Source organism: Rattus norvegicus, chromosome 1 (assembly GCF_021556685.1).
Source record: "Rattus norvegicus strain SHRSP/BbbUtx chromosome 1, alternate assembly SHRSP_T2T, whole genome shotgun sequence".
Lineage (NCBI taxonomy): Eukaryota > Metazoa > Chordata > Mammalia > Rodentia > Muridae > Rattus > Rattus norvegicus.
Genome location: NC_141534.1, coordinates 104,040,809 through 104,147,855, shown reverse-complemented (window position 1 = coordinate 104,147,855; position 107,047 = coordinate 104,040,809). Strand labels below are relative to the sequence as shown.

The 107,047-nt window shown below is 40.0% G+C and overlaps 1 protein-coding gene and 1 pseudogene across 8 annotated transcripts; one reads left to right on the top strand and one right to left on the bottom strand.

Annotated features, from left to right (window-relative positions):
* Positions 1-7,954: 7,954 nt before the first annotated feature.
* On the top strand, positions 7,955-87,723 carry Znf431l-ps8 (zinc finger protein 431 like, pseudogene 8). Of its 8 annotated transcripts, none has more exons than XR_015646354.1 (7): positions 7,955-8,084; positions 20,644-20,834; positions 31,741-31,867; positions 32,050-32,110; positions 33,435-33,556; positions 37,025-37,159; positions 86,026-86,622. XR_015646354.1 is itself a non-coding variant. In XM_087600281.1 (5 exons), the coding sequence occupies exons 1-5, from the start codon at positions 8,082-8,084 to the stop codon at positions 42,851-42,853; spliced, it is 375 nt and encodes a 124-aa protein (XP_087456407.1). In that variant the 5' UTR covers positions 7,955-8,081; the 3' UTR covers positions 42,854-44,131. The 8 variants fall into 8 exon arrangements, 4 of the variants coding, with proteins under 4 accessions (XP_087456407.1, XP_087456414.1, XP_087456400.1 ...); XR_015646353.1 differs by lacking the exon at positions 86,026-86,622 and adding an exon at positions 42,792-44,131; XR_015646352.1 differs by lacking the exon at positions 20,644-20,834 and having other exon boundaries at positions 86,026-87,723.
* On the bottom strand, positions 25,534-26,834 carry LOC148007340 (phosphoglycerate kinase 1 pseudogene; annotated as a pseudogene).
* Positions 87,724-107,047: the final 19,324 nt, after the last annotated feature.

Here is a 107,047-nt window from a genome sequence, read left to right as displayed (position 1 = left end):
TTTAAAGGTCACTAGGCTATTTTTTTTCTTTTTCTTTTTTCTTTTTTTCTTTTTTTTTTTTTTTTTTCGGAGCTGGGGACCAAACCCAGGGCCTTCCGCTTGCTAGGCAAGCGCTCTACCACTGAGCTAAATCCCCAACCCCGTCTTTTTATGACTCTTGATAACTGTTTTACAATCTCTTGGAATGTGATCTTGAAAGAACCTCGCTCAAGTCTCGGGATGGCGCGCCCCAGTTAACACGAGAGACCAATCTTGATGTAAAAGCAAGAGGCCGTTTAATAATAACGGAACTCCGGGCCGATGTGTATCTCACGCAGGAGACAGAGGAGTCAACCCTGAAGCTCAAAAGTCAGGGGTTTATATAGGGAAGGCTAGGGGGTTTGGCACGGTTACACACAATTGGCTAATTTCTGGCGCAGCTATAAGTAATTGGCTCATTTAAACATGGCAGTGAGATTACAGCACAGCAGGAGAGTACGTGTTGACTGGAGCATACAGGATTTAGAAGCTAGGCACGTATCAGGGTTTGAAGGACATCTGGTTAAGGTGTGACTCTGAGTAAGCTGGGGGAGGTGCCCTTCTGCCAGATGGTTTGGGTCAGTCCTTATAACTTGGGCTGGTTCCTGCATTCCTTTTCTTTATCTTTATGGTCTGTTAGTACTAGCGGCAGGGCGGGGCTGCCTGGACTTGCTTTTCACAGTGTTTAGCCCTGAGTCTGTGAATTTTGAAACTTATTCTTTTAATTTTATATTTTTAAACCTTAAATCTGTATAATTTTCCTTTCACTCTGAGTAGGAGAAAGCCTGGTGACAGCTGGGAGACTGGCAGAGTTTTCACTGCAGTTTTAATTGTCAGAGAAAGACTTACTAGTGGTCCCACTATAAAAGAGCTTAACAATGACTGATGTAATTTTAGGAATTCTTATAGGATCATCATGAAGACTAAAGAAGTCATCTATTTGTCTGTACAACATCACTATAAGACAGTACATTTTCGGGCTGGAGAGATGGCTCAGTGGTTAAGAGCCCCGACTGCTCTTCCAGAGGTCCTGAGTTCAAATCCCAGCAACCACATGGTGGCTCACAACCATTTGTAATGGGATCTGATGCCCTCTTCTGGTGTGTCTGAAGACAGCTACGGTATATTCATATACATAAAATAAATTAAAAAAAAAAGACAGTACATTTTCATAGATCTGCAGAGATATGCTCCAAAGCGGTGTGCTTTTACTTAATGATTGTTATATGTGCTTAATAATAACAGGAAAAGCCTTTTAATAGCAGGAATCTTTCCTAAAATGAATTCCTTACAGCCTTGCTTAATAAGGGCAAACCAGTCACAGATTATATAATAATCCAAGGCTGGCTATCTCAGGATGATCACCTGCTAGTTATTAGCTTGTATTGTTATGGCTCCTGACATGTGTTAAGAATGGATCAGTTTGCATTCTTGTACATACTGACTACCTGTTGAACCAGTAGCATTTGTTGAAAATGCTATCCTTTTTCCATTGCATGGTTTTAGCTCCTTTGTAAAAGATCAATTGTTCAAGGGTTCATTTCTGAGTCTTCAATCTACTCCACTGATCTACCTGCCTGTCTGTGTACTAATACCATACTGTTTTTTATCTCTATTGCTCTGTAATACAGCTTGAAGTCAGGGTTGGTGATTCCCCACCAGAAGTTCTGTTGTTGAGCACAGTTTTCCCTCCACTGTTTTTTTTCTTATTCCAAATGAATTTGCAAATTGCTCTTTCTATCTCTGTGAGGAATTGAGTTGGAAGTTTGATGGGAATTGCATTGAATCTGGAGATTGCTTTTGGCAAAAATAGCCATTTTTATTATATTAATCTTGTCAATCCATGAACATGGGGAGTCGTTCCATCTTCTCAGATCTTCTTCAATTTCTTTTTCAGAGACTTGAAATTATTGTCATACAAATCTTTCACTTGTTTGATTGGAGTCACAGCGAGGTATTTTATGTTATTCATAACTATTTTTAACGGTGTCATTTCCCTGAATTTTTCCCAGCTTGTTTATCCTCTCAGTAGTGGAAGGCTACTGATTTGTTTGAGTTAATTTTTTATCCAGCCACTTTCCTAAAGTTGTTTATCAGGCTTAATAGTTCTCTGGTGGAACTTTTGGGGTCAGTTAAGTATACTATCATATCATCTGCAAATAGTGACATTTTGACTTGTTCCTTTCCAATTTGTAATGCTTTGACTCTTGCTGTCTAGTTTCTCTGGCTAGGACTTCAAGTACTATATTGAATAGGTAGGGAGAGAGTGGGCAGCCTTGTCTAGTCCCTGATTTTTGTGATACTGCTTCAAGTTTCTTTGCATTTAGTTTGATATTGGCTACCAGTTTGCTGTATATTGCATTTACTATGTTTAGGTATGGGCCTTGAATTCCTGATTTTTCCAACACTTTTACCAAGAAGGGGTGTTAAATTTTATCAAATGCTTTGTCAGCATTTAATGATCGCTTCTATATCTTCAGGATTTATGGTACTGTTTGCATGGTTTGTCTGATCCTGTTACCTTTAGTACCTGGTATCTCTCCAGAAAATTGTCCATTTCCTCCAGATTTTCCAGTTTTGTTTAGTGTAGGCCTTTGTAGTAGGATCTGATTGTTTTAACTTCCTCGGTTTCTGTTTTGTCTCCCTTTTCATTTCTGATTTTGTTAATTTGAATACACTCTCTGTGCCCTCTGGTTAGTCTGGCTGAGGGTTTGTCTATCTTGTTGATTTTCTTAAAGAACCAGCTCCTGGTTTTCTTGATTCTTTGTATAGTTCTTCTTCCTTCTACTTGGTTGATTTCGTCCCTGAGTTTGATTATTTCCTGCCTTCTACTCCTTTTTCATGTATTTACTTCTTTTTGTTATAGAGCTTTTAGGTGTGCCAAGCTGCTACTGTATGCTCTCTTCAGTTTATTTTTGGAGGCACTAAGAGATGTGAGTTTTCCTCTTAGCACTGCTTTCATGGTATCCCATAAATTTGGCTATGTTGAGTTTTCATTTTCCCCACATCCTTAAATATTTTCAATTTCTTTCTTTATTTCTTCCTTGACCAATTTATCATTGGATAGACTGTTGTTCAGATTTCATGTATATGTGGGTTTTCTCTCATTTTTGTTGCTGTTGAAGGCCAGGCTTAGTCCGTGGTGATTTGATAGGATGTATCGGATTTTGTCAGTCTTCTTGTACCTTTGAGGCCTCTTTTGTGACCAATTATATGGTCAGTGTTGGAAAAGGTACAATGAGGTGCTGAGAAGAAGGTATATTCTTTTGTTTAGGATGAAATATTCTATAGATATCTGTTAAATCCATTTGCTTCATAACTTCTGGTAGTTCCTATGTTCTGTCCATTGAGGAGAGTGCAGTGTCAAAGTTTTCTCCTCTTATTGTATGAGGTTCAATGTGTGCTTTGATAACCTTTAGTAAGGTTTCTTTTATGAATGCAAGTGTCCTTGCAAATGAAGCATAGATGTTCATAATTAGAATTCATCTTTGTGGATTTTTCCTTTGATGAATATGAAATGTTCATCTTTATCTTTTATGATAATTTTTGGTTGAAAGTCCATTTTATTTGATATTAGAAAGGTTACTCCAGCCTGTTTCTTTGTACCATTTGCTTGGAAAGTTGTTGTATAATTCACAATGAATGTGAAAATATTGTGTTAAATGGCTTTAGGGAAAGACTTGGACATTATTCTATTAGCCACATTTGGATATTCAAAGTCCCTGAATAAAACCCATGGCTGTGTCTCTTATTCTTGAAAAAACATAGAGGCCACTAATGAGTAAATATTAGCTGATGTGTAGTCCATTTTTGGTTTGCTCTTTGAAGCTTTTTTATAATTATGATAAGATTAATGAGTTGTGCTTTTAATAGGTGGGTAGACATTTTTAACTCCATTTACCCTGCTACGTTTCTTAGGCAATGTAGAAAGAGAAAAGTCTGAAAAGGATCAATGTACTCCAGCAGAAGTATTTGTTTCTTTCTAATAGCAGGAAAAAGATACCCTCCAGTGAGAAAGATGACACCAATGAAAAAGTGAAGAGGACAAATAGAGTTTATGGAAGGATTTTTGGAGACATGGAAATTTAAATGCTGATTCATGTGTATATGTTAGTCTCTCTCTCTCTCATTTCTTCATATGTATCTATTATATTTTTGGAAGTTGATTTGTCATAACTGCACTGATGCACATTTTAGTGGGTGACTAAATTCATGTTAGGCCAGTAAATCAGAAGGAGCTGAAGCTTGCAAAGTGAGTCAGGGGATTTCAGGAATCCTTAATAAAATCTAAAGTTCTTTGGCTAGATGTAAGCATCAGCCCTTACTTACCAAGCCTGATTATTTTTGGAGGAAATCTCATCTATCAGGTACATATAGGAGGGGTCACAGGAAGCCTGATGACGTGACAAGTTTATTACATGCAATCATACCTTTCACACAACTGTAGTTTCCAAGATACAATGGCATTTGCAAGCTATACAGAGTACACAAGGTTCATGTCTAAAATAATTGTTCAGTGGAGCTTCTACGTGCTTTGCTGACTTTTTGGTAATAGAGAGCTATACATGAGGGCCTGAATGTTCCACTGTTGGAAGTATTGCTTCAAGTATTAGGAACCTAATTGGACACCTCGCCTCAGGATCTATTGACCCTAAGCTGCAGCCTAAGTCAAATGCAGAAGGCCTCTCAGTGCTTCCAGGCAATCACCAGGTAAGCTAAGGACAACCACTCATGAGTTAAGGCAGAGTTTCTCATTTCCCAGCACTGAGTTTGTAGTTGCCCTCAGGCCACAGGTCTCCATAGTCCTAGCATCTTCGAAGGCCTGTGGACACTCAATCCCTCCTTCTTGCTCCTCTGTTCACTCATGGGGGATCATTGATGGATATCAGGTCATCGGGGCAAATAGTTAATGAGTGACAAACTTGGGGTTCAGAGACTCTGTGAGTACCAATAGAAATGACATACTTGGATCAGCTTCAAGGAGAAAGATCAACTTTATTTGGGGTGGATCAAGAGTTAAATAGTTTGAGGGGAAGGGGGCTAAGAATGTTCAGGTTGAGTAAAGGTCATTGGCTGAAAGGTAAGCTATCAAAATACCTCCTTAGAATAGGGAGTCATTCCAGGAATCTCAGGTGCTAGCTGAGTGGGTTCTAATTAAGAGAAGAAGCTGAACCTGTAATGTAGCTGAAGCTATGTGACATTTCTCAGGCAGAGGGTGTGGGGTCCTGGATCCCCCAGTTTGAGGAGAGGAAGACTTGCTGAACAAGGGAGTCTACCATTTAGCATATCAATTATGGTATAGATTACCCATGTCTCCTATCTTCTACCACTCATCCTAGGGATCATTGATAAAAAACTGAAAGTGAAATTTAAGATTGGCAAGCATGGTAGCACTGTGGTTTGTAGTTCAATTCTGTAACTTCAATAGCTGTAACCTCGAGACATAGAGGCCTTTTGGAGGCATCACCTGTGTTTGGGTAAAAAAAAGCTAAGGACAGTGTTAAGCATTGTGGAAATGGTCTTGGGTCATAGGGAAATCTCAATCCTGGTCCAGCATTCTTGCAGTGGACAGTCCTAGGTTTCTCTTACTTTGTCTTGCTCATTGTAAGTCTACCTAGCAAATAATCTCCAGTGGTGTGCAGTAGGAGGAGTAGGAAGAGAGTGGGCAGCAGCAGAGTTAGAATGAAGGATAATAGAGGCCTAGAAATAGAATTATACAGTAAGTAGATATAGATAATAAATATTGAGGCTTCCCATCCCTAAAAGTAGATTGAAAAGCAGGGTTTAGAGAGCCTACCGTACCGCAGACAGTAGAAACTTAGGCCTTGAGAATTACATAAAGAGAAGGGGGCACACTAAGAAATGTACCCACAGAGATCTTACTCTCCTTAGTAGAGAGGATTTAAGTATACATAAATGTAGAAAATGTTGATGCTGCTGATCCTAAATTATAGGTTGAAAAGTAGACGATAGTGAGGAAGCACTGGTTCAACAGTTAATATTTGTTTAGATTGTTGGAATTGCTTTAATTATCAAAATGCATGTGGTTATGAGTTTGGTTATATTGAAATTCCTCTTGGAGAGAGGTCAAGCTATACCTTTAATAGTTTCTAGTTCCTGGACCAAGGACATGTTGTTTTGAGAGAGAGGCAATGCATTTGTGTTGACAGGAAAGGAGAAAAGGCTTTGGATCCCTTCCACAATGATATGGATCAGATATGGCAGGGGAAGACCCCTTGAGAATCTTGGCTACAATAAAGAAAAATTTGAGAAAATCAAATAGAACAGGTAACTTGAAAAAGGGTGGAACAAAACTCATTTTCTCAGCCAACAATAAAGTAAAACATTTTAAAGCAATTTTAGTATCATCCATATTTAAACAATATTTGAATTCCTACTACATTAAGTCCAGTGTAGAAAATCCAAAGTAAACTAGAATCGAGTAAACTAGCTACAGTAATGAGAAACAACATTCTTCATGCTTTGAAAGCCAGTCAGAAACCAGCATGGGATGGCTACATCCATTCTTACACATAAACAATAAAACTTACAAGTGTAGTAAACAAAGGCTCATCCATATTTTCAAGAGGAACTGGGTCTGGATCAAAGCAGTTGGGGACAGGGGCAGCCCAGCAGCCCTTGGCTTCTATGTGGGGCTCTGGGCATTACAAAGCTATCCATTGAGCCCCAAATGTTATTTGTGAATAGTTCACCCCCAAGTCCCCTGCCTGGTATCCTCTGGAAATCTCTCTTTGTTAACAGCCTAGGCCTAGGAACACAGCTTAAGTTCCTGTGGCTGTGTCACAGAAGTTTCTGCTTCCCAGCATCACTAGAGGGCGTTTCCAGGGCTCCATGGCAATTAACTAATGGCTCTGGATACACTCCCAACTATGCTGAAGTTAAACAACAACAACAACAACAACACCCAAACAACAACAAAAGCGACAACAACAAAAAATAACTGATAAACGTCTCCCAATTGCCCGAATGGAGTGTACGAACCCCATCAAATTCTTTCTGTTCATCAGGCAGGGTATTGCTTAACCAGAATCCAAGAATGACGGGAATCTCGCTGTTTTTCTCCAAGGAATGCATATCCCAGAGACCCTGGATCAGGTGGGCCAGCCCAGATCTCGATTATCCGGAATGAAAAGCGAATTTGGGCCAGTTATCTCCTTAAGTGCCGCCATACGTTATTCTTGAGTTTTACCGGAAAAAAAAAAAAAAAAAACCAAACAAAAAAACTATTCAACCATTTCGGTCCAACTGTAAAGCAACCGTTTATTAAATATTAAGTACTGACCAAGAGATGAACCTGGATCAGAAATAAACGCAGAATTTCAGAGCTGGAACGTCCAGCGGCCAAGTGTTGCAGGGGTTTATACATTTAATCAATTTGGCCACAGTAGTTTCCCGCGAGAGATTGTTATTTACAAAGAACTACAATTCCCAGCATCCGTGGAGGTTGTCTGGTTCCTGAGCAGGTGGCGTTTGCAAGTTAATTTTGGGAATTATGTATACAAGCTTGATTTACATTACACATTCATCTTCATTTTCGGCGGCAGAAGGGGAAGTTCCTAATGAGTGTAGTAAAGGGAGTTCACACAAGCTCCAGATTTCCCGACTTAGTGATCTCAGGGTCACTGTTCATAAAGGGGAGGAGCAGGCGGCTGAGCAGCCGGAGCTGAGGCCGTGAGTTCTCTCCAGTGCTGGATGGGAAGACAGAAGGGCAGGCTGGAAGACAGGCACAAGTGCTACTGAAATGCAAATCTCTGTGTATCTGGGAAAGGTCTGGTACTGTACTGGAAGACTGGGTCAGCGACCACTTTGCTGTGTCCCATTAGCAATCTCAAACAGTAAGGGAGGTGCTCTTGTAATTCAAGACTCAATGGCCAATCAGGGCAGTGAGGTAGACCCGCCAGTCAGGAGAGGAGGCGGGATCTTCCGGGTGCGTTGCCGCAGCTTCAGCACCGTAGCTGAGCAGGCTTGAAAAGTTCCGTTTTTCTGTGAACGCTGCTGCTGGGTTCTGTGAGAGAAGCTCTTGCAAGCTCCTAATTCGCGACATGGTGAGTGCAGGGTCACTGCCCACACAGAGACGGAGCAGGCAGTTGTGCAGGGGGAGGTGCAACCCAGGGGATTGTCCCTGGGTCTGGGTGGTAAACTGTGGCCAAATCTGGCCACCTGTTACTTCCCTTTTTGTCCTAGTCATTCCCTGAACCCAGCGGTGGGTTCTGAATAACTTCACTGTGAGGGCAGCATCTGCTCAAAGCTTCTGGCACAAAGACTTGAGTGTAGAAACATGCTTAACAGGATGTCAAATCAGGCCTGGTTTCTCTTTACTTCTCAAAGTTAACTCCCGTATCTTTTAACATTTAGGTCTAAGGCCCCTTTGGAGTTAATTTTGTAGAGGTTGTAAAAGGCATCGCACGTTGGGTAGCACTCCAATATTAAACCGTGGTGTAGAAGAGTAGAATTGATGATGTTTGATGTTAAAGGATTTACCAATGCTTAGGAAATAGTGACACCAAGTAGGGTTTAGCTGAGGGAGAAATGACTCTGAAACACTCACAGATAATTAGTAAGCTTACCAGACGTGTTAGAGAATAGGATACATATATTAATTTACTAGGATTGTCCAGAAATTCTTATTCAGAACATAACAAAAGAGGCTAGCCTACTTTATAACCAGCCACTAAGGCCATCCTCATATCAAAGAACCAGCCTCTAACCCGCTGCTCAAGGGAGCATTATCGGGTCAAATCAAGATTAAAGCCTGTTTTACCATAAAGTGCTAGTTTTCTTCTTGAGAAAAAGCATAGTTTAGGCATATGAGCAAGAGAATACCGGGTGACAAGTCTTTGAAAAGGAAAAACACTATTGGGTCCAGGACTGGCTTGATCAAACAAGGCTTTCCATGAGGCCCTCATGTATGGAGAATGACATAGCTCTTTCTAGGCCCTGATGCATTGAGAGTAAATTAGAGCTCCCTTTTCTTTCCTTTTTTTCCTTTATTATAATTCATTATTTTACTTATTTACATTTCAAGTGTTGTCCCCTTTACAGTTTCCTCTCCACAATCCCTTCACTCCACTCCCCTTCCCTTTGCTTCTAAGCACTGCTCCCCCACCCACCCACTCCCATTTCACCCCTCTATCACCCCCTTCAGTGGGGCGATAAGACCAAGACCATCCATAAGACCAAGCCCCTACCCTCCAGTTGATGCCAGATAAGGCCATCCTCTGCTACATTTGTGTAGCAGGAGCCATAGACCCTCGTGTGTACTCTTTGGTTGGTGGTTTATTCCCTGGGAGCACTGATGGGTCCAGTTAGTTGATATTGTTGTTCTTTCTATTGGACCAAGCTGGCAGACCCCAATGGAAGAGTTAGGATTAGGACTGAAGGAGCTGGAGGGGATTGCAACCGCATAGGAAGAGCCCCTTTTCTAAAGCAGGGAATATGCATGGGAGAGGTGGTAATGATCCGAGGCCAAAGCTTCCGGGGAATGGTTAGTTACTTCAGATCCTGAGACTCCAACTCTTCTCACCATGTGGGCCTGTGGTTTTCAGACCCAAGATGTATGTAGGCTTTAAGTGATGCCCATGAAATACCCTGTGTCCCCCTGTATAGTATTATTTTATTAGAGCTCCCCCTTGTTTGTCTCATTGTATGGTAGTTTCTGCTGATTTCATAGACATTTCCGATTTCTTTCCAGTTTTCCTTGGTAAGTAGTATACAAGATGCTATGCTTAAGAAGCTATGTCATGAGACATAGCTTGCACAAGACTTCCCTACCCCAGCTTTGATCTTTTCTACTTTCTACTTTTCGTATCTTTCTCATCCTCTGGGACCTTCCACTTCGAACCCTGTCACTGACTGATTGATGACACTGGTTTACTTAAGAGACAATTCTGTGTTGCAGGATATTTGTTCTCACTGGGAACCCTGAGATTGTGTTATTTACTGGACAAAACTATTTGTAATTGTACTCAACGTTAGCACAGTTGAATTTAATTTAAATTACAGGGCCAGCCAGATATTCTGATGAGAAGTTCACTTTTCCTCAGGAGAAAGGAAACACTTCCACATCATTAACAATTGTGTATATCTCCCACTTTTTTTAAGGGTTAAAGAAAAGTCATATTGAGTAACTGCCTTAAGTAAAATGAACCCTTTATAACATCAAAGAGACCACACCCAGGATAATTGTTCTGCTAATGGGAACCCAGGAAATGACCACACTTTAAATGCTGCAACTTTTCAACCTTGAATGTTTTCAATTTGTTCTGTTTAAAAACAATTCAGAAAGCTGCCTCTGCCTTCAGCTTCCAGTGCTCTGGTTTGTAAGCCAGCTCTCTGGCACACTGTACTCATCTTCCACAGCAGGTCTAGCACTATTTTTTGTTTGCCCAAGTGGAAGTTCTTTTGTCGTCTCAAGTTCTAAGGGTTATCTAGGCAAGGAGAAGACACTCCTTCCATTAGGTGGCCGCTGTTACCAAATCCTGACTCAGCACAGGGGGGCAAGGACTGGGTCACTTAGCTAGGCTGAATCTGCCTCCTACCCAGCTGAGGATTTCCTTCTCTAGGAGATTGAATGCTTTCTCTATCTCTACTAGGAAAACATGAATTATGATACACGCACACATGCACAAGAGAGCCTTGGTAACCCTTGTAGACTGCCATTTAGATGAACTAGAACAGACCTGTATTTTCTGGAGTGCTTTTTCTGACTTGTGTTCCTTGGAGGAACCTTAAGGCCCATCAAAGCATTAGCTAGTAGGCTCCCTTCACTGGTCACTGAATAATGCAGTTTGTAAGGGAGTCCAGCAAAGAATAATTGTTTGAATTTCTTTAGTCAGCTACAGTCATGCTGAATTGGATCAGGCAAACTCTGATGTTATGTTGTTAGTTGTGATCTGTGTGACAGTAAGACACACCATTTTAGTAACTTTCTGCAGATACAACCTAGGAGACATTGTTCTGCTGCGGTCACAGTCACACAAAGTGGTGCAAAATCAGTTACTTTGTAAATACCGATAATTTGCAGCATTGAGGGAAAAGATATTAAAAACCATCAAATCTCCCTGAGGACATGTAGGACCAGGGCTCTTCTTTTCCTAAGAGATAACAAGGTCTTAATTATTCAGTTTCACGACTGCTGTAGCACACATGTTAATCCAATAGCTTTCTCCTTGAATTTCGTAAACAGGATTTAATAAAGTCAACCATGGGTGAAGAGTCAGAGCAAGTAACCAGTTGACAGAAGTGCAAATAGGATTAAGGAGAACAAACCATAATAAGAGTAAGGAGTAAGGGAGATGGATAGAGATGCACAGGAATTAGAAGTATGTCACATTAGTTTTGTTGTTGTTGTTGTTGTTGTTTTTGTTTTAGTTGTTTTTTGGGGTGTGGTATGAGAGAGGGGGGCATCTGCTAAGGAGAAAGGTCAGCTGGGTACTTTCTCTGCCTCTCTGATTAGCAGTCTTTCAACCCAGATCTGGCTGCTGGGTCGTCCTTGGTAAAATAGAACAATTGAGATTAAAAAAAATTATGGGAATATCTTTGCTGTATGAATCTCCCACCTGCGATGGGAGTGGCCAGACTTGCAGTCTATTGTCCATATTTAAATTGTTCAAAACATAATATAATTTGGAGTCTACACCTAAGAGAATTAAGGTTAACAGCTTATAGGAAATACGAAATCTGTATTAAATAATTTATATTATTTCTCCCTGGGAAGGCATATTAATTCTAGATTAGCTGCATCTTCTGACTCCTCCCTATTCTCACATTGCTCAGGGTTATTTCTACCCTGGGAAAAGCTCTTGGGTGGGTTCACTAACCTTATAGGAGATCAGTGAGGTCATCATGGAAAGGGAGACAGAGGGGACAGGGAAGAGAAAGGGAGAAGTCTGTGCACACACAAGAATGGAGAGAATGTTGAGGGGGCAGAGAAAGAAGAGTTTTTGGGAGGAGTTCATCATAGAGGATGGGATATGGCAGCCATGCCCTATAACAGGTAGAGAGTGAAGGATGCTGAGAGAACCTGGAGGCCGGGTCTATTTTGGTATGTTGAATAGGATCTCTGCCACTTGTCCAGGATCTGAAACCCAACAAGTCATACTGCAGGAAAAAGTAAAAATGAGGTTAAGAAACAGATTAAGTCTTTTGTTTGAATTTTAATACTGACAATAAATTCTAGTTTATCAAAAATATTACACTCTTAGACAAATGATACAGCTCTTTTCTATGAAGAAACTACAAAATTTAATGGTAACACTTTTGCTTTGGAGGACACATTTAAATATTAAATATTTTTATTGAATATTTTATGTATTTACATTTCAAACGTTATCAACTTTCCTGGTTCCTCAGTCTCCCTTCCCCCCCTCCCCCTTCTTCTATGAGGATGTTCCTCCCCCCACCCACCCTCCCACTCCCATTTCAACACCCTATCATTCCCCTACACTGGCGAAATGAGCCTTCACAGGACCAAGGACTTCTCCTATTGATGCCAGAGAATGCCATTTTCTGCTACATATGCAGCTGGAGCCATGGGTTCCTCTATGTATACGCTTTGATTTGTGGTTTAGTCCCCAGGAGCTTTGGGGGTGGGTGGGGGGGTGTCTGGCTTACTGGTATTGTTGTTCTTCTATGGGGTTGCAAACCCCTTCAGTTCCTTCAGTCCTTTCTCTGACTCCACCATTGGGGTAACCATACTCAGTCTGATGGTTAGCTGCAAGCATACTCATCTGTATCAGAAAGGATCAGGCAGAACTTCTTGGGAGACATCCACATCAGGCTGGTGTCAGCAAGCACTTCTTGGCATCAGCAATAGTGACAGGGTTTGGTGGGTGTGTATGGTATGGATCCCCAGGTGGGACAGTCTCTGGATTGCCTTTCAGTGTTTGGTCTACTCTTTGTCCCTATATTTCCTTCTGTGATTATATTGTTCTCCCCTTTTAAGAAGAACTGAAGCATCTACAGTTTGGTGTTCCTTTTTGAGCTTCATATGGTCTGTGAATTGTATCTTGGGTGTTCTGAGCTTTTGGGCTAATACTCACTTATCAGTGAGTGTGTACCATGTGTGTTCTTTTGTGTCTGGGTTACCTCACTCAGGATAATATTTTCTAGTTCCATCCATTTGCCTAAGAATTTCATGAAGTCGTTGTTTTTAATAGCTGAATAGCACTCTATTGTGTAAATGTACTGGATTTTCTGTATCCATTCCTCTATTGAAGGACATTTGAGTTCTTTCCAGCTTCTGACTATTATAAATAAGGCTGCTATGAACATAGTGGAGCATGTGTCTCTGCTGTATGTTGGAGCATCTTTTGGGCATATGCCCAAGAGTGGTATAGCTGGGTCCTCAGGTAATGCAATGTCCAATTTTCTGAGGAACCACCAGATTGATTTCCAGAGTGGTTGTATCAACTTGCAATCCCACCAACAATGGAGGAGTGTTCTTCTTTCTCCATATCCTCCCCAGCATCTGCTCTCACCTACAGCCTAGAAAAAGCAAGAATGTAATCTTCTTTCAACAAATCCAAAGTAGGATAGCCACAAAAACGTAATTCCACCTCTAACAACAAAAATAACAGGAAGCAGCTATCACTATTCCTTAATATTTCTTAACATCAATGGACGCAATTTCTCAATAAAAAGACATAAACTGGATATGTAAACAGGACCCAGCATTTTGCTGCATACAGGAAATGCACCTCATTGACAAACACTACCTCAGAGTAAAAGGCTGGGAAGAACACGTTTAAACATTTGTATGTATCACTTTGTCTATATAAAATATGATGTAGTATATAGTTAATATAGCTCTCTTGTGTAACATTTTATATATATATGTACATATATATATATTTGTATTATTTGAATAGTTATTTAAACATTAGCTTTCCTTAAAGAATAGGAAGGATTAAATGCACAGGAACCTCTGTAATTCCACAATCCAAATTAGTGGAAAACAATGAAAAAAATGACTGGACTTCTTTCTTGCCTGATATATATTTCACATTGCTGAGAGCATACCTTCTGGTTTCACAGATCTGGACAGGGTTCGCAAATGACCTTGTTATGAATTCCTGTGTGATGCTCACTCTTTACACAAATAGAATGGGAATCATATCTAGCAAAATCTTGCTTTCTCTGCCTTGGCTCTGTTGCTTTTCATTCTTCATTATTGTTTCCCTTCTTTTTATTTTAATCTATGCATATGGAATGAATTTTTTAATTAACATAGATTCTTTTCTCATACAATATATACTGACCAGTGTTCCCCTCCCTTCACTCTCTGCAGCCATCACTCACCTCTCCTGTCTTCCTCTTCATCAGATCTATTCTTCCAACTCTGTTTCTTTTTCAGAATAAGGCAGGCTTCCAAGAGAGCACAAGCAAACAAGAATAAACAAGATACAAAAAGTCAAGGCAGTAGACCTCATATTGATACTGAACAAGGCAACCAAATAGGAGGAAAAGAGTCTCAGGAGCAACTGAGGCAGTCAGAGCTGTATCTATTCGCACTGTTTGAAGTCCCAGAAAAACACCAAGCTAACAGCTGTAACCCAGCAACAGATGACCTGATACAGACCCATACACAGCCCATGCTTGCCATTTAGGTCTGTGAGAGAGTGCTGGCCATCAAGATAGAATAAGGCATGGATTCTTTCTCATAGAGTGGATCTCAAGTTAAATCAACGATTGGCTTGACACTCAAATACTTTTGGTGCCACCATGCCCCTACATGTCTTACATGCAGGACAGATATTAGGTAGAGGGTTTTTAAGCTGGGTTGGTATACAGGTCTCTATATTTGTAGCCTTTAGGGTATCATGTCACCCCAGAGAGGTTAGAATATAGGGGTGAACAAGCCTACACCTGCTCAACCTCTATATTTAATAAACTGTTTGGAAGTTGTCCTCAGCAATATGGCCCTGCAACCTCTGTCCTAGCAGCAGCGAGGGTTCTTTAGGGATCTTCCTGGGATCTCCTTGGCCACTAACTTAACCAACTTAGCCCTGTCCCACCAATGAAGCCCAACCTTGCTACAAAGGACGGCCGGATCAGACTCCAAAATCTTTATTACTAGGAGTCCTCACTAAGACTCCTAAACTGGATTGTTTTGGATAGGGTGGCCATTATTACTCTGTTAATCCTACTGACCCGTGAACATGAGAGAGTTTTACATCGTCTAATAATTCTTCAATTTATTTCTTGAAAGACTCATAGTTTTTGATCAGACAACTCTTACATTTGCTTTTTAAGAGTTACTTTAACATATTTTATATTATTTGAAGGTATTATGAAGTGTGTTGTTTACCTGATTTCTTTCTTATTCCATTTGTTAATTTATTTTATTTCTTATTTATTTACATTCCAGTTGTGGTTCCCTTCAGTCCCCCCTCCCACAGTTGCTCATCCTATTGCTCCTCCCCCTTACCTCTGAGAGACTGTTTCCCCCTCTACCAGGCCTCCTTCTTCCCTGGGGCCTCCAGTTTCTCAAGGATGAAGCACATCTCCCACTGAGACATGAATAGCCTGGCCTTTGCCATATTTGTGGGAGGGGTCTCAGTTTAGCCCATCTATGCTCCTGGTTGGTGGCTCAGTTCCTGGGAGCTCCCTGGGGTCTGGGTTAGTTGAGACCTCTGGTCTTACTATGTGGTAGCTCTCCCCTTCAGCTTCTTTAATCCTTCCTCTATTTCAATCTTAGGGGCCCCTGACTTTAGTTCAATTGCTGGGTGTAAGGATCTGCTTCTGCCTCAGTAGGGCCTCTCAGAGAACAGCCATGCTATGCCCCCATCTATAAGCACATCATAGTAATAGTGTCAGGGCTTGGTGTTCCACTGCCATAAGATGGTTCTATAGGCTACAAAACTGGAAAAATCTAGATGACATGGATGATTTTCTAGACAGAAACCATGTACCAAAGTTAAACCAAGACCAAGTAAACTCTCTAAGGAATCCCATAACACTCCCCCCTCAAAAATAGAAATAGTCATCAAAAACCTCCCAGCCAAGGAAAAGCCCGGGTTCAGATGGTTTTAGTGCAGAATTCTACCAGACCTTCAAAGAAGAGCTAATACCAATACTTTTCAAACTATTCCATGAAATACAAAGAGAAGGAACACTATGTAATTCATTCTATGGAGTCACAGTTCCTCTTATACCTATACGACAAAAAGATCCAACAAAGAAAGAGAACTTCAGTTCAATTTCACTTTGAATAACAATGCGAAAATACTCAATAAAATTCTCTGAAACCAAATCCAAAGGCACATCAAAACTATCATTCATCGCAGGGATGCAGAGATGGTTCAATGGTGTTTCCTGCTTCAATGGTTTATATTCCAGAATGAAAGACACACACACAGCTTTTATATTTTAATATACCTTAATCATTGAAATAGTTGGGCATCTGCTAGCCTCAATGATGCTAGAATATACTTCCCACTGATAATTCTGAATTCCTACTTACTAATATCTATGTTCCAATTTGGCTATTCTGTTCTATACCCAGTTGAGCAATCCTCTGGGCCATGTCCTCTTGGTCCCCTTTCATGGTAGCTCTCCTCTTTACTTTTTGTGGTCTCATGCACAGAAAACCTAAATCCCACTTTTTTCTTTTCTCGCCAATTATTAACTGCTGGCATCTTTATTTATCAATCATAATTAAATGGGGGCAGTTTTCCAGAAGGTCTATCTAGACCTTCTTGTGCAGACAGTTTGGGGGAAACAATTAGCATTCAAATACAGCTACACGGTTCTATCTTTGTATGCTAAAATCCCTCTAGATAGCGCATTTCCTGCAGAATGTAGGTCCAGTCTTTTACTTATCATCCCAGTCATTTATTCAAGGTTTCCTTTTGATTATCATATGAATCAGCATCCCGTGAATACAGCCCATTGATGCTTTTTGTCTTTTTTTTTTTTTTGAAAATTTTTTTTACTTATATTTCAAACGTTATTCCCTTTCTTGGTTTTCCCTGTAGAATTCCCCATCCCTTTCTCCCTCCCCCTGCCTCTATGAGAGCTTTCCCACACCCACCCACACCCTCCCTTCTCTTGCCCTGGCATTCCCCTATACTGGGTCATTGAGCCTTCCCAGGGTGAAGGGCCTCTTCTCTCATTGATGCCCAATAAGGCCCTCCTCTGCTACATATGTGGCTGGAGTACATGGGTCCCTCTGTGTGTACTCAGGGTTGGTGGTTTAGTCTCTGGGAGCTTTGGAGGGTCTGGTTGGTTGATATTTTTGTTCTTATGGGGTTGAAAACCCCTTCAGCTCCTTCAGTCCTTTTTGTAACTTCTCCATTGTGGACCCCATTTTTAGTCCAATAGTTGGTTAAGAGCATCTGACTCTGTATTTCTCAGGAGACTTCAGGCATACATTTTTTTTTCTAACATTGCAAGAGAATTTGGAGTTCTGCCTGCCTTTGCTAGTTGCGTGGGACCCTTCTATGAAATTACCTCACCTGGACCTAACCTCTCTCTATCCTAGGCTGACCTTGAATTCAGGGATCTGCCTGCCTTTGTATCTTTCTGACAGTTGGCTCTTAGTGTAACTGCTTTTGTTCCTTCAGGTTTGTGAAGCCCCTTGTAATTCATATTGCATCCTTATATGTTGCATAGTAGAGAAATTATATATATTTTGAATTCATGAATTTAGAGCTCTTTCTCATAACCTTAAGGGCTGTTGTGAAGATACCACCATTTACCTTTTTGCAAAGACATAGCCATACCCTCGACTTCTAGACTTCTGCTATTCCTAATTCTCATGGAGACATTGACCTTAACCAGGAGGACATTCCTTGGAGAAATGTGAAATTATACCCATTATTACACAAACAAGTCTTATGCACACAGCAACCATTGACACATTGGAGACCCACACTAGGGCCCTATCCCAGAGGCAGGAACCACTTCATTCTCTTCCTACCAGGGCCATACCTGGCTGGGCATCTCCTGGAAGATCACACTAGGGTCCTTTTCCAGGGACATGAATCATGTCACTCTGTCCCCAGGAGGGCCATGCCAGCCTTGGCTTTAGGCTACTTTGAGTTCTTCTTTTTATTTATTTATTTTTTTAAGATTTATTCATTTATTATATATAAGCACACTGTAGCTGACTTCAGACACACCAGAAGAGGGTATCAGGTCTCATTACAGATGGTTCTGAGCCACCATGTGGTTCCTGGGAATTGAACTCAGGACCTCTGGAAGAGCAGTCAGTGCTCTTAACCACTGAGCCATCTCTCCAGCCCCTTGAGTTCTTTTCAAATTATATCTTCATGATCTCTTCCAGTCGTCATACTGCTCTAGCTAGAACCTCAAATAGTATAGTGAATAGATGTGAACAGTGGAAAGCCTTGTCTTGTTCCTGATTTTAGTGGAATTATTTTGAGTTATCTTCTCATCACCACTTTCATTGTTTCCCATAAGTCTGAATATGTTGTATATTTATTTTTCTATGAATATTTAAAATCTTTTGTTTCTTTACTTCTGTCTTGAACTATTTTCATTCAGTAGATAATTGTTCAGTTTCCATAAGTTTTTAAGCTTTCTGTTGATGATGTGCAGCTGTAGTTCATGGAAGTCTGATAGGATGCAAGGGGGTATTTCAATTTTTTTGTATGTGTTCAGGCTTGCACTGTGTTCAAGTAGGTCAATCAGTTTTCGAGAAAATTCCAATTTTTTTTTTCTGTTTGGGTCAAATGTTGTGTAAATATCAGTTGGGTTCATTGTTTTTTAATATCAGTTCTTTGGAGCTTTCTCTGTTAAGTTTTGTATTGAAGCCTACCACTATCAGTGATTTAAGCTACAAAAGATTTTACAATGGTGAATGCTTACATTTCAAACATAGATGCTTTGAATTGTTACCTTATTAGACTTTCTTTTGATGAATGTGTTGTGTCCTTTCCTATATTAATTTTTTGATGTACATTAATTTTCGATAGATATTAAAATAGCTACACCAGCTTGAGTCTTAGGTCCATTTACTTGGAATAGCCTTTCCTAAGTCTTTACCTTGAGGTAGTGTCTATCCTTGAAATTCAGTTGTGTTTCTTGTATGCAATAAAGAAAGGAATTCTGTCTCAGCATTCTTTCTTTTAGTGTGTCATTTTATTGATGACTTGAGGTTGTTGATATTGGTGATGGCAGTGTGTGCATACAGTTTTACTGATAATGTAAGATTGTTTATTTTCTGTACTTTTATGTATGTAGTTAATTTCCTTTGGTTGGGTTTTTCATTCTACACCTTTTATAGGGCTCAATTTGTTATTATTAGTTTTGTTTTTGTTGTTTGTTTTGTTTCTGTTACAGATTTTCATATTCTTTTTTCTGTATGTTTACTGTTTTGATTATTATGTGGTAAGGGGACTTACTTTTATGGTCGAATCTATTTGATATTTTGTATGCTTCTTTTATCTTGATAGACATTTTCTTCCTTAGGTTAAGAATATTTTCTTTTATGATATTGTTGAAAATGTTTTTGGGACCTTTGAACTGGTATTCTTCTTCTGTAAGATGCCCCCTTCCCTACCCTTGGTCAATGGTACTTAATTTGAGATACCCCTGAGTAAGACACTGAGACTCAGATCAATGCAAAAGCAAGAGGTTTATTTTCCAGACCATTGGGATCAACCTTCAATTAGTATCTCAAGGTGAGTGACTAGACGGCGATCCTGAATTGCTATTACAAGCAGTTTTTATACCTTTTAGGGTTACAGGTTACATCAGTAAGCCTACAGTTTAAACTTATTGACTAAGCATATTGACCTTTAAATCTGTTGGCTAGCAAGCATGGGCAGATTATGACATGCATTTGAACTCTATCTGGACTTCACAGAGGGTCAGGTGACTATGAGTACACTCTGTGGTTTTTTTCAAGAATGTTCCTGCTCCTTCCTAGAACGGTGGATGGAGAATGTAACTTGGCCTAGCTTTGACTGGAAGTGGGTGGGTGTAAGGCTCGTGAAAGCCCCTAGGATCCTTCACTTCCTCTATTCCTATTATTCATGTTTTTTGGTCATCTCATAATGTCTCAGAGTTTCTGGATTTTTTTTTGCCAGTAAATTTACCATTTTCTTTGAATTATTTATCTTTTTTTAATTTTATCTTCAAGGCCTAAAATTCTTGTTTGCATCTCTATTCTGTTGGTTAACCTGCCTTTAGGATTCATTCAGTTTCTGCTTTATCACATTCTATTTCCATTTTTAGGTCTTCAACAGTTTTTTGTGTGTCATTCAGCTATTTGTTTTCCATGGCTTTATTTTAGTGATTTATTGTTTTCCTGCAATTGTTTGATTGTGTTTTCCTTGATTTCTTTATGGGATTTATTCATGTTCTCTGTAAGATCCTCTATCATTTTCATATAGTTAGTTTTAAGATCTCTGTCTTATGCTTTCAGCTATTTTTGAATACTTAGGACCTGCTTTGATAGGATAGCTTGGCTCTGTTGGTAGCATATTTCCCTATGCTGTTGTTTACACATCCGAGGTGATTATAGGTGTAGGTGCTAATTTCTGGCTTTGGCTTGTTTGGATGAGTTTTATTCCTGAGTTTATGTTTGCTGTAGGAATTTTCAGAGACTGTGTTGGCTGAATGTTGCCTCTTTTACAGATCTACTTGGCTGCTGTGTTTGCTGGCATTGGAACCTGTGGAAGGGGAGTCCAGGGAGATAATATTAGCAAGCCACAGGAGGCATAGACAAGAAGTGAAGCTGATTCTGTTGTTCTCTAGTCCAGTGCTAGGAACAACTGTGAATTTTGGGTCTGGGGTAACAGATCTGGGACAGCCTAGCTGGTCTTCTGGTAAGTGTGGTGTGCTTGAGCATAGGGTGTCTCTACTCAAGTGTGGGTGGGATACAGAAATGAGTCAGGAAAGACAGGGCAGGGAGTGGTGGTCTGTGGTATCTACAGGAGGCATGGAACGGAGTAGAGGAAGCTTCCTCTGTTGTCTGTTTCAGTGCTGTAAGCAACAGTGAGAATTGGGTCTAAGACAACAGATGGTGGGATAGTTCTCTGGACAGACTACCTAGTCTTCTGTCAGGTATGGCATTTGGTTAAGCAAGGGGTCTCTGACCAATAGTTATGAATTCAGATACCAAGATGAGGTAGTAAGAAAAGTGCAGATGGTTATATTCTGTGGTATCCACAGGAGGCATGGGTAGTGGGTGAGGAGGCTGATCACTAGGAGAAACCCCAAGTATTTGATCTCAGGTAACATGGAGTGGCCAAGATCTGTAGGCATCCTACTTGGTCATATTCCCAGTGTCTTAATACTGAGGCATCAATTTCCCAGGGCTCATTTATTTACTCTGTATATATTTAGAATTTTGTTGTTAATCTGTGAGGGATTTATTGGATAAAATGTACTATATGGGCTGGGCAGGTCATTCAGCAAATATTCTTCTTAGGGTTGACCTGAGTTCATTAAACAACACCCAGTCAAAGTTGGGAAGCTTATAAACACCTGCTACTCCTGCTTGAGGAGATCTGACCCTTTCTTTCCTGGTATGTCCCCTATACACACAATGGAAGACATTCTCATACACACAAATATAAGAATCGAAACTAGGATAGACTTGCTTTCACAGGTGCACATGTATGACTTACAAAATGGTGAAAAACAAACTATTTAGATATATAACACAAATACATCGTTTCTCTTAACATCTGCTTGTTGAATTTAATTTTTAAACATTTGCGTTTCCTCACACAGGGGCAGAAATCAATTATAATTAATTATCAATCATAGGGAGCAAAATGGTTTCCTAATGATCATTTTATTTATCATAAGAGGACATACTTATAGTAGTCAAATTATTTTTCTGATATTGAATCATTTTATGTTGGAGTTGAATTTCTCCAACTGGAATAGCCGTCCACTCCCAGTCCATTTTCTGTTATGGGTAAAGGAAATATCAGAGTGCACAGTGTGAGTTCTGGCCAGTGATTTCTTTGATTTATGATTTTGACTATACTCTTGCACTTCTTTAAGGACTATGTTATATTTATAGGTGTGTCTTTGTGTCTCCTTTTTTTCAGTGATGCCATCTATTTGTGTGATTTCATTAATTATAGTATAATGATATATTGTTGTTTTTCTGAGAAATTAGTTTCACATTTTTTTTCTTCTAAAAACGTACTATATTATGTTATGAGTTCTTTCAGTTGTTGTTAGTTTGGGGACTTTCTGGGACAAACAATTTAAGTTTCTCTTCTTGAAACTAAAGTCTTCACCTCTCATCATTTATTGGTAAATCTGTATTTTCCAGTTGCTACAATCTTCAATGTTTGGGTTTTTGCTACTTACATGATTGACATAATTAACACATTTGGGATTTTTAAAACTTTCTCATATTTTATTGTGTTATTATTAGCTTTAAGTCTCCACATTTCAGAACCTTAGTCATCTGAGGGAGCCTCAACTGAGGTTGCACTCCCATCAGAATGGTTGTTGATTATGTCTCTGAGAGATTGTGTTAATTGATTATTGATGTGGGAAGGCTCTTCCCCTGAGAGTGGCAATATCCCTAAGCAAGTAGGCCTGGCCTGGATAAGGAAGATAACTGATTATAACGTATCAGCCAAGCAAGGGAACAAACAGATAAATAATGTTCTTTTATGGTTTTTACCTTCCTTTTCTAGCTTGAATGGTTAACCTAAGCTCTAAAACTGACGGACTATGATCCGACTGCACCATCCAGAAAAACCATTTATTACTTCAGATGGTTTTGGTTAGAGGATTTAGTCACAGTAGCAAATAACAAAGACAGACATTACCTCTGAATAAAAGGCTGGAACAAAAGTCTTCCAAGCAAACAGCCCCAAGAAAAAAGTGAGAGTTGCCATCTAATATTCAACAAAATAGACTTTCAACCAAAAGTTATCAAGTGAGATGTGAAAGGACACTATATTCATCAAAAGAAAAATTTACCAAGAGAAAGTCTAAATTTTGAACATCTATGGCACAGATGCAAGGGCACCCACATTCATAAAGAAAACATTTCTACAGCTTAAAACATACATTGAGCCTCACACATTAATAGGGGGAGACTTCAACAGCACATTTTTACCAATGTTTAAGGTCATTGAAACAGAAACTAAACAGACATACAGTGAAACTAATAGAGTTATGAACCAAATGGATTAAACAGATATAGAAAACATTTCACCCTAAAACAAAAGAATAGACCTTCTTCTTCTTAGCACTCATGCTACCTTTTGCAAAACTGAACATATAATTGATGAAAAATCAAGCTTTACCAGATACAAGTAGAGTGAAATAATCCCATGCATCCTATCAGATCACCATGGACTATGACTAGACTTCAATAACAACAAAAACAACAGAAAATTCACATACCCATGAAAACTTAACAACTTCTACTCAGTGATAACTTGGTCAGGGAAGAAATAAAAAAGACATTAAATGTTTCCTGGAACTCAATGAAAATAATGACACAGCCTACCCAAACTTAAGGGATACAATGAATGTACTGTTAAGAGGAAAATTCATTGCTCTGAGTGCCTCTATAAAGAATTTGGGGAGATTATACACTAGCAACTTAACAGCATACCTGAAAGCTCTTGAACAAAAAGAAGCAAATACCCAAAAGGAATAGACAGCAGGAAATAGTCAAATTCAACCTAAGTCAACCAAAGAGAACAATACAAAGATTCAACAAACTGAAAGCTGGTTGCTTGAAAAAATCAACAAGATAGATAATCCCCTAGGTGAACTAACTAAAAGGCACAGAGACAGTTTCCAAATTAACAAATTCAGAAATGAAAAGGGAGACTGCAGTATTAAAAAAAAAATCAGATCCTATTACAAAAGCCTATACTCAACAAAACTTGAAAATTCAGACGAAGTGAATGATTTTCTACACAAATACAACATACCAAACTTAAATCAAGAGCAGGTACTCTATCTAAACAGGCCTATATGCCCTAAAGAAATAGAAGAATTCATTAAAAACCTCCCAACTAAAAACATCCCAGGGCCTGATAGTTTTAGTGCACAATTCTATCATACCTTAAAGAAGAGCTAATACCAACACTCCTCAAAAGATTCCATAAAAATAGAAACAGAAGGGACATAACCTATTCATTCTATGAAGCCACAATTACTCTGATACGTAAACAACACAAAGACCCAACAAAGAAAGAGAATGTCAGACCAATTTAGCTTATGAGTATGGATGCAAAAATATTCAGTACAATTCTTACAAACCAAATCCAAGAACACATCGAAATGATCATTCATCATAATGAAGTTGGCTTCATCCCAGGGATGCAAGGTTAGGTCAATGTATGAAAATCCATTAACCCAATCCACTATATAAACAAATATCATCTCATTAGATGCTTAAAAAGCATTGCACGTACTACAACACCCCTTCGTGATAAAAGTAATGGAGAAATGAAGAATTCAAGGACCATAATAAGAGCAGCATACAACAAACTGACAGACAGTATCAAATTAAATGGAGAGATACTTAAAGCAATCCCACTAAAATCAGGGACAAGACAAGGCTGCTTATTCTCCCCATATCTATTCAGTAAAGCAAAGGAAATTCTAGTTAGAGAAATAAGAGTACAAAAGAAGATAAAGGGGTTACAAATTGGCAAAGAAGTAGTCAAGGTATCTCTATTTGCAGATGATATGATAGTATACATAAGGGATTCTACCCAAGAACTTCTATAGTTGATAACCAACTCCAGCAAATGGTGGGATATAAAATTAACTGAAACAAATCCATAGCCTTCCTTTATACGTATGATAAACAGGCTAAGAAAGAAAATAGGAAAATAATACCCATCACAATGGTCACAAATAATATAAAATATCTTGGGGTAACTCTAAATAAACAAGTGAAAGATCTGTATCATAAGAACTGCAACTCTCTCAAGAAAGAAATGGGAGAAGACCTCAGAAAATGGAGAGAACTTCCATGCTCATAGATGGGTAGGATAAGCATAGCAAAAATGGACATCCTCCCAAAACCAATCTACAGATTCAATGCAATTCTCACCAAAATTCCAACACAGTTCTTCAAAGACATGTAAAGACCAATTCTCAACTCATATGTCAAACCAAAAGACTCAGAATGGTAAAAACCATTCTTTTTTTCTCAGTTTCAGTGGGCATCTTTATTGTTTAATAGATATCAACTTCTCCAAACCTACAGCTGGAATCTCACCGTATTTCCATGCTGTCATGAACAGTGACAAAGCTAACCAGAGGCTACATACGTTGAAGAGAATTAAGCTTTTACAGCTCATTTCCTTTCATAGGCAGAATATAAATAGATGCCCTCTACAATGCACAATGGTTTTACTCACTAAGGAATTTAAATGGGATCTTGAACGTAGAAAAATCCCGATGCAGTAAAGACGAGCTGACATACTGTGCAGCTGCTTAGGGTTCCTGGTGCTGCATCTTGACCACTAGCTGCATTAACACCAAATGGAGATGCAGAAAACACTAGGTTGACTTAGGGGCTATGCAAAGGAACCAAAGGCAGGAAAATACTAAACATTGCTGAGAGCATCCACCCCAGGAAGGACTTTACCTTCCAGCAGCTCTAGACTAGCACTGCCCCCAGTGCTCATATGGCTGACTTTATCCTCTGTGTTCCATTTGGCACAGCAAGTGGCAGTGTCTCCTCCACCTATGATAGTGATGCAACCCCTAGAAGTGGCTTTCACCACCTTGTCCATGAGGGACTTGGTTCCCCTGGCAAAGGCTTCCCATTCAAATACCCCAACAGGACCATTCCAAACAATCTGCTCAGCTCGAGCCACAGCCTCAGCATATTTCTTACTGCTCTCAGTACCACAGTCCAAGCCCATTCAGCCAGCAGGTATACCAGAGGCCACAGTAGCTTGGCCAGTCTTGGCATTCTCATCAATTTTGTCAGCAGTGACAGTCAACAGACAAGGTAATCTTCACACCATTTTTCTCAGCTTTGGACATGAGATTTTTGACAATCTTGGCTCCTTCTTCATCATACGGAGATGTGCCAATCTCCATGTTGTTGAGCACCTTAAGGAAGGTAAAAGCCATTCTACCACCAATGATCATCTCATTGACTTTGTCTAGCATATTATTGATCAGCTGGATCTTGTCTGCAACTTTAGCTCCTCCCAAGATAGCCAGGAAGGGTCGCTCTGGACTCTCCAAAGCCTTGGCAAAGTAGTTCAGCTCCTTCTTCATCAAAAATCCACCAGCCTTCTGTGGCAGATTCACATCCACCATGGAGCTGTGGGCTCTGTGTGCAGCCCCAAACGTGTCTTGACATAGACATCTCCGAGTTTGGACAAGGAGGCTCGAAAAGCATCAATTTTAGCTGTCCCAGCTTTAACCTTGTTCCCAGAAACATCTTTTCCCTTCCCTTCTTCCTCTACATGAAAGTGGAGGTTCTCCAGGAGGATGACAGTCCCAGCCGCTGGGTTGGCACAGGCATTCTCTACTTCTGAGCCCACACAATCCTTCAAGAACAGAACATCCTTGCCCAGCAGAGATTTGAGTTCTGCAGGAACTGGCTCTAAGGAGTACTTGTTGGGCATGGGCATACCATCAGGACGTCCCAGGTGGCTCATAAGCACAACCGACTTGGCTCCATTATCCAAGCAGAATTTGATGCTTGGGACAGCGTCCTTGATCCTTAGGTTATTTGTTATCTGGTTGTTCTTCATAGGAACATTGAAGTCCACCCTCATCCCTACCTGCTTCCCCTTCACGTTCAGCTTGTCCAAAGTCAGCATGTTAGAAAGCAACATTTTGGCAACACTGTGAGGTCGAGAGGCCTGGAGGAGAGGAAGAGGAACAAAAACCATTAACAATAAAAGAACTTCTGATGGAATCACCATTTCTGACCTCATGTTATACTACAGAGCAATAGTGATAAAAACTGCACACACAGTATTGGTACAGAGAAAGACAGGTTGATTTGTGAAATAGAAGTGAAGAACCAGAAATAAAACCACACACTTATAGACTCTTGATCTTTGATAAAAAAGCCAAAAATAGATAATGGAAAAAGGGAAAGCATCTTCAATAAATGGTGCTGGTCCAACAGGCAGTAGGTATGTCAAAAAATGAAAATAGATCCATATTTGTCACCTTGCACAAAGCTCAAGTACAAATGGATCAAGGACCTCAACATAAAACCAGATATGCAAAATCTAAAATAAGATAAAGTGGGAAAGAGCCTCATACTCATTGGCAGGGAGCATGAACATGCGGGGGTTTCGTGTGGGGTATTCATAAGCATAACTCCAATGGCTCAGACTCTAAGATCAAGAATTGATAAATGAGACTGAAAAGCTTCTGTAAGGCAAAGGACGTACTCAATAGGACAAATCAGAAACCTGCATATTGGGGGAAAAAAACTTCATTAATTCTACATCTTACAGAGGGCTGATATCCAAAATCTATTAAAAAATTTCAAGAATCTAACCTCCAAAACACCAAACAACCCAATCAAACTATGGGATATAGAGCTAAACAGAGAATTTACAAAGAGGAGTTTCAAATGGCCGAGAAGCATTTAAAGAAATGTTCAAAGTTCTTAGTCATCAGGAAAATGCAAATCAAAATGACCCTGAGGTTCCACCTCACACCAATCAGAATAGCTGAGATCAAAAAAAGCAGTAGACAGCATCTGTTGGTGAGGATGTAGAGAAAGAGGAACACTCTTCCATTGTTGGTGGCTTTGCAAACTGGTACAATCAGTCTGGGACTCAAACTGCAGGTTCCTCAGACAATTGAAAATAGATCTACCTGAAGACCCAGCTGTACCACTCTTGACATATTCCCAAAAGATGCCCAATCTTGTCACAGGGCCACATGTTCCACTATGTTCATAATGGCCTTGTTTGTGATAGCCAGAGGCTAGAAACAAGCCAGATGTTTCACAATGAAAGACTAGATACAGAAAATGTGGTTCAGTTACACAATAAAATACTATTCAACTATTAAAAAATGAGGGCATCATGAGCTTTGCAGGCAAATGGATGAAACTATAAAATACATAGGAACTCAGACCCAACAGGACATTCATGTTATATACTCACTGATAAGTAGATAGTAGCCAAAAAAAAAAATTACACAATACCCAGGATATAAGCCACAGAACTCCAGAAGATTAATAAGTCAAAGGCCCCAAGGAAGGATGCCTCAGTCCCCCTTGGGAGGGAAAAAAAGCAATCATTGAGGAACAGAGGAAGGGAGCTACCTGGATGCTGGGTACAGGGGGCATGATCAGGTATTGAGGGGGTAGGAAAGAGTAGGAGTGAAGCCCTGAGGGTCAGCAGGATGAAGGAAAATATGCAACCTTGGGAGGTGGAAGGTGGGGGTCTCTCTAGAATGGACCAGAGATCTTGGAGGTGAGAATCTCGGGAGTCAAATGAAGGGACCCTAAATGAAATTCCCAACAGTAGGGAGAGGGCACTTTTAGAGTCCACTGACAATAGAAAGACAGTAGAAAGACAAGTGGAGGGATGGGGTTGCTATCCCACAGTCAAAAGCTCTGGTCTAGAATTGTTCCTGTCTGAAAGTACTGCAGAGATAAAAATGGAGAAGAGACAGAGGGAAAGGAGGTCCAGTGACTGGCCCAAATTAGGACCCATCTCAAGGGGAGGCTCCTAGGCCTGACACTATTATTAATGCTATAGTGTGTTTACAGAGAGGAGCATAGCATGGCTGTCTTTCAAGAGGCCAAACAAGCAACTGACTGAGACAGAAGCAGATGCATGCACCCAATCAGTGGACTGAAGTCAGGGAACCCTGTGGTTGAATTAGGGAAAGGCCAAAAGGAGGGCGACCCCATAGGAAGACCAGCAGTATCAACAAGCCTGAATCCCCAAGATCTCAAAGGAACTGAACCACCAACCAGGAAGGATACAGTAGTTGATAAAAGACCCTGACACATATACAGCAGAGGACTGCCTTGTCTGGCCTCAGTGAGAGAAGATGCACCTAATCCTGGAGAGATTGTGATCCAAGGAATAGGAACACCTAGTGTGGTGGGATGGGAGGGTATGGGGGTAATGTAGGGGGTAAGAGTGGGAACATCCTCTCTGAGACAGGGTTGAGGAATGGGAAAAAAAACTGAGGGTAGACTAGGAAGGGGATAGCGACTGGACTGTTAAGAAATGATTAAAGATAAATATGATGATGATGATGATGATGGTGATGATGATGATGATGATGATGATATTTCTTAGAAGACACCCTGACACTGTTCCATGGTTATGACTTGTGACTTTTTCTGGACTGCAGTGAAGAAAGCAGTAAGTGGGGCAGTAATAAATGCAAGTTTGTTCTGTAGAAACAAAGCACTAGGTATTTTCAGATGGCAGGCAAATGCTGAAACAGAGGCAGGAATTTTCATGATGATTATCACCATTAAGGCCCTTACTCCATACTGGAAGTCTTTGAAGGTACCCTAAGAGTAACATTCCCTCTTGCTAAACCTATTCTGGAAAGAATAAGCAAAATGATTCCTAGTCACCAGAAGGAACTTCATATTATAAAACCTGCTGCAACTATGGTCCAAGCATGGTATAGCCCATCTCAAGTTAGAAGTCAAATGTGGCGGTATCGCCCATGTTTCTGCAAGCAAGAAAGATATAGGATTAATCGTTGTGGATTTTTTTTCTTATGTGTTTTCAGTTCAACACTGTTCCAGTCATCTGTTTTGCCAAATCAGAGCCCCAGTGAGTAAACTGAGAGTTCATTGCAGGAAGCTGTGAGGGTGAAGCGTGAGTCGAATTTTGAGACCATAGATGTTGAGATTCCTAAGCTATGAGAAAGCTAACATGGAGAGAATAATATAGGGAGGGAAAGTTATTGAAATGAAAGATGTATGAGAAGTCACAGGGATAGGGTGAGCCAAGCCCATTTATCTGAGACAAAGACATAGGATTTGGTGTTTGCCTTGTTTATTTTCTTGCCCTGGTCCAATCTCCCCTTGCTATTTCCACATTACTCTGGATTTTACTGAGAAGGGCTCTTTGGAGCCATTTTATGTTGGAAAGATGTATCTTGTTTTCTGATTTTACAAGATGTGGCAATCCAGAGATTGTTTTGATTGTCAACAGAGATGTTGGACAGTGTGTAGGCTATTGCAGACTATTGGTATCATTGATACTAGACTAAATGCATTTTCTTCATGGGATGAGTATAATCCTATAGTGACCAAAGTCAGAATGTAGTTGATTGAATCACAAAGTCGCTAAATAGCATGATGTCTTTGAAAACTTGTCTCTCCTTTGGGGGTTTCTTTTGGGTACCTTATGGAAGCTTTTGTAGAAGGAACCTTTCTCAATTTCTATTGGGTTTGTAATTTGATTGTCCATATACTCAACCCATTTCCTGTTCTTTGTGTCTGCTGTGTTGCTGTTGAACCTGATCAGTCAGGTTCTGCCTCTTGCAGCCTGGCCTTCACCATTATAGACTCTGTCCCTAACGTACAGTAGAGGCTATTGCTGTTCAGTGCTAAGCTATTTTGCTAGACTGGTGTTTTCATGCTTTTACTTTTGTTGTTTTTATTTTTGAAGATAAAGTCTCTCTGTGCAGCCCTGGCTGTCCTTAAAGTAGCTATAGAGATGCTTGGCAGTTTTTGTTTTTCTATTATTGGTTGATGAACCTAGAATGTATGTTTTTGTATGCATCAAGAATGTTCTACTGATCTTCATCCACATCTTGAATGTTGAAATTTGGCTGAGTACATTCTCTTTCTCAGGATAACATGTATTTGTGACATTAATATTACCTAAGTCTATTGAGTCATTAGATTGTAATTTTGTAATAGTCTTTATACCTTTTTTTTTTTATTGAGTATGAGTATTTTGCCTGTGTGCACAAATATGCTGTCATGTGTGCCAGGTCCTCAGAGTAGTCAGAAACTAGCCTCAGAAAACCTGAACTGTGAATAATGGATAGTTGGGAGTCCAAATGTAAGTACTGGCAATTGAGCCTAATTATTAGTGTGACCAGCAAGAGCTCTTCACTGGGGAGCAATCTATTCTGCCCTATGTTTCTTATTTATGATAAGCATTTACATTGCTTATATTATCGTCTGTCCATTTCCTTGTAGTAAGCTTTTATTTATGTTACAGTTCAAACTGGGGCACCTTGGGTTTCTGGAAGATGAATACAGAACTGGAGTGAAGGTACAAATTCTTGGAGGAACTTCAGTAAAAAAAAAAAAAAAACTTCTGAGTTCTTTTTATCTCTTTAATTTGATTGACTTTGTACGGGCGACCTCTTTCTGTCCTACAACTTGTTGTATAGACCAGCTTAGCATCTAACTCAATGAAATATCCTTACCTCTGCTTTCTGTGTGCTGGGATTAAAGCTAATACATCTAGCTTGACCATCATTTTTTTGTACTTAGTAATTATTCATACAATTTCTCTGATGTGTGGTCAGTAGTTTCCATCTGTCTGCTTGTCTCTATGTTTTTTTAATTGACATTTCTCTTGCAAGGCAATATCCTATTCAAAGAGCTCAGAAATGACAGAGGTAAACCTTATTACTTAGTTTTCTTCTAAAATGGCTTAGTGATTACTTTAGAACTTCTGCATCAGGAAATCAGTCAGGGAAGCATGAGAGTTGTATGAATATATTGCCAATGAAGTGTACAGTTACAGTGTTGTCGATATCATGCTCTTTATTTTACACATGCATGGGATATTTTAGAATGGAATGACCTATGATGATGTGCATGTAAATTTCACTGGAGAAGAATGGGCTTTGCTGGATCTTTCTCAGAAGAGGCTGTACAAGGATGTGATGCTGGAAACCTACAGGAATCTCACTGCTATAGGTAAGAGTGAATTTTCTTTGGCATTTTAAAATAAGGGGACCACTCTTTTGTAATTTCAATTGATAGTGAGCAGGAATAAGGTGAACAAACCGAGCATGGTTCTAAGGTTCACTGAAGATAGCAACTTCAATTTTGCCTAATTTCCAATAATATATCATACATTTTCTGGTACTTTATTTTAGGTTACAGTTGGGAAGATGGTAATACTGAAGAACATTTTCAACGTTCTAGAAGACATGGAAGGTAATTTTCAGGTGGAGGCTGATAGGTGGAATTCAGGTGGAATGCTTCTTAAGAAAAAAAATTTTTAAATTCATTTATTTAAGTATGTGAGTACACTGTTGCTGTCTTCAGACACACCAGAAGAGTGCATCAGATTTCATTACAGATGGTTGTGAGCCACCATGTGATTGCTGGGAATTGAACTCAGGATCTCTGGAAGACCAGTAAGTGTTCTTAACCACTGAGCCATCTCTCCAGCCCAAGAAAAGCAAGAGTGTAAAAAAACAAACTGATTTTGAGTGAATCAATGATTATTAAATTTTCAAAAAACTATGTACCACAATGACAAGTATTTGATTTGTCTTTGCAAGTCATTCCTCTAAGAAAGAAGACAGGGAAACAGTGCCTTAACAGATATCACCATTTGAATCAGCCCCTTAGTGTTATGTTGTAGAACTGCCAATCTATTTAATCTCATACAATTTAGGTGTTGTGAAAGATATACACATTGAATAGGTGCTAAGTATATGTCCAATGCCTCCAATAAGCAAGTATTTCATAATAAAGCTGATGTTATTTATGTACTTTTAGTATTGTTAAGTTGAGTGGACAGTTTATGAGAGTCAAGAAGGTTGCTATGAAGAAACCTTAATCTCCGTACCACACGTCTGGGAAGAACAAACTGTCAAATTATGTGAATGCAATATGGAAACCTTTCATTTGTTATTCTAATTTCAGTAGGCATATGTCACAATGGATCCGAAACATGTAAGCATAGGGATATTAAAAGAAGCAGTGTACCTCTTTTTCAGTAGATTTAGAATATATAGAGATATATAGTAGTCCACACTTTAAATAGACTTTCTGAATGTGGTAAAACTTTACAATTAATTTGTTTTCAACTTCATTGGAAGTACAACCATAAACTCACACTGCAGAAAATACCTATGTGTGCTAGGAGTATGGAAATTCTTCTGTTTCTCCTGGTTCACTTTGCATATGCAGAATAACTCACACTATAGGAAAATTTATGAATGCAAATGATGTGGTAAAGCTTTGAATTCTTTCAGTCCTCTTCAAATATGAAAAAAAAAATCTCATATAGAAAAAGGATGTTATAAATGTGAGCCATGTAATGAATTCTCTTACCATCGCAGGTATCGTCAAAGACAAAACCAACCCATAATGAGAGCGAACACCATGAATGTGAACTAAATGTTAAATCTTTAAGATCTGATTCTTCTTTAGCATTAGAACAAATTATAAAACTCGTTCATAGCAGTAAAATGATTCATCAATGCAATGAATGTGGTAAAGCTTTCACATATTCCTATTATCTTTGCAGGCATGAAAGAAGTCATACTGGAGAAAAACCTTCTGTATATACTCAATGTGGTAACGTGTTTGCATATCACAGTCATTCTCAAAAACATGACAGAATTCATACTGGAGAGAAACCCTGTGAAGGTATTCAACATGATAAAGCCTTTGCACATCACAGTCATTTTCAAAGGCGTGAAAGAACACATACTGGAGAGAAACTTTATGAATGCAATCAGTGTGGTAAAGCCTTTGCACATTGTAGTTACCTACGAAAGCATAAAAGAATTCATAGTGGAGAGAAACCCCATGAATGTAATCAATGTGGTAAAGCCTTTGCATGTCATAGTAATCTCCGAATACATAAAAGAACACATACTGGGGAGAAACCCTATGAATGTAACCAGTGTGGTCAAGCCTTTGCATTTCAAGGTAATCTCCGTTTACATGAAAGAACACATACTGGAGAGAAACCCTATGACTGTAATCAATGTGGTCAAGCCTTTGCATCACACAGTCATCTCCAAATACATAAAAGAACGCATACTGGAGAGAAGCCCTACAAATGTAATCAATGTGATAAAGCCTTTTCACAAGGCAGTTCCCTACAAATACATAAAAGAACACATACTAGAGAGAAGCCCTATGAGTGTAATCAATGTGGAAAAGCCTATATATGTCACAGTAGCCTCCGAATACATAAAAGAACACATACTGGAGAAAAGCCCTATGAATGTAATCAATGTGGTAAAGCCTTTGCAAGTCACAGTACTCTCCGAATACATAAAAGAACACATACTGCAGAGAAACCCTATGGATGTAATCAATGTGGTAAAGCCTTTACAAGGCACAATAGTCTCCAAATACATAAAAGAACACATACTGGAGAGAAACCGTACAAATGTGATCAATGTGATAAAGCCTTTTCACAACAAGGTCATCTCAGAATACATAAAAGAACACATACTGGAGAGAAACCTTATGAATGTAATCAGTGTCATAAAGCTTTTGCACGTCATAGTCAACTTCAAATTCATGAAAGAATTCATACGGGAGAGAAACCTTACAGGTGTAATCAATGTGATAAAGCTTTTGCACAGTATGGTAGTCTTCAAATACATAAAAGCACGCATACTGCTGAGAAACCCTACAAATGTAATGAATGTGGTAAAGCTTTTTCACAACACAGTTATCTCCGGATACATAAAAGAATACATACTAGAGAGAAACCCTATGAATAAGCAATGTGGTAAAGCCTTTATATGTAGTCTTCGAAATCAAGACCAAATTCATACCGCAGAGTAACCCTATAAATTTAGTCAGTGTGGTAATATTTTGCACTTAATGGCATCATAATGCTAGAGTAAAATGTTTGGTGTTATCTACCTGTTAAAGCCTTTGCACATGACAGTAGTTTTGAGTGCTGAAAAAACTTATACTGAAGGTATTCTATGACTATAAAGGATTTGGTAAGATATTTAGCCCATACATTTACATTTAGTTACAGAAGATTATTAATGCAGGGGGAATAAATCTGACAAGTGTCAACAGCATATTCAAGCATTATTATGTTCCTCTTTATTATGCCCTGATGACCTGGAAGAAATAAAAGATTGATTACATCAGAAGTATTTGAGGCCTTGGTGCTTTAAAGAAATTTCAGAGTCTGAATCTCTACAAAATGATGAAGAGTGAAAAGAAAGATAAGGAGAGAAACTGACAAGTCTTAAAATGTGGCTGACTACTTGACCAATGCCACAAGAAGTTTATCTCAAATATGGTGAAAAGGTAGCAATGGGAGCCCACAAGGAAATATGTATATTGTATGCCTGCTGGAGTTTATATCTCCTATAAGGAGAGAAAAGGAATTTGCAGGCATGAAGACTGACTTGTCAGACTAGGATGGTATTCTGTTTCTCTGAAGCCTATATAATTCTGTTCAGAGGATATCAGGAGATCCTGAGACTTAAACAGAAGTCACTCTAAGACTAGGGCAATCATGCCTTTGCAAAGAGGTATGAATGATCTATGAGGGGGAGAGCTTTCGATATAAAAGCCAACGGATCAAAAGACTAGAGGGCAATGCTTAGTTTGTACCTCAGGACAAACTGGCTCTTACTGTGTTCTCTACATCCACTTAGCTGTGGTGGTTCAGCTCATCCAGGTCTTCCACTCTTTCCTTTTTCTTGGCAACTACAATATAGCTTCCAGTGAGAGCATTGTGCTTCTTTCCTGGCAGTTCTCACCCATTCATTAATCCCTGGAAAGAGTAAGGATGATCTAAAGAGATATATCTCTCCCTTTGGCTAACAATTAGTGAAACAGTGGAGTGCATGAAATTCAAATATCCTGGGTAATCACATTCTGGGTAAGACTGAGTTCTCTAGAGAAGGCTTCTGCTGAAGAAACTTTTGCACATTTGCAGGAAACAGAGGAGCTAAGAATGGGTAGGGTTTAAGGTATGGCTGGAGAATTCTTACACTGCTTGGATTGGTTACTTCCTTTGCATCTATTTCTTTCCTTCCATCTAAATATCTTATCACTCCCAAGGATTGAATAGTTTGCTTCTGTGGCATTGTTCCAATTTAGTCACACTTAATAAATATCATGTTTCTAATTTTCATGATAAATTTGCTTTTTTATGTCTTTTCTATTTTCATTTTTTATTATTTTAAAGAATAGTTTCATGATGAATTTCTGACTGGCATAGAAGTAAGTATATAGATTCAGGTCTTCTAGAACATCAGAGAGATTTGTCTATCTTGCCTGTATAGGGTCTGTATTATAATTGGGCATTTCAAAGCCAGTTAATCTGGCTCTCTTTGTTGGCTTATTAGGGATAAGTGACTGAGCCTGGCTCCTTAGCATAGCCAGAAAAACACAAGCTAAACTCTGAAGTGCAGAAGAAGTCTCCCATAAAATACAGTCCTTCAACCTTGAACTCTACTATCTCCAAACCATTAGCAATATTGTTTTACTTTATCGTTATTATAATGGTTATAAACTCCTAAGATTCATTAAGGGCCTGGGGGAGAGTTCTATCCTTAATCTAAAGTTGGTAAAAATCAAGCTCACATAGGTAACTGTTTTTTCAGCTGCAGTTAAGTTTAACTGCTGATCTTACTGACCCCATAATTCTAATGACTCATTAGGTGAAGTTGAAGCCATTAAAGACAAGCACAGCCTTGTAATCACAGTGCTCAGAAAGTGGAGGCAGAAATGTCAGGATTTCAATGTCATCCAAGTAGAGAGTACTCTATGGGGTATGGAGTGATGCCCAAGGAACCAAGAGATTGTGATTGGCTCAGAATGATGCCTGTCTTCTTTACTGAAGCTCCATGACTTGGCAGGGCATGGCACCATCAAGTTTTAGCTCTGGGACTTAGGATGGGTTCTGTCCCCTCGGCTGTTTCATCTTCCTGCAACCTAAGAATCTAGTTTAGGAGCCCTGGGAAGTTTGAGTCCAACTCCTCTTATATTCTAAGCCCAACCCATTTGTACAGAATAGAGGATGCCTCTTGATATGTGCATAGGGTTGAGCAAAGACAGAGAACCAAGAAACAGCCCATTGTCTAGGGTGGTTGATATTCTGTCTCTTTTCCAACCATATCCTAGATGTACCAATATAAGCAATAGACCTCCTGCTGAAAAATAAATGAAGAGAAGCAGGAAGATGGCAAGAGGGGCTTAGAAAGTCACCACTGATGGACATAGTGATGCATTGTTAACCCCAGCACTCAGAAGGCAAAGGTAGGTAGATCTCTGAGTCATAGTGACATTGGAGGGTGGAGTAGGTCCAAGTGAATTGAGGAGCCCTAATTCACACGATGAGCAGGCCCTGCTTGCCTGGGATTGATACTAAGACTCTGCCAAGTCCCTTTTTGTGGCTGAGGGCCAGGCAGAGTGAAGACATTGTTGGCTCAGGACTCTAGGAACAGACATATGCTCACCTGTTCTCTGTATGCTTCAGCCACTAAGGTCTTCCACCTATCTCTTCTAATCACTTTCAGCTCTTTTCATTTCTCTCCCCTGGATCACTGCACTCCACATCTCAAAATGACTAAGTTCTCAGGTTAAAATAGAACGAGCAGGCAGTGCAAGAATGACAGAGGAGTAGAGGCTCTTCTGTTCACGACTCGAACCTACTGAGGTGTGGAACTTGCTCACATTCTCCTCTTTCAGCCTCTGAACTACCAGAATTTTATAACATGAGCCACATGCATAGCCAAAGGAACATTGTTATTGATGAGATTAAATTGTCTTTCAGCTAGAAGTGGAAAAATAACAGTAAGAGAATATGATTTTTGTTATAACTCATGGCAGCTTGATTCACATGGCCAAAAAATGGAGTATAAAGCAGGTATTCATAAAATCTTATCCAAAGTGTTATGCAAAAAATTGGAATCAATTGGCAGTTCAAATCCTGAAATCCATCTGTTTCATTTTTTATCCCACTGTTTCTTCTAAGATGATATATCTTTCACTGACAGTGGCATTAGGGAAGAGAGTCAAGTTACAATGATGTAAGATGTGTTTACAGCATACAGTCTAAAACTCAAGAGCTGCTTCACAGGTGCTATACTAGACTCAACTTCCCAAGCGACTGCAGTTACAGGCATGAGCAACTGTTTCTGACTGCCTTGATAAAACTCATTGGCGGTACCATTTAGAGTGACTGAAAGATGTTGTATTTCTAATTTAGACTAAATTTTAATTATATATTCTGAGATAGGTTAAATTTAGTCGTAACAAATATACACTTATAAAGATCTCTCAGGCTTTGGGGGAAAACAGTGTCCTTTTTTTGTAGAACATGATTTAACAGAATTGTTAAAGATTTTGGTCATAGGTGACACAATAGAGAATCTCACCAAGATGCTAAGCCTTCATTTTCTGAAGGAGTCGAGAGAATCAACCTCAGAAAAGACTGACACCCAGCTAACTCACTCCACTCACTTTCTTCAAACATTATACAAGGTCATTTGGAGCTGGGAAAAGTTCTAGCTACCAAAGTTATCTTGCCCTGGTTGGCTATGAGAGCAGATGGCCCACACAAATCTCAGTCCATTTTAACCATGACTAGCCATAATCAAAAGCAAGAACTCCAGGTTTGACAGGAGTGTCTTGGGGTCAAGGTTGCTGTAGCTACAAGTTCTCATGTAGCACCGAGTACAGATTCTCTGTAAACAGATGTCATTTCTTCAAGGTTCAGACAAACTCAAAATAATTCCTCAGCCTCTGCTGATTGGCATAAGCATAGCAAAAGCTTTTTTGATTCATTTCACTTAAAGCCAGACACAAAAGCTTTAATATACATTTCACATAAATAAAGAGCTAAAGACTTTACTATACATACCACTACTGTGAACATTTCATGCTTACTTGCAGACTAGCAATAATGGTTTGAATAGGTTTGGTCCTTATAGGATCTTATGATTGAATGCTTGTACCATAGGGAGTAACACTAGAAAGAGGTGTGTCCTTCTTGGAATAATTGTGGCCTTGTAGAAGGTGTGTCACTTAAGGATTGAGCTTCCAAGTCCAAATAAAGTGTTTCTCTTTATAAGAGTAGCCTTTATCATGGTGTCTCTTCACAGCAATAAAACCTTAACTAAGACACTAGCCATTGACCAACTGGCAGAGCAATGAAATGGAATACAGAGAAATGTTTTTTAGTAATAGAAGTATTGTTAGTTTATTGAAACAAGATAAGGCCTCTGGAGCATAAAATTTGGCTAGTTGTTGATAAAATCAGTCAAATAAAATGCCAAATCTAACAAGTTTCTAACATAAAACATCCAAGCAATGTTACAAAACACTAAATGCATGGGACTAGAAAAGAAAATCCACCCACAGTAAAAACAACAAAAAAAAAGTGTACAAAATAAAGAGACAATATTAAAAGCAACAATGGAAAAAGGCTAAGTAACATATAAATCGGTCTTATTAGAATTACACCAGACTTCTCAACAGAGACTCTAAAAGCCAGGTGATCCGGACAGATGTCATCCAGACCCTAAGAAAACACAAATGCCAGCCCAGGCTACTTACTATATCCTGCAAAACTCTAAATCACCATAGATGAAGAAACCATGATATTCCATGACATACCAACAAGTTTAGAATACCCATGATACACCCCATAGACTGTATGAAACTTAACAACAAGGAAGGCCCTAGTGGGGATACTTCAGTCCCACTTAGAAGGGGGAACAAAAATAATCATGAGAGGCAGAGGGAGGGAGGGAACTAGGTGGGAGAAGGGAGGGGGCAGGAAAAAGGGAGGGCAGGCTCAGGTATGGGGAGGGGGGAGACAGGAGAGAAACCCGTAGGGCCAGGAGAATGAATAGAAATATGCAACAGTGTGGGGTTAGAGGTTGGGGAACTTTCCAGACACTGGTGAACACATTAAACATGAGGGTAAGATCAGAAAATGCAACATATAAAATAGATGGTAGCTTGGACCTGTTTGCATCTAGGAATTTTAAATTAAAAAAAGTATAATGAAAGATTTCTTTTAACAAATGGACTCCTTTCTTTCATGCTTGCTTTCTTCATGTTGTTCTATGTCATTCTTTCTTTTTTCCTTCCTACCTTGCTTCGTGGATTCTTTTAATTGTTTTTGTGTTTGTTTTTTGTTTTCCTCTTACTTGTTTTTGGTTTGCTTGTTTGTTTGTTTAAGGAAGGTCTTCATAGACCTGGCTGTCTTGGAACTCACTATGTAAAAAGGGCTAGCCTATGATACCAGGAAAAATTAGGTAAGCCCTTGCTCGTCTCAATATCCTTTCTACCAAGTCTCTCAAAAGCACACCAATAGGAGTAAGCTGTAGCCTGCCCTAGTGTCCATTTTCTTGCCAACAACTCTACCTGCATTCCCAGAGGTATGGTGGCACCAGGGAAAACCACATGGCTAAAGCCCAGGGTAAGAACACAGCAAGGACCAGAGCAATATGGCATCACTAGAAATCAGCTGTCCAACTACAGCATGTCCTGGATATCCTAACATAGCATAAGAAAATAAGTTTATATCCAGTCTTATGAAGATGACAGATGCCTTTAAAGAGGACATAAGTAAATGCTGACAAGAAATACTAGAAAATGCAATCAAACAGATGAAGGGAATGCAGAAAACTCTTTAAGACCTGTTAATGGAAATACAAGCAATAATGAAAACACAAAAAATTAGATAATTCCATTAGGTGCAAAAACAAGTTAAGAAAACAGAAGCTACAGGTGTAAGCATCACCAACAGAATATAAGGTCTGGAAAAGTGATTCTCAGGTAAGAAGATATAATAGAAGAAATTGATATATCAGTCACATAAAAGGTTAAATCTAAAAAGTGTCTGACACAAAACATCTAGAAAATTTTGGACACTATGAAAAAAAAAGCAAATCTAAGAATAATAGAAAGAAGGGAAAGATTTCCAACTCAGCAACCATGAAGATATTGTCAACCAAATCACAGAATTTTTTGTTAACGTAAAGAAACAGATGCCTCTAAATGTACAAGAAACTTACAGGACACCAAGTAAATTGAACCAAAAATGAAAATCCTTCTGACCAATAATAATCAAAATGTTAAATGTACTGAACACAGGATATTAAAAGGTAGAAGGAAAAAGACCATGTAACATATAAAGACAGTTCTAGCAAACACCCAAATTCTCAACAGAGACTCTCAAATCCAGAAGGACCTGGAGAGATGTCTTGCAGTTTCTAAGAGACCTCAATTTCCACCCTAAACCATCAAAATTTTCAATCACCTTAGATGGAGAAAAGAGCTATTCCATGACAAAGGCCAACTTTAAACACTGTCTTACACAAATCCAACCCTACAGAAGATACTAGAAGGAAAACTACAAACTAATGAGGCCAACTGCATGAGAAATAACAGGAAATAATTTCACATTAGCAAAAATCGAAGGAAAGCACACACCAACACTCACACACACTGCCATCATCAACATAACAGTAATCAAAAAGTACTAGGCTTTAATATCTCTCAACATAAATGGACTCAATTTGCCTATAAAGAAACAAACTATGACAAAGAGTATAAAATCAGGATCCATCATTTTGCTGTGTACAAGAAATTCACCTCAACATCAAATATAGGTTCATTTACACAATGGAATACTATTCAGCTATTAAGAATGAGGGCATCCTGAGTTTTTCAGGAAAAATGGATAGAACGAAAAAATATCCTGAGTAAGGATGTGCAGATGAAAAAGGACATGCATGCTATGTACTTACTAGGAAGTGGATATTAGACAAAATAAATACAGAATACCCAAACTACAATCCACAGAACTCAAGAAGGTAAACAAACCAACAGACCCAAATGAGGATGCTTTATCCTCACTTGGGAGGGAGAAGTAAGCAGAGGACAGAGGGAGGTAGGGAACTGGATGGGAGAGTGGAGAGGGAGGGGCGAAGGAGAGGGGACATGATTATGTATTGGAGGGGGGACAAGGGATGAAGCTCTGAGGGTCAGCAGAATGAATGGGAATATACAACCTCAGGAAGTGGGAGGTGAGGAGACCTATGAGAATTTACCAGAGACCTGGGAGGTGAGAGAATCACAAGACTCAAAAGGCAGGACATGAGATGAATTGCTCAACAATTCTGAGAGGGAACTTGTAGAGTTCACCTCCAACAGAGAGACAGGGCTTCAAGTAAAGGGGTAAGGTTGCCATCCCACAGTAAAAAACTTTGACCCAGAATTGTTGATCTCTGAAAAGCTGCGGAGATAAAAGTGGAGAAGAAACTGAATGTCTCTAAGGTCTGACACTATTACTGATGCTATGATGTACTTGCAAATATGAGCCTGGCATGGCCACCCTCCAAGAGGCCCAACAGACAGCTGAAGGAGACAGAGGCAGATGCTTGCATGCAACCCTGAAGTCAGGGACCCCTGTGGTTGAATTAGGGACAGGCTGGAAGAAATGGAGGAGAAGGGCAACCCCAAAGGAAGACCAGCTATATCAACAAACCTGAACACCCAAGATCTTTGAGGCACTGAGCCAGCATACACTAATCGGTCCGAGACCCACAACATAGAAAGCCTGGTCTGGCCTTAGTGAGAGAAGAGGCACCTAACCCTTGAAAAACTTGAGTCCCCAGAGAATGGGAAGGCTTGGTGGGGCGTGGGGTGTTTTTGTGGGAGGTGTGGGGACATCCTTTTGGAAGCGTGAGGAGAAATGGATGAGGAATTGTTGGAGGGCACAATGGGACAAGGATAGTGTCTGGACTGTAAAACATGATTAAAGATTGAAAAAATAAAAACATTACTTCAGAATAAAGAGCTGAAAAAATTTTTAAGCAAACTGATTAAAAAGCAAACTGAAGGTGCCTGGATCTTTTCTTATCATGGCCCACAGCTCCCTGCTGCCAAATCCTGTGGGAGAGAGAGCTGAACACCCAGAAGTATGGGCAATCCTGAGACTGCAGGACAGACTGCAACTTCTTCCCATCTTTGCCCACATCCCTGGCCCAAGAGGAAACTGCATAGTGCCTCTGGACACAGGAATATAGGAGCAGTCAGCTGCAGGAGCCCTGCTGTCTGTGTCTGTGCCCAGATCTGAACCAAAAGGGACAAACAGCTCCCTGCACCCAAACGCCAGTGGTGTGGGGGTAGAGCTAGACCCTCAGAAGAATGGACACTGCTGAGAAATCAGAGGAGACTACTCTCTGCCACATTCCTGATTCAAGAGGAAAATGCCTAGTGCCATCTGTGCCCCTGCACACAGGGACCTAGGAGCAGGAGGGGCAGGACCCTTCCTGTTACTGCCCTCGTCAAGAGCTAAAAGCCAGCTGCCAGGAGCGAATACATGCCCAAGAGCAGAACACTCTGTTCCCATAACTGAAAGAAAACAGGAAAACAGGTCTACAGGAGTGCTGACACACAGGCCTACAGGAGGGTCAAGCCACCATCAGAAACAAAAAGACAAACTAACACCAGAGAAAACCTGATGGTGAGAGGCAAGTGCAGGGACCCAGTCAACAGAAACCAAGACTACTTTGCATCACCAGAGCACAGTTTTCCCACCAAGGCAAACACTGGATATCCAAACGCACTGGAAAAGCAAGATTAAGATTCAAAAATCACATTTTATAATGATGATGGAGGACTTTAAGAAGACCATAAATAACTCCCTTAAAGAAATACAGGACAACACAGGTAAACCAGAAGTAGCCCTTAAAGGGGAAACACAAAAATCCCTTAAAGACTTACAGGAAAACACAACCAAACAGGAGAAAGAAATGAAGAAAACTATCCAGCAGTTAAAAATGGAACTAGAAACTATGAATAAAACAAGAAGGGAGACAGTCATGGAGATAGAAAACCTAGAGAAAGAGATCAGGAATCATAGATGTGAGCATCACTAACAGAATACAAGAGATAGAAGAGAGAATCACAGGAACAGAAGATACCCTAGAAAACATTACACAACTATCAAAGATAATGTAAAACAGAAAATGCTTCTAGCCCAAAATATACATGAAATCCAGGACACAATGAGAAGATCAAACCTAAGGATAGAGAGTGAAGACTCATACCTTAAAGGGCCAGTGAATATATTCAACAAAACTATAGAAGAAAACTTCCCTAACCTGAAGAAAGAGATGCCCATAAACATACAAGAAGCCTACAGAATTACAAATAGATTGGACCAGAAAAGAAACTACTCCCATCACAAAAAGGTCAAAACACCAAATGAACAAAACAAAGAAAGAATGATAAAAGCAGTAAGGGGAAAAGGTCAAGTAACATAAAAGGCAAACCTATCAGAATTACACGAGACTTCTCAACAGAGACTATGAAAGCCAGAAGATCCTGGACAGATGTCATACAGACCCTAAGGGAACACAAATGCCAGCCCAGGCTACTATATCCAGAAAATTATCAATTAACATTGGCAGAGAAACAAAGATATTCCATGACAAAACCAAATGTATACAATATCTTTCTACAAATCCAGCCCTACAAAGGATAATAAATAGCAAAGCACAACAAAAAGAAGCAAGCTATAACCTAGAAAAAGCAAGAAAGTAATCTTTTTGCAACAAAACGAGAAGAAGAGAAGCACACAAAAATAGTCCCACCTCTAAAAAAATTAACAGGAAGGAACAATCACTATTCCTTAATATCTCTCAACATCAATGGGCTCAATTCCCCAATAAAATGACATAGACTAACAGACTGGATATGTAAAGAGGACCCAGCATATTGTTGCATACAGGAAACACACCTCAGAGACAAAGACAGACACTACCTCAGAGTAAATAGCTGTAAAACAACTTTCCAAGCAAATGGCCCAAAGAAACAAGGTGGAGTTGCCATTCTAATATCAAATAAAATTGACTTTCAACCAAAAGTCATCAAAAAAGCTAAGGAAGGACACTTCATATTCAACAAAGGAAAAAATCCATGAAGATGAACTCTCAATTCTAAATATCTATGCTCCAAATAAAAGGGAACCTACATTTATAAAAAGAAACCTTACTAAAGCTCAAAGCACACACTGCACCTTACACAATAATAGTAGGAGATTTCAACACCCCATTCTCATAATTGGGCAGATCATGAAATCAGAAATTAAACAGAGACATAGAGACACGAGGAGAAGTGATGAACCAAATGGACTTACCTAATATGTATAGAACATTCCATCCTAAAACAAAAGGATATTCCTTCTTCTTACCACCTCATGGTACTTTCTCCAAAATTGACCATATAATTGGTCACAAAACAGGTCTCAACAGATACAGAAAGATAGAAATAATCCCATGCATCCTATCAGATCATCACAGACTAAGGCTGATCATCAATAAGAACAATAAGGAGAGAACACCCACATATACATAGAAGTTGAACAATGCTCTACTCAATGATAACTTGGTCAAGGAAGAAATAAAGAAAGAAATTAGAGTTCTTAGAATTTAATGAAAATGAAGGTACAGTATACCCAAATTTATGGGACACAATGAAAGCTGTACTAAGAGGAAAACTTGTAGCTCTGAGTGCCTGCAGAAAGAAACAGGAGAGAGCATATATCAGCAGTTTGACAGCACACCTAAAAGCTCTAGAACAAAAAGAAGCAAATACACCCAGGAGGAGTAGAAGGGAGAAAATAATCAAACTCAGAGCTGAAATTAACCAAGTAGAAACAAAAAGGACTATACAAAGAGTCAACAGAACCAAAAGCTGGTTCTTTGAGAAAATCAACAAGGTAGATAAACCCTTAGCTAGATAAACCAGAGGGCACAGAGAGTGTGTCCAAACTAACAAAATCAGAAATGAAAAGGAAGACATAACAACAGAATCTGAAAAAATTCAAGAATCATCAGTTCGTACTACAAAAGCCTATATTCAACAATACTTGAAAATCTGAAGGAAATGGACAATTTTCTAGACAGGTACCAAAGTTAAATCAGGAACAGACTAACCATCTTAACAACCCAATAACTCCTAAAGAAATAGAAGTAATCATTAAAACTCTCCCAATCTAAAAGAGCTCAGAACCAGATGGGTTTAGTGCAGAATTCTATCAGATCATCATAGAAGACCTCTGACCAATACTGTCCAAACTATTTCACAAAATAGAAACAGACAGAGCACTACCAAATTCCTTCTATGAAGCCACAATTACTTTTACACAAAAACCACACAAAGACCCATAAAAGAAAGAGAACTTCAGACCAATCTTCCTTATGAATATCGACGCAAAAATACTCAATAAAATTCTTGCAAACTAAATCCAAGAACACATCAAAATGATCATCCACCATGATCAAGTAGACTTCATCCCAGATATGCAGGAATGGTTCAAAATATAGACACCCATCAATGTATCAACTATATAAACAATCTCAACTATAAAAACCACATGATCATTTAATTAGTTGCTGAGAAAACATTTGACAAAATTTAACACCCCTTCATGATAAAAGTCCTGGAAAGAATAGGAATTCAAGGCCCATACCTAAACATAGTAAAAGCCACATACAGCAAACCACTAGCTAACATTAAACTAAGTGGAGAGAAACTTGAAACAATCCCACTAAGATCAGGGACTAGACAAGGCTTCATACTCCCTCCCTACTTATTCAATGTAGTTCTAGAAATCCTAGCCAGAGCAATCAGACAACAAAAAGAGGTCAAAGGTATACAAACTGGAAAGGAAGAAATCAAAATATCACTAGTTGCCAATGATATGATATACTTAAGTGCCCCAAAAAGTTCTACCAGAGAACTACTAAGCCTGAAAAACAACTTTTGCAGAGTAGCTTGGTAAAATTAACTCAAGCAAAGCAGTAGCTTTCCCCTACTCAAAGGATAAACAGGCTGAGAGAGAAATTAGGGAAACAACACCCTTCATAATAGTCCCAAATAATATAAAATACCTCAGTATGACTTTTACCAAGCAAGTGAAAGATCTGTATGACAAGAACTTCAAGTCTCTGAAGAAAGAAATTAAAGATCTCAGAAGATGGAAAGATCTCTCATGCTCATGGATAGGCAGGATTAATATAGTACAAATGGACATTTTATCAAAAGCAGTCTACAGATTCAATGTAATCCTCATCAAAATACCTACTCAATTCTTCATAGAGATAGAAAGAGCAATTTGCAAATTCATCTGGAATAACAAAAAAAACCCAGGATAGCAAAACCTATACTCAACAATAAAAGAACGTCTGGGGCAATGAACACCCCACATCTCAATCAGTATTATAGAGCAATAGTCATAAAAACTGAATGGTATTGGTATAGAGACAGGAAGATAGATCAGTGGCACAGAATTGAAGACCCACATACCTATGGTTACTTTGACAAAAGAGCTAAAACCATCCAATGGAAGAAAGATAGCATTTTCAATAAATAGTGCTGGTTCAACTGGAGGTCAGTATGTAGAAGAATGCAAATAGATCCATTCTTATTGCCCTGTACAAAGCTTAAGTCTAAGTGGATAAAGAACCTCCACATCAAACCACATATACTCAGCCTAATAGTAGAAAAAGTGGGAAGAGTCTTGAATGCATGGGCACTGGTCATAATTTCCTGAACAGAACACCAATGGCTTATGCTCTAAGATCAAGAATTGACAAATGGCACCTCATAACACTGCAAATCTTCTGTAAGGCAAAGGACACTGTCATTAGTACAAAATGGCAACCATCAGATTGGGAAAAGATCTTTACCAATCCCACATCTGATAAAGTGCTCATATCCAAAATATACAAGGAACGCAAGAAGTTCAACTCTAGAGAGCCAAATAACCCTATTAAAAATAGGGTACAGAGCCAAACAAAGAACTCACAGCTGAAGAATATCAAATGGCTGAGAACCACCCAAAGAAATGTTCAACATTCCTACTCATCTGGGGAAATGCAAATCAAAAAAACCCGGAGATTCCACCTCACACCAGTCTGAATGGCCAAGATGAAAAACTCAGGTGATAGCAGATACTGGCAAGGATGTGGATTAAGTGGAACACTCCTCCATTGTTGGTGTGGTTGCAAACTGGAACAACCATTCTGGAAATCAGTCTGGAAGTTCCTCAGAAAATTTGGACATTGCACTACGTGAGCACCCAGCTATACTTCTCCTGGGCATAGACCCAAAAGATTCTCCAACATACAATAAAAACACATGCTGTACTATCTTCATAGAAACCTTATATATAATAGCCAGAAGGTGGAAAGGACTCAGATGCCCTTCAACAGAGGAAAAGATATTGAAAATATGGTAGAACTATGCAATGGAGTACTACTCAGCTATAAAAAAATGACTTCATGTAAGTCCTAGGTAAATGGAATGAACTAGAGAATATGATCCTGAGTGAGGTTTCTCAATCACAGAAAAACACATTTGGTATGTACTTATTCATTAGTGGATATTAGCCAAAAAACTTGAATTACCCAAGATGCAATCAACAGACCACAGGCAGCTCAAGAAGAAGGATGGCCAAAATATGGATGATGCTCCCCATCCTTCTTAAAAGGGGGAAAATATCCATAGGAGGGGATATGGAAGCAAAGATTAGAGCAGCGACTCAAGGAATGGCCATTCAGAAACTGACCCACATGTGGCCCATATATATACAACCACCAAAACTAGATAAGATTGATGAAGCTAGAAAAATGCATGATGAAAGGGACCCGATATAGATCTCTCCTGAGACACACACACACACATCCAAAGCATGTCCAATACAGAGGTCAATGCTAGCAGCAATCCACCGAACTAAGAATAGGACCACATTGGGAGGAATTAGAGGAAGTTTTGAAAGAGTTGAAGGAGGTTGCAACCCCATAAAAACAATAATGCCAACCAACTAGAGATTCCAGGGACTAAACCACTACCAAAAAAACTATATATGGAGTGACCCAGGGCTCCAACTGCATATGTAGCAGAGAGTAGCCTTGTTGAGGCACCAGGGGAAGGGGAAGTCCTTGGACCTGAAAAGGTTGGACCCCCAGTGCAGGGAATATGGGTTGGGCAATAAGAGGGATGTATAGGGGGAATACTCGTATGCGAGAGGGGGAGGGGAGTGAATGTAGGCTTATGGACTGGAAACGGGGAAGGGGAATAACCTTTTAAATGTAAGTAAAGAAATATGTCTAATGAAAAATTTAAAAAAAAAGAAAATATCATCCTGAGTTATGTAACCCAATCACAGAAAAACACACATGGTATGCACTCACTGATAAGTGGATATTAGCTCAAAAGATCAAATTACACAAGATGCAATCCTTGCACCACATGAAGCTCAAGAGGAAGGATGGCCAAAATGCAGATGATTCACTCCTTAAAAAGGGGAACAAAAAATATCTATAGGAGGGTATAGGGAGGCAAAGTTTAGAGACTGACAGAATAGCCATTCTGAGCCTGCCCCACATGTGGGCCATATATATACAACCACCAAAACTAGATAAGATTGATGAAACTTAGAAGTGCATGCTGACAGGAACCGGCTATACATCTCTCCTGAGAGACACAGCCAAAACATGTCAAATAGAGAGGTGAATACTAGCAGCAAACCACTGAACTGAGAATGGAACCCCTTTGTGGGGGAATTAGAGGAAGGATTGAAAGAGCTGAAGGGCTTGCAACCCCATAAGAACAACAATGCCATCCAACCAGATCTTCCAGGGACTAAACCACTACCCAAAGACTTTACATGGACTGTCCCATGGCTCCAATTGCATATGTAGCAAAGGATGGCCTTGCTGGGCACCAATGGAAGGAGAAACCCTTGACTGCCGTTGGACACCCAAAGTAGGAGATTGTCAGGGGTGAGTAAGGGGAGGTGGATGGGAAGGGGAACACCTTTAACGAAGGGGATGGGAGTTTAGGGGGCTTATGGACAGGAAACCAGAAAGTGAATAACATTTGAAATGTAAGAAATACTGACTTTAAAAAAGTAGAGACACCTCCTGGATCTGAAGGGACCTGGTCAACAGCTCCCTGCACACAAATCCCGTGGGAGGGAGAACTAAGCCTTCAGAGGGGCAGAAAGGCCTGGGAAGCCAGAAGAGACTACACTCTGGCCACATTTCTGACTCCAGAGGAAAACACCTAACGCCATCTGAGACCCTTGTTCAGAGGGGTCCTGGAATAAGGCGGGGCATGCCTTTCTGGTTGCCACCCTCATGGAGAGCTCAAACGCAGCACCCCAGGAATGACTTCAGCCCCGTGACCAGAGGTAAGACCAAGTTTTCTTGTGCAAGTAACCTGCCTGGTAGACTCAGGACACACACCCACGGGAAGAGCTGAAGACCAGTAGACAGGAAAGACTACACGCCTGAAAGCAGAACACTCTGTTCCCATAACTGGCTGAAAGAAAACAGGAAAACAGGTCTACAGAACTCCTGACACACAGGCCTATAGGACAGTCTAGCCACTGTCAGAAATAGCAGAACAAGGTAACACCAGAGACAACCTGATGGCAAGAGGCAAGCACAAGAACCCAAGCAACAAAAACCAAGATAACATGGCATCATTGGGGACCAATTCTCCCACCAAAGCAAACACTGAATATCCAAACACCAGAAAAGGAAGATCTTGATTTTAAATCACATTTGTTCATGATGATTGAGGACTTCAAGAAAGACATAAAGAACTCCCTTAGAGAAACATAGGAAAACATAAAAAAAAAAAAAAAAAAAAAACAAGTAGAAGCCTATAGAGAGGAATCACAAAAATCCCTGAAAGAATTACAGGAAAACACAATCATACAGGTAAAGGAATTAAAAATGTAACTAGGAGCACTTAAGAAAGCACAAAGAGAGATGACCCTGGATATAGAAAACCAAAGGAAGAGAGAAGGAGCCGCAGATACAAGCATCACCAACAGAATGCAAGAGATAGAAAAGGGAATCTCAGGAGCAGAAGATTCCATAGAAATCATCGACACAACTGTCATAGACAATGTAAAACAGAAAAAGCTACTGGTTCAAGACATACAGGAAATCCAGGACTCAATGAGAAGATCAAACCTATGTTTAACAGGTATAGAAGAGAGCGAAGACTCCCAGCTCAAAGGACCAGTAAATATCTTCAACAAAATCATAGAAGAAAACTTCCCTAACCTAAAGAAAGAGATGCCCATAAACATACAAGAAGCCTACAGAATTACAAATAGATTGGACCAGAAAAGAAACTACTCCCATCACAAAAAGGTCAAAACACCAAATGAACAAAACAAAGAAAGAATGATAAAAGCAGTAAGGGGAAAAGGTCAAGTAACATAAAAGGCAAACCTATCAGAATTACACGAGACTTCTCAACAGAGACTATGAAAGCCAGAAGATCCTGGACAGATGTCATACAGACCCTAAGGGAACACAAATGCCAGCCCAGGCTACTATATCCAGAAAATTATCAATTAACATTGGCAGAGAAACAAAGATATTCCATGACAAAACCAAATGTATACAATATCTTTCTACAAATCCAGCCCTACAAAGGATAATAAATAGCAAAGCACAACAAAAAGAAGCAAGCTATAACCTAGAAAAAGCAAGAAAGTAATCTTTTTGCAACAAAACGAGAAGAAGAGAAGCACACAAAAATAGTCCCACCTCTAAAAAAATTAACAGGAAGGAACAATCACTATTCCTTAATATCTCTCAACATCAATGGGCTCAATTCCCCAATAAAATGACATAGACTAACAGACTGGATATGTAAAGAGGACCCAGCATATTGTTGCATACAGGAAACACACCTCAGAGACAAAGACAGACACTACCTCAGAGTAAATAGCTGTAAAACAACTTTCCAAGCAAATGGCCCAAAGAAACAAGGTGGAGTTGCCATTCTAATATCAAATAAAATTGACTTTCAACCAAAAGTCATCAAAAAAGCTAAGGAAGGACACTTCATATTCAACAAAGGAAAAAATCCATGAAGATGAACTCTCAATTCTAAATATCTATGCTCCAAATAAAAGGGAACCTACATTTATAAAAAGAAACCTTACTAAAGCTCAAAGCACACACTGCACCTTACACAATAATAGTAGGAGATTTCAACACCCCATTCTCATAATTGGGCAGATCATGAAATCAGAAATTAAACAGAGACATAGAGACACGAGGAGAAGTGATGAACCAAATGGACTTACCTAATATGTATAGAACATTCCATCCTAAAACAAAAGGATATTCCTTCTTCTTACCACCTCATGGTACTTTCTCCAAAATTGACCATATAATTGGTCACAAAACAGGTCTCAACAGATACAGAAAGATAGAAATAATCCCATGCATCCTATCAGATCATCACAGACTAAGGCTGATCATCAATAAGAACAATAAGGAGAGAACACCCACATATACATAGAAGTTGAACAATGCTCTACTCAATGATAACTTGGTCAAGGAAGAAATAAAGAAAGAAATTAGAGTTCTTAGAATTTAATGAAAATGAAGGTACAGTATACCCAAATTTATGGGACACAATGAAAGCTGTACTAAGAGGAAAACTTGTAGCTCTGAGTGCCTGCAGAAAGAAACAGGAGAGAGCATATATCAGCAGTTTGACAGCACACCTAAAAGCTCTAGAACAAAAAGAAGCAAATACACCCAGGAGGAGTAGAAGGGAGAAAATAATCAAACTCAGAGCTGAAATTAACCAAGTAGAAACAAAAAGGACTATACAAAGAGTCAACAGAACCAAAAGCTGGTTCTTTGAGAAAATCAACAAGGTAGATAAACCCTTAGCTAGATAAACCAGAGGGCACAGAGAGTGTGTCCAAACTAACAAAATCAGAAATGAAAAGGAAGACATAACAACAGAATCTGAAAAAATTCAAGAATCATCAGTTCGTACTACAAAAGCCTATATTCAACAATACTTGAAAATCTGAAGGAAATGGACAATTTTCTAGACAGGTACCAAAGTTAAATCAGGAACAGACTAACCATCTTAACAACCCAATAACTCCTAAAGAAATAGAAGTAATCATTAAAACTCTCCCAATCTAAAAGAGCTCAGAACCAGATGGGTTTAGTGCAGAATTCTATCAGATCATCATAGAAGACCTCTGACCAATACTGTCCAAACTATTTCACAAAATAGAAACAGACAGAGCACTACCAAATTCCTTCTATGAAGCCACAATTACTTTTACACAAAAACCACACAAAGACCCATAAAAGAAAGAGAACTTCAGACCAATCTTCCTTATGAATATCGACGCAAAAATACTCAATAAAATTCTTGCAAACTAAATCCAAGAACACATCAAAATGATCATCCACCATGATCAAGTAGACTTCATCCCAGATATGCAGGAATGGTTCAAAATATAGACACCCATCAATGTATCAACTATATAAACAATCTCAACTATAAAAACCACATGATCATTTAATTAGTTGCTGAGAAAACATTTGACAAAATTTAACACCCCTTCATGATAAAAGTCCTGGAAAGAATAGGAATTCAAGGCCCATACCTAAACATAGTAAAAGCCACATACAGCAAACCACTAGCTAACATTAAACTAAGTGGAGAGAAACTTGAAACAATCCCACTAAGATCAGGGACTAGACAAGGCTTCATACTCCCTCCCTACTTATTCAATGTAGTTCTAGAAATCCTAGCCAGAGCAATCAGACAACAAAAAGAGGTCAAAGGTATACAAACTGGAAAGGAAGAAATCAAAATATCACTAGTTGCCAATGATATGATATACTTAAGTGCCCCAAAAAGTTCTACCAGAGAACTACTAAGCCTGAAAAACAACTTTTGCAGAGTAGCTTGGTAAAATTAACTCAAGCAAAGCAGTAGCTTTCCCCTACTCAAAGGATAAACAGGCTGAGAGAGAAATTAGGGAAACAACACCCTTCATAATAGTCCCAAATAATATAAAATACCTCAGTATGACTTTTACCAAGCAAGTGAAAGATCTGTATGACAAGAACTTCAAGTCTCTGAAGAAAGAAATTAAAGATCTCAGAAGATGGAAAGATCTCTCATGCTCATGGATAGGCAGGATTAATATAGTACAAATGGACATTTTATCAAAAGCAGTCTACAGATTCAATGTAATCCTCATCAAAATACCTACTCAATTCTTCATAGAGATAGAAAGAGCAATTTGCAAATTCATCTGGAATAACAAAAAAAACCCAGGATAGCAAAACCTATACTCAACAATAAAAGAACGTCTGGGGCAATGAACACCCCACATCTCAATCAGTATTATAGAGCAATAGTCATAAAAACTGAATGGTATTGGTATAGAGACAGGAAGATAGATCAGTGGCACAGAATTGAAGACCCACATACCTATGGTTACTTTGACAAAAGAGCTAAAACCATCCAATGGAAGAAAGATAGCATTTTCAATAAATAGTGCTGGTTCAACTGGAGGTCAGTATGTAGAAGAATGCAAATAGATCCATTCTTATTGCCCTGTACAAAGCTTAAGTCTAAGTGGATAAAGAACCTCCACATCAAACCACATATACTCAGCCTAATAGTAGAAAAAGTGGGAAGAGTCTTGAATGCATGGGCACTGGTCATAATTTCCTGAACAGAACACCAATGGCTTATGCTCTAAGATCAAGAATTGACAAATGGCACCTCATAACACTGCAAATCTTCTGTAAGGCAAAGGACACTGTCATTAGTACAAAATGGCAACCATCAGATTGGGAAAAGATCTTTACCAATCCCACATCTGATAAAGTGCTCATATCCAAAATATACAAGGAACGCAAGAAGTTCAACTCTAGAGAGCCAAATAACCCTATTAAAAATAGGGTACAGAGCCAAACAAAGAACTCACAGCTGAAGAATATCAAATGGCTGAGAACCACCCAAAGAAATGTTCAACATTCCTACTCATCTGGGGAAATGCAAATCAAAAAAACCCGGAGATTCCACCTCACACCAGTCTGAATGGCCAAGATGAAAAACTCAGGTGATAGCAGATACTGGCAAGGATGTGGATTAAGTGGAACACTCCTCCATTGTTGGTGTGGTTGCAAACTGGAACAACCATTCTGGAAATCAGTCTGGAAGTTCCTCAGAAAATTTGGACATTGCACTACGTGAGCACCCAGCTATACTTCTCCTGGGCATAGACCCAAAAGATTCTCCAACATACAATAAAAACACATGCTGTACTATCTTCATAGAAACCTTATATATAATAGCCAGAAGGTGGAAAGGACTCAGATGCCCTTCAACAGAGGAAAAGATATTGAAAATATGGTAGAACTATGCAATGGAGTACTACTCAGCTATAAAAAAATGACTTCATGTAAGTCCTAGGTAAATGGAATGAACTAGAGAATATGATCCTGAGTGAGGTTTCTCAATCACAGAAAAACACATTTGGTATGTACTTATTCATTAGTGGATATTAGCCAAAAAACTTGAATTACCCAAGATGCAATCAACAGACCACAGGCAGCTCAAGAAGAAGGATGGCCAAAATATGGATGATGCTCCCCATCCTTCTTAAAAGGGGGAAAATATCCATAGGAGGGGATATGGAAGCAAAGATTAGAGCAGCGACTCAAGGAATGGCCATTCAGAAACTGACCCACATGTGGCCCATATATATACAACCACCAAAACTAGATAAGATTGATGAAGCTAGAAAAATGCATGATGAAAGGGACCCGATATAGATCTCTCCTGAGACACACACACACACATCCAAAGCATGTCCAATACAGAGGTCAATGCTAGCAGCAATCCACCGAACTAAGAATAGGACCACATTGGGAGGAATTAGAGGAAGTTTTGAAAGAGTTGAAGGAGGTTGCAACCCCATAAAAACAATAATGCCAACCAACTAGAGATTCCAGGGACTAAACCACTACCAAAAAAACTATATATGGAGTGACCCAGGGCTCCAACTGCATATGTAGCAGAGAGTAGCCTTGTTGAGGCACCAGGGGAAGGGGAAGTCCTTGGACCTGAAAAGGTTGGACCCCCAGTGCAGGGAATATGGGTTGGGCAATAAGAGGGATGTATAGGGGGAATACTCGTATGCGAGAGGGGGAGGGGAGTGAATGTAGGCTTATGGACTGGAAACGGGGAAGGGGAATAACCTTTTAAATGTAAGTAAAGAAATATGTCTAATGAAAAATTTAAAAAAAAAGAAAATATCATCCTGAGTTATGTAACCCAATCACAGAAAAACACACATGGTATGCACTCACTGATAAGTGGATATTAGCTCAAAAGATCAAATTACACAAGATGCAATCCTTGCACCACATGAAGCTCAAGAGGAAGGATGGCCAAAATGCAGATGATTCACTCCTTAAAAAGGGGAACAAAAAATATCTATAGGAGGGTATAGGGAGGCAAAGTTTAGAGACTGACAGAATAGCCATTCTGAGCCTGCCCCACATGTGGGCCATATATATACAACCACCAAAACTAGATAAGATTGATGAAACTTAGAAGTGCATGCTGACAGGAACCGGCTATACATCTCTCCTGAGAGACACAGCCAAAACATGTCAAATAGAGAGGTGAATACTAGCAGCAAACCACTGAACTGAGAATGGAACCCCTTTGTGGGGGAATTAGAGGAAGGATTGAAAGAGCTGAAGGGCTTGCAACCCCATAAGAACAACAATGCCATCCAACCAGATCTTCCAGGGACTAAACCACTACCCAAAGACTTTACATGGACTGTCCCATGGCTCCAATTGCATATGTAGCAAAGGATGGCCTTGCTGGGCACCAATGGAAGGAGAAACCCTTGACTGCCGTTGGACACCCAAAGTAGGAGATTGTCAGGGGTGAGTAAGGGGAGGTGGATGGGAAGGGGAACACCTTTAACGAAGGGGATGGGAGTTTAGGGGGCTTATGGACAGGAAACCAGAAAGTGAATAACATTTGAAATGTAAGAAATACTGACTTTAAAAAAGTAGAGACACCTCCTGGATCTGAAGGGACCTGGTCAACAGCTCCCTGCACACAAATCCCGTGGGAGGGAGAACTAAGCCTTCAGAGGGGCAGAAAGGCCTGGGAAGCCAGAAGAGACTACACTCTGGCCACATTTCTGACTCCAGAGGAAAACACCTAACGCCATCTGAGACCCTTGTTCAGAGGGGTCCTGGAATAAGGCGGGGCATGCCTTTCTGGTTGCCACCCTCATGGAGAGCTCAAACGCAGCACCCCAGGAATGACTTCAGCCCCGTGACCAGAGGTAAGACCAAGTTTTCTTGTGCAAGTAACCTGCCTGGTAGACTCAGGACACACACCCACGGGAAGAGCTGAAGACCAGTAGACAGGAAAGACTACACGCCTGAAAGCAGAACACTCTGTTCCCATAACTGGCTGAAAGAAAACAGGAAAACAGGTCTACAGAACTCCTGACACACAGGCCTATAGGACAGTCTAGCCACTGTCAGAAATAGCAGAACAAGGTAACACCAGAGACAACCTGATGGCAAGAGGCAAGCACAAGAACCCAAGCAACAAAAACCAAGATAACATGGCATCATTGGGGACCAATTCTCCCACCAAAGCAAACACTGAATATCCAAACACCAGAAAAGGAAGATCTTGATTTTAAATCACATTTGTTCATGATGATTGAGGACTTCAAGAAAGACATAAAGAACTCCCTTAGAGAAACATAGGAAAACATAAAAAAAAAAAAAAAAAAAACAAGTAGAAGCCTATAGAGAGGAATCACAAAAATCCCTGAAAGAATTACAGGAAAACACAATCATACAGGTAAAGGAATTAAAAATGTAACTAGGAGCACTTAAGAAAGCACAAAGAGAGATGACCCTGGATATAGAAAACCAAAGGAAGAGAGAAGGAGCCGCAGATACAAGCATCACCAACAGAATGCAAGAGATAGAAAAGGGAATCTCAGGAGCAGAAGATTCCATAGAAATCATCGACACAACTGTCATAGACAATGTAAAACAGAAAAAGCTACTGGTTCAAGACATACAGGAAATCCAGGACTCAATGAGAAGATCAAACCTATGTTTAACAGGTATAGAAGAGAGCGAAGACTCCCAGCTCAAAGGACCAGTAAATATCTTCAACAAAATCATAGAAGAAAACTTCCCTAACCTAAAGAAAGAGATGCCCATAAACATACAAGAAGCCTACAGAATTACAAATAGATTGGACCAGAAAAGAAACTACTCCCATCACAAAAAGGTCAAAACACCAAATGAACAAAACAAAGAAAGAATGATAAAAGCAGTAAGGGGAAAAGGTCAAGTAACATAAAAGGCAAACCTATCAGAATTACACGAGACTTCTCAACAGAGACTATGAAAGCCAGAAGATCCTGGACAGATGTCATACAGACCCTAAGGGAACACAAATGCCAGCCCAGGCTACTATATCCAGAAAATTATCAATTAACATTGGCAGAGAAACAAAGATATTCCATGACAAAACCAAATGTATACAATATCTTTCTACAAATCCAGCCCTACAAAGGATAATAAATAGCAAAGCACAACAAAAAGAAGCAAGCTATAACCTAGAAAAAGCAAGAAAGTAATCTTTTTGCAACAAAACGAGAAGAAGAGAAGCACACAAAAATAGTCCCACCTCTAAAAAAATTAACAGGAAGGAACAATCACTATTCCTTAATATCTCTCAACATCAATGGGCTCAATTCCCCAATAAAATGACATAGACTAACAGACTGGATATGTAAAGAGGACCCAGCATATTGTTGCATACAGGAAACACACCTCAGAGACAAAGACAGACACTACCTCAGAGTAAATAGCTGTAAAACAACTTTCCAAGCAAATGGCCCAAAGAAACAAGGTGGAGTTGCCATTCTAATATCAAATAAAATTGACTTTCAACCAAAAGTCATCAAAAAAGCTAAGGAAGGACACTTCATATTCAACAAAGGAAAAAATCCATGAAGATGAACTCTCAATTCTAAATATCTATGCTCCAAATAAAAGGGAACCTACATTTATAAAAAGAAACCTTACTAAAGCTCAAAGCACACACTGCACCTTACACAATAATAGTAGGAGATTTCAACACCCCATTCTCATAATTGGGCAGATCATGAAATCAGAAATTAAACAGAGACATAGAGACACGAGGAGAAGTGATGAACCAAATGGACTTACCTAATATGTATAGAACATTCCATCCTAAAACAAAAGGATATTCCTTCTTCTTACCACCTCATGGTACTTTCTCCAAAATTGACCATATAATTGGTCACAAAACAGGTCTCAACAGATACAGAAAGATAGAAATAATCCCATGCATCCTATCAGATCATCACAGACTAAGGCTGATCATCAATAAGAACAATAAGGAGAGAACACCCACATATACATAGAAGTTGAACAATGCTCTACTCAATGATAACTTGGTCAAGGAAGAAATAAAGAAAGAAATTAGAGTTCTTAGAATTTAATGAAAATGAAGGTACAGTATACCCAAATTTATGGGACACAATGAAAGCTGTACTAAGAGGAAAACTTGTAGCTCTGAGTGCCTGCAGAAAGAAACAGGAGAGAGCATATATCAGCAGTTTGACAGCACACCTAAAAGCTCTAGAACAAAAAGAAGCAAATACACCCAGGAGGAGTAGAAGGGAGAAAATAATCAAACTCAGAGCTGAAATTAACCAAGTAGAAACAAAAAGGACTATACAAAGAGTCAACAGAACCAAAAGCTGGTTCTTTGAGAAAATCAACAAGGTAGATAAACCCTTAGCTAGATAAACCAGAGGGCACAGAGAGTGTGTCCAAACTAACAAAATCAGAAATGAAAAGGAAGACATAACAACAGAATCTGAAAAAATTCAAGAATCATCAGTTCGTACTACAAAAGCCTATATTCAACAATACTTGAAAATCTGAAGGAAATGGACAATTTTCTAGACAGGTACCAAAGTTAAATCAGGAACAGACTAACCATCTTAACAACCCAATAACTCCTAAAGAAATAGAAGTAATCATTAAAACTCTCCCAATCTAAAAGAGCTCAGAACCAGATGGGTTTAGTGCAGAATTCTATCAGATCATCATAGAAGACCTCTGACCAATACTGTCCAAACTATTTCACAAAATAGAAACAGACAGAGCACTACCAAATTCCTTCTATGAAGCCACAATTACTTTTACACAAAAACCACACAAAGACCCATAAAAGAAAGAGAACTTCAGACCAATCTTCCTTATGAATATCGACGCAAAAATACTCAATAAAATTCTTGCAAACTAAATCCAAGAACACATCAAAATGATCATCCACCATGATCAAGTAGACTTCATCCCAGATATGCAGGAATGGTTCAAAATATAGACACCCATCAATGTATCAACTATATAAACAATCTCAACTATAAAAACCACATGATCATTTAATTAGTTGCTGAGAAAACATTTGACAAAATTTAACACCCCTTCATGATAAAAGTCCTGGAAAGAATAGGAATTCAAGGCCCATACCTAAACATAGTAAAAGCCACATACAGCAAACCACTAGCTAACATTAAACTAAGTGGAGAGAAACTTGAAACAATCCCACTAAGATCAGGGACTAGACAAGGCTTCATACTCCCTCCCTACTTATTCAATGTAGTTCTAGAAATCCTAGCCAGAGCAATCAGACAACAAAAAGAGGTCAAAGGTATACAAACTGGAAAGGAAGAAATCAAAATATCACTAGTTGCCAATGATATGATATACTTAAGTGCCCCAAAAAGTTCTACCAGAGAACTACTAAGCCTGAAAAACAACTTTTGCAGAGTAGCTTGGTAAAATTAACTCAAGCAAAGCAGTAGCTTTCCCCTACTCAAAGGATAAACAGGCTGAGAGAGAAATTAGGGAAACAACACCCTTCATAATAGTCCCAAATAATATAAAATACCTCAGTATGACTTTTACCAAGCAAGTGAAAGATCTGTATGACAAGAACTTCAAGTCTCTGAAGAAAGAAATTAAAGATCTCAGAAGATGGAAAGATCTCTCATGCTCATGGATAGGCAGGATTAATATAGTACAAATGGACATTTTATCAAAAGCAGTCTACAGATTCAATGTAATCCTCATCAAAATACCTACTCAATTCTTCATAGAGATAGAAAGAGCAATTTGCAAATTCATCTGGAATAACAAAAAAAACCCAGGATAGCAAAACCTATACTCAACAATAAAAGAACGTCTGGGGCAATGAACACCCCACATCTCAATCAGTATTATAGAGCAATAGTCATAAAAACTGAATGGTATTGGTATAGAGACAGGAAGATAGATCAGTGGCACAGAATTGAAGACCCACATACCTATGGTTACTTTGACAAAAGAGCTAAAACCATCCAATGGAAGAAAGATAGCATTTTCAATAAATAGTGCTGGTTCAACTGGAGGTCAGTATGTAGAAGAATGCAAATAGATCCATTCTTATTGCCCTGTACAAAGCTTAAGTCTAAGTGGATAAAGAACCTCCACATCAAACCACATATACTCAGCCTAATAGTAGAAAAAGTGGGAAGAGTCTTGAATGCATGGGCACTGGTCATAATTTCCTGAACAGAACACCAATGGCTTATGCTCTAAGATCAAGAATTGACAAATGGCACCTCATAACACTGCAAATCTTCTGTAAGGCAAAGGACACTGTCATTAGTACAAAATGGCAACCATCAGATTGGGAAAAGATCTTTACCAATCCCACATCTGATAAAGTGCTCATATCCAAAATATACAAGGAACGCAAGAAGTTCAACTCTAGAGAGCCAAATAACCCTATTAAAAATAGGGTACAGAGCCAAACAAAGAACTCACAGCTGAAGAATATCAAATGGCTGAGAACCACCCAAAGAAATGTTCAACATTCCTACTCATCTGGGGAAATGCAAATCAAAAAAACCCGGAGATTCCACCTCACACCAGTCTGAATGGCCAAGATGAAAAACTCAGGTGATAGCAGATACTGGCAAGGATGTGGATTAAGTGGAACACTCCTCCATTGTTGGTGTGGTTGCAAACTGGAACAACCATTCTGGAAATCAGTCTGGAAGTTCCTCAGAAAATTTGGACATTGCACTACGTGAGCACCCAGCTATACTTCTCCTGGGCATAGACCCAAAAGATTCTCCAACATACAATAAAAACACATGCTGTACTATCTTCATAGAAACCTTATATATAATAGCCAGAAGGTGGAAAGGACTCAGATGCCCTTCAACAGAGGAAAAGATATTGAAAATATGGTAGAACTATGCAATGGAGTACTACTCAGCTATAAAAAAATGACTTCATGTAAGTCCTAGGTAAATGGAATGAACTAGAGAATATGATCCTGAGTGAGGTTTCTCAATCACAGAAAAACACATTTGGTATGTACTTATTCATTAGTGGATATTAGCCAAAAAACTTGAATTACCCAAGATGCAATCAACAGACCACAGGCAGCTCAAGAAGAAGGATGGCCAAAATATGGATGATGCTCCCCATCCTTCTTAAAAGGGGGAAAATATCCATAGGAGGGGATATGGAAGCAAAGATTAGAGCAGCGACTCAAGGAATGGCCATTCAGAAACTGACCCACATGTGGCCCATATATATACAACCACCAAAACTAGATAAGATTGATGAAGCTAGAAAAATGCATGATGAAAGGGACCCGATATAGATCTCTCCTGAGACACACACACACACATCCAAAGCATGTCCAATACAGAGGTCAATGCTAGCAGCAATCCACCGAACTAAGAATAGGACCACATTGGGAGGAATTAGAGGAAGTTTTGAAAGAGTTGAAGGAGGTTGCAACCCCATAAAAACAATAATGCCAACCAACTAGAGATTCCAGGGACTAAACCACTACCAAAAAAACTATATATGGAGTGACCCAGGGCTCCAACTGCATATGTAGCAGAGAGTAGCCTTGTTGAGGCACCAGGGGAAGGGGAAGTCCTTGGACCTGAAAAGGTTGGACCCCCAGTGCAGGGAATATGGGTTGGGCAATAAGAGGGATGTATAGGGGGAATACTCGTATGCGAGAGGGGGAGGGGAGTGAATGTAGGCTTATGGACTGGAAACGGGGAAGGGGAATAACCTTTTAAATGTAAGTAAAGAAATATGTCTAATGAAAAATTTAAAAAAAAAGAAAATATCATCCTGAGTTATGTAACCCAATCACAGAAAAACACACATGGTATGCACTCACTGATAAGTGGATATTAGCTCAAAAGATCAAATTACACAAGATGCAATCCTTGCACCACATGAAGCTCAAGAGGAAGGATGGCCAAAATGCAGATGATTCACTCCTTAAAAAGGGGAACAAAAAATATCTATAGGAGGGTATAGGGAGGCAAAGTTTAGAGACTGACAGAATAGCCATTCTGAGCCTGCCCCACATGTGGGCCATATATATACAACCACCAAAACTAGATAAGATTGATGAAACTTAGAAGTGCATGCTGACAGGAACCGGCTATACATCTCTCCTGAGAGACACAGCCAAAACATGTCAAATAGAGAGGTGAATACTAGCAGCAAACCACTGAACTGAGAATGGAACCCCTTTGTGGGGGAATTAGAGGAAGGATTGAAAGAGCTGAAGGGCTTGCAACCCCATAAGAACAACAATGCCATCCAACCAGATCTTCCAGGGACTAAACCACTACCCAAAGACTTTACATGGACTGTCCCATGGCTCCAATTGCATATGTAGCAAAGGATGGCCTTGCTGGGCACCAATGGAAGGAGAAACCCTTGACTGCCGTTGGACACCCAAAGTAGGAGATTGTCAGGGGTGAGTAAGGGGAGGTGGATGGGAAGGGGAACACCTTTAACGAAGGGGATGGGAGTTTAGGGGGCTTATGGACAGGAAACCAGAAAGTGAATAACATTTGAAATGTAAGAAATACTGACTTTAAAAAAGTAGAGACACCTCCTGGATCTGAAGGGACCTGGTCAACAGCTCCCTGCACACAAATCCCGTGGGAGGGAGAACTAAGCCTTCAGAGGGGCAGAAAGGCCTGGGAAGCCAGAAGAGACTACACTCTGGCCACATTTCTGACTCCAGAGGAAAACACCTAACGCCATCTGAGACCCTTGTTCAGAGGGGTCCTGGAATAAGGCGGGGCATGCCTTTCTGGTTGCCACCCTCATGGAGAGCTCAAACGCAGCACCCCAGGAATGACTTCAGCCCCGTGACCAGAGGTAAGACCAAGTTTTCTTGTGCAAGTAACCTGCCTGGTAGACTCAGGACACACACCCACGGGAAGAGCTGAAGACCAGTAGACAGGAAAGACTACACGCCTGAAAGCAGAACACTCTGTTCCCATAACTGGCTGAAAGAAAACAGGAAAACAGGTCTACAGAACTCCTGACACACAGGCCTATAGGACAGTCTAGCCACTGTCAGAAATAGCAGAACAAGGTAACACCAGAGACAACCTGATGGCAAGAGGCAAGCACAAGAACCCAAGCAACAAAAACCAAGATAACATGGCATCATTGGGGACCAATTCTCCCACCAAAGCAAACACTGAATATCCAAACACCAGAAAAGGAAGATCTTGATTTTAAATCACATTTGTTCATGATGATTGAGGACTTCAAGAAAGACATAAAGAACTCCCTTAGAGAAACATAGGAAAACATAAAAAAAAAAAAAAAAAAAACAAGTAGAAGCCTATAGAGAGGAATCACAAAAATCCCTGAAAGAATTACAGGAAAACACAATCATACAGGTAAAGGAATTAAAAATGTAACTAGGAGCACTTAAGAAAGCACAAAGAGAGATGACCCTGGATATAGAAAACCAAAGGAAGAGAGAAGGAGCCGCAGATACAAGCATCACCAACAGAATGCAAGAGATAGAAAAGGGAATCTCAGGAGCAGAAGATTCCATAGAAATCATCGACACAACTGTCATAGACAATGTAAAACAGAAAAAGCTACTGGTTCAAGACATACAGGAAATCCAGGACTCAATGAGAAGATCAAACCTATGTTTAACAGGTATAGAAGAGAGCGAAGACTCCCAGCTCAAAGGACCAGTAAATATCTTCAACAAAATCATAGAAGAAAACTTCCCTAACCTAAAGAAAGAGATGCCCATAAACATACAAGAAGCCTACAGAATTACAAATAGATTGGACCAGAAAAGAAACTACTCCCATCACAAAAAGGTCAAAACACCAAATGAACAAAACAAAGAAAGAATGATAAAAGCAGTAAGGGGAAAAGGTCAAGTAACATAAAAGGCAAACCTATCAGAATTACACGAGACTTCTCAACAGAGACTATGAAAGCCAGAAGATCCTGGACAGATGTCATACAGACCCTAAGGGAACACAAATGCCAGCCCAGGCTACTATATCCAGAAAATTATCAATTAACATTGGCAGAGAAACAAAGATATTCCATGACAAAACCAAATGTATACAATATCTTTCTACAAATCCAGCCCTACAAAGGATAATAAATAGCAAAGCACAACAAAAAGAAGCAAGCTATAACCTAGAAAAAGCAAGAAAGTAATCTTTTTGCAACAAAACGAGAAGAAGAGAAGCACACAAAAATAGTCCCACCTCTAAAAAAATTAACAGGAAGGAACAATCACTATTCCTTAATATCTCTCAACATCAATGGGCTCAATTCCCCAATAAAATGACATAGACTAACAGACTGGATATGTAAAGAGGACCCAGCATATTGTTGCATACAGGAAACACACCTCAGAGACAAAGACAGACACTACCTCAGAGTAAATAGCTGTAAAACAACTTTCCAAGCAAATGGCCCAAAGAAACAAGGTGGAGTTGCCATTCTAATATCAAATAAAATTGACTTTCAACCAAAAGTCATCAAAAAAGCTAAGGAAGGACACTTCATATTCAACAAAGGAAAAAATCCATGAAGATGAACTCTCAATTCTAAATATCTATGCTCCAAATAAAAGGGAACCTACATTTATAAAAAGAAACCTTACTAAAGCTCAAAGCACACACTGCACCTTACACAATAATAGTAGGAGATTTCAACACCCCATTCTCATAATTGGGCAGATCATGAAATCAGAAATTAAACAGAGACATAGAGACACGAGGAGAAGTGATGAACCAAATGGACTTACCTAATATGTATAGAACATTCCATCCTAAAACAAAAGGATATTCCTTCTTCTTACCACCTCATGGTACTTTCTCCAAAATTGACCATATAATTGGTCACAAAACAGGTCTCAACAGATACAGAAAGATAGAAATAATCCCATGCATCCTATCAGATCATCACAGACTAAGGCTGATCATCAATAAGAACAATAAGGAGAGAACACCCACATATACATAGAAGTTGAACAATGCTCTACTCAATGATAACTTGGTCAAGGAAGAAATAAAGAAAGAAATTAGAGTTCTTAGAATTTAATGAAAATGAAGGTACAGTATACCCAAATTTATGGGACACAATGAAAGCTGTACTAAGAGGAAAACTTGTAGCTCTGAGTGCCTGCAGAAAGAAACAGGAGAGAGCATATATCAGCAGTTTGACAGCACACCTAAAAGCTCTAGAACAAAAAGAAGCAAATACACCCAGGAGGAGTAGAAGGGAGAAAATAATCAAACTCAGAGCTGAAATTAACCAAGTAGAAACAAAAAGGACTATACAAAGAGTCAACAGAACCAAAAGCTGGTTCTTTGAGAAAATCAACAAGGTAGATAAACCCTTAGCTAGATAAACCAGAGGGCACAGAGAGTGTGTCCAAACTAACAAAATCAGAAATGAAAAGGAAGACATAACAACAGAATCTGAAAAAATTCAAGAATCATCAGTTCGTACTACAAAAGCCTATATTCAACAATACTTGAAAATCTGAAGGAAATGGACAATTTTCTAGACAGGTACCAAAGTTAAATCAGGAACAGACTAACCATCTTAACAACCCAATAACTCCTAAAGAAATAGAAGTAATCATTAAAACTCTCCCAATCTAAAAGAGCTCAGAACCAGATGGGTTTAGTGCAGAATTCTATCAGATCATCATAGAAGACCTCTGACCAATACTGTCCAAACTATTTCACAAAATAGAAACAGACAGAGCACTACCAAATTCCTTCTATGAAGCCACAATTACTTTTACACAAAAACCACACAAAGACCCATAAAAGAAAGAGAACTTCAGACCAATCTTCCTTATGAATATCGACGCAAAAATACTCAATAAAATTCTTGCAAACTAAATCCAAGAACACATCAAAATGATCATCCACCATGATCAAGTAGACTTCATCCCAGATATGCAGGAATGGTTCAAAATATAGACACCCATCAATGTATCAACTATATAAACAATCTCAACTATAAAAACCACATGATCATTTAATTAGTTGCTGAGAAAACATTTGACAAAATTTAACACCCCTTCATGATAAAAGTCCTGGAAAGAATAGGAATTCAAGGCCCATACCTAAACATAGTAAAAGCCACATACAGCAAACCACTAGCTAACATTAAACTAAGTGGAGAGAAACTTGAAACAATCCCACTAAGATCAGGGACTAGACAAGGCTTCATACTCCCTCCCTACTTATTCAATGTAGTTCTAGAAATCCTAGCCAGAGCAATCAGACAACAAAAAGAGGTCAAAGGTATACAAACTGGAAAGGAAGAAATCAAAATATCACTAGTTGCCAATGATATGATATACTTAAGTGCCCCAAAAAGTTCTACCAGAGAACTACTAAGCCTGAAAAACAACTTTTGCAGAGTAGCTTGGTAAAATTAACTCAAGCAAAGCAGTAGCTTTCCCCTACTCAAAGGATAAACAGGCTGAGAGAGAAATTAGGGAAACAACACCCTTCATAATAGTCCCAAATAATATAAAATACCTCAGTATGACTTTTACCAAGCAAGTGAAAGATCTGTATGACAAGAACTTCAAGTCTCTGAAGAAAGAAATTAAAGATCTCAGAAGATGGAAAGATCTCTCATGCTCATGGATAGGCAGGATTAATATAGTACAAATGGACATTTTATCAAAAGCAGTCTACAGATTCAATGTAATCCTCATCAAAATACCTACTCAATTCTTCATAGAGATAGAAAGAGCAATTTGCAAATTCATCTGGAATAACAAAAAAAACCCAGGATAGCAAAACCTATACTCAACAATAAAAGAACGTCTGGGGCAATGAACACCCCACATCTCAATCAGTATTATAGAGCAATAGTCATAAAAACTGAATGGTATTGGTATAGAGACAGGAAGATAGATCAGTGGCACAGAATTGAAGACCCACATACCTATGGTTACTTTGACAAAAGAGCTAAAACCATCCAATGGAAGAAAGATAGCATTTTCAATAAATAGTGCTGGTTCAACTGGAGGTCAGTATGTAGAAGAATGCAAATAGATCCATTCTTATTGCCCTGTACAAAGCTTAAGTCTAAGTGGATAAAGAACCTCCACATCAAACCACATATACTCAGCCTAATAGTAGAAAAAGTGGGAAGAGTCTTGAATGCATGGGCACTGGTCATAATTTCCTGAACAGAACACCAATGGCTTATGCTCTAAGATCAAGAATTGACAAATGGCACCTCATAACACTGCAAATCTTCTGTAAGGCAAAGGACACTGTCATTAGTACAAAATGGCAACCATCAGATTGGGAAAAGATCTTTACCAATCCCACATCTGATAAAGTGCTCATATCCAAAATATACAAGGAACGCAAGAAGTTCAACTCTAGAGAGCCAAATAACCCTATTAAAAATAGGGTACAGAGCCAAACAAAGAACTCACAGCTGAAGAATATCAAATGGCTGAGAACCACCCAAAGAAATGTTCAACATTCCTACTCATCTGGGGAAATGCAAATCAAAAAAACCCGGAGATTCCACCTCACACCAGTCTGAATGGCCAAGATGAAAAACTCAGGTGATAGCAGATACTGGCAAGGATGTGGATTAAGTGGAACACTCCTCCATTGTTGGTGTGGTTGCAAACTGGAACAACCATTCTGGAAATCAGTCTGGAAGTTCCTCAGAAAATTTGGACATTGCACTACGTGAGCACCCAGCTATACTTCTCCTGGGCATAGACCCAAAAGATTCTCCAACATACAATAAAAACACATGCTGTACTATCTTCATAGAAACCTTATATATAATAGCCAGAAGGTGGAAAGGACTCAGATGCCCTTCAACAGAGGAAAAGATATTGAAAATATGGTAGAACTATGCAATGGAGTACTACTCAGCTATAAAAAAATGACTTCATGTAAGTCCTAGGTAAATGGAATGAACTAGAGAATATGATCCTGAGTGAGGTTTCTCAATCACAGAAAAACACATTTGGTATGTACTTATTCATTAGTGGATATTAGCCAAAAAACTTGAATTACCCAAGATGCAATCAACAGACCACAGGCAGCTCAAGAAGAAGGATGGCCAAAATATGGATGATGCTCCCCATCCTTCTTAAAAGGGGGAAAATATCCATAGGAGGGGATATGGAAGCAAAGATTAGAGCAGCGACTCAAGGAATGGCCATTCAGAAACTGACCCACATGTGGCCCATATATATACAACCACCAAAACTAGATAAGATTGATGAAGCTAGAAAAATGCATGATGAAAGGGACCCGATATAGATCTCTCCTGAGACACACACACACACATCCAAAGCATGTCCAATACAGAGGTCAATGCTAGCAGCAATCCACCGAACTAAGAATAGGACCACATTGGGAGGAATTAGAGGAAGTTTTGAAAGAGTTGAAGGAGGTTGCAACCCCATAAAAACAATAATGCCAACCAACTAGAGATTCCAGGGACTAAACCACTACCAAAAAAACTATATATGGAGTGACCCAGGGCTCCAACTGCATATGTAGCAGAGAGTAGCCTTGTTGAGGCACCAGGGGAAGGGGAAGTCCTTGGACCTGAAAAGGTTGGACCCCCAGTGCAGGGAATATGGGTTGGGCAATAAGAGGGATGTATAGGGGGAATACTCGTATGCGAGAGGGGGAGGGGAGTGAATGTAGGCTTATGGACTGGAAACGGGGAAGGGGAATAACCTTTTAAATGTAAGTAAAGAAATATGTCTAATGAAAAATTTAAAAAAAAAGAAAATATCATCCTGAGTTATGTAACCCAATCACAGAAAAACACACATGGTATGCACTCACTGATAAGTGGATATTAGCTCAAAAGATCAAATTACACAAGATGCAATCCTTGCACCACATGAAGCTCAAGAGGAAGGATGGCCAAAATGCAGATGATTCACTCCTTAAAAAGGGGAACAAAAAATATCTATAGGAGGGTATAGGGAGGCAAAGTTTAGAGACTGACAGAATAGCCATTCTGAGCCTGCCCCACATGTGGGCCATATATATACAACCACCAAAACTAGATAAGATTGATGAAACTTAGAAGTGCATGCTGACAGGAACCGGCTATACATCTCTCCTGAGAGACACAGCCAAAACATGTCAAATAGAGAGGTGAATACTAGCAGCAAACCACTGAACTGAGAATGGAACCCCTTTGTGGGGGAATTAGAGGAAGGATTGAAAGAGCTGAAGGGCTTGCAACCCCATAAGAACAACAATGCCATCCAACCAGATCTTCCAGGGACTAAACCACTACCCAAAGACTTTACATGGACTGTCCCATGGCTCCAATTGCATATGTAGCAAAGGATGGCCTTGCTGGGCACCAATGGAAGGAGAAACCCTTGACTGCCGTTGGACACCCAAAGTAGGAGATTGTCAGGGGTGAGTAAGGGGAGGTGGATGGGAAGGGGAACACCTTTAACGAAGGGGATGGGAGTTTAGGGGGCTTATGGACAGGAAACCAGAAAGTGAATAACATTTGAAATGTAAGAAATACTGACTTTAAAAAAGTAGAGACACCTCCTGGATCTGAAGGGACCTGGTCAACAGCTCCCTGCACACAAATCCCGTGGGAGGGAGAACTAAGCCTTCAGAGGGGCAGAAAGGCCTGGGAAGCCAGAAGAGACTACACTCTGGCCACATTTCTGACTCCAGAGGAAAACACCTAACGCCATCTGAGACCCTTGTTCAGAGGGGTCCTGGAATAAGGCGGGGCATGCCTTTCTGGTTGCCACCCTCATGGAGAGCTCAAACGCAGCACCCCAGGAATGACTTCAGCCCCGTGACCAGAGGTAAGACCAAGTTTTCTTGTGCAAGTAACCTGCCTGGTAGACTCAGGACACACACCCACGGGAAGAGCTGAAGACCAGTAGACAGGAAAGACTACACGCCTGAAAGCAGAACACTCTGTTCCCATAACTGGCTGAAAGAAAACAGGAAAACAGGTCTACAGAACTCCTGACACACAGGCCTATAGGACAGTCTAGCCACTGTCAGAAATAGCAGAACAAGGTAACACCAGAGACAACCTGATGGCAAGAGGCAAGCACAAGAACCCAAGCAACAAAAACCAAGATAACATGGCATCATTGGGGACCAATTCTCCCACCAAAGCAAACACTGAATATCCAAACACCAGAAAAGGAAGATCTTGATTTTAAATCACATTTGTTCATGATGATTGAGGACTTCAAGAAAGACATAAAGAACTCCCTTAGAGAAACATAGGAAAACATAAAAAAAAAAAAAAAAAAAACAAGTAGAAGCCTATAGAGAGGAATCACAAAAATCCCTGAAAGAATTACAGGAAAACACAATCATACAGGTAAAGGAATTAAAAATGTAACTAGGAGCACTTAAGAAAGCACAAAGAGAGATGACCCTGGATATAGAAAACCAAAGGAAGAGAGAAGGAGCCGCAGATACAAGCATCACCAACAGAATGCAAGAGATAGAAAAGGGAATCTCAGGAGCAGAAGATTCCATAGAAATCATCGACACAACTGTCATAGACAATGTAAAACAGAAAAAGCTACTGGTTCAAGACATACAGGAAATCCAGGACTCAATGAGAAGATCAAACCTATGTTTAACAGGTATAGAAGAGAGCGAAGACTCCCAGCTCAAAGGACCAGTAAATATCTTCAACAAAATCATAGAAGAAAACTTCCCTAACCTAAAGAAAGAGATGCCCATAAACATACAAGAAGCCTACAGAATTACAAATAGATTGGACCAGAAAAGAAACTACTCCCATCACAAAAAGGTCAAAACACCAAATGAACAAAACAAAGAAAGAATGATAAAAGCAGTAAGGGGAAAAGGTCAAGTAACATAAAAGGCAAACCTATCAGAATTACACGAGACTTCTCAACAGAGACTATGAAAGCCAGAAGATCCTGGACAGATGTCATACAGACCCTAAGGGAACACAAATGCCAGCCCAGGCTACTATATCCAGAAAATTATCAATTAACATTGGCAGAGAAACAAAGATATTCCATGACAAAACCAAATGTATACAATATCTTTCTACAAATCCAGCCCTACAAAGGATAATAAATAGCAAAGCACAACAAAAAGAAGCAAGCTATAACCTAGAAAAAGCAAGAAAGTAATCTTTTTGCAACAAAACGAGAAGAAGAGAAGCACACAAAAATAGTCCCACCTCTAAAAAAATTAACAGGAAGGAACAATCACTATTCCTTAATATCTCTCAACATCAATGGGCTCAATTCCCCAATAAAATGACATAGACTAACAGACTGGATATGTAAAGAGGACCCAGCATATTGTTGCATACAGGAAACACACCTCAGAGACAAAGACAGACACTACCTCAGAGTAAATAGCTGTAAAACAACTTTCCAAGCAAATGGCCCAAAGAAACAAGGTGGAGTTGCCATTCTAATATCAAATAAAATTGACTTTCAACCAAAAGTCATCAAAAAAGCTAAGGAAGGACACTTCATATTCAACAAAGGAAAAAATCCATGAAGATGAACTCTCAATTCTAAATATCTATGCTCCAAATAAAAGGGAACCTACATTTATAAAAAGAAACCTTACTAAAGCTCAAAGCACACACTGCACCTTACACAATAATAGTAGGAGATTTCAACACCCCATTCTCATAATTGGGCAGATCATGAAATCAGAAATTAAACAGAGACATAGAGACACGAGGAGAAGTGATGAACCAAATGGACTTACCTAATATGTATAGAACATTCCATCCTAAAACAAAAGGATATTCCTTCTTCTTACCACCTCATGGTACTTTCTCCAAAATTGACCATATAATTGGTCACAAAACAGGTCTCAACAGATACAGAAAGATAGAAATAATCCCATGCATCCTATCAGATCATCACAGACTAAGGCTGATCATCAATAAGAACAATAAGGAGAGAACACCCACATATACATAGAAGTTGAACAATGCTCTACTCAATGATAACTTGGTCAAGGAAGAAATAAAGAAAGAAATTAGAGTTCTTAGAATTTAATGAAAATGAAGGTACAGTATACCCAAATTTATGGGACACAATGAAAGCTGTACTAAGAGGAAAACTTGTAGCTCTGAGTGCCTGCAGAAAGAAACAGGAGAGAGCATATATCAGCAGTTTGACAGCACACCTAAAAGCTCTAGAACAAAAAGAAGCAAATACACCCAGGAGGAGTAGAAGGGAGAAAATAATCAAACTCAGAGCTGAAATTAACCAAGTAGAAACAAAAAGGACTATACAAAGAGTCAACAGAACCAAAAGCTGGTTCTTTGAGAAAATCAACAAGGTAGATAAACCCTTAGCTAGATAAACCAGAGGGCACAGAGAGTGTGTCCAAACTAACAAAATCAGAAATGAAAAGGAAGACATAACAACAGAATCTGAAAAAATTCAAGAATCATCAGTTCGTACTACAAAAGCCTATATTCAACAATACTTGAAAATCTGAAGGAAATGGACAATTTTCTAGACAGGTACCAAAGTTAAATCAGGAACAGACTAACCATCTTAACAACCCAATAACTCCTAAAGAAATAGAAGTAATCATTAAAACTCTCCCAATCTAAAAGAGCTCAGAACCAGATGGGTTTAGTGCAGAATTCTATCAGATCATCATAGAAGACCTCTGACCAATACTGTCCAAACTATTTCACAAAATAGAAACAGACAGAGCACTACCAAATTCCTTCTATGAAGCCACAATTACTTTTACACAAAAACCACACAAAGACCCATAAAAGAAAGAGAACTTCAGACCAATCTTCCTTATGAATATCGACGCAAAAATACTCAATAAAATTCTTGCAAACTAAATCCAAGAACACATCAAAATGATCATCCACCATGATCAAGTAGACTTCATCCCAGATATGCAGGAATGGTTCAAAATATAGACACCCATCAATGTATCAACTATATAAACAATCTCAACTATAAAAACCACATGATCATTTAATTAGTTGCTGAGAAAACATTTGACAAAATTTAACACCCCTTCATGATAAAAGTCCTGGAAAGAATAGGAATTCAAGGCCCATACCTAAACATAGTAAAAGCCACATACAGCAAACCACTAGCTAACATTAAACTAAGTGGAGAGAAACTTGAAACAATCCCACTAAGATCAGGGACTAGACAAGGCTTCATACTCCCTCCCTACTTATTCAATGTAGTTCTAGAAATCCTAGCCAGAGCAATCAGACAACAAAAAGAGGTCAAAGGTATACAAACTGGAAAGGAAGAAATCAAAATATCACTAGTTGCCAATGATATGATATACTTAAGTGCCCCAAAAAGTTCTACCAGAGAACTACTAAGCCTGAAAAACAACTTTTGCAGAGTAGCTTGGTAAAATTAACTCAAGCAAAGCAGTAGCTTTCCCCTACTCAAAGGATAAACAGGCTGAGAGAGAAATTAGGGAAACAACACCCTTCATAATAGTCCCAAATAATATAAAATACCTCAGTATGACTTTTACCAAGCAAGTGAAAGATCTGTATGACAAGAACTTCAAGTCTCTGAAGAAAGAAATTAAAGATCTCAGAAGATGGAAAGATCTCTCATGCTCATGGATAGGCAGGATTAATATAGTACAAATGGACATTTTATCAAAAGCAGTCTACAGATTCAATGTAATCCTCATCAAAATACCTACTCAATTCTTCATAGAGATAGAAAGAGCAATTTGCAAATTCATCTGGAATAACAAAAAAAACCCAGGATAGCAAAACCTATACTCAACAATAAAAGAACGTCTGGGGCAATGAACACCCCACATCTCAATCAGTATTATAGAGCAATAGTCATAAAAACTGAATGGTATTGGTATAGAGACAGGAAGATAGATCAGTGGCACAGAATTGAAGACCCACATACCTATGGTTACTTTGACAAAAGAGCTAAAACCATCCAATGGAAGAAAGATAGCATTTTCAATAAATAGTGCTGGTTCAACTGGAGGTCAGTATGTAGAAGAATGCAAATAGATCCATTCTTATTGCCCTGTACAAAGCTTAAGTCTAAGTGGATAAAGAACCTCCACATCAAACCACATATACTCAGCCTAATAGTAGAAAAAGTGGGAAGAGTCTTGAATGCATGGGCACTGGTCATAATTTCCTGAACAGAACACCAATGGCTTATGCTCTAAGATCAAGAATTGACAAATGGCACCTCATAACACTGCAAATCTTCTGTAAGGCAAAGGACACTGTCATTAGTACAAAATGGCAACCATCAGATTGGGAAAAGATCTTTACCAATCCCACATCTGATAAAGTGCTCATATCCAAAATATACAAGGAACGCAAGAAGTTCAACTCTAGAGAGCCAAATAACCCTATTAAAAATAGGGTACAGAGCCAAACAAAGAACTCACAGCTGAAGAATATCAAATGGCTGAGAACCACCCAAAGAAATGTTCAACATTCCTACTCATCTGGGGAAATGCAAATCAAAAAAACCCGGAGATTCCACCTCACACCAGTCTGAATGGCCAAGATGAAAAACTCAGGTGATAGCAGATACTGGCAAGGATGTGGATTAAGTGGAACACTCCTCCATTGTTGGTGTGGTTGCAAACTGGAACAACCATTCTGGAAATCAGTCTGGAAGTTCCTCAGAAAATTTGGACATTGCACTACGTGAGCACCCAGCTATACTTCTCCTGGGCATAGACCCAAAAGATTCTCCAACATACAATAAAAACACATGCTGTACTATCTTCATAGAAACCTTATATATAATAGCCAGAAGGTGGAAAGGACTCAGATGCCCTTCAACAGAGGAAAAGATATTGAAAATATGGTAGAACTATGCAATGGAGTACTACTCAGCTATAAAAAAATGACTTCATGTAAGTCCTAGGTAAATGGAATGAACTAGAGAATATGATCCTGAGTGAGGTTTCTCAATCACAGAAAAACACATTTGGTATGTACTTATTCATTAGTGGATATTAGCCAAAAAACTTGAATTACCCAAGATGCAATCAACAGACCACAGGCAGCTCAAGAAGAAGGATGGCCAAAATATGGATGATGCTCCCCATCCTTCTTAAAAGGGGGAAAATATCCATAGGAGGGGATATGGAAGCAAAGATTAGAGCAGCGACTCAAGGAATGGCCATTCAGAAACTGACCCACATGTGGCCCATATATATACAACCACCAAAACTAGATAAGATTGATGAAGCTAGAAAAATGCATGATGAAAGGGACCCGATATAGATCTCTCCTGAGACACACACACACACATCCAAAGCATGTCCAATACAGAGGTCAATGCTAGCAGCAATCCACCGAACTAAGAATAGGACCACATTGGGAGGAATTAGAGGAAGTTTTGAAAGAGTTGAAGGAGGTTGCAACCCCATAAAAACAATAATGCCAACCAACTAGAGATTCCAGGGACTAAACCACTACCAAAAAAACTATATATGGAGTGACCCAGGGCTCCAACTGCATATGTAGCAGAGAGTAGCCTTGTTGAGGCACCAGGGGAAGGGGAAGTCCTTGGACCTGAAAAGGTTGGACCCCCAGTGCAGGGAATATGGGTTGGGCAATAAGAGGGATGTATAGGGGGAATACTCGTATGCGAGAGGGGGAGGGGAGTGAATGTAGGCTTATGGACTGGAAACGGGGAAGGGGAATAACCTTTTAAATGTAAGTAAAGAAATATGTCTAATGAAAAATTTAAAAAAAAAGAAAATATCATCCTGAGTTATGTAACCCAATCACAGAAAAACACACATGGTATGCACTCACTGATAAGTGGATATTAGCTCAAAAGATCAAATTACACAAGATGCAATCCTTGCACCACATGAAGCTCAAGAGGAAGGATGGCCAAAATGCAGATGATTCACTCCTTAAAAAGGGGAACAAAAAATATCTATAGGAGGGTATAGGGAGGCAAAGTTTAGAGACTGACAGAATAGCCATTCTGAGCCTGCCCCACATGTGGGCCATATATATACAACCACCAAAACTAGATAAGATTGATGAAACTTAGAAGTGCATGCTGACAGGAACCGGCTATACATCTCTCCTGAGAGACACAGCCAAAACATGTCAAATAGAGAGGTGAATACTAGCAGCAAACCACTGAACTGAGAATGGAACCCCTTTGTGGGGGAATTAGAGGAAGGATTGAAAGAGCTGAAGGGCTTGCAACCCCATAAGAACAACAATGCCATCCAACCAGATCTTCCAGGGACTAAACCACTACCCAAAGACTTTACATGGACTGTCCCATGGCTCCAATTGCATATGTAGCAAAGGATGGCCTTGCTGGGCACCAATGGAAGGAGAAACCCTTGACTGCCGTTGGACACCCAAAGTAGGAGATTGTCAGGGGTGAGTAAGGGGAGGTGGATGGGAAGGGGAACACCTTTAACGAAGGGGATGGGAGTTTAGGGGGCTTATGGACAGGAAACCAGAAAGTGAATAACATTTGAAATGTAAGAAATACTGACTTTAAAAAAGTAGAGACACCTCCTGGATCTGAAGGGACCTGGTCAACAGCTCCCTGCACACAAATCCCGTGGGAGGGAGAACTAAGCCTTCAGAGGGGCAGAAAGGCCTGGGAAGCCAGAAGAGACTACACTCTGGCCACATTTCTGACTCCAGAGGAAAACACCTAACGCCATCTGAGACCCTTGTTCAGAGGGGTCCTGGAATAAGGCGGGGCATGCCTTTCTGGTTGCCACCCTCATGGAGAGCTCAAACGCAGCACCCCAGGAATGACTTCAGCCCCGTGACCAGAGGTAAGACCAAGTTTTCTTGTGCAAGTAACCTGCCTGGTAGACTCAGGACACACACCCACGGGAAGAGCTGAAGACCAGTAGACAGGAAAGACTACACGCCTGAAAGCAGAACACTCTGTTCCCATAACTGGCTGAAAGAAAACAGGAAAACAGGTCTACAGAACTCCTGACACACAGGCCTATAGGACAGTCTAGCCACTGTCAGAAATAGCAGAACAAGGTAACACCAGAGACAACCTGATGGCAAGAGGCAAGCACAAGAACCCAAGCAACAAAAACCAAGATAACATGGCATCATTGGGGACCAATTCTCCCACCAAAGCAAACACTGAATATCCAAACACCAGAAAAGGAAGATCTTGATTTTAAATCACATTTGTTCATGATGATTGAGGACTTCAAGAAAGACATAAAGAACTCCCTTAGAGAAACATAGGAAAACATAAAAAAAAAAAAAAAAAAACAAGTAGAAGCCTATAGAGAGGAATCACAAAAATCCCTGAAAGAATTACAGGAAAACACAATCATACAGGTAAAGGAATTAAAAATGTAACTAGGAGCACTTAAGAAAGCACAAAGAGAGATGACCCTGGATATAGAAAACCAAAGGAAGAGAGAAGGAGCCGCAGATACAAGCATCACCAACAGAATGCAAGAGATAGAAAAGGGAATCTCAGGAGCAGAAGATTCCATAGAAATCATCGACACAACTGTCATAGACAATGTAAAACAGAAAAAGCTACTGGTTCAAGACATACAGGAAATCCAGGACTCAATGAGAAGATCAAACCTATGTTTAACAGGTATAGAAGAGAGCGAAGACTCCCAGCTCAAAGGACCAGTAAATATCTTCAACAAAATCATAGAAGAAAACTTCCCTAACCTAAAGAAAGAGATGCCCGTAAACATTCAAGAAGCCTACAGAACTACAAATAGATTGGATCAGAAAAGAAACACCTCCCATCACATAATAGTCAAAACACAAAATGCACAAAACAAAGAAAGAATATTAAAAGCAGTAAGGGAGAAAGGTCAAGTAACATATAAAGGCAGACCTATCAGAATCACATCAGAATTCTCACAAGAGACTATGAAAACCAGCAATCCTGGACAGATGTCATACAGACCCTAGGAGAACACAAATGTCAGCCCGGGTTACCATATCCAGCAAAACTCCCAATTAACATAGATGGAGAAACCAATGACAAAACCAAATTTACACAATATCTTTCTACAAACCCAGCGCTACAAAGGATAATAAATCATAAAGCCCAATATAAGGAGGCAAGCTACACCCTAGAAAAAGCAAGAAACTAATCATCTTGGCAACAAAACAAAGAGAAGAAAAGCACACAAACATAATCTCACATCCAAATATGAATATAACCAGAAGCAACAATCACTATTCCTGAATATCTCTCAACATCAATGGACTCAATTCCTCAATAAAAAGACATAGACTAACAAACTGGATATGCAATGAGGACCGTGCAATCTGCTGCCTACAAGAAACACACATCAGAAACAAAGACAGACACTACCTCAGAGTGAAAGGCTGGAAATCAACTTTCCAAGCAAGTGGTCTGAAGAAGCAAACTGCAGTAGCCATTCTAATATCAAATAAAATTGATTTTCAACCAAAAGTAATTAAAAAAGATAAGGAAGGATACTTCATATTCAACAAAGGAAAAATCCAATAAGATGAACTTTCAATCCTAAATATCTATGCTCCAAATACAAGGGCACCTACATACATAAAAGAAACCTTACTAAAGCTCAAAACACACATTGCACCTCACACAATAATAGTAGGAGATTTCAACACCCAAATCTCATCAATGGACAGATCATGGAAACAGAAATTAAACAGAGACATAGACAGACTAAAAGAAGTCATGAACCAAAGGGACTTAACAGATACTTATAGAACATTCTATCCTATAACAAAGGGATATACCTTCTTCTCACCACCTCATGGTACTTTCTCCAAAATTGACCATATAATTGGTCATAAAACAGGTCTCAACAGATACAGAAAGATAGAAATAATCCCATGCATTCTATCAGAACACCAAAGGCTAAAGCTGTTCTTCAAAAACAATAAGGGAAGAATGCCAACATATACATGGAAGTTATACAATGGTCTACTCAATGTTAACCTGGTCAAGGTAGAAATAAAGAAAGAAATTAAAGACTTCTTAGAATTTAATGAAAATGAAGGTACAACATACCCAAACTTATGGGACACAATGAAAGCTGTGCTAAGAGGAAAACTAATAGCTCTGAGTGCCTGCAGAAAGAATCAGGAGAGAACATATATCAGCACCTTGACAGCACACCTAAAAGCTCTAGAACAAAAAAAAAAGCAAATACACCCAGGAGGAGTAGAAGGAACGATATAATCAAACTTAGAGCTGAAATCAACCAAGTGGAAACAAAAAGAACTATACAAAGATCAACAGAACCAAAAGCTGGTTCTTTGAGAAAATGAACAAGATAGATAGACCCTTAGCCAGACTAACAAGAGGACACAGAGAGTGTGTCCAAATTAACAAAACCAGAAATGAAAAGGGAGACATAACTACAGATTCAGAGGAAATTCAAAAAATCATCAGATCTTACTATAAAAGCCTATGTTCAACAAAACTTGAAAATCTGCAGGAAATGGACAATTTCCTAGACAGATACCAGGTACTAAAGTTAAATCAGGAACAAATAAACAATTTAAACAAACACAAAACTCCTACAGAAATAGAAGCAGTCATTAAAAGTCTCCCAACCAAATAGAGCACAGGTCCAGATGGGTTCAGTGCAGAATTCTATCAGACCTTCATAGAAGACCTCATACCAATACTATCCAAACTATTCAACAAAATTGAAACAGATGGAGCGCTACCGAATTCCTTCGGTGAAGCCACAATTACTCTTATACCTAAACCACACAAAGACCCAACAAGGAAAGAGAACTTTAGACCAATTTCCCTTATGAATATCGATGCAAAAAATTCAATAAAATTCTTGCAAATGGAATCCAAGAGCCCATCAAAAACAATCATCCATCATGATCAAGTAGGCTTCATTCCAGGCATGCAGGGATGGTTTAATATATGGAAAACCATCACTGTAATCCACTATATAAACAAACTAAATATAAAAACCACATGAACATTTCATTAGATGCTGAGAAAGCATTTGAAAAAATTCAACACCCCTTCATGATAAAAGTCATATACAGCATACCAGTAGCTAATATTAAACTAAATGGAGAGAAACTTGAAGCAATCCCACTAAAATCAGGGACTAGACAAGGCTGCCCACTCTCTCCCTGCTTATTCAATATAGTTCTTGAAGTTCTAGCCAGAGCAATCAGACAACAAAAGGGGATCAAAGGGATATAGATTGGAAAAGAAGAGGTCAGAATATCACTATTTGCAGATGATATGATAGTATATTTAAGTGATTCCAAAAGTTCCACTAGAGAACTACTAAACCTGATAAACACCTTCAGCAAAGTGGCTGGGTATAAAATTAAGTCAAATAAATCAGTAGCCTTCCTCTACACAACAGAGAAACAAGCCAAGAATGAAATTAGGGAAATGACACCGTTCATAATAGTTCCAAATAATATAACATACCTTGGTGTGACTTTAACCAAGCAAGTGAAAGATCTGTATGATAAGAACTTCAAGCCTCTGAAGAAAGAAATTGAAGATCTCAGAAGACGGAAAGATCTCTCATGCTCATGGATTGGCAGGATTAATATAGTAAAAATGGCCATTTTACCAAAAGTGATCTACAGATTCAATGCAATCCCGATCAAAATACCAATCCAATTCTTCAAAGAGTTGGATAGAACAATTTGCAAAATCATCTGGAATAACAAAATCCAGGATAGCTAAAACTATACTCAACAATACAAGGACTTGGCGGGAAATCACTCTCCCTGAACTCAAGCAGTATTACAGAGCATTAGTGATAAAAACTGCATGGTATTGGTACAGAGACAGACAGATAGACCAGTGGAATAGCATTGAAGACCCAGAAATGAACCCACATACCTATGGGCACTCGATTTTTGACAAAGGAGCCCAAACCATCTAACAGAAAAAAGATAGCATTTTCAGCAAGTGGTGCTGGTTCAACTGGAGGTCAGCATGTAGAAGAATGCAGATCGATCCATGCTTATCACCCTGTACAAAGGTTAATTCCAAGTGGATCAAGGACTTCCACATAAAACCAGATACACTCAAACTAATAGAAGAAGAAGTGGGGAAGAATCTCAAACACACGGGCACTGGAGAAAATTTCCTGGAAAAAAAATGGCTTATGTTCTAAGATCAAGAATCGACAAATGGGATCTCATAAAACTGCAAAGCTTCTGTAAGACAAAGGACACTGTGGTTAGGACAAAACGGCAACCAACAGATTGGGAAAAGATCTTTACCAATCCTACAACTGATAGAGGGCGTATATCCTCAATATACAAAGAACTCAAGAAGTTAGACCACAGGGAGACAAATAACCCTATTAACAAATGGGGTTCAGAGCTAAACAAAGAATTCACAGCTGAGGAATGCTGAATGGCTGAGAAACACCTAAAGAAATGTTCAACATCTTTAGTCATAAGGGAAATGCAAATCAAAACAACCCTGAGATTTCACCTCACACCAGTGAGAATGGCTAAGATAAAAAACTCAGGTGACAGCAAATGCTGGCAAGGATGTGGAGAAAGAGGAATACTCCTCCATTGTTGGTGGGATTGCAGACTGGTACAACCATTCTGGAAATCAATCTGGAGGTTCCTCAGAAAATTGAACATTGAACTACCTGAGGACCCAGCTATACCTCTCGTGGGCATATACCCAAAAGATGCTCCAACATATAACAAAGACACATGCTCCACTATGTTCATAGCAGCCTTATTTATAATATCCAGAAGCTGGAAAGAACTCAGATGCCCTTCAACAGAGGAATGGACACAGAAAATGTGGTACATCTACACAATGGAATATTACTCAGCTATCAAAAACAATGACTTTATGGAATTCATAGGCAAATGGATGGAACTGGAAAATATCAACCTGAGTGAGGTAACCCAATCACAGAAAAACACACAAGTCATGCACTCATTAATAAGTGGCTATTCGCCCAAATGCTCAAATTACCCTAGATGCACAGATTACATGAAATTAAGAAGGATGACCAAAATGTGAATGCCTCACTCCTTTATAAGGGCAACAGGAATACCCTTGGGAGGGAATAGGGAGGCAAAGTTTAGGGAACAGAGGCAGAAGGAACATCCATTCAGAGCCTGCCCCACATGTGGCCCGTGCATATACAGCCACCCATTTAGACAAGATGGATGAAGCAAAGAAGTGCAGGCCGACAAGAACTGGATGTAGATCTCTCCTGAGAGACACAGCCAGAATACAGCAAATACAGAGGCGAATGCCAGCAGCAAACCACTGAAATGAGAACGGGACCCCCGTTAAAGGAATCAGAGAAAGGACTGGAAGAGCTTGAAGGGGCTCGAGACCCCATATAAACAACAATGCCAAGCAACCAGAGCTTCCAGGTACTAAGCCACTACCCAAAGACTATACATGGACTGACCCTGGGCTCCAACCTCATAGGTAGCAACGAATAGCCTAGTAAGTGCACCAGGGGAAGGGGAAGCCCTTGGTCCTGCTAAGACTGAATCCCCAGTGAACGTGATTGTTGGGGGGAGGGTTGTAATAGGGGAAGATGGGGAGGGGAACACCCATATTGAAGGGGAGGGGGAGAGGCTAGGGGGATGTTGGCCCGGAAACCGGGAAAGGGTATAACAATCGAAATATAAATAAGAAATACTCAATAAAGAAATACTCCAAACAAGGATACCCTTGGGAGGGAATGGGGAGGCAAAGTTTAGGGAACAGAGGCAGAAGTAACACCCATTCAGAGCCTGCCCCACATGTGGCCCATATGTATACAGCCACCAAACTAGATAAGATTGATGAAGCAAAGAAGTGCAGGCCGACAAGAACTGGATGTAGATCTCTCTTGAGAGACACAGCCAGAATACAGCAAATACAGAGGCGAATGCCCGCAGCAAACCACTGAACTGAGAATAGGTCCCCCGTTGAAGGAATCAGAGAAAGGACTGGAAGAGCTTGAAGGGGCTCGAGACCCCATATGAACAACAATGCCAAGCAACCAGAGCTTCCAGGGACTAAGCCACTACCCAAAGACTGTACATGGACTGACCCTGGGCTCCAACCTCATAGGTAGCAATGAATAGCCTAGTAAGTGCACCAGGGGAAGGGGAAGCCCTTGGTCCTGCTAAGACTCAACCCCCAGTGAACATGATTGTTGGGGGGAGCGAGGTAATGGGGGATGTTGGGGAGGGGTATACTCATAGAGAAGGGGAAGGCCAGGGTTTAGGGGGATGTTGGCCTGGAAACCGGGAAAGGGAATAACAATGGAAATATAAACACCCAAGTTAATAAAGATGAAAAAAAAATATTTCATAGCCGTATTCTTACATTGATAGAAATCTTTATATTTGACGCATAATGAAGTTATATTTTCTTACTTTGGTGTATAATTTATCTATTGATACAGGTTTAAGGCTTTCATTAGTATAAATCTTTATATATTGATACAAAATTTAAAATTAGGTTTGTTACTGTTAGTTAGAGATTATACCTATGTAACTCATTCAAGAATATAATGCTTTGACCCAGTCCTTTCAATAGGTGCTAATACATAATATCCACAAAACAAAATGCATTTCTTCCTTCTGTGCCCATGAGAGCCCATTATCATAATGGAGCATAAAGATACATAGGCACACAGCACAGTGGTGATGACACAGGAGATTCTCAGTAACTACCCCAGGACTGAAGTCCATTGTGAGTTTACTTCAATGGACCATAAATTAACAGATATTATTTATCAGACGAACAACACGTTGGTGTTTTTAAAACCAGAATAAGGATAAGAAAATGAAAACTGTTTGTGCTATATTCATTTTACTTTTTCAAATATTTTCTGAAAAACTGGACAAAGGTAAAAATTATGTATAATTATGTAAGTCATAATTCAATATAGTTGGAAGTATATATACCCAAATATAAAACTAACTATAGTAAGTACTTCCTTTACATAACTGTTGTTTGAATTAAATGCAGGATGACAGGAGTGATCCCATTAGGAGTTGTCATTTTCAGAATAGCCACTGTGTCAGGTACTCTATTATCATATATATATATATATATATATATATATGCATATATAAACATGTGATCTCTTAGCAAATTGACACTCTTTATTACCATCCTATTAAACTTCCTTTTTACATGTAAAAAAAACTTTGTTTACCCTAACTTCTACCTTTACCTAGTGTTCTGGCTGTTTTTGTGTGTCAACTTGACATAGCTGGAGTTATCACAGAAACAGGGATCTCAGTTGATGAAATGCCTCTGTGAGATCCAGCTGTAAGGCACTTTCTCAATTAGTAATCAAGGGGGAAGGGCCCTTGTGGCTGGTGCCATCCTTGGGCTGGCGGTATTGGGTTCTATAAGAAAGCAAGCCGAGCAAACCAGGGGAAGTAAGCCAGTAAGTAACATCCCTCCATGGCCTGTGCATCAGCTCCTGCTTCCTGATGTGCTTGAGTTTCAGCCCTGACTTCCTTTGGGGATGAACAGCCATGTGGAAGTATAAGCCGAATAAACCCTTTCCTCCCCCCCCCCAAAAATAGGTGCTAATACAGACTGTTTAATTCATTAAGTAATGCAAGTTAATTGTCAGATTATGAAACTTTTAGTCATATTCGATTCTAAGTTAGTCAATTATAATAAAGCATTTTCATGATTATTCAAATAATGGATACCTGATAATAATCAGTGTTTGACAATTCAGTTATGTTATACTTAGATTGTCTTCAACAGTGTCAAAAATACCCAGACTATGGCATGTAATGTCATTTCAGTACTAAAAGATCTTTAGGAGATATGTCTGCTTCTGATGATACCTGCCTTCCACTTCAAGGAATGAGAAGAGCATTAATACCTCTCGGCGGAATTGTTCCAATTGTGACAAGCTAGCCACTTGGCAAGAAATGCTCTGATTTCACCTTCAGACAGAATAAGATCCTGAAAGGAAAAAATGGATGTAAAATAGTTGATTGGTAAGCTCTGTCAATACAGGGTAAGCTAGTCCTTAATAATTCCTGTTTCACTTACGATCTATTAGAAGGTTCTGGGCCAGAAGGCTGAAGACATATGCTCCAACAATATAAGAAATATTGGGGACTGTTTAGGCAGTCAACTCTCCTTGCCATTTGTTTTTGGAAACTGCTTCTTTGTGCTTTTCTTTGTTGAAATTTCCAAACCCAATAAGCCCATATGAAAACCATAATATCCAGTTATTATAATTGCAAGCTATATGTCTATATTGGGCATATTTTTGCATGTTTGGGTAATATATAATTTCTTCTCAAGTCTCTGATGGGGTTGAATGCTAGTTATAATTTCACTATTGAACTTAAGTTGTTTAACATCAAAAAGATGTTACAAATTTGAAAGGGTGGTTTTCAGTTGATAATGCAAATTGAAATCAAATCTAATTGAATTACAGAATTGTAAACTCTTTTAGTTAGGGTAGGTGATAAAAGACTTTTTCCTGATTGCCAAGTATAATGGACTGGGTGTTTTCAGTGTAATTTATACTTAATAGTTTTCATAATTGCTTCAAAATAGTTCCTACTATGTACTGTTTGATAAAAGAGAAACACCCTTTTTATTGAGACAACCCTGCCACCACTTGGCTTATGAAAGTTTCCTTAGTTACAGAGGGAAATTCTATTCTTGATTCTAAAGCCAGAACCACATAATGGAAGCTGCCACGTTCTTCTGCTTGCTGGGACTAGAACACAGTCAACTTTCTCAATTATATCTTCACCATATTTCTGTTCTCCATTGTTTTCTTCATTGCCTTACTTTGGCTGTTATAGAACTTGCACTGGAGACCAGGGCGACCTTGAATTCAGAGATCTGCATGTCTGTTTCCTGAGTTCAGGATTAATGCCTGAACCTAAGCATTTCTTTAATTCCTTTTCATTATACATTTTTATATGCATGGCCACTATACCTCAAGATATTGGTTAAAGATGTGTCAATCTCAATCACAAGTATATATCATCTGGATCAAAAGTTGCTGTCTTCCTATCTCAAGACCCAGATCACAGGTGTGTGCTCCATTTCTGGATTGTAGATCATTCCAGATATAGTCAAGTTGGCAACCAAGAATAGTAATCCTTGACAACTTGACAATCATATCTCTTTATGTCCGATTGAAAACAATAGCCAGGTCAGGACAACAACTATCATAAGTATCCATCATCCAACCACAAGTGCATTTTAAGTTAAGAATAGGTGGCAATGTTCTCTGTTGAACATAATTCACGAGACAGAAGATTAGCTGGGTGATATCTTGCCCAAAGGTTACCACTACCTTAATTCCATTTAATATCTTTAATTTGCTGATCTTCTTGAACATCATACCCACTTCCATTCCACTTCTTGGTGCTCCTTTAATCCTTGAGCCATACATGTTGTATTTTTCCTTTCTTAGCTTGCTGTAGTTGATGAAGATGCTCTTAATAAAAGTGAACAATTGAGCATAATCTAAACTAGGGTGCTTTGAGATTTCCTTTGCCAAGGCAATTATTCTAAATATCTTCACCTTAGCCTCAGATACACTCCGATCAAGGGCCAAAAGCAGCCACATTCTTCACCAAAATATACTAAAATTCTTCTGCTCTGAAACCTCTTACACCAAGATCCCACAGATCACCTTTAGCACTATCTTCCATTGTAAGCGAAGGGGTCTGGGGTGTACCTGGAAGAGATTGGGGGACAAGGGACACGAAGGACGCCAAGACAAGAGTCTGATCAAGGCAACAATTTTATTTTTCCCCGAGGCTGAATTTATACCATAACATGGGTAACAGAGAGAGGGGGGAAGTAAGAAACACGCAGGCCAAGGACACAATATTCGTGTGGTCAGGGAGTAGGCTGATGTTGACAGGTTGTCAGAAAGGTCACAAGTTTGTCATATTATTAGTCAGCAGGACAACTTTATCATATTATTATTTTTCTTGACCACCAGATTTGTATTAGTCTTCTGCAGCTGGCTGGGGATTTTCCATGAACCCAGTCATACTTAATTCTAACCATAATAATAACATCAACAATGGAGGGTTTCAAGGGCATCGCTCCCAACATCTCACCTTTCCTTATAGTCAAATGAAAAGGTGAGCAAATGGCTGTGCTGTCCTCAGATGAGCCCCTCGGGAACTGCTTCTGTCTTAGGTTGGAGTGATATTTGTCTTGGCCAACAGAATCTTGTGGCCAGGTTCCGTCATGGGATAAGGCAGCAGCTAATGGTGGCCCTCCTGTCTTAGGCCCTTTATTGTGAATATATCACTCTCTTACCCGTCATTGACTGTCCAGTTCAGCATGCAGGGGTGACGATTCATTGATTTTTCAGCAAAGGCATCAGGACAGCAGGCAGAAAAGAATGTTCTCCTCATTTGGCTGAAGGACAAAAATGTCCTTGCCTGGGCTGGGAGGAGATGTGTAGGTGAGCTTGGCCATCATCAAAGCATCCTCCATAGCTAGCCTATGATAATATACCAAAATAGGTTTTGCTACTATATTATCTACCTGTTGTTTAATAAAGCTGGTTAAACGGTTAAATGTCCAAGTACCATAAGATATAAGCAAAAGAAGGCCTACTAGGGGGTCCAACAGGAAGGAAGGAAGCAGGATGGACAACCAAGGGGGTGTGGAGAACCAATTTTGATACCAGTTCTCAGCTTTTTCTCTTTCTCCTTTTCTCTTTCCCAAGCCGTCTCTGACCTATTTCATGTTCTCTTTAACCCTATTCTAAGACACAGGAAGTGTCCGAGCGCTGCCTTCTCTCACAAACCAGAATTCACTGTGATTATTCAAAGTTGAGAAATTAAAGGTAAAAAGCCAATCGGAAATAAGTACACTTGTTAGCATATACAGCTTACGTAAAAGGGGGGGGGGCAGACAATTGTTCTTTCTGATTAGCCTCTGACTCTTAAAGACAGTGTGGTTCAAAATTAAAATAGTCAGATATACTTAAAACACTGCTCCAAATGTTTACCATGAATTGTAAATGTCTACCATGTAATGTCACAGAAGGGATGGCACCAGGCAGGGAATTACAATTTTAACTGATATTAAACATCTTAAATAATTTGGAGAAACCTCAGCATTGAATTATAACCATCAGAAAAAAAAGACATACATAGTTATCCGATGCATGTTATGTCAGAAAAAAGCAAACCCCAACTCAGTACAGTATAGTATCAAAAACTGAAAAATTAAATAATATGTTGATACATAGAAGGAAAAATGACATGTTGACTGCCATTGTTGACATTCACAAAATAATTCCAATAGACAATTCAATTTGGTTTCATGTAACAATCATAATTGCGTTATCCAAAAAAATCAAATCCTACGAAAGGCATCGCATTGTGGAAGAATATATATCTCAGCTGTCCTGGAGTGGGTGGTAGAGCTTCCAGTTCTTCTTGTACGACAGCAATGGACTTGAAGTGGTGCAGTTCTTTGAGCGAGCAGCTCCTCTCGGTGGAGTGCAGACTGTAGATGAAGTCGTGTGTACCTTGCGCCGTGTTCAGTGCCTCCCTGGGCTTCTTCTTTAGATCAGTGCCCAAAAGCGGGGAAGTAGGAATGCACAGGCTCTTTTAACAATTTTATGGTAAATATAATCCCTGTATTGGCACCTGATTGAGACATTCTAAGATCCCAAGTATATCAACGTGTCCAATCCTAGTTTTAAACTGCAGAGGTAAATTTAATATTTAGGGGGATGTACCATCTCCTTGTTTTAGAATTAGAACCTTCACAACGGGAATCTGGGACATGCATACTAGGATGGGAAGTATTATAAGTCAAAACAACACAGTGTTTTAGGTAATAAAATTCTTAAGAACAGAGGAAAGGGGCCAGGCAAGAAAGCTAGGGTGTGGCCCAGTGGGAGCTGGTGGAACAACCAGATAGCATTCAAAGAGACAAATAGCATTCAGTCACACAACTAAATGAGGAAGCTTTCTTGGGACGAAAAGGCCATTGCAAAAACAAGAGCAAGCTTTGTGCCTGTAAAACAGAAAGGCGAGCGGAGGGGCAGCTGGTGTCTGTTACCTGCTATCTCTCTGAACTTAGATACTCCCTTAAGGAGTACCTCCCTTCAGTGTCAGCTCGGTGGCTCTGCCTCTCAAGAGACCCAGCCTCTGAAGGACACTAGGCTTCTAGTATGAATTAATAACAAAAGGATGGAAAGATGGTTAGGACCTGGGTGCTAGATGCCAAGCAGCTGACAAAAGAATTGTATGGCTTGTCCACTTTAGGGGGGAAGTTTCTTCCAGGCTGTCAGACACACCTGGTGACCTTGAGTCCAGAGACCAGGAGAAAATAGCATTTGAGTATTGAAGGAGGCTCGCCCAGGGGGGTGTTGTCTGATTGAAGCCTTGGGTATCAGAGAGCAAGCTATAGTCAGAGATAACTGGCTATAAGGACTCTTTCTGCTGCCATTGCTGAGGCAGGAGTCACAGTTGAGCGAGGCTTCCTGCCTCTTACATCCAATAAAGAGATTGCTAAAACTGGAATACTGATCTTTAATAGAATATAGCCTTCCCAGTGCCTCTGAATTCCAGGACTTCAGTAGTAGCCCTTCCCTAAGCTGTCTCACTGAGTTAGAGGACTATGGAAAGAAAACATTGACCCTGACCTTGGCCACAGCCTCCAGTTGGAGTAGCTGAAGAGCTGGTGCCAAGACTTTCTCCTCTTATCATCCTATTGTAAATCCTGTTCTGTCTGGCAAAACAAAGTTCCTCGCAGTCTGCTGCAGACTCTTTCTGAAACTACTTTAGGAGCTCCCCGTCCCCCAACCTGGGGCATTTTGACCACAGGGGCAGGAACTGACTGCTTCGGGGATAGGATCAGAGGCACTCTCTATGTCAATGATGACTAATGGGGAAGGTGACTTAATGCTGGAGATCAACTCCTCTCTTGGAATAGGGCCAGCAGATGAGGCAGGCTCCCTGGCAGAAAACAATTTCTCTCAAGCAAATTATTTCCAAGTTAAGCACCAAGAGGACCAAGTAAAACTCCTTGACAAACAAAACAAACAGTTCCATGATTTCAAACACAATTGTCAGTCCAAGTCCAAAAATGAAACAAAAGCCAAAAAGATACTCGACAATACCACAGAAAACAAACTAGACAAACAAGACCAAGACAAGGCGTCCTATAAGCGATTTCCACAGATGCCTGATACCTTCAGTACGTGGCCCAAACTGCAGCTTAACCTTAGCTGCTTCTGGGATGAGACGGACCATCTGATTCCACCTCCCAACAAGATAACAGAGTGTCCTCTAGATTACTTTCTCCTCCTAGAGCATCCTTTAGGACCCATGGCCTGTGACAACTGGCATGTCTGCCTGTCACAGCTGTAAGCCCCTCACGGGACCCACAGCAACCACCGAGGAGGACTCGAACCCCTCAGACAGCAGACACAGACAACACAAGACAGCATGAAACAAAGGTGAGACAACATGACACAGAGACAAAACAGAAAGTAACACAGAACACAAAACACAGATTTGCTCGAGCTTACCTCTGATCTCCTCACCAACTGTGGGCTGTGGGGAGCGCAGTTCCTGGCAGGTGCCCCAAAATGTTGTAAGACCCCATAATGGCCTTACCTCAGTAGCACCGCCCACAGAGCACAGATTGACAAAGTGACCACTGCAATAGCATGAGGGTATGAGGTTTTTAATCCACGTACATGGGGTTGCTCATCCATGCAGGGAGAGGCAACCTCAAACCCAAAAAGCACACAATTTTTATTCATTGCAGAAGGCAGACTTCAGCAACAAGGTTAGCTGGCTCATAAAACAATCACTAACTCTGCACTGTCTTTTGTGTCAACTGTTCCCTCTTGAGGGAACTATGGACAAATATTTCCTACAAAGTCTGAGAATTTTTTTTAATTAAAAAAAATTCAACCCTCTTCTTCGTGTCCTGAGTGACTCCCTGAGTCCTGTCATAAAAAGTACCTGTAGAATGCTTGTCCCATCACTCACCACTGAGATCTGCATCCTCCAGGAAGAAACACACACCAAGCCTCTGAACCAAGGTCGGGCAGTCCATGATTGCCAGAAGTGGGGGAGCAAAGGCTCCGAGGGGGAGCAAAAGCTCCAACGAACAAGGAAGATGGGCCTGCCTATTCACAATGGATGACGTTCTCCTCCAGGAGACCTCCAAACAGCTGCATACTGGGCGCCATTTGTAAGCAAAGGGGTCTGGGGTGTACCTGGAAGAGAATGGGGGACAAGGGACACGAAGGACGCCAAGACAAGAGTCTGATCAAGGCGACAATTTTATTTTTCCCCAAGGCTGAATTTATACCATAACATGGGTAACAGAGGGAGGGGGGAAGTAAGAAACACTTACGCAGGCCAAGGACACAATATTCGTGTGGTCAGGGAGTAGGCTGATGTTGACAGGTTGTCAGAAAGGTCACAGGTTTGTCATATTATTAGTCAGCAGGACAACTTTATCATATTATTATTTTTCTTGACCACCAGATTTGTATTAGTCTTCTGCAGCTGGCTGGGGATTTTCCATGAACCCAGTCATACTTAATTCTAACCATAATAATAACATCAACAATGGAGGGCGTCAAGGGCACCGCTTCCAACATTCCATGTTCATACCTTTAAGACCCATTTAAAACACCCCTCTTTCTTCCTAATCCAAAGTTCCAAATCTACATTCCTCCAAGGAAAATCCTGGTCAGGTCTAATGTAATAATATCCCACCCCCTGGTACCAACTTCTTAGTATTTTCACTGCTGTGAAGAGACACTGTGACCATGTCAACTTTTACAAAGGAAAACATTTAATTGACGGTGGTTTAGTTTCAGAGTTTTAGTCCATTATCATCCTGATGGGAAGCATGGTAGCATTCAGGCATATATATATATTTGTGTATGTGTGTGTGTGTGTGTGTGTGTGTGTGTGTGTGTGGTGTATTCTCAAAGCGCAGATCTAGGAGGACACACTTCCTCTCACAAGGCCACAAAGACTGTCAGGCTCACTTATTCCTCTTCCAACCAGTGTATCCGAGTGGGAGCCATCAAGAAAGTGAAGCCACCAGCAGCACTGTCTCCCTGACATATACCGCGTGTTGACATTTATTATTGCCAGCAGAAATTATGAGGTGCCCAGCAGATACTTGAATTTATAAACGAGGCACAAGGTGTACTTCTGAACAAGGTTGCAGCTACAAGGCTTTTCAAATACCAGCAAGGAGTGCTGGATTCTATTCATTTCTTATGCTGGCCCTCACCTGCAGTTCCTATGTAGACAGACCTTATCTGGCCTTACACACAGTAAAAAGTTAAAATTTCAGTAGCAGCATGGAACTAAGATATCCCAATGTCTTATTGCTGGAGAATTTGACCTTACTAGGTTAGAGCAGAGATGCTGTTAGCCTACCCCTGGAGCCACAGAGGGAGAGGCACAGATCAAGAAGCTAGTGGTAGGTTTGCCTACCTGTACCAAACAGTGGTCAACAGGTACTAGCATATGGCCCTTTGACACATTCTGAGTTCTAGAGTGAAACATGAGCCATCTAACAACTCATCATGCCTCTGAGTGAGAATAGCAAAGCAAATTGCAGGCATCTCAGAATTTGGAGCAATGATAACTTCCAATCAGCTCCATACTGTGAGAGCAATTGAAGATGTGATGTGGCCATAGGGTGTGGGAAACACACACACACACACACACACACACACACACACACACACACACACACACACACCCTTTCCTTTCAACCTAGTATAGAAATGGTTCTTTCATTTGAAAACATTTATGCGTGTGGTAGATATTATCATCATTTGAATAACTGATTTATGTGGAATGATCCAGATACATAGAAAAATAGAAAATCCAGAGCCTAATGGCCCCTTTCTTCAGATTAATTAAGGTAAATTAATCCTGGTGTATGTTCTGCTAGTCTTTCTCCCTGTGGTACTAAAGTTAACTTACGGTCACTTAGAAATGCAACTATTTCTCCATGACTCCCTCCTGTGTTCTGTCTTCAGCCATTATGCTTTCTTTGGACTAGAGGCAGAATATAGCCACAGACACTTCAAGGAAAAGTGGATATTTAGGGTGTTTCTAGTTCTCAACTTCCAGGGACATCTGTCTCCAGTGGCAAAAAGTTCACAGGTCAATTGTTCCCTTTGCTTTGAAATTCCTGCCAGAGTGCTCTCTTGACTGAAGCTGGAATTTGCTTCCATGGCTGTAGGAAATAAAGCCATCAATTTCTATGGTGAACACACAAATTAGCTTAGGGATAACTGAAGGGGAAAAAGAGGAAAGAAAATGGATGAGGAACAACATGAACAGTGCATTCATGTTTATGTAGAGCATTATCCACACAAATTTGCATCAAATTGTGTCATAATGTCAGACACAGATTGAAAATCAGATATATGAGCTTAGAATTTCCAAGTGTTCAGCAGAACAGAGCTGGCCTCAAGGATGAGAATGAGCATGAGGAAGAAGCACATGAGACTGTGTGTAAGGCCTAGGTTCCCTGAGGACAATGTGACTGAAACCAAATATCTCCCTTCACACACCCCCCCAACCTTAATTTATTTCCTGTTAGAACATTTTCAAGGCTAAATTTCTGTTCTCAGCAAGCAAGGTATTGGTCATTATGAGGTTCTCCATGCTGGCCAGATGTAAGCATGAGAATATAGGCCCTGGTTATCTGAAGTTGGCAATGTAGCATCAACCATAATGACACAGATGCTATTCATCCAGACCTCGTATACCAAGAAAAACAGACAAATGAGCATCAGTCTTGTTTAGTCCACTCTTACAACAAGTTGAAACAATCTTTAGGCGGTGCAGGTTGTCAAGCATGTTCTTTTTTTGTTTGTTTGTTTTGTTTATTCTTTAAGAGATATTTTATTTAAGTACATATATTTGAGTCTTGCATGGGTATGTGCCTAAGTGCAAGTGTCCATGGAGACCAGAGGCATATGACTCCTCTGGAACTGGTGTTCCAGGCCACTGTGAACTGCCGGATGTGGGTGCTAGGAACTGGTTCCTCTGCAAGAAATTTACACACTCTTACTCACCATGCCACCTCTTTCTGCCTCTCTCCCAACAAGTGACATTCTACAAAACAAATGCATAAAAGCACGGGATCCTAACCAAGTGGGAGGACCTGAATGCTGGGATGCTACAACACTGGCCCTAAACACCTTGGGACTGGCTGCCCCCATGTCTTGAGGACTGACCTGACACTTCTGACACTTTCACCAATGGCAAAGACTTCATACTGGTGAAAGGTGTATAGCTATAGCTTTACACACACACACACACACACACACACACACACACACACACACACACACCCGACTTTACAATAAAGTGAGACTCCAGAGTTCTGTGTATATGTGTTCACTATGAACCAGTATACTTTAAAAAAAAAAGAAAGCTATTTTCAGCCTGTGTTTTATTTTTCTGAGACAGGTCTGATGTAGCCCAGGCTTCAAACCTGATATATGTATCAGAGGGTGAGCCTCCTAACTCTTACTTCCCAAGCACTCGGATTAGAAACACAACTTGTGGGTTTTCTACAGGACCCATGAAGTCTGTGGTGCTGGTCAATCCACAGAGACAAACAATGCGATCATTACTACAGCCATTACTATTAAAAACTTGCACCCCTTGGGGGCAAACTTCCAACACATTTAACACCTTTAATATTACAAATCTACTTTCAAGCATTTGTCCCAAAGGAAACATCAAGCCTCAAATGCTTTCAACTTGTGCCCAGGTGCAGCTGAAGCACGCTCATGCCAATCACGTCTGTCCTCCTTCCCATCTCCCACTCCCATCCCCCACTCCCACCCCCCTGTAAGACCAGTACTTATATGGAACACAGGCCAACTAATTACTATTTTCTACCAAGTCCACAAAAACAGATGCAATCCCACTGGTAAACAAGAGCCTTTGAGATCCCACTTCCTCTGGGCAGGTAATGGCAACAGCCACTTCACGCCAACCAACTCTTTCCCTCTTCATTTACGTTCATAGGTGAGCCCACCCACTGGCATCGTGGTTCATGTGCAGAGGTCAGAGGGCAACCTGGGGGAATTAGTTCTTCTTCCACCATGAGGGCCTTAGGGATCAAACTCCATCATCAACTTGGTGGCAAGTGCCTTTACCTGACTGAGTCAATCCCGCTGGCCCCCAAAATAACTCTTAATCATTTCCTAACATTTTAGAAGCATGTTGGGAGGGAGAGGGAAAGTACGAGGGATTACGACTGGAATGGATTGTGGAGTCTGTCAGAGTGCAAAAGGCATGTAAACACTAGACAGGTAAGGTAACTCAACCCACCCAGCCCGGTGACAGGGAACTTCCATCAAAACAAAGACAACAAGCAGGCAGGCAGGCCGTGGTAGGGTTTGGCTCCAGCCCTTCTCCTCCCTAGCGCATGCCTAGGGCCAAGACAGCAATATGGAAAGAGTTTGTCTTCTGAGTCTTGTCCTTTGCCAAGGTTGGCTTTAGTGTGAACCTGAACCTGAGGCAGTCAGCTACCCTCCCTGTTGAGAGAAACTCCGGGATGGCTGGAGCCAGCTGAGATTGGCTCAGGAATGACTACACCCCAGTGCTTCTTCTACCTCCATGGCCAACAGCAGCAGCCTTTTGTAATTAGAAGCATGATTAAGGAGTCGTCCTAGGGAAATGCCCACTCCCCTTCCCCCACAGTATGTGTAACAATTACTCCCTCCCTGCTCAGTGTTTTCCCTCCAGGTGATATACAGAAACCAGATCCATGCTTCGTGGTTACAGCAGGCTCTGCCTGCCCCCCAAATGTGATCTATCTGCTGTCTAATTTATTGTTTTCAGAATCTAACCCCAGAAACTTCTCCAAAAGGCCCCAGTAGGCATGTGAGAAAGACACCCTGAGATTTCAGGGTGGGCTGCAGGACTGTCACCTCACTCTCCAGCATTTATGACCAGTCCGGGGTGCTTTCCCAATGACATGTGGGGAGAAAGAGGAGCCTGGATACCTGTCATTCATTCTCACCGATAATGAGCTGACTCTATCAAAGGCTCCATTGGTAGGAACTTCCACATCAGCCATCACTGCACTTAAGGATGGTGGAAACAACAGCCTGCCCCGCGTCGAGGAAAGGAGGCAAGGATCTCCGCAAAAGGGATCCAGGCTCCTCGTGGTCAGTCAGGAGCTGCACCTGCATAGTACTGTCCAGGACCGGCTGCTATGCCCACCCCATGCCCTACCCTAGGTCTAGGCAGAGGCATGCTCTTGCTCCATATTTCTTTTTTTTTTAAATTTATTTAATACTTAATAATAATTCTTTGGTTTCCGGGCAAACATCCCCCTCCCCCCTCCCCTTCCTTATGCGTGTTCCCCTCCCAACCCTCCCCCCATTGCCGCCCTCCCCCCAACAGTCTAGTTCACTGGGGGTTCAGTCTTAGCAGGACCCAGGGCTTCCCCTTCCACTGGTGCTCTTACTAGGATATTCATTGCTACCTATGAGGTCAGAGTCCAGGGTCAGTCCATGTATAGTCTTTAGGTAGTGGCTTAGTCCCTGGAAGCTCTGGTTGCTTGGCATTGTTGTACATATGGGGTCTCGAGCCCCTTCAAGCTCTTCCAGTTCTTTCTCTGATTCCTTCAACGGGGGTCCTATTCTCAGTTCAGTGGTTTGCTGCTGGCATTCGCCTCTGTATTTGCTGTATTCTGGCTGTGTCTCTCAGGAGCGATCTACATCCGGCTCCTGTCGCTCCATATTTCTTGATGAAGAAGGCTGAACCAGCACCAGCAAGGGGCAAACATTTGACCAGGTAATCCTACCCTAGTCAACTCACTAAGGCCAGGTGGGAGGCCCGGAACTGTTAACGCACATAAAGCCCGGAGTGACAGCATTCAGTAGCACCCAGGCTGCTGCACTGTGCAGCAGGTTAGTTTGCACCCTCGCTGGACACCAGGAAAAGCACTGCCCCCGCTGTACCCCGGCCCCAAAGTGCTCACACCGCAGTCTGCTGGAGCGCAGACCCAGCCCCCACCACTCTTCATCCAGCCCAGGAGTCCCAGGCTGGACTGACCACCTCTGCGCGGGGACCCCTCGATGCTCTTGGCACTGGACCAGTGAGTGTCGGCCGGGGCCCGCCGCAGACTGAAGTAACCGCGGGAGCTCAGGGCGCTGCTGCGGGGTGAGGGTCCGCCGTCCCAGCGCGCGAAGATGCCACTGAAGAAACGCAGCAGCCGGTGCTCCGAGGCGGTCCCAGGGCCGGCAGCCGCGGCCCGCGCGCGCTCCAGCCGCTGCAGGTCGCTGTTGTCCAGCATGCGGTTCTTGCTCTTGCTGCGCTCCCTGCGCTCCCAGCGCTCCAGGTGTGAGAGGGCATCGTTCTTGCTGACCACCTCGCCCACGTCCAAGGTGTTGCGCTTCTCAGCCGCCGGCTGCGCTCCAGCCACCGGTGCCCGGACGACGTCCGCCTCGACCTCGTCGTCGGGCATCCATGCCAGACTTCCGGAGCTGCTGCGGCGCCTACCGCCGCTCAGCGCAGGGCTCAGCAGCGCCTCGGGCTCGCTCCAGTGCCTAAAGCTGAGGCTCCGCTGCAGGGGCGCGGCCCGTGCCTCCTCCCCATCAGGACTGCTGGGCCCCTCCGCCATGGGGCATGAGGTCCATGAGCTCCGTGTCGCGTGCGCACGGCCGCAGCCACCCGAGCTCCAGCTGCCCTGGTCAAGAACGTTCTTGTGTAAGGTGGTAACAGCCTGCAAGGAGAGGGTAGAGAACAAAAAGTTTTTCTCTGGGGTTGCTATCATTTGTCTTGGTGATCATTCACATGAAGCCAGGGTTAGACAACGAAGAACAAATGATTCAAATCTTAAGCAAGTACTTCCTGAAAGGAACCAAAGGAGGCAACCCCATGGCAAAGTGACACTCTCATGCCTGTAAGAGTGGCTGCACACACAAACTCAGACATCCTCCCACAAACAGTGATGTATTCCTTTCAGAAACTTCTGAGATGCATATGTGGGACATTTCCTTGGTAGTAACCTCCCAGTGGGTGATTCTGTCTAGTAAAATTCAAACCTATAGGAAAGTACTCATTAAGGAATATCACTTCGCCAGCTGCCTGAGCCCTATGGGCAAAGCCAAGTTACACAGAGCAGCCTGCCATCCCAGTGTGATTTCCATTCTCCCACTGCCCCTCCCCCACCTCCATCAGACATGAGATTCCTAAACCATACATGTGAACTTCCCTTCCCCCACCCATGTAATCCACTCTGCATGAGACCTATTATCCTTCTGGTCCTCGCCGATACCTGAACCTGTGGCAGATATAAGTGACTGCCCCAACCCCACCCCCTGAAACTCAGACCTCACAGCCTAGCTGTCTCCATAAGCCAAAAGACATGTGAGACCTACAGCAGCTGGGACCCCCATAGAACTCATCAAGTGTGGGATCTATCCTGATATGCATGAGGCCCATTGTCATTCTGGTCTGCACCCCTATCTGAACCTGTGGCAGATCTGAGTGGCTGCCCCCAACCCCAAAGTCAGTCTGTCTCCTAGGAGTCTGGCCTAAGCAGGTTCTCAGGGACACAGGAGGCTTGCTCTTACCAGGGACACAGGAGGCCTGCCCTAACCAGAGTCATCACTACGTGACTCCCAAGAGGCCTGATCTAACCCACGTCACACAGCTCTACCTGCCTCAAAGGAGGATTGCTCCAATCTAAGACACCCAGACCAGTTGACACCTATTGTTGTTTTCAACACCAATAAGCCCATATAAAATACACACAATGCAATTATTATAATTGCAAGATATATGTATAGACTGGGCAGATCTAGAACTACACTAACCTATTCCCCAGTTATAAGACCCCTTGCTACTTGCATTTTCTCCTGGCTATGTAGTTCAGGTCTGTTGCAGCTTCCTCTTTGTCTTCTGCACAATCTCCTTCCTCTCTCATGGTGTTCTCACTCCCACCTCTCTCCTCCAGTCCTACCTATCCTCACCACTGCCAAATCATGGCCTCTAGCCTTTATTGGCCAGTTAAAATGGGAAGACGTTTCACCTGAGATCTTCTGAGAACATAATCGACTGTTTGTTGGGGGCAATCCCTCTTGAGGAAATAGAATTAGCATCAGAACACAAACAGCATTAGGACAACCCACAAAAGTTCCCCGTTATTGTCCGACTAAAAAGGCTCTTTTCTCTCAGATAAACATGGAACATAATTATAAGTTATATAAATTGTAAGTTATGATATACACTTATAGCATCCAGTCCAACCTGCTTAGCAAGTCTTTTATCACCTATTGTAACTAAAAGAGTTTCTAGTTCTGTACTTCAATCATGTTTGATTGTAACTTGTATTACCATCTGAAAACCAGCCTTTCACATCTGGAACATCTTCTTTACTATTAAACAATGTAAGTTCAATCGTGAGACTATAACTAGTCTTCCAGCCTGTCAGAGATTTGAGAAGAAATTACATATTATTTCAATGTGCAAGAAGCACAAAGACAGCTTCCATAACTCATCCAATTGGCAGAGAGAGCTGACCTCCTGGACAGTTCCCAGTATTTCTTATAATGGTGGAGCATCTGTCTTCAGCCTTCTGGTCCAGAAACATCTGGCAGTCCTTAAATGAAGCAGGAATTATGAAGGACTAGCTTACCCTGTATTGACAGAGCTTAGCAGTTGACTATATTGCATCCATTTGTTCTTTGTTGGACAGTATTTTATCTGTAGATGAAATTGGGATGTTTCTTGCCCACTGGCTAGCTTGCCACAATCGTAGCATCTCTGCCTGGAGGTAATACTGCTTAATATATTCCTTGAAGTGGAATGGGGTTACACTCAGGAATACACGTCTCATAGTCAGAAGATCTTTTAATAATGAAACAACATGAGACACCATATTCTGTGGTTTTGAAGACTATCTATCTATCCTAGATACATATATTAACTTGCAGTACTTAATCATCCTAAGCAGTTTGTAATGCCAGCTATTAAAAGGATGGTGGCCTAAGCATTGTATTCTTAAATGATTCACATTGACGCAATGCCTATTTAAGAGTAACAATATTTAAAATTTTGTATCAATATAAAAAGGTTTATACCAATGAAAACCTGTATCAATATATACATTTTATATGAATATAAGAAAAATAACTTCAATTCTGTATCAGTTATTAAGATTTCTACCAATGTAAGATTGTAGCTATAAAATGTTTGCTTTTTTCCTAATTCATGAAGAAATTTATTTTATAATGACTTATACACATATATTTTTGCTATTTATTGAAGACAAAGCAAATGCACATGCTGGTAAGATGGATGTCCTTGGCTTTAAATGAAGGACCGAATCTTAGTTGAACATTTGCTAAGGCAAAATGTCTAGAATCTTCAGTATTTCCTCGGAGTTTTTCATTGCTTTGACTTTATAATTATGCAGTGTAACTATGCAAGAGCTTCTCCATGAAAGAAATTCTCTCTTTACTATGACTATTATTGGATACTTTTATTTACATTTCAAATGTTATTCCCTTTCTCAGTTTCTTAGCCATAAGCCCCTACCCCATCCCCTTCCCCTTCTTCTATAAGGGTGTTCCCCCTCCCCAACTACCTCCCCTTCCCGCCTCCCCCCCGCCATTCCTCTACACTGAAATCTTTTCTTTAAGAGTAAATTTAATAACCCACCCCTATTTGTGTAAATTCTTTAGTATTATGATATTCTTTTTTCTTTTCCACATTTCAAACTTTACCCAAGAAAAGATAGAGAAAAAGAAAAAAAGAAATTTCTAACTAAGACTAAGCTCTCTATTTAGTTTCCTTCCTGTCCAACATTATGACCATTTCCAAATAATTCCTTAAAATGACAAAATATCTATACTTTATAAAATAATAACCAGGCACCCAAACCCAAAGGGATCAAGGTGAAGACTCTCCACAACTTCTTCCTGCTGAATTGTGGTCAGGAATTTTTTTAAAAGGGTGGCAAGGGGTAGGAAAATTAGAAAAATAGGTTAGACTTAAAGAAATCCAGTCTCTGTATGCTTAGAAAGTTCAGGGCTTAACTGAAGTCTTCACTGGAGCCTTCTGAAAGGCTGGATAAATTGAAGTCAATGAAAACCAGCAGCCATTCTTGAAGTTCTTCTGGAAGCAAGTCTCTCAAAACAGCATCAGGTGAAGCAGAATCTGGCAGGGAGCCGGAACAGCATAACCAAGGGTGAGACCTGTCAGAGCTGCATCTCGGTGTTTCATTCTGTAATATATTAATCTTACAACCAAGTTTTTAGTTCTATAAATATATGGATTGTGCAAGGTGCATAGAAACCATACCCCTCCCCCTTCTTCTATGAGGGGGTTCCCCCATCCAACCACCCACTAGTTCTTGCCTCCCTGCACTGACATTCCCCTACACTGGGCCGTCCAGCCTTGGCAGGACCAACGGCTTCTCCTCCCATTGGTGCCCAACAAGGCCATCCTCTGCTACATATGCAGCTGGAGCCATGGGTCTGTCCATGTGTGCTCTTTGGATGGTGGTTTAGTCCCTGAAAGCTCTGGTCTGTTGGTATTGTTGTTCTTATGGGGCTGCAAGCCCGGTCAGCTCCTTCAATCCTTTCTCTAACTCCTCCAGTGGGGACCCTATTCTCAGTTCAATGGCTGTCTTGGAGAATTCGCCTACATATTTGTCATGCTCTGGCAGAGCCTCTCAGGAGACAGCTATATCAGGCTCCTGTCAGCATGCACTTCTTGGCATCAGCAATATTGCCTGGGTTTGGTGGCTGTATGTATGTGGGCTGGATCCCCAGGTGGGGCAGGCTATGAATGGCCATCCCTTCCATCTCTGCTCCAAACTTTGTCTCCATATCTCCTTCTATGAATATTTTTTGCCCCTTTTAATAAGAACTCAACCATCTGCATTTTGGTCATCCTTCTTCTTGAGCTTTATGTGGCCTGTGTATTGTATCTTGAGTAATTTGAGCTTTTGGGCTAATATCAGTGAGTGATATATGAGGGGTTTTTTTTGTTTGTTTGTTTGTTTTGTTTTGTTTTGTGATTGGGTTACCACACTCAGCATGATATTTTCTACTCCATCCGTTTGGCTATGAGTTTCATGAAATCATTGTTTTTACACTTGATCTTAGCAAAAAGGCCGAGAAGCGATGAAATCATTGTTTTTAATAGCTGAGTAGTATTCCATTGTGCAGATATACCACATTTTCTGTATCCATTCCTCTGTTGAAGGATATCTGAGTTCTTTCCAGCTTCTGGATATTATAAATAAGGCTGCTATGAACATAGTGTAGCATGTGTCCTTGTTATATGTGGGAGCATCTTTTGGGTATATACTCAGAAGTGTTATAGCTGGGTCCTCAGGTAGTACTATGTCCAATTTTCTGAGAAACCTTCAGACTGATTTCCAGAGTCGTTGTACCAGTTTGCAATCCCACCAACAATGGAGAAGTTTTTCTCTTTCTCCACATCCTTGCCAGCATCTGTTGTTACCTGAGTTTTTATCTTAGCCATTCTGACTGGCATGAGACAATCTCAGGGTTGTTTTGATTTGCATTTCCCTGATGACTAAGGATGTTGAACACTTGTTTAGGTACTTCTCAGCCATTTAATATTCCTCAGCTGAGAATTCTTTGTTTTGCTCTGTACACCATTTTATAATAGGGTTATTTGGTTGTCAGGAGTCTATGTTCTTGGGTCTTTGTATATATTGGATATTAGCACTGTATTGAATGTAGGACTAAAAAGATCTTTTCCCAATCTGTTGGTTGTCGTTTTGTCCTAATGACAGTGTCCTTTGCCTCACAAAAGCTTTGCAATTTTATGAGGTCCCATTTGTCAATTCTTGACCTGAGAACATAAGCCATTTGTGTTCTGTTCAGGAAATTTCCCTAGTGCATATGTGTCTGAGGCTCTTCCTCACTTTTTATTCTATTAGTTTGGGTGCATTTGGTTTTATGTGGAGGTCCTTCATCCACTTGGACTTGAGCTTTGTACAGGGTCTTTTTTATGAATTAGTTTGGTCAATAACTGATTATAATAAATATCCATTCATGTCATATGACGGAGGGAATGATGAATTTTAAGGGTTCTGTTGCAAAAAGAGTTTTATTGGGTAATTTTATCTGAAGTTTTGGCTAGAGACATTTTTATGTCTAAGCCAGTTTCAGGGCTGTTCCCACGTGCAGGGATCAGAAATTTATGCGACCTGTCCTGTTTGGCCTTTTCGAGGTTGTCTTTCCTGTCTGTTGCTAAGATCTTCAGGATGTGTTCCCCTGTCATATCTGATCCATATTAGTGTACAAGGGCTCCAAAGCCTTTTCTCCTTTTCTGTTAACACAAATACAAATCCTCTCTCCCAAAATAGCATGTCCTTGGTCTGGCAACCTGACATCTACTGATGCAATTTAGCAGCCTTGTTTTTCTTAGTTCCTGCTCTTCTCTGACCTTTCTCCCAGAGGATTAGTAATGTTATTAATACCACCAAAGTTATAACCACCTACATTTTCATAATTAAAACAACTCAAAACACTTAAAACAGTTTTAAACAATTATTAGTTTTTGTTGAGATAGCGTTTTTCTTTATCTCCATGCCTTTGTTTCCTACATTAGAAACCAAAGGCCTGGATATCTTTACTCTTCCATGTATATTTAGAAACACTTAAACACTTAACACTTTTTCTCCCTTCTATCCTTAAAATGATGTAATTTTACTTTATTTCTCCCTTCTATGAAGATTAGTATCTCCTTAAAAAATTTTAAAACAATTAATAGTATTGGTTGAGATAGGGTTTCTTTCTATTTCCATGTCTTTGTTTCCTACATTTGTGATCTAAAGCTTGGATATCTTTATTATTCCATGTATACTTAAAAACACTCAAACAATCACCACTATTTTTCCATTTTCTCTTCAAAACAATATAATTTTCATTTATTTCTCCCTTCTCTGGAGATTAGTATCCATGGATATATAATTATACCCCCTTTCTCTTTATGTAACTTGGATTAATATCCTTTCATAAATACTTAACTTTAATTAAATTCCCTTTTTTCTGTATGAGTCTATTTTCAGACCAATTTATGGATCAATGTCAGCTTTTCCTTTATTCCTCCTTTCTATGCTGGAAGTCAATGTTTGCAAAATGTCAGGGAATGTTTCTTTTGGACCTTGCCTGACATGAGAAAATTGTTCAAGTCTTTTTCCTGATTCTGCAACCTTGTCCCAGGCTTTCAAGGCAACATAATGTCAAGGTTTCTTTATCATATTCAACATTTACCTTTATCTCAGCAAAACAAACCTTACCATGCAGCCGATCTTTAGAAATGTTTATACTTCTGACTTTATTTTGTTGTGCTATCTCCTTCACCTCTTCTCTCCACTATGAGAACCACTATAAATGTGACCTAGGTTCTATCTAATATTGCTTTTTTCATATTTTCCAGTCTTGAGGTATAATTCTATTTTTAATTGCCCAGGAAGTCAGGATTTGTTTTACAAATGGTGAGCGCATTCCAATAATTGGTGACACTTTCCTTAAATTTTCTCAGTTCTAACACATCCACCATTTGAATTCTTGATAATTCTGTGAATGATCATTATATGCTTGTTGCTCTTTGTTGTATACTAACTGGATAAAATAAAGTTTTTAAAAAACAACCTTTGGTTGGCATTCTCTTAATTTTGTCTCCTATCCCTATCTGAGTATTTTCCATAATTAACATTTCAAGTTCCTCCCTTAAGGTCAGTGTCTCATATCTCTCCTTCTGTTGCGCATCCTGTTCCCTATATCCTCTGCTTAAGGTTCTGTTTCTACATTTTAATTTTTTTCTTTATATTGTAATTCTGACGTTCTGATGTCTATTTTATTTTGATTGATTAACTTTAAAAGATTATCTTCCCAGCCTAGCTTCTAATCCTCATTCTTTTCTCTCTGTTATTCAGTCTGATCTGGGAAATCTCATCTTTTGGTCTAGAACCTTCTCCAGCTCCTGTTTCCTACCTTCATTTCCTTCTTTGTTGTTCATCTCGACCTATGAATTACTGTACCTTTAGTACTCGTGTTTCTTCTAGGACATGTTGTCATGTCTTAAATGTTGTTCCTTCTGCTTTATAAATTCCTGTAGCTTTTCTTCTAGGTCCTGTTATCATAATTTTAGTTTTCCTTTATGTAGCAATTCTGATATTGTAGTATTGACCTCATTTTGAATTACTAACTTTAGTAAATAGTCCTCCAGGATCTGCTTCCAAATTTTATAGATCTCTTTGTTGTTTAGTCTGATCTATGAAATTCTGTACATTTTGTTCTTAGCATCTTTTCCAGCTCCTGTCTCCAAACTTCATTTTCCTGTATTTTTTGTTCTATAAAATCTTTTAATCCCTTTTCTAAGGCTCATAAATTTTTTTATCTAGGGTCCTGTATTTTGAGAAGACATAGTAACAATACACTTAACATTGCAATAGTGATAACTGTCAAGGTGTCAATTTCCTTTAAATCTATCCCTTCCAAACAGTTGAATCCCAAAAGGTATCTTTTGTGTTTCTCATCATTACGAATCTAAAGTGTGTGTGTGTGTGTGTGTGTGTGTGTGTGTGTGTGTGTGTGTGTTAGCTTCTTGTACCTTTTTTAATCCTCTGGTGTTCTATTCAGCACACTCTAGTCCTCTCCAATTATATTTGCAGGGAGGGTCTGGTTTCTGTGCTTTTGAGCCTTCTGTTTTGTTTGGGTTGCAGCTGCCAGCATATGTATCAATCTCAGGCAGCCTGCAGTGCAAGTAGTTGGGGGAACGAGACACTGTCCTG

What these genes read in the sequence shown, in the direction of transcription:
- Znf431l-ps8 (XM_087600264.1), top strand. An exon ending in CAGGAATCTCACTGCTATAG is followed by an intron (nt 31,868 to 32,049) that starts GTAAGAGTGAAT and finishes ACTTTATTTTAG; the next exon opens with GTTACAGTTGGGAAGATGGT. An exon ending in CGTTCTAGAAGACATGGAAG is followed by an intron (nt 32,111 to 33,434) that starts GTAATTTTCAGG and finishes TTATCTTTGCAG; the next exon opens with GCATGAAAGAAGTCATACTG.